Consider the following 144179-nt stretch of genomic DNA (forward strand, 5'->3'; position numbering starts at 1 on the left):
TACTTTATGAATTTTATTCGTTTGAATGTAATTTTTTGAAATTTGTAGTGGCAACTAAAATCGACCATACGGAAAGTATATGCTATGGACTTATACCTCTGCAAAACTCTTCAACATTTCGAGCAATGGTTTACTGCGTCTAATGCTGCACAATAAGTGCGTTGAACATCGAAACAAAATTAAGTCATTTATGGGGGGAATGTATCAGTCAAGAAGATGTGTAAAAATCAAATTTTTGGGCCAAATAGTTTTTGTGAAAACGAATGATAAAGTGTGTCAAAGCAGTCGAAACACCAAGTGTCTGCACAGGCGAGCAGTGTAATGTTGACAAAATCGCGCACATCGCGGAATGCGGGGAGCACATCTCTGTAGCAGCGAAAGGGTTAAATGCGGCCTTGATGGCTTTACCTCATAAACTGCGCGCTCCCCCCCCTAAACTTAAGTTTACGAATTATACTATGGCGCTGCTTCTCTTGGCGCGTACAACTGGCAACGCAGCAATCTCCCGCGTCTGGGCGGCAACTAGTGGCAACTAAAATCGACCATACGGAAAGTATATGCTATGGACTTATACCTCTGCAAAACTCTTCAACATTTCGAGCAATGGTTTACTGCGTCTAATGCTGCACAATAAGTGCGTTGAACATCGAAACAAAATTAAGTCATTTGTGGGGGGAATGTATCAGTCAAGAAGATGTGTAAAAATCAAATTTTTGGGCCAAATAGTTTTTGTGAAAACGAATGATAAAGTGTGTCAAAGCAGTCGAAACACCAAGTGTCTGCACAGGCGAGCAGTGTAATGTTGACAAAATCGCGCACATCGCGGAATGCGGGGAGCACGTCTCTGTAGCAGCGAAAGGGTTAAATGCGGCCTTGATGGCTTTACCTCATAAACTGCGCGCTCCCCCCCTAAACTTAAGTTTACGAATTATACTATGGCGCTGCTTCTCTTGGCGCGTACAACTGGCAACGCAGCAATCTCCCGCGTCTGGGCGGCCATGCGCGAACCGCCAAGATAAAAGAATTGAACTATAGTTAAAATAATCAATAACCGGTGAAAAGGAGCAAAATATGCAAGTGCATATGCAACATGCAAATGCGTATAATCCGGCCTCTAGTCATAACTGTATTTTGCAAACTAGATCTTATATGGATATCGGGACAAGGAGACCCATAATGGACGGTTCCGATGTATCAGGATGGATGGCAACCCTAGGTGATAGTCGGTTAGGGGCAAATCCGGGCAGATGTATAATTAAACACCTGCCATTCAAAACCACATAGGAGCTCTCGGGTATGATCAGCCTTGTACTTAAGTGCGTTGTCGTGAAAAAACAAAACTTTTGCGTTACGATTGCCCCTGTGCTTGTTTTGTATCATTCGCGTTAACTTTGTCAGAGTTTTACAATACCTCTGTGGGTTAATTGTTGTTCCAAGTTCAAAGAAATCAACGAGAATCACTCTCTCAGAACCCCAAAAGACAGTAGCTATGATCATTCTTGGAGACTGTGTGTCCGCATTCAATCAACTGCTTTTTTATTTCACAACTGACATGCCTCGCCCAAGACTCATCCCCAGTTACGATACGATTGATGACTTTTTTTACGTCTATCTCGTAATCATCAAGGAAGGTCAGTGCTGCAACCAGTGACTGTGTTGTGGTCTTCCGTAAGGATTTTCGGAACCCACCTAGCAAAAAATTTGTGCTAACCAAGCTTCTCCAACACAGTCTCGTGCACCAAACTCTGACAACTTTGGGGAAAATATTGCGAAAGTTCCGTAATCGCGAAACGACGATTTTCACGTATTTTGTCACTGATTTCCATCATCAGTTCGTAAGTTATAAGACCAGGTCTATGATTGAATTCCTCAATGTGAACACTGCTACGGCCACTTTTTAAAACTAAGCACCATTGACTCACTTAGCTTTCACTCATTGCTCCTTTTCCACAAAGTTCTACATCTACATATATACTCCGCTAGCCACCAAGCGGTGTGTGGCGGAGGGCACAATTCGCCCCCCCCCCAACCCCTACCCCCTCTGTTCCACTCGCAGATTGCGCGAGGGAAAAACGACTGTCTGAACGCATCAGTACGAGCTCTTATTTCCCTTATCTTTGAATGATGATCATTACGTGGTCGGTGAAGATTGGATTTCGGAATTTAGTGAGCAGCCCCTTCTGTTTAGCGCGTCGTCTATCTGCAAGTGTGTCCCACTTCAAACTTTCTATGAGGTCTACAGCGCTCTCGCAATGGCTAAATGTACCAGTCAAGAATCTTGCCGCTCTTCTTTGGACCTACTCAATCTCTTGAATCAGAACCAACTGGTAAGCGTCCCATACAGACGAACTAACGTATTGTAAGCTATTTCCTTTGTTGAAGGACTGCATCGCTTCAGAATTCTACCAATAAACCGCAATCTAGATTTCGAATTACCCGAATCTGATCATTCCATTTGACATCATTTCGAATAGTCACACCCAGACACTTGACTGATGTTACCGCTTCCAAGGATTGTTCATTTATTTTGTACTCATACATTCATGGGCATTTTCACCTTGTTATACGCAGTAGGTTCCACTTACTAATATTGAGAGACAGCTAAAAAATGGTTCAAATGGCTCTGATCACTGTGGGACTTAACTGCTGAGGTCATCAGTCCCCTAGAACTTAGACCTACTTAAACCTAACTAACGTAAGGACTGCATACACATACATGCCCGAGGCAGGATTCGAACCTGCGACCGTAGCGTCGCGCGGTTCCAGACTGTAGCGCCTAGAACCGCTCGGCCACCCCGGCCGGCGAGAGAGATAACTTCCAGTCATTACACCACGCATTTATTTTCTGCAAATCCTCATTGATTTGTTCACAACTTTCATGTGATACTACTTTCCTGTAGACTACAGCATCATCGGCAAACAGCCTAAGGCCGCTGTCAATACCATCAAGCAGATCGTTTATGTAAATCGTAAAAAGCAGAGGACCTATTACGCTGCCCTGGGGCACACTTGAAGTTACTCTTGTTTCTGTTGAAGTTACCCTGTTCAGAACGACATACTGCTCCTCGTGTTAGAAAACTTTCTATCCAACCGCATATGTCATTGAATACATCGTAAGCGCGCACTTTTTGTAGCAAGCAACAGGGCAGAACTGAGTCGAACGCTTTTCTAAAGTCGAGAAATATGGCATCAACCTGGGAGCCGGTATATAGAGCCTGTTTTATATCATGCACAAAGAGGGCCAGCTGTGTTCTTCTCTGAAGAACGTTTGCCTCCAACGTCCTGAGAAAACTTTAATTTTGTGCAGCTTATACGAAAATTCCTTTCACTCCATGTTGCATATTAACGGATATTCTTCAGCTTCCCAGACGAAATCTGCTGTATTGAGGTCTATCTATAGCCAACACTATGACCTGCACGACCGTACTGCCACATAACTATGAGCACCAATCCCAATACGTGACGAGCAGACTGTTGACAGGCGACGTTTTACCAGATTCTTGGCTACCGAGTGGTGTCGTTTGGAGGCCGCTACTGGGAGCAATGTTCCATCAGCGGTGGCTCAAATGAGCTTCTGCGCCACCGCTGCGCACTACAGTATCCTGTTGCCACTGCACGTCTGAAGGCGTCCATTTAAACCAATACTTTGCCAGTAGAAGTACACTGAGAAGTCAGAATGAGATTTTCACTCTGCAGCGGAGTGTGCGCTGATATGAAACTTCCTGGCAGATTAAAACTGTGTGCCGGACCGAGACTCGAACTCGGGACCTTTGCCTTTCGTGGGCAAGTGCTCTACCACTGAGCTACCTAAGCACGACTCACGCCCCGTCCTCACAGCTTTACTTCTGCCAGTACCTCGTCTCCTACCTTCCAAACTTTACAGAAGCTCTCCTGCGAACCTTGCAGAACTAGCACTCCTGAAGGAAAGGATATTGCGGCGACATGGCTTAGCCACAGTCTGGGGGATGTTTCCAGAATGGGATTTTCACTCTGCAGCGGAGTGTGCGCTGATATGAAACTGCCTTGGAGATTAAAACTGTGTGCCGGACCGAGGGTGTATAGCACTTGCCTGCGAAAGGCAAAGGTCCCGAGTTCGAGTTTCTCACTGTTCTCTTTTCCGCTATTTCTCATTACTTTCGTCTTTCTTCTATTTACTGTCAATCCATATACTGTAGTAGTAGTAGTAGTAGTAGTGTTGTTGTTGTGGTCTTCAGTCCTGAGACTGGTTTGATGCAGCTCTCCATGCTACTCTATCCTGTGCAAGCTTCTTCATCTCCCAGTACCTACTGCAACCTACATCCTTCTGAATCTGCTTAGTGTACTCATCTCTCGGTCTCCCTCTACGACTTTTACCCTCCACACTGCCCTCCAATGCTAAATTTGTGATCCCTTGATGCCTCAAAACATGTCCTACCAACCGATCCCTTCTTCTAGTCAAGTTGTGCCACAAACTTCTCTTCTCCCCAATCCTATTCAATACCTCCTCATTAGTTACGTGATCTATCCACCTTATCTTCAGTATTCTTCTGTAGCACCACATTTCGAAAGCTTCTATTCTCTTCTTGTCCAAACTAGTTATCGTCCATGTTTCACTTCCATACATGGCTACACTCCAAACAAATATTTTCAGAAATGACTTCCTGACACTTAAATCTATATTCGATGTTAACAAATTTCTCTTCTTCAGAAACGCTTTCCTTGCCATTGCCAGTCTACATTTTATATCCTCTCTACTTCGACCATCATCAGTTATTTTACTTCCTAAATAGCAAAACTCCTTTACTACTTTAAGTGTCTCATTTCCTAATCTAATTCCCTCAGCATCACCCGATTTAATTGGACTACATTCCATTATCCTCGTTTTGCTTTTGTTGATGTTCATCTTATATTCTCCTTTCAAGACACTGTCCATTCCGTTCAACTGCTCTTCCAAGTCCTTTGCCGTCTCTGACAGAATTACAATGTCATCGGCGAACCTCAAAGTTTTTACTTCGTCTCCATGAATTTTAATACCAACTCCAAATTTTTCTTTTGTTTCCTTTACTGCTTGCTCAATATACAGATTGAATAACATCGGGGAGAGGCTACAACCCTGTCTCACTCCTTTCCCAACCACTGCTTCCCTTTCATGCCCCTCGACTCTTATGACTGCCATCTGGTTTCTGTACAAATTGTAAATAGCCTTTCGCTCCCTGTATTTTACCCCTGCCACCTTTAGAATTTGAAAAAGAGTATTCCAGTCAACATTGTCAAAAGCTTTCTCTAAGTCTACAAATGCTAGGAACGTAGGTTTGCCTTTTCTTAATCTAGCTTCTAAGATAACTCGTAAGGTCAGTATTGCCTCACGTGTTCCAACATTTCGACGGAATCCAAACTGATCCTCCCCGAGGTCTGCATCTACCAGTTTTTCATTCGTCTGTAAAGAATTCGCGTTAGTATTTTGCAGCTGTGACTTATTAAACTGATAGTTCGGTAATTTTCACATCTGTCAGCACCTGCTTTCTTTGGGATTGGAATTATTATATTCTTCTTGAAGTCTGAGGGTATTTCGCCTGTCTCATACATCTTGTTCACCAGCTGGTAGAGTTTTGTCAGGACTGGCTCTCCCAAGGCCGTCAGTAGTTCTAATGGAATGTTGTCTACTCCGGGGGCCTTGTTTCGACTCAGGTCTTTCAGTGCTCTGTCAAACTCTTCACGCAGTATCGTATCACCCATTTCGTCTTCATCTACATCCTCTTCCATTTCCATAATATTGTCCTCAAGTACATCACCCTTGTATAAAGCTTCTATATACTCCTGCCACCTTTCTGCCTTCCCTTCTTTGCTTAGAACTGGGTTGCCATCTGAGCTCTTGATATTCATACACGTGGTTCTCTTCTCTCTAAAGGTCTCTTTAATTTTCCTGTAGGCAGTATCTATCTTAACCCTAGTGAGATAAGCCTCTACATCCTTACATTTGTCCTCCAGCCATCCCTGTTTAGCCATTTTGCACTTCCTGTCGATCTCATTTTTGAGACGTTTGTATTCCTTTTTGCCTGCTTCATTTACTGCATTTTTATATTTTCTCCTTTCATCAATTAAATTCAATACTTCTTCTGTTACCCAAGGATTTCTAGCAGCCCTCGTCTTTTTACCTACTTTATCCTCTGCTGCCTTCACTACTTCATCCCTCAGAGCTACCCATTCTTCTTCTACTGTATTTCTTTCCCCTATTCCTGTCAATTGTTCCCTTATGCTCTCCCTGAAACTCTGTACAACCTCTGGTTCTTTCAGTTTATCCAGGTCCCATCTCCTTAATTTCCCACATTTTTGCCTTTTCTTCAGTTTTAATCTACAGGTCATAACCAATAGATTGTGGTCAGAGTCCACATCTGCCCCTGGAAATGTCTTACAACTTAAAACCTGGTTCCTAAATCTCTGTCTTACCATTATATAATCTATCTGATACCTTTTAGTATCTCCAGGGTTCTTCCACGTATACAACCTTCTTTCATGATTCTTAAACCAAGTGTTACCTATGACTAAGTTGTGCTCTGTACAAAATTCTACTAGGCGGCTTCCTCTTTCATTTCTTAGCCCCAATCCATATTCACCTACTATGTTTCCTTCTCTCCCTTTTCCTACACTCGAATTCCAGTCACCCATTACTATTAAATTTTCGTCTCCCTTCACTATCTGAATAATTTCTTTTATTTCATCGTACATTTCTTCAATTTCTTCGTCATCTGCAGAGCTAGTTGGCATATAAACTTGTACTACTGTAGTAGGTGTGGGCTTCGTATCTATCTTGGCCACAATAATGCGTTCACTATGCTGTTTGTAGTAGCTTACCCGCATTCCTATTTTCCTATTCATAATTAAACCTACTCCTGCATTACCCCTATTTGATTTTGTGTTTATAACCCTGTAATCACCTGACCAGAAGTCTTGTTCCTCCTGCCACCGAACTTCACTAATTCCCACTATATCTAACTTTAACCTATCCATTTCCCTTTTTAAATTTTCTAACCTACCTGCCCGATTAAGGGATCTGACATTCCACGCTCCGATCCGTAGAACGCCAGTTTTCTTTCTCCTGATAACGACATCCTCCTGAGTAGTCCCCGCCCGGAGATCCGAATGGGGGACTATTTTACCTCCGGAATATTTTACCCAAGAGGATGCCATCATCATTTAATCATACAGTAAAGCTGCATGTCCTCGGGAAAAATTACGGCTGTAGTTTCCCCTTGCTTTCAGCCGTTCGCAGTACCAGCACAGCAACGCCGTTTTGGTTAATGTTGCAAGGCCAGATCAGTCAATCATCCAGACTGTTGCCCCTGCAACTACTGAAAAGGCTGCTGCCCCTCTTCAGGAACCACACGTTTGTCTGGCCTCTCAACAGATACCCCTCCGTTGTGGTTGCACCTACGGTACGGCCATCTGTATTGCTGAGGCACGCAAGCCTCCCCACCAACGGCAAGGTCCATGGTTCATGGGGGGGGGGGGGGGGGGAGTAGTAGTAGTAGCAGCTTTATTCATCCACAGATCTCTTTTTACAAGGATATAGGACATGTCAAAGTATTTACAAATTTAGATCAGTTTAAAATAAGCTAATTCGTATACACACATATTTACAGACTTCTAGTTAGAGACAATCATTAGATTTACTCCTGGTATACAATACTTTTTTTTTACAAATAACGTATTAAATAATGTAATGCAACATTATTCACGCAAATTATACACACATTATTTCATGACACTTCACTCACTACATACACACACACACACACACACACACACACTCGCTGGTGATCTCTGGGTCATTTTCTGTACAGCAACTTCCCATTTGCAATCCTGAAAAACTAAGTCAGCATCCCACCATAATGAGTGCGGTGTTGAGCTCAGAAAGAGGAAGAGGTGCTAGTATTGTGCTTGAGGGGTAAGTATTTCTAGAAAGGAAAAAAGAAGGAAAAAAAAATATAAAGTAAAAGTGTTATGTGGAATGTTGGATATTTTATAATCATTATTATTACTATTTATTTATATAATATTTTGTATCCAACCTGTACTCTGTTTTATCTAAGTAATCCTTCAATGTATAAAATGTATTGCATAACAGGTACTTTTTAGCTGCCTTTTTAAATAAGTGTATTTTTGCAGTTTCTCTTATCTCTTTTGGTAATTTATTGTGCAGTTTTATTCCCTGGTAGAAAATACTGTTTTGAGTTTTATGTTTATTTTTTCTTGGTAAATTTAAATTGAGTCTATCTCTTGTTGTTGTCATGGACAATTTGTGCAGTAATTAACAATGTTACTATTGATGTGTACAACTGACTGGTAAATGTATTCACATGGAACAGTTAAAATCCACAGTGTTCTGAACAGATCTTTACAATGAGCTCGACTAATATTTTTGGTTATTATTCTTATGGCTCTTTTGTGGAGTTTGAAAATTGTGTTCATATTTTGTGAATTTGTTCCCAAAAAAAGAATTTCATAGCTAAGAATTGAGTGTACATATGAATAATATGTAACTAAAAGACACTGTATGTTACACACTGATGATAGGATTCTAAGGGCATAACATGCTGATGACATTCTGTTTGCAAGTACCTTTGTGTGTTCACACCACTTCAACTGAGAATCAATATTCATTCCTAGAAATTTTCCATTTGTTACACAGTCTATAGAGGTGCCATCTACATTTAATTTAAGATTTTCATTTTTCCTCTTCAAACTGAAATTCATGGAATTAGTTTTCCTTATGTTCAATGTCACTTTATCACTTATTGACCAATCGTAAGCTTTCGTGAGAGTTTCATTTACTTTCTCACAAGGAGTTCTCTTGTTTTCTCTGTGACTACAATATTGCTGTCATCAGCAAAGAGGATTTTTTCGCCCTGAGTAACCCTACTGAGAAAGTCATTGACGTATATCAAGATCAGTATTGGTCCTAATATGCTACCTTGCGCAACCCCTATATTAATGTATTTTGGTTCTGATAAGTGTTTTACTAAATGTTTAGATCTATTTGAAGTATGTGTTATCTCTATTCTTTGTACCCTATCTGTTAGGTATGATCGAAACCAGTCATTAGCTACCCCTCTTATTCCTAATGCTTCTAATTTATTTAATAGAATCTTGTGGTCAACTGTATCAAACGGTTTAGAAAAATCCAAAAATATGCCTGTGACACACTCATCTTTATCAAGAGCATCAAGTACAGCTTTTGTGCATTCCACTATGCCTGACTCCGTATTTTTGCCACTTCGGAAACCAGACTGTCATTCGCTTAAATGATTCTATTTATTCAGGTAATTCATTAATCTGTCTTTCATAATTGCTTCTATTATTTTTGAGAATGCTGACAGTAGGGAAGTGGGCTGGTAATGTTCTATGTCTTCTCCATTACCTTTCTTAAGCAAAGGTACAACTCTTGCCTGTTTTAACTGCTCTGGAAATGTCCCTGATGTGAAGGATTTATTTATTATATTTGTTAAGTGACCTTGTTTAATCCCTATGCATTGTTTCAGTACACACATTGGTACTTCATCTAAGCCTACTGACTTTTTATTTTTAGTTTTTGAATTGGTTTACTGACTTCATTCTCTGAGATGGGAAGTAACGTCATTGTATGTAGCGCATCATTATTTACAGGTGTTATATTTGTTTGGGGGAATTTGTGCTGTAACTTCAATGCAATACTTAAAAAATGTTCGTTTACATAGTTTGCTAAGTACTGTGGATCATTTATTACTTTATCCCCCTCCCTTAGCAGTATGTTATTCTGCGTTTGTTTGCCTCTCCCCCTTTCCTTTTTATAACATCCAAGACTGCGTTGCTTTATTCTCTGCATTATATATTATTGTGTCATTAAATGACCTTTTTTGCAGCAATCAGCACCTTCAATAGATCTTTTTGTATCCATGACATAAATTTAAGAATTCTGGATCATTGCAAATCTTTTTCTTGGTACTGAGGCGTTTAAGTGTTTCGGAGGACTTCTTAATACCTGTTCTTATCCATCTGTTTTTGTGAGATGTCAATACAGAGATGCATACTTTTGGAAATGCCTGTTCAAAGTTCAGTTTAAACAATGTGGAGAACTTAGAGAATTTCATACTCACATTGGTTTCCTTATACACTTCATCCCAGCTTTGTTTTTCTAGTCCTTTTGAAAAATCTTTTATTTTGATTTTTGACAGATGTCATTAGTAGGCTCATAGTTCAGGGAATGATTCAACACTTGACTTTACTGTTGTTATTTGACAGAGATGGTCAGATGATCCGAGATCTTTTCCAGCTACTTCACAATTTTTCCCTGTCCATATTTGTTGCCACATGGTCAATCACTGATGAAGTCGTTGTGGTAACCCTTGTTGCACTATTGATCAATAGGGAGATGCCAAAACTTTGAAGGATGTTTATGAAGGGCCTACTGGATTCATTTATGATGTTAGTGTTGACGTCAATGTCCCCATACAGAATTATGTTGACCTTTGTACTTGAGACTTTATCTAGAACTTCTGTTAACTTATCGAAAAAAGTGTCCACACTACCACTGGGAGATCTACACACACAAAAAAATGATTAATTTCTTGGTGATATCAAGCCCTGTTAATTCAACAGCTGATATTTCAAAGAGTTTCTCTTCACCTACGGTACTGAGGTCATATCTTGATTTGAACTGTGTTCCTTTTCTGATATAAATGCATGATCCTCCACCCCTTGAAGTAGTTCTGCAGTAAGGGTTTGTCTTTTCAGACAATGATAATACTACATGTTGGATTTCTGTGTCTCCACACCAGAGCTCAGAAGTACAAACTACTGTGCAGTTCAAAGATTGGAGCTCAACATCTAATAGTTGCATTTTATTTTTTATTGATTTCATGTTTTGATGGATTGTTAAGTCTGTGAAATGCCCCACGTTACTGTTTCCAATGGTCAGTTTTCCTTTCTGACATCTGGTATATGTGATGTTTGAGGTGTTAAAATCGTTCTTGTTTCAGTATTCTTTAAAGTGCTGGAGATACTCTTTAGGCAGGCAAACCTGTTGTCTGGTTTATTCTAAAAAAGACCTACTTTTCCTACCTATGACAACAGGTATTTGACCATGTGTGGCCCAAGATCCACCCCCTATACTCTCATGAATCAGCTGTACCAATCTTCCCTTACCAGTCCTGTTTAGGTGTAGGCCATGCCTAGTGAAACCCTATCTGTTGACAGTCCCAACGGGCACCAGATAAACATGAGCAAAGTTGACTGTCCTCAGAGCCATCCCTAACCCCACATTGATTCGCCTCACAGCTCCATCAAGGTATGGTCGATCATGACGCAGGAACAGCTCGACAAAGTATATGTTGGCGCCATGAGTCAGGGAAGCTATCTTGTTCAGGTCAGCACTTACGTCATATGCCCTGTCCCTGTCCAAACTGTCTCCCACCCCACCTACTATCACAGCATGGTCCTCTTTTGTAAAGTCTTTACATAAAGACCCAAGGTCCTCTACCACATGACTTAGCCCTGTATTTGGCTTGAAGACACTGGTGGCCTGGTAAGCTGCTCCTAAACTTTCCTGTAACTGAGGGCCTACACCTCGCCCATGGCTACTAACTAGCAGCAGCAGCAGCAGCACTTTCTTCTTCTTAACACTTCTTGGCCTCAGTTTAAGTGTGCTGCACATTTCCTTCTCCTCATTCTACTTGAAGCTCTTCTCCACTTAACTCTGGCAGTGGTAATACCTGTTTTTTGTGTTGATGATAAAACTGTCATATTGTGTTCTCTTTCTTCCTATCCTCCTAACAGTTGCCAGTTCCCAGCCACCCTCCTCCCCCCTATCTCCTTTGATCCTTATGATTTCCTTCCTAGCTTCCTCCAACTGTGCCTGAAGGACACAGACTTTTCTTTCCTGTTCCCCAATCAAAATGTTCCTCTGCAGTTCCAGGAGAGAGTCTCTTTTGTTCTCCCAACATTCTCCTCACTGCATCCTCCCCCCCCCCCCCCCCATCCCCTCCAGTGAAAATATTTCCAACAAGAAACAATTCCCTCTACTCACTACCCTATAACAGCTCCCACATTTCTCACCCATGGACAGTTTCGAAAGAATAATTAAGTTTAAAGAATGTTTTAAATTTGTGAAGGATGCGAGATTGCCTGTGTGTAAACAAAAAGCAACACTGTCCTCCTAAGACAGTTCATTCCATTCAGCACATCATGTAATTCTTCTTCACTTTCACTTAGGATAGCAATGGACTCTAAGGCCTGCGTATTATTTCTATTTATAATTTTTGTTTCAGTTTCTTCATTCTGTTTACCTTGGAATAATCTATCAATGCTAAAAGGTGCATTTTGTTGATTATCTTGGGAACAACAATCTGTTGGTGGTGAGTTGGCATTTGGCATCACCAGAGTTCAACATCCAAATAAAATTGAAAGAAAGTAATAAATTATTCTATTTAATTTGTTTAATATTTCATTACAATGTGTTTTCCTTTCATCACAATTCGTTTCTTCACTCCACGTACACTGACGGCAAAAACAAGTCGCAGCATCTATAAGGAATTATGCGATATAAACAATAGTTTTCAGGCGCGTTTCTACGTCTGAAAGATTATGCCTATTCAAATTTCACGTAAGAGTGGCACTAGTAATGCCACTATGAGGATGTAAATCAGTTTTGCTTTATATGCACTCTGTAACAGCCATAAGCATTAGTTACCTTTGAGACTGGGCGTGGTGAACTGATGTCAGTCAATGATGTCTTTAAGGCGACAAAGATGTTGTTATCAACACCTCATTGAGTTTGAACGACGTCATGTAATAGGACTACAAGAAGCCAAATGTTCCTTCTGCGATACTGCAGAAAGACTTGACAGAAATGTAGCCACTCTACATGACTGCTGGCACCGGTGGACACACGAAGGTATGGGTTGCAAGAAGACTGGGGCTCTGGATGGCCACGTGTCACTACTGAGAGGGAAGTCCATCGTGTTATGTGTATTTCTCTGGCACATTGTACTGCATCTGCAGTAGCAGTCTGAGCAACAGTTAGGACTACAGTCACACAACGAATTGTTACAAATCGATTACTTCAAGGACAGCTCCGAGCTAAAGCCCTGTACCATGCATTCCACTGACCCCAACCCATCATCATTAGTGAGTACAGTGATCTAAAGCGAGGACTCACTGGAGGGCAGAGTGAAGGTCTGTTGTGTTTACTGATGAAAGCCAGTGATGGCAGTGTGTTGGTAAGAAGCAGGGCAATTGAAGGTCTGCAATCAGCGGGGCTGTGTGCCAGACGAATCGGACCCACAGCCGGAGTCATGGTCTGGGGTGCGATTTTGTGTGACAGCAGGAGCACTCTCGGCCAGCCGTTGTGGCCAGGCAGTTCTAGGCACTTCAGTCTGGAACTGCACGACCGCTATGGTCGCAGGTTCGAATCCTGCCTCAGGCATGGATGTGTGTGATGTGCTTAGGTTTGTTAGGTTTAATTAGTTCTAAGTTCTAGGGGACTTATGACCTCAGATGTTAAGTCTCATAGTGCTCAGAGCCATTTAGGAGCACTCTCGTGGTTACCCCATCCACTCTGGCTACAAATCCGTATGTCAATATGTTGATTCGACTTTTTGTGCCGCCATTCATGAACAGCATTCCAGATGGTGTGTTCCAGCAGGATAATGCTAGCCCACATATTGCCAATGTGACCCAACATGCTCTACGGTGTGTCGTCACGTTGCCTTGGCCTGCTCAAGCACCAGACGTGTTTCTAGTCTGGTACGAATGGGACATCATCGGATGACAGCTCCAGCATCATCCACAAACAGCATTAACCATACCTGTATTGACTGACCGAGTGCAAGTCACAGAACGTCATCCGACAAACTGACAACCGGCACCTGTACAACACAATGCATGCACATTTGCATGCTTGTGTTTAACATTCTGGTGATTATTAATGTACCAGCATTACACATTTGCAATGGCTTATTTAGCGCTTATATTAAGCCTGTTATCATACAGTGATAATCATTTAAATGTTTTACCTACACAAATACATTCCTGAAATTTCATTACTGTACATTAACTACTTTTTGGTGTTGCAATTTTTTCCATGTTACTCTCTACACTGTCTGGAGTCGTCCGCTAACACCATGCCCACCCCCAAGGCACTGGATCTGTTTCCAGCACCTCAAAAGCTTCATTCCCTGGAAAATTGCATGCATGCATGTGCGCACAATCCTCCTGCCTTTTGCTGGCTATACCTGACAAATGTGTTGGTACTATATCCAACGCTTTGAGTTGATTGTTTTTTTTTTTTTTTTTTTTTTTTTTTTTTTTTTTTTTTTTTTTTTTTTTTTTTTTTTTTTTTGGGTTGCGCGGGTGTTTTACTGCTTACGCTATCAAGCCAGTAGTTCAAACATTTAATATAGGTTGTGAAAACATGTGTTGTTGTTGTGGTCTTCAGTCCAGAGACTGATTTGATGCAGCTCTCCATGCTACTCTATCCCATGCAACCTCCTTCATCTCCCAGTACCTACTGCAACCTACTTCCTGCTGAATCTGCTTAGTGTATTCATCTCTTGGTCTCCCTCTATGATTTTTACCCTTCATGCTGCCCTCTGATACTAAATTGGGGATCCATTGATGCCTCAAAACATGTCCTACCAATCAATCTCCTCTTCTAGTCAAGTTGTGCCACAATTTTCTCTTCTCCCCAATTCTATTCAGTACCTCCTCATTACTTATGTGATCTACCCATCTAATCTTCAGCATTCTTCTGTAGCACCACATTTCAAAAGCTTCTATTTTCTTCTTGTCTAAACTATTTATTGTCCATGTTTCACTTCCATACATGGCCACACTCCATACAAATACTTTCAGAAACGACTTCCTGTCACTTAAATCTTTACTTGATGTTAACAAATTTCTCTTCTTCAGAAACGCTTTCCTTGCCATTGCCAGTCTACATTTTATATCCTCTCCATCTTTCAAGAATCACCCCCGTACTCATAGTTGGTTACATAAATAACAAAAAATCAAAGAAAATATGTAATTGCACTAAGAAATTTACAAGTCATTGTGTGGACATGATTGTTTTGAAACACGTAAAAACTAGAAACTCTGTACAGATAAATTTTGATCATTACATGTTTCAATAAGTCACTGTATGGTTGTAACACTTGGTGAACATCAAGTGCAAGACAAGTCCAGTATAGAATCTTCCATCGGGGGTAAAATGTTTCACAAACTTAATACATACCTCATCATGTTTTCAGAAAAGTAACAAAATAACTCCCACATCTGATCAGATTTTCAGAAACAGTAACAAAACAGTCATATGTTCAAGTGTATAGGCTGATACAATAAGTATTTCAATTTATGTAGCTTTTTGAGTGCTGAATACATCAACCATCAAGTGTTCAGATGTGTCATTCAGACTTACCTTATTTGGTTCACTGTAAGTACAAAAAAATTTGTAAGCTCAGAAATAAACAGTTTTCACATCTCATTACCTTTCAACAGTCTACATGTATGTAGTGGTGTACAGGTATAGTTATTAATTCACTAAAAACATTCTCCAGTTTACATCCTATTTTCAAGTATCATGTTCTTCACATTACTTACCAACAAGATGCTTAATCACTTTTTAGTGTAAAGTTTACTGACATGTTGCCTGATTACAAAAGGTGTCACACTTCACATAGAATCAACCTTTCTGCACAAATACAACTGAGTATTTACTTGCATCTGTTACTTCAAATCAGAAACAATTTGCATTACAAACCTCGCTGACCATGTGTGTCTTTCGTAAACTTTCTCCACAGTAAGAAAAAAACAGGTTCTCTAACCAGTCTGTGCTTCCTATTAAACATAACTCTGAAATGGGAAAAACCTGTAGTTAAGTATTGTAAACTATTTATAACATCTTCAAAATCTGCAATGTGTTCAATCCAGGATGTATGTTTATGGGTACAGTATGTTCTACACAATCTCCGAACCTCTCGCATGCTTCTCTCTGCTGGGTTACTGGATGGATTACAGGCAGATATTAAAATGCATTTAACTTTTGTTCTTTGAATCCTATATCTCCAGTTACTTGCAATGAACTGCGACCCAGTATCTGATAAGATGGCTTCAGGTTTACCTACTGTAGGGATATACTTGTTTTCAACTATTAATGCAATTGCATGGCTGGAGGTTTTCCTAATAGAGTAGAGTTTAATGAATTTTGAGAAAATGTCTACCATCACCATAATGTACTTGTATCCTCCTTTTGATGTGGGGAGGGGTCCATAAAGTTTGACAGCCATGAGACTTATTGGTTTTTCATGTAAAATATTCTGCATCAAACCTTGACTAATTTGGTTACTCACCTTTACTCTTTGGCATTTGTCACAACTAGCAATAATTTTCTTAACATGTTTTGACATACTATAAAAATAAAAATTTTTATGCACCAAAATGTCTGTAGCTTTCATGGGTACAACAAACTAATGTTTCAATAAATTGTTCTGGCCAGCATAATTTCCAAACATCTGAGTCTTCTTGGGTTCTACGAAACGGTATACCTTTGTTTACTTTGTAGAATTTTGCAACTTTATCTTCAGTTGGCTTTCCTAATTGTATCTTAACTAGTTTCCAATTGTTATCATGATTTTGGTCTTTGCAAAACCCTTTCTGCTCAGCGTACATTGGGCTATTTAAAAACTCATTCTTTTTCCTTGCCTGTTCAATATCAGACCAAGACTTTTTGAAGGAACGCTTTCCAGATTCATCTACAGATAAATTGTTACAGTCAAGTTGGTTGGCCCATGACAAGGCTTCCCCTTTTAATGTTCTTTTAATAAACTTAATTTTTAATTCATCACTCATACCAGGGAGAAAATTATCATGGCACGGTTGTATAAAATCAACTGGATGAAAATGCTTGTTGCAGGGGATACACTTTAGTGGCACAGTAGGAAAGCCTGGGTGTCCTACATTACAAAATCTTTTAGATAAGCTTCATCTTGAAACTGTTTTACTTATTTTTTGATAATAGTGACGTCACTATTTAAGTCTTACACATTTGAGCCTGTTATCTCAGCTATCTTAACTTTTTCGTCTACTTCTGAGGCAACACTGTCTATTTTTTCATTTAACTTATTTATAAAGGTTACAGCTTGTTTACTAGTGTCTCCAACAGCATCTTTATATCTAACTTCGACAACACCTATCTCAGACCTGAGATTCTTGTCTACTTCCCCTATTTTTGTCTCTAATGATTGTATTTTCATTCTGAAGCCTCTAACCTTCCATCTACTTTTTCACATGTTCATCTATAGCTTTCACTTGAGAGCACGAACCAACTAAGTCTTTTTTAATATTTTAAATTTGCACATTAAGGTCTGTTCTAATGAGATTACATTCTGAGACTATTGACTGTTCAAGTTTTTCACTATTTTTTTCCATTGATGACATTAATGCAGTAAACATGCCCTGTAAATTTAACTGTTTAGGTTTCTCACTCAGCATTGTTTTACTTATATGTGACTGTTCTTGTTTCTCATGGTCTGGAATCAAATCTAACATGCTACTGTTTAAAAATCCCAAGTCTGCACTGGTTTGTATTGTATTGTATTTATTGGTCCAGTAAATAATACATGTACAGTACAGCACATCAGATATTGGACAGGTCAAAGTATATCTTACAATTAAAACACTTTAGAAACTAGAAAATTATGTTCATAAAATTTTACAGCACTTCATATACTGGGCATGTCAATGTGTAAGTTATAATTAAACCACATTAGAAACTTGAAGTTTACAACTGAACACATGTATATGCCAATATTAACGATTACAGTATTTGCATGATCCTCACTTAAGCTCTAAGGATTTTTGAGGAACTCTTCTACACTATGAATTGACATGTATACTAGAGAATTACATTCACAGAATTTTACTTCATATACTGAGCAAGTCGGTATACAACTTATACTTGAACCCCTTTAGAAACTTGAGAATTACATCTGAATGTATTTATAGGCCATTATTAATGGTTACAGTATTTGCATAATCATCACTTAGACTCATGAGGATTTCGGAGGAACTCTTCCACAATGTAAAAGCAATATGTCAACAGATATTCTTTTAATGGTGCTTTAAAATTTTTTACATCAGTCTTTACTTTAATTTCTCTTGGTAATTTATTGTAGATAATTTTTCCATGGTGTAATGAACATTTTAATTTTGGGGGAGGATACTAGGATTTGTTATTGTATATTTCTTTATAAACATTGCACTTTCAAATAGGAAAATACATGGAAGGGAAAGAATCCCCATCCTTTTAAATAATGGTCTACATTGTTTGTTCCTTTTTATTCCAGCCATGATCCTCAGTATTCTTTTTTGCATCCTGAAGAGTTTTAGGCAGGATGGTGAGTTACCCCAGAAAGTGATCCCATATTTTAGGACAGAATCTATACACTATTAGAATAGTAAACGGTCATTAGACAGTCCTTATGACAGCAGTTTTCTAGCACTCTCATTAAATAACACATGGTACTCGCATCCTGAAGAGTTTTAGGCAGGATGGCGAGTTACCCCAGAAAGTGATCCCATATTTTAGGACAGAATGTATACACTATTAGAATAGTAAACTGTCATTAGACAGTCCTTATGACAGCAGTTTTCTAGCAACTCTCATTAAATAACACATGGTACTTAGCTTCTTTAATATGTTGTCAATGTGAGTTTCCCATCTAAGATCCTGTAGCCAGACCCCCAGAAATGTTGTATTAGGCACACTTGCAATATCTGTGTCTGACATCTGAATTCTTAAATCCTCTTCAGTGTTTCTCTTGACATTATGAAAATTTAATGCTACTGTTTTACTTTTATTTATTATTAGTTTGTTTTGGTTGAACCAGTTTAGATTTACTGTTGTCTAATACATCCTGAAACATATCTTTATCAGCTATGTCCTGTTTAAAAGCACTAATTGAAGCTGGTAGGTTTGGCATATTTATTTCATTGTTCTGATCACGATCCATTTTTTTGTAAATTTGTTCACAAATTATCAATGCAAGAAAAAGAAAACCCAGTCAAAATGTTCACACATCACTGCACTGAGAAAAAATACAAATAAATGTTTTAGTTGGTGCTTAGCTTATTATTGTCCTGGATTGGGTAGGTGATGTCAACTCTAGTAATAATGCTTCAACCTTTGCAGCCATGCATGCCCGGTGCTGCATCATTCCAAAACTTCTCCACATGTACTACATGAAATTACATTTGATTTAAATTCATTCCACTCTGCAATACAATTTTATGCTTTTTGCTCACATGAAACATAAACACTGTCAAATATACAAGTATCCTAGTCACAATGGCACCAGTTAAACAAGCTCCTTTTGTTACACACAGTTGAATGAATTGTAATAAATGTTCATGGAGTAAAAAATATTGGCCGAGTCTAGTGATAGTTTAAAGAAAAATTGCTCATCTTGGTTTTTAAGGCTCTACTTCAATCCGTTGCTTGAATTTCTTCTGTCTGGAACCCAGATTCTCTTGTAGGTCTGGAAACCTCATAGGTTAAGTTGTTTGAATAATATAGATGACAAAAATGGTGCTCAATGCCTTCCTGCCATCAACTACCATGTTTCCTCAGTGAAATAATTCCATTTGTATGCAACTCGAATTTACAGTTTGTCCAATAACTGAACACAACAAAAAAACTTTACATTCCTCCTTCCTTCTTTCCTCCCAGAAAATACACAACACACTCACACCCAGTTAACATCATTCCAAAGTATATCAGTAAAGATGTAGTCATACTAAGATCAAAACATAGAACAATAAACTCAAAAATAATTTACAGAAAATTAAATTCACTCAACAACACAATAGAACAATTATGATAATATATATTCACATAAACACAAATTTATCTTTTCATAGTACAGTAATTTTATGAAATTTGTTTTTGTGTTTTAATCTCAGGGTTAACTGTGTTAACACGGCATATACTACTATACAGGTGGGGTTTACATTTCAAATAAGATCAAAAAAGTATAAGATCATAAATTTGAGAATATGAGAATATACATGATCCAGCCAGCTTACTGCACGTTACACACTGGGGAAAAAAAAAAAAAAAAAAAAAAAAAAAAAAAAAAAAAAAAAAAAAAAAAGGCGACACAAAAATTCAGAGTGCCTTCAAAAACATATTTGCAAGATGGGTGCTATAATACTGTAAATGAATTCTGTTGACATTAATTTAAATTATTTCTTTTTTGTATTGTGTATCTAAAATTGCATTTGTTATCTATTTTGCTATATATTAGTTTTTAGTATTATTTTCATATATTATATTTCAATGATCTGCTGTACTGTATTATGTGCTTAGAATTATTTATGTTATTGAATCAATGTTACTGTTATGTAACATAAATTTAAAACTATAGTAATGTACAAAGTAAACTATATCTTGTATCAAAGATTTGATACATAAGTGCTTAATAATAAATAAAAATATTGAAAAACCCCATCAAAGGATCATTACATCAGGTATGTTATGTGAGCTACTGGGTAGTTTACAAGTTGCTCTATCAAATCATCTACTACTTCTGTAAATCATGGCGGAGAAGATCAAGACGCATCTCAACAGTGCTCTGACACAATTACGTCTACGTGATTACTCTGCTATTCACAGTAAAGTGCCTGGTAGAGGGTTCAATGGCCCACTTTCAAGCTATCTCTCTACCGTTCCACTCTCGAACGGTGCACAGGAAAAATTAGCACTTCAATTTTTCTGTGTGAGCCCTGATTTCTCTTATTTCATTGTGATTATTATTTCTCCCTATGTTGGTGGGTGCCAACAGAATGTTTTCACAATTGGAAGAGAAAACTGGTGATTGAAATTTCATGAGAAGATCCTGTTGCAACGAAAAACACCTTTGTTTTAATGATTGCCATTCCAATTCCCGTTTCATGTCTGTGGCACCATCTCCCCTATTTTGTGATAATACAAAATGAGCCTCCCTTCTTTGTACTTTTTCAATGTCGTCTGTCAACCCCACCTGATGCAGATCCCACACTGCACAGCAATACTTCAGAATAGGGTGGACAAGCTTAGTGTAAGCAGTCTCTTTAGTAAACCTGTTGCACCTTCTAAGTGTTCTGATAATGAATTGCAGTCTTTGTTTTGTTCTACCCACATTATCTATGTGATCATTACAATTTAGCTTATTTGTAATTGTAATCCATAAGTATATAGTTTAATTTACAGCCTTCAGATTTGTTTGATTTATCCTGTAATTGAAATTTAGTGGATTTATTTTAGTACCCATATGAATATCTTCATACTTTTCTTCATTCAGGGTCAATTGCCACTTTTTGCACCATACAGATATCTTATCTACATCATTTTTCAATTCTTTTTGGTCATCTGATGACTTTACAAGATGGTAAATGACAGCATCATCTGCAAACAACCTGAGATGGCTACTAAGATTGTCTCCTACATCATTAATATAGATCAGGAACAACAGAGGGCCTGTAACACTTCCTTGGGAAATGCCGAATATTACTTCTTTTTTACTCAATGACTTTCCATCTGTTACTGCAAACTGTGACCTTTCTGACAGGAAATCATGAATCCAGTCGCACAACTGAGGCGATATTCCATAGGAATGCAATTTGGTTAGAAGACACTTGTGAGGAATGGTGTTGAAAGCCTTCTGGAAATCTAAAAATATGGAATCAGTTTGACATCCCCTGTCAATAGGGTATATAGCAGAAGGAGGCATTTACCTGAAAAAAGAAGCCAAGAAAATTCTGCCCAGAACCTTAAGTGACATTCAAAACTTATTTTCAGAACTACAATCAGCTTTAGAGGCAAGTGAAAAGGCATCAAAGAATCTTCAAAATGAGGTTAGAACAGGCAAAAGAACAGATATAGAGGAAGACCACAGTTACTCAACAGGACAACTAGCAACATCTAGTTAGCCAAAGCAAGAAACAATGTACGGAAACCAGATGCCAGCGACACCTGCCAGACAGTGGAGCACTCATGGCAGTCAGGAGGCAACACCAAGTAGCCATACCCACCAATAGTCAGGCAGTAACCTAGCAATGCCGACACTTAGTGGTCACCAGGGCAACCCATTCAGCAAAGACAGCAAGAAGATACAACATGGTACTCAACAACCTGCAAAAACGAATGAGGTGGAAATAGAAGATGAAGACGAACTAGGAGAAAAAATTTCACAAAAACTAACACAAAAAAGGAAGCCATGATGGAACATCTCAACAACAATCTAAGAAAATTAATAGACGAAAAAATCTGAACTGAAATTACACACTTAGCTGGGCCCGGGGCCACAGCAAAAGTGACAGCTGAGACCATACCAACTAGAACCAGTAGAAGTAGTAGAAGTAGAAGTTTATTGTCTCATTACATACAATTTCAAACCATTGACTTAAAAGTACAGGAGACCTGTCAAAACACAAGAATTGGTTTACAATTTTCCTTATGATACCAGTAATATAACATACAGTACTGAATAATTACTTAATTAAGCAGTTAATATTTTTTCTTCAAAAGTAACAAACTTTTAAGATTATCAGTCCTAAGTATTTGCTCTCTCCTGCTCAAATTTTCAGGTTGTCATTTATGAATTCTTCTACTGATTAGTAACATTTCTGCACTAGTTTCTCATATAAGGATTTTTTTAAGTGTTTCTAAATTTATGCTCAGCTATTCTCCTCCTTTCACTTTGTTATAAATTTTCATACCCATATCATGTGGAGTTAAAGCATAATGTTTTAAACAGTGGGTGGGCAGCATAAAATTATTTTGATTTCTGGTGTTGTAATCATGTTAAAAATGATTTGCTACAAATAAATCAGGGTTACTGTGTACAAAGATAATCAACTCATAAACGTATAGTGAGGGAAGACTTAGTATACACAGATTTTTTAGGAGTGGGCGACATGATTTTTCTTACGCCCATACTGGTAGCATTGTACAATATTTTCATTGCATATGATAAGTTATTTAATTTATTTGCAAGACACTGTATGTGTGACAACCATGATAGATTTTTATCTAGTTGCATTCCTAGGAATTTCACACAGCTAGCTTCCTGCAAATCCTGGTTTCTGTGACTGACCTGAATATCATTTAATTTTGCTTGTTTTGTTTTAAATTGCATTAACTGAGTGTTTTCCATGTTTAATTTTAACCCATTTAAATCAAACCAGGTATCTAAGTTTTCTAGAGTATTTAATACGTTTTGTGGAATTTGGTCTGTAATGTTACTTTCAATGATTAAAGATGTGTCATCTGCAAATAAAACTGAGTAACACTCAATATTAAGTGGCAGATCATTTATGTACAACAAAAACAGAATGGGACCCCAGACATATCCTTGGGGTACTCCTTGTGAAATGGTTCTCCATTCTGAAGTATAAGTTCCTCTCTCTGATGTTATAACCACTCTTTGTCTTTGGTCGGTTAGATAGGATTTAAACCATTTTAATACCATGCCCCTAATTCCATACTTTTTCAGTTTACAAAGTAGCAAGGAGTGATTCACTCTATCAAAGGCCTTTGATAGGTCACAAAAAATTCATGTGGCATGCAGTGAGTTGTCTAGAGACAAGCTAATTTTATCAACAAAACTATTTACAGCAGATATTGTGGTTTCGCCTTTTTGAAATCCATACTGATTTTTTGAAATTATTTTAAATTTTTCTATGAAATTTTGAATTTGTATGGTGACTACCTTCTCAAATATTTTTGACAATGATGGAAGAAGATAGACTGGACAATAGTTTCCCATGTGTTCTTTTGTGCCTTTTTTGAATAGTAGCTTAACTACTGTGTACTTCAGTGTTCCTGGAAAATAACCTTCTTGAAGGAACTGGTTAATTACTGTAGTTATTGGCTGCACAATTATTTTAGAGACTGTTTTAATACTTTTGTTGGTACCCCATCCCATCCTACTGATGTTTTACTTTTTAGTGACAGTATCACATTTTCTATATCTTTTACTGTAGTTTTTGTAAAGGTACTAAAAAAGTCACTACCAAGTTGCTCACCATTGAATAAATTTACTGTGTCTGGATACTCTGCTACATTGACATTAGATTTATGTACATTTATAAACAATTCATTAAATAATTCATAAATTTGAGCAGGATTTACAATAGTTTTATCCTCTATCTTGATTTCAGAAATATCATGGCCTCTACCTGTGGCACCTGTTTCAGCTTTGATCACTGACCATAATGCCTTTGATTTGTTTTCACTATTCAATTTAAATCTATTATTTGCCAGTTCTTTGGCTGCCTTTAAAACTTTTTTAAAAATATTTTTGTAATCTTTTACATAGGTAACAAAATAGGAGTTTTATTATGTTTTAGTTCCCTATGTAGCCATCTTTTTCTTGCACTCAAGATTTTTATTCCTTCAGTAATCCACTTTACTTTATTTCCTAATTTTTTATGATGTAAAGTAAGGGGAAAGTTTAATTAAAAACGAGCATGAATTTTTCCAGAAAAGTAGCAACATTTTCTGAGCATTAAATACTATGATCTACAGACCACCCCACTTTATTTAATCTATGATAGAATAATTTTATATTTTCTTTGCTGAACTGGCATTTGGTGTAGGTTTTTTTTTGTGCAAGGTTCCATTGTTTTTGGTAACTCCATAAACAGAGCGCATTTATCAGAAAGTCACAAATCTAAACAAAACTTATTTGTCTTATTATAAGTGTAATATGTTAAAATATTATCTATACATGTTGCAGACACTTCATTTACTCTAGTGAAATCAGTGAAATTTGCACTAACACCCGATGTTTAAATCCTATCAATGAATTTTGTGGAGCTATTGGCTTCAATGGCTAGATCTATGTTGAAATCAGTGTTTATTATGATTCTTCTCTTGGTTTCTTTTTGAAGTTTTTGCAATAGACACTGGAATTTTGACAAAAAATGTATCATTATTTCTGCGCCCGGAATTCTGTACACAGATAAAATTACAATATTTCACCCTAACTCTACGCAGCAGCTTTCAAATACACATTCTTCATTAAGGGAATCGAAATCAAGTCTTGAACAATGTGAAAAGTCCCCAACCTGCCAACCACACAAGGAGTCATAATCAGTGACAAGAAAGATGAGGAGACCACACCAAGGGGGGAAGCAAACTCAGATGAAACAGCCAGCGACAAAAACAATCAAGCAGGAATTGAAGTCGTGCGAAGGAACTGCTGAAGGGATCAACAGTGATGACCCCAACAGTAGTGGGCGCAGCAACGGACTCAACAGACAGCGCACTCTAGACAGCAGTAGACAGAGCGTGTCTCAGCACACGATGGCTACACCGCAACTCCATGTTGGAAAAATTTATCCGACACCTTGGAAAACTGAAGGTGATGGAAATAACAGAATGTGAGGAAATAAAATCCAGAGGAACACTAAAATCATAAAAAGTAGGCATGCCACTAAACAAGCTTCACAAAATCACAGACCCAGAAAAACTGCCCGAAGGGGTCCTAATGAGAAGATACCGGTTTTTTTGCCCCCAAAGATGAGGTGCCAAACTCAAAGTTTAACCTGCTTCTTTGGAACGTAGAAGGACTAAGAAACACCTTAGATTTGATGGAAGATGAGCTCCTAAGAAGACATGATATATTCATCCTGACAGAGACATTCGCTTATCCTGACAGAAACATTCGCGACAAGTAATAGAGAATTCCCCAGTTTCTACTCAAAACATATTCCTGCAAAAAAACGGACCAAGAGGAAGACGTACAAAAGGAATATCCTGCTTCTACAAACCAATGATAAGAATAGCATCTTGCATCTATGAACAAGAAGACACCATAATAATGGTGACTGAGAGAGTGACTTTCATAGGCCTCTACATTAAATCCCTGACCCCGATTGAGGACGTCATAGTAATCATGATGACCGCTCTAGAAAAGACAGCCCTGGTAAAAAGTATTATTATAGTGGGAGACCTAAACTGCAGACTAGATAAGCATGACTGCACACATAGGGAACTACTACAGATGATGGCTGAAGAGGGATTCACATCGATTAACAAGAGAGAAAACAACACGTACATCGCACATAATGGTAGCAGCACCATAGACATAATCCTTTACAAAGGCAATGATCTTGAAATAATACACCACAAAGTGATATATTCTGCCACAGGGACACCAATACAGAAACACTGTCCAGTGACAACTACCTTCAAAATGAAAGAATCTAAATGCACAAAGCAGAAAACAAAGCACATGAGAAGAACCTCCAGAAACAAAGACGAGAATAAAATATGTGAAAATGGAGACAAGCTTACTGTCTTTTAAAACAAAATACGGGAAAAGGACCTAGATGCTGCAGCAACAGTGCTAGAAGACATAATTAAAGCCGCAACCACCACAACCAACAAGAGAAAGGCAAAGAGATGGTTCAATCAACAATGCTACACAGAGAGAAAGAAAATCATATTAGCCCTCCATGTGGCCAAATGCACACAAAAACAGGACAACCTGATCACATATAGCACACTCAGAAAAGAATACAAGAACCTCCTAAACAAAAACAAGAGGATTTCACAGAACTCAAGGCTAGAAGAATGGTGGAAGAAGCAAAAGGAAACTCCTACATAGCTCTAAAGCCACAACAGTCACAGACAATGGGGAAAATAGAGATGTCAGTCTGGGAGAACCACTTCACCAACATCCTAAAGCAACAAAGAGTCAACAAAGCTCATGAAACAACAAGACAATAGGAAGACATCAGAAGATTCATGGCAGAGGAAATTAGAAACACTATATCAGCACTGAAGAGCAAGAAGGCAGGAGGACCAGATGGGATATTCAACAAACACATCAAGGCAGCCCCAGAAGTTTTAATTCCAGCAATCACGGACATGATGAACTTATGTCTCCACGCAGAACGAATCCCAGAGACATGGAAACCTCGACAATCAGTATGCTGTACAAGGGGAGAGGAGAATCACATGACCCAAACTCATACCGGCGAATCACACTAGAGAACAAACTCTTCAAAATACTGACGAGCCTAATGAAGATAAGACTAACAGAAGAAATTGGCAACTAGATCCCAGAAGAACAATTTGGATTCAGGAAAGTCCAAACCACCCTACATGCAGTCAGAAAACTCATAGATGACATAGAGGAGACAATAAGACTCCCAAATGGAAAATTCCACACATTATTCATCTATTTCACAAAGACATTTGACAATCTCAACAGGACCATAATATGTGCCAAACTAGAACAGATGGTAGAACAAAACTAGGAACTAAGTGTCTTGAAACACAACATCCTGAGCAAAAACACTATCATAACATCAGACAACATAACAACCTACCACGAAATTAAACAGACAAATGGAGTGTTACAAGGAGATCCCTCCAATCCCCTTCTGTTCAATGTAGCCACACATGACGTGGTCCTGGCAATATGAACTTCGGCTCCATCCTTTAACATTTATATACACACAGACAATATGATGGTGTGATCACACAATACAAATGACAACAGAAAGGAATAAATGCTCTTGGAACATGGACTGAACTCAGTGGACTGCAGATAAATGCAGAAAATAATGAACACGTGGTCTTCAGGAAAGGACATCTATCCACGAATGACAAAATATACCTCAAACAAGAATCTCTACAAACTGCGAACAGCTTCAAATATCTGGACATAACAGTTCAGACAACAGCACAACACAACGAGCAGCAGTTGCAACCAAAGCCATCTATGGCACTAAGCAAACTATCCCTGGATCTACCCATGGCCCTCTTCGAAGCCAAAATTGATCCTATTCCAACATATAGAATAGAGATAACATGGGAAAAGCTAAGCTATAGAGACCTACTATGAATGGCGAGGTTAGCACTGCTCAGTAGCTTGTACCCTGCTCAAGGAGTCAGTACACAGGAGAAATGACTCGCCAGGGCATGAGCAGATGTGCTCAAGAGCACAAGATATGGCCGCCAGCTCTACAGTGAAAACACTGCAGCCATCTGGCAAGGAGAGCTGTTCAATGTGACCTCCATGAACACTTGCAAAGCCTACATGACCATCAGCCATCGAGCCGTCGTACAAACCATTTCATGGCCCTGATACATTCGAGAATTGAGAGGATGTGATAGTGGAGAGCCGCAGGGTTAATGGAGTCCTTAGGACCATGCGAAAGGTCCAGAAGAATCTGAGTCCTAGGTGTACACCATGGAGGCGTACGTGAATGGACTTTGAGGAGAGGTGGTAATGGGAAGGACTCCAGTTCAAACAGAAGGGACCAGATGCAAATGCAATTGCAAGCCCTGACCTGGGCTGCCGATACTGGAGATGAACTGCTGTGGTTGGGAAAAAAAGACGCTAATTCAGATGCACAGGAGAACTACGAACATGTGCAACATAACTGGTGAGCAATTGTGCACGCCTAACCTTCAATGGAGGGACTCCGGCCTCCACCAAGACACAGGTCACCGGACTTGTTCTATAAGCTCCTGTCACTAGGCAAATGGCACGGTGGTGCACTGAGGCAAGTAAATGCTATGCTGAGGGCACCGCCGAACCTTAAACAAGACTCCCATAGTCAAGGCGGCATTGGACAAGGACTCTGTAGAGCTGCTGCAGTGCAGAGTGATCTGCACCCTAGTTATTGTTGCTCAGGCAGTGGAGGGCATTGAGGTGCTTCCAGCACTTCAGCTTAAGCTGATGAAGGTGAGGTAGCCAAGTCAATCTGGCATCGAAATCCAGTCCTAAGAATCGATATGTCTCCCCTACAGTGAGTAGATCATCATCAAGGTAGAGTTCTGGAAGCAACACATTGATGGTCTGCTGAAACGTCTGAGTTCAGCTACGTATGCTATTAGGGTTATTGCAAATTTTGGTGATAAGAATCTCAGTAAATTAGCTTACTATGCCTACTTTCATTCACTGCTTTTGTATGGCATCATATTCTGGGGTAATTCATCGTCGAGTAGAAAAGTATTCATTGCACAAAAACGTGTAATCAGAATAATTGCTGGAGCCCACCCACGGTCATCCTGCAGACATCTATTTAAGGATCTAGGGATCCTCACAGTAACCTCACAGTATATATATTCCCTTATGAAATTTGTTGATAATAATCCAACCCAATTCAAAAGTAATAGCAGTGTGCATACCTATAACACCAGGAGAAAGGATGATCTTCACTATGCAGGGTTAAATCTGACTTTGGCACAGAAAGGGGTAAATTATGCTGCCACAAAAATCTTTGGACACCTACCAAACAGCATCAAAAGCCTGACAGATAGCCAACTAACATTTAAAAATAAATTAAAAGAATTTCTAGATGACAACTCCTTCTACTCATTGGCTGAATTTTTAGATATAAACTAAGTAAAAAAACAAAAAAAAAAAAAACAACTTAATCATTAGTGTCATGCAATATTTTGTGTAATGTAATTTCTTGTACAGACATCTTTTATTAACCTGACACATTCCACATCATTACGAAGTGTCGTATTCATGATCTATGGAACAAGTATTAATCTAATCTAATCTAATGAATGGTGTGAAATCAACAGAAATGCATGACACACGACTTTGCAGCTGAAAACTAGAAGCTGTGGGGTAGAGGCCATGACTGCGCTTTGCGAATGGCTTCCTGTAGGTGCTGCTCAGTAACATCAGTACTGGAGGAGTAGTGGAGTAGTATGAAATGCAGAAGTCATCCACATATAGAGAAGGTGAGACCAACAGCCCTACAGCTGCTGCTAGACCATTAGTAGGCACTAAAAATAGAGAGACACTCAATACGGAGCCATGCAGAACACCATTCTCCTGCATGCGGGACGAACTGTGAGAGGGACCGACTTGGACACGGAAAGTACAGAGTGACAGGAAGTTCTGGATAAAAATTGGAAACAGGCCCCAGAGACTCCACTCATACAATGTGGCAAGGATATGACGTCGCCTGGTTGCGTTGTATGCTTTACGTGAGTCAAAAAAGATGACAACCAGATGTTGCCACCTGGAGATGGCTTTTCGGATGGCAGATTTGAGGGACCCAAGATTATCAGTGGTAGAGTGATCGTGGTGGAAGCCGCCCTGATATACCAGTAAGTCACATGACTTCAGGACCCAACCCAACCACCGACACACCATGCAGTCCAGCAACTTACAAAGAAAGTTGGTGAGGCTGATGGGCCAGTAGCTATCCACATCAAGCAGGTTTCAGCCAGGTTTTAGTACCGGAATGATGGTGCTCTCCTGCCATTGCAATGGAAAGGTGCTATCAGACAAGAATCAGTTGAAGATGACGATGAGACATCCCTTGTAGTCAGACGAGAGATGTTTAATCATCTGACTGTGGATCCGATCCGGCCCAGGAGCTGTGTTGGGGCAATGTGCAAGGGCGCAGCAGTTTCTACTCTGTAAATGGGGCGTTATAGGGTTCACTGTGGCGTGAAGTGAACGAGAGGACTTTCCTTTCCATCCATCATTTGAGGGTTCAAAAGGCTGGGGGTTGTTCTCCGATGCAGAGGCTCGAGCATAGTGCCCAGCAAAGTGTTTGGCCATCAAGTTTGCGTCAGTAGATAACACGCCATTGATGTTAATGCCAGGGACAACTGTTGGGGGTTGGTATCCAAAAAGACATCTATTCTTTGTCCAGACTTGGGAAGGTGACATATGGCACCCAACAGTCAACATGTACCTCTCCCAACACTCCTGTTTCAGTCATTTTATAAGCTGGCGAATGTGGGAACAGAGCCATTTAAAGGTATTAGGTTCTCTATGGAAGGGTGCCACTTATCTTGCTGTAAAGCTCGCCGACGCTCTTTAGTGGCCTCAGTGACTTCTGGCGACCACAAAGGGACTGCCTCTCGTTGGAGGCACCCTGAAGAATAAGGGATCGCGTTTTCCACCGCAGAAACGATCATTGTAGTGACCTGCTCAACGACAACATTGATGGCACCATGCGGAGGGGGAGGGAGGGGGGGGGGGCGGATTCAGCAGTGACAGTAGAGGTGAAGGCTTCCCAGTCTGCCTTGCTTTAAAGTCCATCTTGGTAGGTGTCTGTGGGCATGATGCTGGGGGAGTGACAGGAAGATGGGGAAGTGGTCTCTACCACACAGGTCATCATGTGCTCTCCATGCTCTCCAGTGGATAGATGGGAGAAGGCCAGGACTGTAGAGGGATAAATCAATGGTTGAGTAAGTGCCACCATGAGCCACACTGAAATGTGTGGGGGTCCCAGAATTTTAGAAGCAGAGGTCGAGTTGAGACAGGATAGTTTCAACATCTCTACCTCGTCCAGTAAGCACAGTGCCACCACACAAGGGTTTATAGGGGTTAAAATCTCCCAAAAGTACGAAAGGTTTAGGGAGTTGATGAATCACTGCAGCCAATGCGTTCAGGGGTACTGCACCATCTGAAGGAAGATATACATTGCAGACAGTTATTTCCTAGGTTGTCCTTATCCTGACAGCCATAGCTTCAAGAGGGGTTTGAAGGGGCATGGGTTAACTGCACACTGAGCTCAGGACATAGACACAAACTCCACCTGACACTCTATTATAGTCACTACAGTTCTTGTAATATCCAATATAGCCACAAAGGGCAGGGGTCTGCATTGCCAGTAACCAGGTTTCTTGGGGGGCAATGCAGAAAGCAGGTGTAAAGCTTAACAGTTGCCGTAGCTCTGCTAGGTGGTGGAAAAAACCACAGCAATTCCACTGGAGGATAATGTTATTGTGGATGAGGCCTCAGTGAGATCCAGGTCCTCAGGGGACACTGAGATCTCCACCTCATCCGCAGTTGCAGAATTGGTAGTAAGTGGTGGTGCTGGGGCCACCAGAGGGTTCTTTTATTAGCAGACTTCTTTGTTTGCTTGATCTCTTGCTTCTCTTTAGGGGCTTGCTGGGAGGATTTCTTTGAAGTAGCTTCAGGCTCGGAGAAAGACCATGAAGCTCTTCGTCCAGCAGCCTTTGGCTCCTTTAGCCACTGGTGAGTGTCCGCTGTGGCATTAGTGGAGACCTTGGGAGAGAGGGTCCCAAGGGACACCTTCCACGTAAGAGGAGCCAGGGGAGGTTGTTGCTCCTCCGGCTGGGGGAAGTGGACCAATGTCCCTTACATTTGGGAGTGCCTTGCTCCCAATGTAGGTACTTTGGGAGCAATGGAAGGAGATTTTCCCCCTGCCACCAAGGGGACAGATGTATTCTGGATGCTTGGAGGGCCCACTGTTTGTGGCACAGAGTGTGGTACGACTGGTACTTGTGATGGCAATGGTAATTTAGCTGCAGAGTATTTGGATGTCAACCAAATGGGGTGTAATCGTTCAAATTTATGTTTAGCCTCTTGGTAAGTCAACCCGTCCAGGGTCTTGTACTCCATGATTTTCCGCTCCTTTTTGAGTACTGTGCAGTCTGGCAAGCATGGGCAGTGCTCCTCTCTGCAGCTGATACAAGTGGGGGGAGGCGCATAAGTAGTACCTGGATGCAGTGGATGTCCGCAGTCTCGACATGTGTGGTTGGAAGTTAAGCAGGAAGACATGTGCCCAAATTTCCAGCACGTAAAGCACTGCATAGGGTGATATCCTGTGGTCTAGGGGTAGCGTCTTTGATTCATAATCAAAACGTCTTCGGTCCCGGGTTCGATCCCCGCCACTGCCTAAATTTTGATAAATAATCAGCATTGGCGGCCAAAGACTTCCGGCATAAGAAGTCAGCCTCATTTTGCCAACGGCCTTGTCAAAGAGGGCGGAGGAGCGGATAGAGGTTCAGGGCACTCTCTTGTCCTAGGGGTGGGAAATTGCCCCTAAAGGCGGAAGAATCAGCAATGATCAACGACATGAGGATGCAGAAGGCAATGGAAACCACTGCATTAAAGACATGTAACGTGTATCCACAGGACATGTGGCCCGTAGTTGAAGAAGTGTCATGATGATCTCTCCATTGGCAAAAGATTCCGGAATAGTCCCCCATTCAGATCTCCGGGAGGGGACTGCCAAGGGAGAGGTTACCATGAGAAAAAGATTGAATAATCAACGAAAGGATAATGTTCTACGAGTTGGGGCGTGGAATGTCAGAAGCTTGAACGTGGTAGGGAAACTAGAAAATCTGAAAAGGGAAATGCAAAGGCTCAATCTAGATATAGTAGGGGTCAGTGAAGTGAAGTGGAAGGAAGACAAGGATTTCTGGTCAGATGAGTATCGGGTAATATCAACAGCAGCAGAAAATGGTATAACAGGTGTAGGATTCACTATGAATAGGAAGGTAGAGCAGAGGGTCTGTTACTGTGAACAGTTCAGTGACCGGGTTGTTCTAATCAGAATCGACAGCAGACCAACACCGACAACGATAGTTCAGGTATACATGCCGACGTCGCAAGCTGAAGATGAACAGATAGAGAAAGTGTATGAGGATATTGACAGGGTAGTGCAGTATGTAAAGGGGGACTGGAATACAGTTGTAGGGGAAGGAGTAGAAGAAAAGGTTACAGGAGAATATGGGCTTAGGACAAGGAATGAAAGAGGAGAAAGACTAATTGAGTTCTGTAACAAGTTTCAGCTAGTAATAGCAAATACCCTGTTCAAGAATCACAAGAGGAGGAGGTATACTTGGAAAAGGCCGGGAGATACAGGAAGATTTCAATTACATTACATCATGGACAGACAGAGATTCCGAAATCAGATACTGGATTGTAAGGCGTACCCAGGAGCAGATATAGACTCAGATCACAATATAGTAGTGATGAAGAGTAGGCTGAAGTTCCAAGACATTAGTCAGGAAGAATCAATACGCTAAGAAGTGGGATACGGAAATTCTAAGGAATGACGAGATACGTTTGAAGTTCTCTAATGCTATAGATACAGCTATAAGGAATAGCGCAGTAGGCAACACAGTTGAAGAGGAATGGACGTCTCTAAAAAGGGCCATCACAGAAGTTGGGAAGGAAAACATAGGTACAAAGAAGGTAGCTGTGAAGAAACCATGGGTAACAGAAGAAATACTTCAGTTGATTGATGAAAGGAGGAAGTACAAACATGTTCTGGGAAAATCAGGAATACAGAAATACAAGTAGCTGAGAAATGAAATAGATAGGAAGTGCAGGGAAGCTAAGACGAAATGGCTGCAGGAAAAATGTGAAGACATCGAAAAAGATATGATTGTCGGAAGGACAGACTCAGCATACAGGAAAGTCAAAACAACCTTTGGTGACATTAAAAGCAACGGTGGTAACATTAAGAGTGCAATGGGAATTCCACTGTTAAATGCAGAGGAGAGAGCAGATAGGTGGAAAGAATACATTGAAAGCCTCTATGAGGGGGAAGATTTGTCTGATGCGATAGAAGAAGAAACAGGAGTCGATTTAAAAGAGATAGGGGATCCAGTATTAGAATCGGAATTTAAAAGAGCTTTGGAGGACTTACGGTCAAATAAGGCAGAAGGGATAGATAACATTCCATCAGAATTTCTAAAATCATTAGGGGAAGTGGCAACAAAACGACTATTCACGTTGGTGTGTAGAATATATGAGTCTGGCGACATACCATCTGACTTTCGGAAAAGCATCATCCACACAGTTCCGAAGACGGCAAGAGCTGACAAGTGCGATAATTATCGCACAATCAGCTTAACAGCTCATGCATCGAAGCTGCTTACAAGAATAATATACAGAAGAATGGAAAAGAAAATTGAGAATGCGCTAGGTGACGATCAGTTTGGCTTTAGGAAAAGTAAAGGCACGAGAGAGGCAATTCTGACATTATGGCTAATAATGGAAGCAAGGCTAAAGAAAAATCAAGACATGGTCATAGGATTTGTCGACCTGGAAAAAGCATTCGACAATATAAAATGGTGCAAGCTGTTCAAGATTCTGAAGAAAGTAGGGGTAAGCTATAGAGAGAGATGAGTCATATACAATATGTACAACAACCAAGAGGGAATAATAAGAGTGGACAATCAAGAACGAAGTGCTCGTATTAAGAAGGGAGTAAGACAAGGCTGTAGCCTTTCGCCCCTCCTCTTCAATCTGTACGTCGAGGAAGCAATGATGGAAATAAAAGAAAGGTTCAGGAGTGGAATTAAAATACAAGGTGAAAGGATATCAATGATACGATTCGCTGATGACATTGCTATCCTGAGTGAAAGTGAAGAAGAATTAAATGATCTGCTGAACGGAATGAACAGTCTAATGAGTACACAGTATGGTTTGAGAGTAAATCGGAGAAAGACGAAGGTAATGAGAAGTAGTAGAAATGAGAAAGCGAGAAACTTAACATCAGGATTGATGGTCACGAAGTCAATGAAGTTAAGGAATTCTGCTACCTAGGCAGTAAAATAACCAATGACGGACGGAGCAAGGAGGACATCAAAAGCAGACTCGCTATGGCAAAAAAGGCATTTCTGGCCAAGAGAAGTCTACTAATATCAAATACCGGCCTTAATTTGAGGAAGAAATTTCTGAGGATGTACGTCAGGAGTACAGCATTGTATGGCAGTGAAACATGGACTGTGGGAAAACTGGAACAGAAAAGAATCGAAGCATTTGAGATGTGGTGCTACAGACGAATGTTGAAAAGTAGGTGGACTGATAAGGTAAGGAGTGAGGAGGTTCTACGCGAATCAGAGAGGAAAGGAATATGTGGAAAACACTGATAAGGAGAAGGGACAGGATGATAGGACATCTGCTAAGACATGAGGGAATGACTTCCATGGTACTAGAGGGAGCTGTAGAGGGCAAAAACTGTAGAGGAAGACCGAGACTGGAATACATCAAGCAAATAATTGAGGATGTAGGTTGCAAGTGCTACTCTGAGATGAAGAGGTTAGCACAGGAAAGTAATTCAGTAATTCGTGGTGGGCCGCATCAAACCAGTCAGTAGACTGATGACAAAAAAAAAAAAAAAAAAAAAAAAAAAAAAAAAAAAAAAAAAAGGTGAGGGCAACCCTGTTGTCTTTGGGTCCCCTGTAAACACGCTGGATGAAATAAACACTCTGCCATTCTAGATTGGTGCAGACCTCGTTGTCAGACTGAAAAAGGAGGTCACGATGGAAAATAATCTCCTCGGCCATGCTGAGGATTTTTTTGGGGAGTGACGGAAACAGGAATATCACCGAGCCGGTCACAAGCAAGAAATGGCTGGGATTGGGCTGGGGGTGCTGTCTGAATCAAGATTGCACCACTTCTCATCTTGGACAGTGCTGTCACTTCCCCAAACTTATCCTTAACATGTTCAACAGAAAACTGAGACTTCATAGGTAGAAAGGAGTCTCCGTCCATTCTGCTACAGACTAAATACTGTGGCAAATATGGCTCTCTTTTTTCTGTAGCCCTACGTTCCTGCCATGGTGTAGTGAGGGAGGGATACAATTTAGGGTTGTACCTTCAGCATTGTACTCTATCTTCCCCTTCTTAGAGACTTCTGGCACTGTACGGTCACCAGCAAGAGATGACATAGTCTGCTTCATTGTAGGTCATCCGCCCTGATGCCATCCACTCCAATCAGGGCAGGGGCTCTCCTCATGGGGCCAACCAGCCACAGCAAAGGCCACCTGGCATGACAGTCGTTACCAGGAGTCCTGATGCCCCAGGAAGACAGACATCTACTCCATGGCATACGTGGGAGTTTATAGCTCAGGCATCAGCAGTGTGATCACTGTGTTGTCAGGGGACTATCACCAAATGGGTATATGATGGCCCCACCACAACAGACTGGCTACTGTGCTGGATACTGGGTGCAGAGAAATCCAAGACTGTCATGGGGGTGAAAGAGGACAGGAGACAACGGAAGAAGATGACATACCCTGAAAGTGTCCTCGTCCAAATAGTTGAATTGCAGGTGGAGATGCAAAGCCATGACAAGAGGTTCAGGAGATCAAATCTAAGGGCACTATGGATAACTCATGCACCATGTAAGGTTTCTTTCCCCATATGACCCACACTTCTGTAGAATTTGCAAAGTGGCAGGTCAAACCATAAAATGGGGCCTGAACTTATAGGGCTGAAAAGTGTGAGACTCCTTTTAGTCACCTCTTATGACATGCAGGGATACCTCAGGCCTACTCTAACCCCCACACCCACAGGAGGAGTAGTTTTTGAAATGTGGTGCTACATAAGAATGCCAAAGATTAGGTGAGTAGATCATGTAACTAATGAAGAGGTACTGAATAGAACTGTGGAGAAGAGGAATTTGTGGCACAACTTGACTAGAAGAAGGGATCAGTTGGTAGGACATGTTCTGAGGCATCAAGGGATCACCAATTTAGTATTGGAGGAAAGCATGGGGGGTAAAAATCATAGAGGGAGACCAAGAGATGAATACTCTAAGCAGATTCAGCAGGTTATTATGCAGAGATGGAGAGACTTGCATAGAATAGAGTAGAGTAGTCTTTGGACTGAAGAATTTAACAATAGGTTCGAGCAAAAGTCAGTGTAGCATTATTCACAGAACAAACTGTGGTCCTTTGGTAAAGAGCCAAGTGGAGGGTCTGAATCCGAGGCTCAGAAGGTTCTGTGCCCATGTAGCCAGCAGATTCCCTGACTTGCGCCATCAGATTTTTTTTAATCATCTCAGGAAACTACAGAAAGTGCATCAGTCTAAAATTGTCATAGCTGTGTTGGGAACAAATCAGAGCTGCAAGTTAATAGGAAGCATTGAAGCTCAAATCATTACAGGTTGAGAAAGGTGGCAAAAAGTGGAAATAAGTTCAGGCAAAATTTTTACAAAGGACGTAATAGTTTTCACAAAGGATAAATTAAATACAGTTGGTGGTTGAGTTTTTGTTGCCATCAGAAGTAGTTTACCTCACAAGGAAATTGAAGTAGATAGTTCTTGTGAGTTATTATGAGTAGATGTTACACTTGACAACCAGAATAAGTTAATAATTGGTTCCTTTTACTGAAGCCCCATGATTTAGATGATACAGTTGCTGAACAGTTAAAAAAAAACTTGAGTCTCATTTCAAACAATTACTCAACTCATACATTTATACACAGTGGTGACTTCAACCTACCCTTTATATGTTAACAAAAATATATGTTTTAAGTTGGCAATAGGCATAAAATGTTGTCTGAAAATATACTGAACGCTTTCTCAGAAAATTACTTTGAGAAGTTGGTTGTCGTGAAATCATACTTGATCTCTTAGCAACAAAGAATCCTGAGCAAATAGGGAGGATCATGATGGATACAGACGTTAGTGAACAGAAGGCTGTTGTAGTGAGACTAAATACTGTAACAACCAAAGCCACTAAAAATAAACACAGAGTAGATCTATTAAAAAAATAAAATAAAACAGATCAAAATTCACCTGACAACTTTCTAAGAGACAATGTCTACTCCTTCATATCCTCCTGGATTAATTCAGAGAAATAGTATTCACAGCAATAGAGAGATATATAAATGATAAATTAAGAAATGCTGGTACTGATCCCCCTTGGAACACAAAACATGTCAGAACACTGTTGCAGAAGCAATGGGAAAAATAGAAAAAATATGAAGTATATAAACTCCTCAGGACTGGGAAAGCTTTACAGAAGCTCAAAATTTAGCGTCAACTTTATTGTGAATTGCTGTTAATAGTTTCCACAATGAAACTGTCTCAAAATCTGGCAGAAAACTCCAGACAGATTCTGGATGTATAAGAAACACACCATGCTGCAAGATGCAATCAATACGTCCACTGAACAATAATAATGGTGATGTCTATGATGACAGTACTGCTAAAGCAGAGAAGCAGAGTAAATAAATACAGTTTTCCAACATTCCTTGCCGCCCCGCCGCAGTGGCCGTGCGGTTCTAGGCGCTCCAGTCCGGAGCCGCACTGCTGCTACGGTCACAGGTTCGAATTCTGCCTCAGGCATGAATGTATGTGATGCCCTTAGGCTAGTTAGGTTTAAGTAGTTCTAAGTTCTAGGGGACTGATGACCACAGCAGTTGAGTCCCATAGTGCTCAGAGCCATTTGAACCAACATTCCTTCAACAAAGAAGACGAAGTAAATATTCCAAAATTCAAATCTAGAACAACTGCCAGCATGAATAACCTGGAAGTAGATACCTCAGGGTGGCAAAGCAGCTTAAATCAAATAATAAAGACAATGCTTTCAGTCCAGATTGTATATCAGTCAGATTCATTTCAGAGTATGCTGACACAATAACTCCATTCTTAGCAATCACAATTGCCTGCTTGTTGAAATATCCATACCTAAAGACTGGAATGTTCCACAGGTACACCAATACCGAAGAAAGGAAATAGGAGTGATTCACTGACTTACAGACCCACATCACTAACATCAATTAGCAGTAGGATTTTGGAACACATGCTGTGCTTGAACATTATGAATTACCCCAACAAAACAATTTATTGGTCAACAGGAACTCCGAAAACACCATTCTTGTGAAACACAACTAGCATTTTATTTTCACCACGTAATGAGTGCTGTTGACAGGGGAAGGCAAATGGATTCCAAATTTTTACATTTTCATAAGGCTTTTCACACCACTCCTCACAAGCGACTTCTAATAAAATTGTATGCATATGGCGTATTGCCTCAGCTGTGTGACTGGATTCATGATTTCCTATCACAGTTCATAGTAATCGATGGAAAGTCATCAAGTAAAACACAAGTTATAACTGGTTTCCCCAAGGAAGTGTTACAGGCCTTCTATTGTTCCTGATCTACATAAATGACACAGGAGACAATCTGAGCAGCCCTCTTAAATTGTTAGCAGACAGACATAACATTGTGGGGAAATTAAACCAAAGACTATGATTTACTGGCAGAACACTTAGAATGTGCAACTGGTCTTCTAAAGAGACTGCTTACACCACACTACTCCACTCTCTTCTGGAGTATTATTGCTGTGTGGGGGGTTGGATCTGTATCAGATGGGTCTGACATGGAACACTGAAAAAATTCAAAGAAGGGCAGCTCATTCAGTATTGCTGCGAAATAGGGGAGAGAGGGCCACAGTCATCATATGTGAATTGGGATGGAAATCTTCAAAACAAAGACATTTTCTGCTGCGGCAGGGTCTTCTCATTAAATTTCAATCACCATCATTCTCCTCTGTGTGCGAAAATATTTTGTTGGTGCCCACCCAAGTAGGGAGGAATGATAATCACAATAAAACAACAAAGAACAGAGCCCACATCAAAAGATTTCAGAGCTTGTTTTTCCCATGCACCACTTGAGAGTGTAACAGTAGAGGAATAGCTTGAAGGTGGTTCAATGAAGGCTCTGCCAGGCACTTAATTGTTATGTATTTATTCTATTTATTTATTTTCGAGTTAAATAGATCCATGTTATGAATGTATCACTAGACTGTAGAACATATCAGATTATTTCAGTAATAACCACATGTAAATGGTCATGACACTTACAGTTAAATCATATGCAAATAGTTACATTAGGTTTAAGTGTTCAAATAACAACTTACTTATGGATTATTGTAGTAATGATAGTTGAAAAAACAAATTAAAGGCTTACATTCTAATTAAATAAAAACCATTCTGTCAACAACTGATATATGAGTGCTACATTTCTTATAGGAATGCTTAAAATTAAACACATTTCAATCATTATTACACTTTGTTCAAAAATTCCTATAACGAATAGAAAGAACTACTCAGAGCTAAATTTTTAGTTGTTTTTTGAATTTGGTCTTGTGCCCAATGACTGAATTAACATGAACTGGAAGCGTATTGTATACATTTATGCTTGAATAATATACTCATTTCCATAACAACTAAGATTTCCTTTGTGATGATCATGTTTACTTCTCGTATCATAGTCATGATATTTTCAGTTTGTTCTGTACAGTGTATGATTATTGTTCACAAAGCATGTTAATGAAAAAATGTATTTGCATGGCATGGTGAGAATTCCCAGTTGTTTGAATAAATTTCTGCAAGGGCATTTAGGGGCACTCTACCCATATTTCTGATGACTCTCTTCTGTGCTTTAATTGCTCATGACTGGTTCCCCAGAACATGATGCCATACATCAAAAGTGAATGGAAACATCTAAAGCATGCAGCTTTGATTGTTTCCAAGTCACAAACAGATGAAAGTGAGCGAATGGCAAATGCTGCCAAATTGTCTTCCACGTAGGTCAATGGTGTGAACTGACCAGTTTAGAGTGTTGTAGCCACAGGAATTTGGAAGGCTCAACTCTCAATATTTCTTCATCATCACATTTTATTACAATATTTTCCATTTTTTTGTTTGCTTTTGGAAACTGAAAGAACTGAGTCTTCTTAACATTGAGGGACAGACCCTCTGAAGTGAACCGATTTTGAGCTTCTTTGAATATAGTGGTTACAGAGTTCTTAGGCTGCAGTTGATACTTTTTTGTCATAATATTTGTGTCCTCTGCAAACAGGGTGAAGTGTGCTTTTTGTGTCGTACACCATGGCAGATCATTAGTAAAGATTAGGAAAAGTAAGGGTCCAAGCACTGGGCCCTGTGGTACTTCACATTTCCCAGTGCCCCAGGCAGGTACTACTGCAGAATTACTCAGTACTGCCTTCTGCTTTCTGTCATATATATGTGATTTGAGCCACATCCCTACTTTACCGTACAAACCATTGTGTGTAAGTAGAATTTTGTGATTTACACAGTTGAATGCTTTAGAAAGATAAGAAAAAAGATTCCAACTGGTGAAATTTTATTGTTTATTGATTTGAGGAGTTGGTTAACAAGTGAGAAAATGGTGCATTCAGTTGAAATGCCATTTTGGAATCCAAACTGATTTTTATGAAGGATGTTATGTTTATTAAGATGATCCATGATTCTCTCGAACATAAGTCTCACTAGGATTTTAAAAAGACTTGTTAGCAATGAAATTGGCCAGTAGTTAAAAACCTCAACTTTATCCTCTTTTTTGAATAGTGGCATATTTGGGTCTATTAGGAGCAGTGCCCTGATTTATAGACTCATTAAATATGTGACACAGAACTTCAAGAATAAACATGTAGCAGTGCTTCAGTACTTTCACAGGTATATTAGCCACGCCAGTGGAATTTTTATTTTTCAATTGGCTTATTATCTTCTCACTCTCACTGGTTGTAATGTCTCACTAATTTTGTTCTGCACTGCTTTTTGAAGAAGTTTCACTGCTTCAATTGTAGATACTTTACAAGGAATGTGATCTGCTGCTGTCAGAAAATGATGGTTCAAGATATCCCATGCATTACCACGTTTCCATCGTATGACTCACTTCGATACCGTCTGTCTCTTCTTAAATTTTTCCTGTCTCCATTTTGACCACCTTCCAAATAGTTTTTATTTTGTTATTTGACCTGTCAATTTCAGATTTGATAAACATGCTCCTGGATTTTTAATTACATTTATTATGATGCTACAGTATAATTTGTAGCACTCACTATCCTGAGGTTTGATGGAATTTCTAAGGGAAACATAAAGCATTCTCTTTATTTTACAAATGTTTTGATTCCCTTAGTGAGCCATTGTTTCTTGTAATCACTCAGGTTGTTACTTTTTGAAATTCTCCAGGAAATAGAGCTTCAAAAAGGGTAAAAAATTCATTAAGGGGTAGGACAAATTTATCACTGACATTTTTTGCCTTATATGCTGTGCCCCATTCTACCTGCTGCAAATATCTGCTGAATCTCACTGTTGATTTGTCTAAAAGATCTATTAATAAAACTACTCTTGTTAGGATAGCTTACATCACACATTTTTAACAGCTGTTCATCATGGTCAGAAAGTTCATTTAAGATTTGTGTTACATGTATGTTATCAATTCTGTTAGTCCCTACAAAGATTCTGTCTATCTGATATGTGTAGTTCTTTGTCAACATTGTGGGAAAGTCATCAACTGCCCTCAGATTAAAAGAGCTCACCACATTCTCAAAATCTGTTTGATCATTATTAAAAGTAAGAAAATTTACATTGAAGTCACCAAGCATGATTGTTTCTTTGGGTTTTGAGAAGAGGCAAGTTAAAAGTCATTCTACTTGCTTGAGGAGTATACTAAGCTTTCCTGAGGGAGCTCAGTAAACAGTTATCACGTAAATAGGCAGAGTATTAACATGGAGTTCAGCACAGCAAGCCTCAAAATGTTAATCAACATAATAATTTCTTACATCTATAGAGTTGTACACTATATTATTTTTAACAGACATTATTACTCCACCTTTATCCCTTGTACTCCTAGTGTAATAAGCTGCATGGTGTACTATATAGTTGTATCATTTTGGTCCTTTCCTTAAAATGACATTTAGTAAAACATAATACATGGACATTGTTTATTGCATTGCTGTCATTAATGCAAACAGGCAATTGGTCAAGTTTGTTTCTTAGATCCATTATATTTTGGTGGGGAAAAAAAGTTTTTCATATCCTAAACTCTTTGTTCTGATTTCACTGTTCTGTTATAAATTGCAATTAGAGATTATAGGAAGTGTTCCTGCAGGTTTCTGTCTTAAGTTAATCTCGGAAATTGTGAACTGGAGAGAAGTCATGTATGTGTTAGTTATTAACCAACCACACAGGCATGACCTACCTTCCTGGTCATGTGTGATTAATTTAGTGATTAAGATAAACTCTGACATAAAGGATGTTTGTGGAAAATTTGAGCATGCAAATGCAATAGATGTAAGCACTCTTGAAAAATCCATGCACACCAGACATGGACTTCATCTAAACTATGCTGGTAAACAATACCTAACAGAGAAAATATATAATTTTGTAGAGCATTACACTAGAAAACTTACCAGTTATTGGATAATTGGCTCATGACAGGCAATGAAAGCCCAAAGAACAAAGCAGAACAATCAAACATGGCGGCCACTGAGTGACGCGCGTTTCTTCGGCTCGCGAGTTTTTCCGCTCATTGAAGGTGTTACAGAGAAGTGCGGCAGTCCACAACGTGTGCATCCGACTAAACAAGTGTTACTTGCCGTGGTGTATTGTTCTCCGTCGATTACCACAAGTGATAAGTGATAAGTGAGTGAAAAATGGGAAAAGCACGAGTAAGCGGCAGCAGGCGAGGCTACAGGGGCGCAGGCAGCGCGGGCGCCCGGTCTCCGGCGGCAGGTGAGGCCCCGCTTCCCGACATCGGGGAGCTCGTCCGGTCCCAGGTGAGTGCGGCGCTGCACAGCAAAGACACGCTAGACGTAATCGTCCAATCCATCACGGACTCTGTGACGGCCGCGGTCATGGACAGACTGCAAGAGTCTGTCGGGCGCAACAGCACCGAAATCCAGTCTCTTAGAAAGTCCTTGGCCGCACAAGAGAAAAAAGCCGCCGAGCTAGAAGCTAAACTATCTGCTGCCACCGATGAAATTGAGCAGTATCAGCGAAGGAACAGCTTGCGCTTGTTCAGGATAGCTGAAAACGATCGCGAAAACACCGACGACCTGGCCATTAGCCTCGTGCGTGAGAAACTTGGCGTGCAGATCGACGTGGCCGATATTGACAGAAGCCATCGTGTTGGGCGCAGGATACCAGGCGCCACGAAACCCAGGCCTATAATAATTAAATTTGTGTCTTACCGGAAAAGAGCTGAAGTGTTTGCTCAGAAAAGAAAACTCGCCAAGAGTGGGGTTACCCTGAGGGAAGATCTGACGCGCGAAAGACTAAAAGTTTTGAACGCTGCGATCACACAGTTCGGCCTTCAAAATGTATGGACCCAGGACGGCAGGATCGTAGTCAAGATGGAAGGAGGGAGGAAAACGGTGACGAACATGTTCGAACTGACAGACTGAGCGAAATCTCGCGAGACACAAAGTCTCATATTGTAATCTGTCTAATATAAGTTAATTTTTATTCTTTATTTTCTTTTTTTTTAGCTTAAATACTGCTCCGTTATTTCTATAAGTACCATAAGTACTCTATTTAAAATCAGTCAATTGTTTCACAAAAATATTGTTTCTTTATTTGTCTATCATAAGTGCTCATGTATATTCATATTGTCAGTCAAATGGGAATTAACATTCTCCATTAACAGGAATCTCCTCACAACCGCCTTTCTATATCTGTTATTTTCATCTTCGCCACTACCACTACTACTACTATTATCTTTTTCGTAACCACTACTGCCACTTTCCATCATTCTTTTCGCTCCCTTCTCCGATACTTCCAGCGTGTTTTTCACCTTTAGTTCACAGACGCTTGAGTCAGTCACAACCTTGGACACCTGTAAACATGTCTTCCCCCGCGAAATCCAGCTTTTGTCCCTCTTCCGGCCAGCAGGTAAACGGAGCGCGCTCGGTCCTACAGGCGGCCACAATGGGACGGACCGGTTCCGGCGGCGGGCTCTTTGTGGCCCACGCGAACGCGCAGTCGCTAACCGCTCACTTCGACGAGTTCCGTGACCTGTTCTGCCAATCGCTGTTCCACATTATCCTCGTCTCTGAAACTTGGTTGAAACCAAACATTTCTTCCGACGCTATCCGAATCGCTGGTTACTCTCTCCTAAGGGCAGATCGTGAAACACGACGCGGGGGTGGTGTGGGTGCCTATGTTCGCTCTGATCTGACACCTACTGTACTATGCACATCGGATGGAAAGGGCGAAGGAGAAGCAGAGTTCTTGTTTTTCGAAATAAATACATCAAATCAGAAACTGCTAATTGGAGTAATCTATAAACCTCCAAACGTCGGTGCCATGTCCTCCTTTCAGTCTGCCCTGTCCTCACTCGTGACACAGTATGAACACATAATCATTATGGGCGACACAAACATCGACTTACAGTTAAAATCTACCTCTGCCGAAAAACTAAGGCGACTGTTCCACTCCAATGATATGAGTTTAACACCGCTGGACCCAACTCATCACACGCCACACAGCCACACACTCATAGATTATAATAGCAACAAAGCGACCAGATAAAATAATCCGCGCCAATCAGACATCCGCTCCGGGACTCTCTGCTCATGACGTGATATTCTTAAATTACTCAGTGCATACTACCAAAGAAAAATCTCACCTGATAACCTACAGAAACTTAAAAAATGTTAACCATGACGCTCTTCAAAAGGATTGCTCAGACATCCCTTGGCATGATATAAGCAATGGACCGACTTTAGACGGAAAAAATCGGCAATTATGTAGCAAAATTATTGCACTGTATGATAAACATGCTCCTCAACGCACTGTCAAGGTAAAGAGAGCTCCTGCTCCGTGGCTCACCACTGCATTACGCCAGTTAATGAATAAACGTGATGCTGCACACAGGGCCTTCAAGCGTAACCCAACTCCCGAGGGGTACGAAGCTTATAGGATACTCCGAAACAGAACGAAGCAAAGCGTGAGGAATGCCAAAATCAGACATGCCCGCTCTGTCGTATGCGGCATATCAAAACCTGCTGCACTGTGGAAAAAGCTGCGCAGTTTCGGTATAGGGAAGCGAAGATATGACGCTGTTTATCAAGCGTCTGCAGAAGAATTAAACGATTTCTTCTCAACAGCTGTAATCTGCCAATCAGCGACAAATTACCAGCCCCAAGATATCAATCTCTCGAGAGACAAGTTTTTCCTAAAACATGTCACTACCGGCACAGTACACAAGGCAATTATGAGAATCTCTTCCGAGGCAGTAGGAAATGATGGAGTGAGCATTGGCATGATTAAAAACGTCGTAGACACTATTATTCCAGTTATCACAGACATCTTCAACCTGTCTCTTGTCAGTAGTATATATCCTGCTGAGTGGAAGCAAAGTTTAATCCAGCCCATACCCAAGACTGACAACCCTAAGTCGCCAGGTGACTACAGGCCGATCAGCATACTACCTGCAATATCTAAAGCCCTAGAATACATCGTCCATGAACAGCTGACGGATTACCTCAAAACTCATAACATCCATGACGAATATCAGTCAGGCTTTCGAAAGCACCATAGTACAGCAACTGCATTAATCAAAGTAACTGATGACATTAAACATGCTATGGACAGACGTGAAGCTACTATCCTAACACTGCTTAACTTTAGCAAGGCTTTTGACACAGTTGACTTCGATATATTACTAATTAAAATGAAACAGCTGAATTTCTCAATCAGCGCAATACACTGGTTCGACAGCTACCTCAAAAACAGAAATCAACAAGTCGTTTGTGGGTCGGAAAAGTCATCATGGAAAAGCGTGCACTCTGGAGTTCCCCAAGGCTCCGTCCTTGGTCCACTACTCTTCTCACTCTACATTAATGATATTACTTCAGTGATTCACTCCTGCAGCTACCATCTATATGCTGACGACATCCAACTGTACATAAGTGCAAGCCCCAAAAACATTGCTGGCGCAGTAGCGAGTATGAACGCAGATCTTTGCTCTGTTTCTCGATGGGCACAGAACCTAGGTCTGAAACTAAACCCCAAGAAATCCCAGGTCACACTTATATCTCATCCAAAGTTAATCAGCTGGTACCTTCGCGAAACGGTCCCTAAAATACTCCTCAATGGTACCCAACTACCATACCAAAAAACAGTAAAAGACCTCGGAATAATCTTGGATGAACACCTAAACTGGGAAGAACAAACAGTCACAGCTTGCCGGAAATCGCTCTCCTCCCTACATGCAATTCAAAAATTTAGAAAAATATTTCCAACCCATGTTAAACAAAAATTAGTCCAAACACTAGTCTTGCCTAATCTTTACTACTGCGATGTAGTTCAACACGGCACAAATAGTGAAAATTCTAGATGCCTCGAGCTAGTGATGAATGCTTGCGTTAGATACGTGTGCAATATTCGGTTGTATGACCATATCAGTCCTTCATACTCCCAGCTAGGTTGGATACGCCCACATAAGGCACGCGATCTCCACACGATGTGCTTACTTCATCGATTTCTTAGCCACTGGTGCCCCCAATACTTATCTTCTCACATTAAACACCTATCATCATTCCACAATCGCAATACGAGATTGGATACGTCTATCATCTTGGCTGTACCTTTACATAACACAAAATCTTTCTCCGTGTCATTCTCCATCTCAGCCATACGACTATGGAACGCACGCCCCTGTGATCTGCGCCTTATCCAGAACTACTCAACATTCAAGAGGGAACTCAAAACTTACATATTAGGGACGGTATAGCCACCAATGTTGTGCCCCTCCCATCTCTTTCTTTCTCCTCTCCATCACAGCTTCGAATTTTGCCATTCTTTTTCTCTTCCTCTAACCTATCTACCTCTTATATATCTCTTTCACCCCATTCTATGGCCTTATGTCTCAGCTCGATGAGAATAACTCACAAGCTGCAAGAATATAACGAGAAAATTCCCAACTAACAATGGGACTGACATTCACAAAATAAAATTATGTTTACTTTCATATACATAGTCACTATCATTATCATTATTATTATTATTATTATTATTATTATTATTATCATTATTATTCTTGATTGTTATAATTATTTTTATTGTTATAATTATCATTGTACTACTGTTATAATCTCAATTTTTTGTTTAACATCAACACTGCATAATACGTTAAATGTCCTTAATGTTATTTAGAAACTGTAACTCGTTCAATCTGAGTATGCCTGGTTAGGTGTAAGAGAGGGCCTGAAGGCCCTAATCTTGCCAGGTAAAATAAATGCATAAATAAATAAATAAAGGGGTCCAAACTGACTCACAAGGAAGGATGAAACCCAAGGAAAGAACAGGTAACACAAAAATGGTCCAAAGCACATTGGATTAATGGCTGGGAAGAAACACACACCAAGGGACAGGTAGACGTTTTTGAATGTAGCTGAGGGTGCCACAGGGGAATGTGTTACAGAACAAACTTATACATACACTTTAAAAGTCATTCACCAAAATGTACAGACCCTACCAAACATACTTGATGAAATAAATGTGCTTCTTAGCAATGAGTGGAAGGAGGTATCACTGGCTATAGAAGGACCATTTACAGTATTCAAACATAATCAGTGTACTCTGGCAAACTACTTTTGAAGATCAATATCAAAGCTTGGAGGAAACTGAATTTATGTAAAAGAAAACATAGACTATATGATGATAGACTGTGTAAATCGATTAGGAAGTGAAAAACACTTTGAAGCCTCAGCTAATGAAATAACATCAGGAAAAGCTATACTAATGTGTGTTTACAGATCACCCAACAGCAATGTAAACATTTTCTTTAAAAAACTTGACCTTGCAAAACTATAGTTCTGTGTGGGGATTTTAATATTGACCTCTTAACACACAGCTCCCCTAAGAGAAAAATTCCTTAATATTATTCAATATTATAACCTGTGCACTAAAATAAACTCCCATACACACATAACAAAAACTAGTGCTACACTTATTGATCAGATCTTTATAAACACAGGCATGCACAGCTCAGAAAACTTTAATACTGGCTACAGTGACCACAATGCACAGCTACTTGCCGTATGCAGAAGTATTGACTTGTCTAGGAATGTAAGTGTTATCTACAAGAGAAAATTCAGCATGCAAAATATTGAGAACTTCAAACATATGCTAAGTACACACTCGTGGAATAAAATCTACAACAGTTACAACACAGATGAAAAGCTGGATAATTTCACAGAAATTTACAGCCATTGTTTTGAAATTGTATTTCAAAAAAAGAAAATAATTTGTAAAGGCCCCAGAAAACCCAAAACTAGAATTACATAAGGGATCAAAGTATCATGTAGAAGAAAAAGAGAACTTTTTGCACTATCAAAAACAGATAGCAGCCCTCAATTTGCTCATTACTTCAAAAAATACAAGTTAACTCTGAGCCCTGTAATAAGGGAAGCAAAATTAAGGGAAAATGAATGACAAACTTATTATGGAATCATCAAACAAAGCTAAGACAATGAGGAACACGGTACAGAGACTTACTGGAAAGGTGGAAACACACAAAAATATTGTATTGTCACAGGTGGGCAACAAGATCACTGATCCAAAATTAATTGCTAACCACTTCAATACTTACTACACCAATATTGCTGGTGACCTAGTGAAGGAACAAATGGGAAAAACATCAAAGGAAATATTACAAGAAATTTCTGGAAATAGTGTAACAAATACATCCATGTTCCTTCGACCAATAAGTAGGGAAGAACTGTTAAACACAATAAAGTCATTAAAAAATAAATATTCAGCCAGAGTTGATGATGTGCCAGACTATATTATAAAAATATCTGCTGAACAGATACTTGCACCACTGCTAGATATATGCAATTCTTCACTATTTTCACACAATAGTTAAAAACTGCAAAAGTTGTACCCCTTTACAAAAAGGACAATTGGCAGCAGATGGTCAACTGTAGGCCTGTGTCACTCCTCTCAGGTTTTTCAAAAATCATTGAAAAACTAGTTCTGTCACAGTTAACTGATTTCTTTAACTAAAAAATATGATCTCAGGATGTCAGCATGGCTTCAGGCCTCAGTGCAGTACTGAAACAGCCACTTCTAGCCTGATAAATCGTATTTTAATTTCAGTGTATATTCACAAAAATGCTTCAGGGATTTTCCTGGATTTAACAAAAGCATTTGATTTAATAGACCATGAAATTCTCCTAAGAAAGTTACAGTGGTATGGTGTAAGAGGCCTGCTACACGAGGGTCTGAAATCCTACCTAGAAAATCGCTCTCAGATAACAGATGTAAAACACGTGGTTAAAAAATGAACTCCAAGATTAGCAATCGAAACCCTCCACATTAACCCATGGTGTACCACAAAGCTCAATTTTAGGTCCCTTTCACTTCTTAATTTTCGTAAACGACTTCCCCCTACCCGTTCAGCACTCCAAACCAGTGCTATTTGCAGATGACACGAGCATATTAACTGAAGGTGAAAACTAAGTGGCTCTAAGTTTAAATGCTAAAGTCACAAATGAAAATGTCACAGAGTAGTTTATGAGGAATAAATTACTGATAAACCCTCAAAAACAGTGATCTTACACTTCCATACACAACAAAATAAAAACCCATTAAAACCAAACATGTCCATGGAAAACTAAAGAATTAACAGTGACACTGAAACAAAATTACTTGGCATCTACTTATAAGACAATCTTAAATGGAATTCCCACATCACATTATTAAATTCTAAACTATCGGAAATGACTTATGTGATGAGGATTATACGGAACAGTTAGAGCAGTGTATTACGCTTGCACACACTCCCTATTGAGATATGGCATCATATTCTGGGGAAATTCTCCTCATAGCATAACAACATTCCAGTAACAAAAAAAGATTGTAAGGATAATGAAAAATGCTAACAGCCGAAAATCATGCAAACCATTCTTTAAAGAACTGGGGATTCTAGCCTTACCATGTATCTATATACTAGAAATTGTCATGTACCTAAAAAAAAGCATGCTAAAAAATGGAAATGTATTTATTCCAAATAAATCTGTACATGAACACCATACAAGGGCAAATAGTGACATACACAGACATCACTGTCATACCACACTGTGCAAGAAAGGTGTATATCATTCAGGTTCACATTTGTTTAATTAGCTGTCAAGTAACTTAAAAGCCATAAACAAAATCCATAGCTTTAAAAAATCCATAACTTCATATCTCTTGGAAAAATGTTTTTACTCAGTAACACAGTATCTTGAAAAATAAGTTAATTTCTGTTGTAACAATATAAAAATGTAATGTAACAATATAGCAATATAACAATTTATAAATATAATGTATACAATCAATACCCTAATTTAACTCCACACCCTCTGAATTATCCGCTGCCATTCGTACAATATATTAGAGGACTAAATTAAAAAGTAGCGGAGACAGGGCATCTCCCTGCTTAAGTCCGTTCTTTATTACAAATTCTTCTGACTCCAATTTCCCCGTTTGTAATATAGTATCTTGAAAAATAAGTTAATTTCCGTTGTAACAATATAAAAATGTAATGTAACAATATAGCAATATAACAATTTATAAATATAATGTATACAATCAATACCCTAATTTAACTCCACATCCTCTGAATTATCCGCTGCCATTCGTACATTCTTTATTACAAATTCTTCTGACTCCAATTTCCCCACGTGTACTCTACCTTTTGTGTTTTTCAAACTCACTTCTGTAAGTCTAACATACTTCTTTGGTATTCCAAGTTCCAGAAGAATTCTGTACAATTTTTATTTCAATACTGAATCATATGCAGATGATCTAAACATCATTAGCAATAGGAAAGAATGTGTAACAGCAAATGCGAATGCGTTAATCAAGGCTAGTGAAGATGTAGGTCTAAGGGTAAGCAAAGACAAAACTAAATACCTGGTTACTACTAGAATATCAACAGCAGTAGATCAGGAAATGTTAAGAGTTGGAGACATGCAGTTTGAAAAAGTGAACACATTTAAGTATCTAGGCGTGGACATCACTATGAGAAGTGAGATTGAATCCGAACTGAAGAAGAGATTATGGGCGGGAAATGTGTGCTACTTCTCACCTAATAGATTACTTTCATCACGGATATTGTCTAGGAATTTAAAGATTAGAATATACAAAACTATTATTCTACCAGTTATGCTCTATGGGTGTGAGGCTTGGTCTCTCACTGTGCAAAATGAAAAGCCGTTTCGAGTATTTGAAAACAAAATTTTGAGGAAAATTTTCGGGGCAAAAATGGATGACATTAGTGGAGAGTGGCAAAAACTGCATAACGAAGAGGTTCACAAACTCTATTCAAGCCCTGACATAATCAGTATTATTAAATCACATAGGCTGCGATGGGCAGGTCACGTAGCTCAAATGGATGAGGGCAGGGCAGTGCGCAGAGTACTGGTAGGGCACCTAGAGGGAAAACGTCCTGTGGGGAGACTGAGGCGTAAAGGGGAGGACAATGTGAAGACTGATTTGATGAGCCTAGGTATAGAAGGATATAGCCCAAGACAGGGACAGGTGGCGAAAATACGTTGCTGCAGTAATGGACTCTCGAGTCCGGTATGACCAGTGATTAAGTAAGTAAGTAAGTAATGTATACAATCAATGTAACAGTATCTTAATGTATGTCATTTTGTACAACATCTAGGGTATATTATATGTACCTCAAAGATTCAGGACGTAAATAAATAAATGTAGATTTTGCTAATCACCATTCACACAACAGCCACAATTTAACATAAGTATTTTATAGCTTGTTCTGAGTTAGCCACTGTTGTTTATGGTAGATACGGCAGTCTTGTTATTAGATATTCTTTCATACAATGCGAATTAATTTCTACATCCAAGTGATACATTTATATGCCTGATTATATACATTACATCCACTTATGTGTCAGACTTGGAATGTTGTGTTAAACTGGCTGAGTCACACATGGATCAAAAAGGCAGGCTCGAAGCTCATAATTTGGGGCTTTTTGTGTCATCTGGGTGTACATGTGAGAAAAGGTAAGTAATGGCATATTTGATCTGTTATATAAAGGATTGATATCTGTACCCTTTTATTCTCCTAATAATTGCTTCCAGATTCTGAGAAAAAACAATGATTTCTGAAAATAATTAATGAGAAGTTCCCTCACAAAATTTGATAAAAAGAACCAAAAGTCACAAAATTCTGAAAGAAGATCCTAGAAATTTTAAATAAAATCACCTCTTAATTTAACTCAGTACTTCCAAAATACTGACATTCCTGAGCACACACATGTCTGTTCACCCATCCCTAATGACAAAAAACTTTACAGTATTTGCTATTACATTTATTTCATTGTGCCACATGAATTGCAAGAATAAAAGTTTAATCTTAAAACTTAACAACTGTAGGTCAATCTAACAATGTCAGTCAAATATTTCATTACTAGTAAGCTCCCATCCTTGATTCTTTAACCAATCTAGCTGTCAAGTAAAATGATTACTTCACAAATGAATTAAATAAAGGAAATTCCAGGTAGGAATATCAACAAAATACACTTGATTTCAGTGCCTGCTTCACTACCCAGGCCATCTGGATTCTTCCTTCCACCCCACCTTTTCTGAACTGTGCAGATGGAGGTTATCCTTACAAAACATTCTCTGCTCCTGTAATTATCTCCACCTCAATGCATCATAAGATATTGTCCCCACACCCTCCACCCAACTGCTTCCACCCCCTCTGTTCTGTCATCTCCTCCTCATTCTCATCTCCCACGCTGTTTATTTGCAGCTGTCTGCCAATGCATCCACCTGTCTTTTCCTGCTCCTCTCCTCTTTTGCTCCTTTTTTCCCCACCTCCCTGGCCCCAAACCTCCTGGCACTGCACCTGTTGGCAGTCTAATAACTACACACTCCACCAGATGGTGGTCATCTCTCTCTCTCCACCCACACACTACTATTCCTTCCCCTTACCCGCCCCCTCCAGATTGCTACTTGCTTCCCATGTGATAGTCGCATTCCAGCCTGAAATGCTGGAGTTAGCACTCATGTGTGCTTGAGGTGTGCTTACTTGTGTGTGTGAAGGGTGTGTGTCTCTTATTGATGAAGTCTGTGGCCAGAAGCTTTATATAAGTGTCTTTTAATTGTGCCTGACTGCAGCGTGATCTGTCTTCATTATTGTAAATTCACAAACGAATTAATGAGTTAAATATCTTATGTTACGAATGTAAGTGAGAACCAGTTTAGAAAGGGTCTGAAGTTAGGTTCAAAGTTTGCTGGAAGTCACTAAGTGCTCTCATTATCAAATAATAGATGAGTATAGTCTGGGCAACTAGCACTCTGTTTTAAGCAAAAGCTAGTTTTTCACCCATTTCAATGTTTATGTGTAATACAATAATAAAATTTTGCAGGTACATTCAGTGGTGTATGTGGGTATGACCAACAAAATATGTTACAAATAGAGTTAGTAGTAAACAAATAATACTGAACTCTGGTTTCACAGGATAGAGCAGATCGGGTTATGGTTGTGGAGGGGGCCGTAATCAATTACTGTCAGTTGCACAATCACACAAACTTTTATTTTCCTCAGAACCACTCAATTACACATTGCCTTAAAAGAATCAAAATAAAACAATATGGCTGAAGGCCTAGTTAAGAAAACTGAGATACCTCCTGGGCTGAAGGCCCAAAACCACACCAAAAACAAGAACAGCTGAAGGCCTGAACACAAGTTATAAAAAATTGCTTTAAAGAATACAAGTGGCTAAAGGCCACACCACAAAAAAAAGTTCACATAAATACTTGGCTGAAGGCCACACTCAAGATATTGAACAACTCAGAATTTCAGATGGAAGGGGGGGGGGGGGGGGGGCATGGGGTAAAGAAAAAAAAAGAAAGACATTGTTTTAAACAAATAAATCTTCAAATTTTAATTTAAGATGGCTGAAGGCCTTATCTTAAAAATATTTCATGTAAAAGCTCAGCTGAAGGCCACACACTGGACATTGAACAACTCAGGGCTTAAGGCTTGGATAAAAAGAATTTCGGATAGAACAAACATTTAAAATTTAGTTTTTAAACAAATCAATCTTCAAATTTTAATTTAAGTCGGATGAAGGCCATATTTTAAAATCAAAACAAAGTAAATTACTAGACAGCTGAATGCCTCGCACAGTACTTCAGACTAAAATGAAAATCGCAATCTAAAACCCACAGAACAGTGATGCTCAAAAATGTTCCAAGGGTCAGCCTGAGGAGGTAGCTCTAATGTAAGGTGAGGTGAGACAGGAGCCAAAAGTTGGGTTAAATAATCAGATGGCAACTCGACCCAGGGGCGGCTGAAGGACCAACCGACAACCTAATCAATTCCCTTTCGTCCGACCAACGGCACGACAACAGAAACTATCAGCTGAGGACGAATATAGTAGCAGCACTACCTCTTCAAAATTGGCATCTAAAAGCAGCCAAGGCACAATAACCACTCTAAGAAAAAAATGTGAACAAACAACTAAAAACCTGTCAGACTGCATGCCGTGCCGGACAGCATCAACATGGCAAGGAAAAACATACTGCCAGAAAACTATGGCTGCAAGGCAGAAAATCCCACTGGTGCACTTCACTGATAAAGTAACAACCAATTTAATTGTTAAATACCATAGGAAGATGGCTGCAAAATTTTGCAGACTCCAACACACCATAAGTTGCTGCTAGATGGAACGGACCATGAAACAACAACCGAACAAAGAGTTGTCACAGCAGTTGAGGTTTCATAACAGGTTAACTGATCACTCAACTTTAGTGACCAGGTTCGGTGCGCAACGAACTTTGTAGCTCTCACAGCTAGCGCCTCACAATCTGACCCCGCATGCACGATGTCAGTGGTCTCGGCCAGACCTCGCGCTGCGTAGACTTCCTTGTTGCTCTGTCCTAACTGATTGACTGCATCCAACATGCAGAGAGTATTACAATAACTGGTCATTCAAAACTACAAACTACACACAGCTCCATGGAAACACTTCCACAAACAACTTGAACAATACTAAAACCGGTCACTGAGGAACAACAAGGATGAATCACAAGTCAACACTCACAGAAACCCAGAAGCAGACAGCGACCAAATACACGTTGTCCGATGAGACGACCGACCAAACGACCATCCACGCTCATCCACAGTCAAATCATGTGTGTCGGCAACAGTTGGTTGAGTCATGGCTGTCTGGACCCCACTGCTGCTCCGTCTCGACTTAACTCCTGACACATGAAGACCCAGAAATACTAGGGGCACCCCAAAGATGATATGCCAGTGCTCTTATCGATAAGTGTGCTGCTGCCACTCAAGGGGAGGCAAGCCAGCACTTGGTGACGCCAATAAATCGAATAAGAAATGAGGCGGTACTACTGTAAACACAAGATGACAAGCAATAAAAAGTATGAACATGAGCCACGCATGGCTCAGATACGTTAAAATGTCATACCTGATTCTGAAGGTTTACTACATGAACAGCAAAAATGTTGTGTTATCTATTTTCCTTTCATCATTTTGCTTGGAGTGTCAACATGAAAAAGTTTTGTAAAGGTTTGAAATAATGTGTAAAGTTAGTTGGAAGTCTCTAAGTGCTCTCATTCTCAACTACTTGATGGATATGGTCTGGGTAATTGGCACATTGTGAGTTGTGTTGAATTAAGACATCTACAGAGTTTCTGACTGTAATACTTGCCTTAGTGTGTTAAAACTTTAACATAAGATCATACTTCCTAATGTGTAGATTATGACAGCATTTTAAATTCATTCAGTAATTATATTAAATACTGAAAATCAATTTTTTCCCCTGGAAGCTATCATATAGGCAACCTGCAGCAACTGGGACTCGGTTCAAAGATCTGGATTAGCCATTTAGTTAACACATTCAGTACAAAACTGGTGAAAAAATTCAGACATCAGAGACATTTGCAAATAATTCATGAAGTCAAACATCTGCAAAATTTAACAAAGTGTTCTGTTATACAGAGTTCCCAAGGAATGTGATTTGTGTCATATACTAAGGCAATGGCCTGATGCTTCAATGACAGGCTTCTTTAAAGCGATAGTTTGTAAATTTGATTCGATCAGTGTGAAAGAAACAATAAATAAAAAGATCAGAAGCTTAAGTCAGCTTAATAGGAAGCCACTTCACTATTTCATGCATTCAATAAAGCTAACTCTTTACATATGCAAGATTAACACACTGGGAAGAAACAGTTTAGCATAGGCAGCTGTGAACATGCAAACTTAAAATGTACAGTGAACAAACACTTAATTTTTTTCTGTTTGCTGCTATGGTAAGGCATTCCATTACTCAGAAACACAATGACTGAAAGGGCTGTAAGGCTCAGCTCCACCATCTGCTCTATGATGGGGGCTCATTGACCGCATCCACTGAAAGACGTCACGGCTCATGCTGAAATTCCTACTGGACCCTTTCAGATGCATTGTGAAGCTTCAGCCACTGGACAGCAGCTATTCTGCTGTGCCGCTCTGTAGATGAATGGAACTTTCTTCTCTCGATAGCTCACAAATTCAAACAAAAGCAACATGCCACATGCCTGTTTTCACAACGTGGAGCTGCTATATTTCAGTCAAGTACCTCCTCAATTTGCAACACAAGTGCAGCATGCAGTCCACTTGCCAACACTGAATGGCAGACCTGGATGGTTACTCAGTGAAATGCACCTGCTTAACTTTGCAAATCTGCCAGGAACTGGTGTATCCACCGCAGCAAGGCCACTGGCACATATACTCATAACACTCACATTTTCCGTAAGCAGATTTAACCTCACTACATTTTTAGCTCATGTATATGAGGGAATACAAGCATAGGAAACTTTCAGTAACAACTAAAGTCCAGAAAAATGGCAGGAATTTTTGAGAATACAGAAAATTTCATCTAAGGCAATACAAATAGAAAAATTATACATATGGTATAAACTGGCTTAAAGAAATTGAACAAGAGTTTATCAAGAACAATACCAGAAAATTTTGCAAAATTTTCAGAGAAAACCTGACAGGATATCAACCACCTAATCTGTGCTTTTGCCAGCCTTATGGATCACTGGAAACCAAACAAGAAATAATTGTTATATTTTAACTAAGTACTTTCACTCCTTCTCAACTGTGAGCCTCTGATAGAACAACTAGATTTTGAAAAAATCCCATCCAATTCAGATTCAAAACCACCATCCCATAAAGAAATAAAGGAAATAATCAACTCTTTGAAGAACAATAAGTCTCCTGGGGAAGACAAAATCATAGCAGAAATACGAAAATTAAATTACAGTAATCTCACACAAGCAACTCACAGAATTATATCAAATAACCTCTCCACAAAAAAGGAATGAAAACTGTTGTTGTTGTGGTCTTCAGTCCTGAGACTGGTTTGATGCAGCTACTCTATCTTGTGCAAGCTGCTTCATCTCCCAGTACCTACTGCAACCTACAACCTTCTGAATCTGCTTAGTGTAGTCATCTCTTGGTCTTCCTCTACGATTTTTACCCTCCACGCTGCCCTCTAATACTAAATTGGTGATCCCTTGATGCCTCAGAACATGTCCTACGAACCGATCCCTTCTTCTGATCAAGTTGTGCCACAAACTTCTCTTCTCACCAATTCTATTCAATACTTTCTCATTAGTTATGTGATCTACCCATCTAATCTTCAGCATTCTTCTGTAGCAACACATTTCGAAAGCTTCTATTCTCTTCTTGTCCATACTAGTTATCGTCCATGTTTCACTTCCATACATGGCTACACTCCATACAAATACTTTCAGAAATGACTTCCTGACACTTAAATCTATACTCAATGTTAACAAATTTCTCTTCTTCAGAAACACTTTCCTTGCCATTGCCAGTCTACATTTTATATCCTCTCTACTTCGACCATCATCAGTTATTTTGCTCCCCAAATAGCAAGACTCCTTTACTACTTTAATTGTCTCATTTCCTAATCTAATTCCCTCAGCATCACCCGACTTAATTCGACTACATTCCATTACCCTCGTTTTGCTTTTGTTGATGTTCATCTTACATCTTCCTTTCAAGACACGATCCATTCCGTTCAATTGCTCTTCCAAGTCCTTTGCTGTCTCTGACAAAATTACGATGTCATCGGCGAACCTCAACATTTTTATTTCTTCTCCATGGATTTTAATACCTACTCCGAATTTTTCTTTTGTTTCCTTCACTGCTTGCTCAATATACAGATTGAATAACACTGGGGAGAGATTGCAACCCTGTCTCACTCCCTTCCCAACCAAACTAATCCAAATAAATACAGGGGAATTTCACTGTTTCCTGTAGTGTACAAAATTCTTTCAAAAGCCCCTATAAGACTAGGCGGACCAATTAATAAGAAAGTATCAGAGAGGATTTCATAAAGGTTAATCTCACATTGAACAGATATGGAACCTAACAACACTCTTACAAATGAGAAGGTGTAAAAATACTATGGTAACACCTATTGACTTTAAAAAGGCTTATGATTCAATAGACAGGCAAACATTATTTTACACTTTAGGGGAATTCAAGACTGACAGGAAAACAAGATCAGTTACCCAACAGACATTAACAAGTACAACCTCCAAAGTTAAATTCATGTGACAAACATCAGAAGCAATTGATATTCATACTGATGTTCACCAAGGAGATGGCCTTTCCCCTGTTCTATTTAATATGGTTCTGGAAAAAATTGTGAGGACATGGGAAAAGGCAATAAAGGAATTCAACTCAGGATTAAAAAAGAGCAAAGAATTGGTATGAAGTGTCTGGCTTTTATGGATGATCTTGGCATTCTAACCAGAAAAGAATGTAAACTTGCACTGGAGCAGCTTCATGAAACCTCACAGAAAACTAGCCTACAATTCCTATGAGAAGACTCAATACATGGAAAGAAACCCTGCAAATTATCTTCCCTTTACATCTCAGTATAGGAAAGTGGCACAAGTTGTGCATTTCAAATATCTAGGAGAGATAATTCAACCATAACTTCAAATATCTAGGAGAGATAATTCAACCATCAGGACTGAACTCCGTAGCCAATCAAGAAAGAATCTTCAAATTACAGAAAGCATGAAAGCTCACTTGGAATCACTACAATAAGAAATCTATTTCTGTCAATGCAAAACTAAGCCATTAGAACACATTGGTTCTACCAGAAGCAGTCACACTGCAGAAACTACAGTGATTCATGGTCATATTTAAACCAGAGAGACTGAGAAGCATGTAAGAAAAATTCTGAGGCAAATATATGGACAAGTGTCTTGTTAAGGAATTTGGATAAAGAGGCTAACAAGAGAGATTTTCCAAGAGATAGAAACAATAACAGACACCTTTAGAAAGAGGAGGATGAAATTTTAAGGACATATCAGCAGGATGAACAAGAACAGGCTCACAAGGCTATAGTAACCATTAGCAAGAAAAAGACAAAGCGGATCACGGAAACAGAAGAAGACATTAAGGAACTGGGAATTGAGAACAGTTCAGGAAAATCATAAATGAACATACACTTCAACTAAAACACACTGAGAAAAGAACAGGAAATATATGCAAGAGAGAGTACAGTGATAATACAAAGAGAATTTGGGAAGAAGTCTTTAACATAAACATGTATAACTTAGCTCGTAGCAATATTGTTCTTTTCCAGTAGTCACAGACATCCCAAATAAGCATAACATTTTACTCACTACTGTCCTTTTTATTAATGCCTTTTGAGTGTGTTTCCTTCACTATACTGATCATAAAATTTTCCACATTGTCTCTTTCACTTTTGCACTAATATGGTCACTGTTTCTTCTTGCAATAATCTTTCATTGCTCATTGTATCAGTTGTATGGGTACAAATAAGTTTACAAGGTTTTCTTTACTTTATTGATGGAGGTCATGTCACCACTCCTGGTTGTTTGGTGAAACTTAAAATACTTTTTTTCTTTTAGTAATTTTGTTGTCCACCTTGCCTCCTTCTACAAAAGAAAAAAATCAACAGCAATGAGAGCTGAATGCTTCTGGCATAAGAAGGTATTCTCATTCTGCCAACGGACTTGACAAAGAGGGCAGAGGAGCGGACAGAGGTTCAGGGCCCTCACTTGCCCTTGGGATGGTAAACTGCCACTAAAAGGTGGAAGAATCAGCAATGATCAATGCCATGAGGATGTTGAAAGCAATGGAAAATACTGGATTAAAGGCACATAACATGTATCCACAGGACACATGGTCTGTAATTGAAAAAAGCGTCATGATGATCTCTTCATTGATAACAGATTTTGGACTAGTCTCCCATTCGGATCTCCGGGAGGGGGCTGCCAAGGGGCAGATGACCTAGAGAAAAAGATTGAATAACTAACTAAAGTATAATGTTCTACGAGTCAGGGCATGAAATGACAGAAGTTTGGATGTGGTAGGGAAGCCAGAAAATCTGAAAAGGTAATGCTAATGCAGAATCTAGATGTAGTGGGTGACAATGAAATGAAATGGAAATAAAACAAGGATTTCTAATCAGACAAGTATTGAGTAATATCAACAGCAGCAGAAAATGGTATAACAAGAGTAGGTATCATTATAAACAGCAGGGTGAGACAGGGAGTGAGTTACTATTCACAGTTCAGTGATAGGATTATGTTCATCAGAACTAACAGCAAACCAACACCAACCAATATAGTTCTCATATACATGCCAATGTAGCAAGCAGAAGATAAAGGGCTAGGGAAAGTATATCAGGGTACTGAATAGGTAATTCAGTACCTAATGGGAGATGGAATGCTGTTGTAGGGGAACGAGTACTAGGAAGGATCACAAGAGAAGATGATATTGGTAGTAGAAAGGAGAATGCCTAGTTGAGTTCTGCAATAAATTTCAGATGGTAACAGCAAATACTCTGTTCAAGAACCATGAGAGGAGGATGTATACATGGAAAAGGCTGGAAGATACAGGAAGGTTTCAGTTAGATCACATCATGGAAAGACAGAGACTCCAAAATGAAATACTGGTTCTAATGGCTCTGACATACTGGTATTGTGAGGTGTTCCCTGGTGGCAGATATAGACTCAGATAACAATTTGGTAATGATGAAGAGTAGGTTGAAGTTTAAGAGACCAGTCAAAAAGAATCATTGTGCAAAGAAGTGGGACACTGAAGTATTAAGGAGAGAAGAGATACACTTGAAATTCTCTGAGGCTATAGATATTGTGATAATGAATCACTCGGTAGATGAGTCAGTTGTAGAGGAATGGAAATCTCTAAAAAGGACAGTCATAGAATTACTAAAGAAAAAGACAGATACAAGGAAGATAACTGGAAAGAAACCATGGGAAACAGAAGAAATTCTTCAGCTGATTGAAAAGAAGAAAGTACAAAAATGTTCAGAGGAATACACAAACACAATTTGCTTAGGAATGAAATAAATTGGAAGTGCAGAGAAACCATGATGAAATGGCTGTGTAAAAAATGTGAAAAAATTGGAAAATAAATTATTGTTGGAAGGACTGACTCAGCACACAGAAAAGTCAAAATAACCTATGGTGAAATTAAAAGCAAGGCCAGTAACATTAAAAGTGCAAAGGGAATGCCACTGTTAAATGCAGAGGAGAGAATGTATAGGTGGAAAGAGTACATTGGGGACCTCTACGAAGGGGAGGACTTACCTGATGACATGATAAAAGAAGAAACAGGAATCAGCAGGAAAGAGGTAGGGGATCCAGTATTAGAATCAGAATTTAAAAGAGCTTTGGAAGACTTAAAATCAGATATGGTAGAAAGGACAGATTACATTCCATCAGAAACTCTAAAATAATTTGGGGAAGTTGCAACAAAATGATTATTCATGTTAGTGTGTAGAACATTTGAGACTGATGATATACCATCAGACTTCCAGAAAAACATCATACACACAATTCCCAAGATTGCAAGAGCTGACAAGTGTGAGCTTAAAACCTCATGCATCCAAGTTGCTGACATGAATGATATGCGGAAGAATGGAAAATTGAGGATGTAGTAGATGCGAATAAGTTTGGATTTAGGAAAGGTAAGGTAAGGTAACAGAGAGGCAGTTGTGATGTTCTGATTTTGATAAAGAAGCAAAACTGAAGAAAAATTAAGACATGTTCATAGGATTTGTCAGTGTGGAAAAAGCATTTGACGATGTTAGACAGTGGAAGATGTTCAAAATCCTGAGGAAAATAGGGGTAAACTATAGGGAAAGGCGGGTATATACAATGTGCACAAGAATCAAGAGAGACCAATAAGAATATCAAACCAAGAATGAAGGGCATGATTACAAATGGGTAAGACAGGAATGTAGTCTTTCACCCATGTTGTTCAAGGTGAAAGAATATCAATGTTAAGATTTGCTGATGACATCACTATCCTCAGTGAAAGTGAAATAGAATTACAGGATCTATTGAATGGAATGAACAGACTAATGAGAGCAGAATATGGATAGAGAGTAAACTGAAAAAAGACAAAAGTGACAAGAAGTAGCAGAAATGAGAACTTGACATCAGAACTGGAGACCACAAAGTAGACGAAGACAAGGAATTCTAATACCTAGACAGCAAAATGATGGATAGAGCAAGGATGACATAAAAAGCAGACTAGCAGAGTAAATATGGGCATTCCTAGCCAAGACAAGTTTGCTGGTACCAAACATGGGTCTTAATTAGAGGAAGAAAATTCTGAACTTTGGGGAAACTGGAACAGAAGAGAACAGAAGCATTTAAGATGTGATACTACAGAAGACTGTTGAAAATTAGGTGACTGATATGGTAAAGAGTGAGGAGGCTCTCCCGAGAATTGACAAGTAAAGGAATATGGAAAATGCTGCAAGAAGGAACAGGATGAGAGGACATCTGTTAAGACATCATGGAATAACTTCCATGGTACTAGAGGAAGCTGTAGAGGATAAAAACTTAAGATGGAGACAAAGATTGGGAGTATATTTAGCAAACAATTGAGGGGTAGGTTGCAAGTGCTATTCTGAGGTGAAAGGATTAGCAGGGGACAGGAATTCATGGTGGATTGGATCAAAAAAATTAACTGCAAATCACATCTTGGGAAGTTCAGCTTATTTTATTCATGTCTGTACATCACAATTCAATTGCCTCAGTTAGTGCTCATTGTTTTTAATACAGAGCTACCAGTTATGTAGGAGAAAAAAAAAAAAAAAACTGGATTCATTCTCTGATACTGTATTCCATAAAACATATTTCCTATATTTCTATTTCTGCACAAAAATTCCCTTCACTTCTTCTCATTCCTCTGTAATAATTCTCCACATTAGCACATTTTTCCCTTCATAACTGCAAACGAGGTAAGTGGCCACATAAAACAAGTCCCCTTGAGATGAGATACATATCTAGCTCCTCACATTTTAAGCCCAGCAACACCGGACATTTAATAGGTACCTCACATTTGTCCACAGAACCATTTATTTTTAAATCCACTAATCAGTAATGTCGATTTTTTATTCCTTTTACAGGGTGTTTCAAAAATTACCGGTATATTTGAAACAGCAATACAAACTAAACGAGCAGCGATAGAAATACACCGTATGTTGCAATATGCTTTGGACAACAGTACATTTTCAGGCAGATAAACTTTCGAAATTACAGTAGTTACAATTGTCAACAACAGATGGCGCTGCGGTCTGGAAAACTCTATAGTACGATATTTTCCACATATCCACCATGCGTAACAATAATATGGCATAGTCTCTGAATGAAATTACCCGAAAACTTTGACAATGTGTCTGGCGGAATGGCTTCACATGCAGATGAGATGTACTGCTTCAGCTGTTCAATTGTTTCTGGATTCTGGCGGTACACCTGGTCTTTCAAGTGTCCCCACAGAAAGAAGTCACAGGGGTTCATGTCTGGCGAATAGGGAGGCCAATCCACGCCGCCTCCTGTATGTTTCGGATAGACCAAAGCAATCACACGATCATCGAAATATTCATTCAGGAAATTAAAGACGTCAGCCGTGCGATGTGGCCGGACACCATCTTGCATAAACCATGAGGTGTTCGCAGTGTCATCTAAGGCAGTTTGTACCGCTACAAATTCACGAAGAATGTCCAGATAGTGTGATGCAGTAATCGTTTCGGATCTGAAAAATGGGCCAATGATTCCTTTGGAAGAAATGGCTGCCCAGACCAGTACTTTTTGAGGATGCAGGGATGATGGGACTGCAATATGGGGCTTTTCGGTTCCCCATATGTGCCAGTTCTGTTTATTGACGAAGCCAGCCAGGTAAAAATAAGCTTCATCAGTAAACCAAATGCTGCCCACATGCATATCGCCGTCATCAATCCTGTGCACTATATCGTTAGCGAATGTCTCTCGTGCAGCAATGGTAGCGGTGCTGAGGGGTTGACGCATTTGAATTTTGTATGGATAGAGGTGTAAACTCTGGCGCATGAGATGATATGTGGACGTTGGCGTCATTTGGACCGCAGCTGCAACACGGCGAACGGAAACCCGAGGCCGCTGTTGGATCACCTGCTGCACTAGCTGTGCGTTGCCTTCTGTGGTTGCCGTATGCGGTAGCTCTACCTTTCCAGCACGTTCATCCGTCATGTTACCAGTCCGTTGAAATTTTTCAAACAGATCCTTTATTGTATCGCTTTTCGGTCCTTTGGTTACATTAAACCTCCGTTGAAAACTTCGTCTTGTTGCAACAACACTGTGTTCTAGGTGGTGGAATTCCAACACCAGAAAAATCCTCTGTTCTAAGGAATAAATCATGTTGTCCACAGCACACTTGCACGTTGTGAACAGCACACGCTTACAGCAGAAAGATGACGTACAGAATGGCGCACCCACAGACTGCGTTGTCTTCTATATCTTTCACATCACTTGCAGCGCCATCTGTTGTTGAAAATTGTAACTACTGTAATTTCGAAAGTTTGTCCGCCTGAAAATGTACTGTTGTCCCAAGCATATTGCAACAAATGGTGTATTTCTATCGCTGCTCGTTTAGTTTTTATTGCCGTTTCAAATATACCGGTCATTTTTGAAACACCCTGTAACAGGACATCACGATAACAATTAATTGCTATTGCACACCTGACTTCCAGAATCAATTAATGATTTTGTTGTTTGTGCAGGGGTTAAAATCTTAATAAGTTGAATAATTACTGTGTTCTTCTTCAACACATTTAATTCATTTAATAAACCATCATATCCTTTATTTCAACTTCTGTTCTTACAACTCATGTTGTTTCAGTATCACCCACTGCTTCTCCCCAAAAATTTTGCATCTATAGCATGGAGGGCTACATCAAACCAGTCTCTGGACTGAAGACCACAACAGACTTGCTGGAATTTTTTGCCCTTTTCCTGCTTATTTTCAGACTCTCTGCTTTGTATTCACTCAGACCATGTCCTTCTTCTCTTCCTCTGACTAGTATCTTCAGTTTGCTACACCCAAAATGATATCTGTCACATTTTCCACATTGTCTCTTTCACTTTTGCACTAATATGGTCACTGTTTCTTCTTGCAATAATCTTTCATTGCTCATTGTATCAGTTGTATGGGTACAAATAAGTTTACAAGGTTTTCTTTACTTTATTGATGGAGGTCATGTCACCACTCCTGGTTGTTTGGTGAAACTTAAAATACTTTTTTTCTTTTAGTAATTTTGTTGTCCACCTTGCCTCCTTCTACAAAAGAAAAAAATCAACAGCAATGAGAGCTGAATGCTTCTGGCATAAGAAGGTATTCTCATTCTGCCAACGGACTTGACAAAGAGGGCAGAGGAGCGGACAGAGGTTCAGGGCCCTCACTTGCCCTTGGGATGGTAAACTGCCACTAAAAGGTGGAAGAATCAGCAATGATCAATGCCATGAGGATGTTGAAAGCAATGGAAAATACTGGATTAAAGGCACATAACATGTATCCACAGGACACATGGTCTGTAATTGAAAAAAGCGTCATGATGATCTCTTCATTGATAACAGATTTTGGACTAGTCTCCCATTCGGATCTCCGGGAGGGGGCTGCCAAGGGGCAGATGACCTAGAGAAAAAGATTGAATAACTAACTAAAGTATAATGTTCTACGAGTCAGGGCATGAAATGACAGAAGTTTGGATGTGGTAGGGAAGCCAGAAAATCTGAAAAGGTAATGCTAATGCAGAATCTAGATGTAGTGGGTGACAATGAAATGAAATGGAAATAAAACAAGGATTTCTAATCAGACAAGTATTGAGTAATATCAACAGCAGCAGAAAATGGTATAACAAGAGTAGGTATCATTATAAACAGCAGGGTGAGACAGGGAGTGAGTTACTATTCACAGTTCAGTGATAGGATTATGTTCATCAGAACTAACAGCAAACCAACACCAACCAATATAGTTCTCATATACATGCCAATGTAGCAAGCAGAAGATAAAGGGCTAGGGAAAGTATATCAGGGTACTGAATAGGTAATTCAGTACCTAATGGGAGATGGAATGCTGTTGTAGGGGAACGAGTACTAGGAAGGATCACAAGAGAAGATGATATTGGTAGTAGAAAGGAGAATGCCTAGTTGAGTTCTGCAATAAATTTCAGATGGTAATAGCAAATACTCTGTTCAAGAACCATGAGAGGAGGATGTATACATGGAAAAGGCTGGAAGATACAGGAAGGTTTCAGTTAGATCACATCATGGAAAGACAGAGACTCCAAAATGAAATACTGGTTCTAATGGCTCTGACATACTGGTATTGTGAGGTGTTCCCTGGTGGCAGATATAGACTCAGATAACAATTTGGTAATGATGAAGAGTAGGTTGAAGTTTAAGAGACCAGTCAAAAAGAATCATTGTGCAAAGAAGTGGGACACTGAAGTATTAAGGAGAGAAGAGATACACTTGAAATTCTCTGAGGCTATAGATATTGTGATAATGAATCACTCGGTAGATGAGTCAGTTGTAGAGGAATGGAAATCTCTAAAAAGGACAGTCATAGAATTACTAAAGAAAAAGACAGATACAAGGAAGATAACTGGAAAGAAACCATGGGAAACAGAAGAAATTCTTCAGCTGATTGAAAAGAAGAAAGTACAAAAATGTTCAGAGGAATACACAAACACAATTTGCTTAGGAATGAAATAAATTGGAAGTGCAGAGAAACCATGATGAAATGGCTGTGTAAAAAATGTGAAAAAATTGGAAAATAAATTATTGTTGGAAGGACTGACTCAGCACACAGAAAAGTCAAAATAACCTATGGTGAAATTAAAAGCAAGGCCAGTAACATTAAAAGTGCAAAGGGAATGCCACTGTTAAATGCAGAGGAGAGAATGTATAGGTGGAAAGAGTACATTGGGGACCTCTACGAAGGGGAGGACTTACCTGATGACATGATAAAAGAAGAAACAGGAATCAGCAGGAAAGAGGTAGGGGATCCAGTATTAGAATCAGAATTTAAAAGAGCTTTGGAAGACTTAAAATCAGATATGGTAGAAAGGACAGATTACATTCCATCAGAAACTCTAAAATAATTTGGGGAAGTTGCAACAAAATGATTATTCATGTTAGTGTGTAGAACATTTGAGACTGATGATATACCATCAGACTTCCAGAAAAACATCATACACACAATTCCCAAGATTGCAAGAGCTGACAAGTGTGAGCTTAAAACCTCATGCATCCAAGTTGCTGACATGAATGATATGCGGAAGAATGGAAAATTGAGGATGTAGTAGATGCGAATAAGTTTGGATTTAGGAAAGGTAAGGTAAGGTAACAGAGAGGCAGTTGTGATGTTCTGATTTTGATAAAGAAGCAAAACTGAAGAAAAATTAAGACATGTTCATAGGATTTGTCAGTGTGGAAAAAGCATTTGACGATGTTAGACAGTGGAAGATGTTCAAAATCCTGAGGAAAATAGGGGTAAACTATAGGGAAAGGCGGGTATATACAATGTGCACAAGAATCAAGAGAGACCAATAAGAATATCAAACCAAGAATGAAGGGCATGATTACAAATGGGTAAGACAGGAATGTAGTCTTTCACCCATGTTGTTCAAGGTGAAAGAATATCAATGTTAAGATTTGCTGATGACATCACTAGCCTCAGTGAAAGTGAAATAGAATTACAGGATCTATTGAATGGAATGAACAGACTAATGAGAGCAGAATATGGATAGAGAGTAAACTGAAAAAAGACAAAAGTGACAAGAAGTAGCAGAAATGAGAACTTGACATCAGAACTGGAGACCACAAAGTAGACGAAGACAAGGAATTCTAATACCTAGACAGCAAAATGATGGATAGAGCAAGGATGACATAAAAAGCAGACTAGCAGAGTAAATATGGGCATTCCTAGCCAAGACAAGTTTGCTGGTACCAAACATGGGTCTTAATTAGAGGAAGAAAATTCTGAACTTTGGGGAAACTGGAACAGAAGAGAACAGAAGCATTTAAGATGTGATACTACAGAAGACTGTTGAAAATTAGGTGACTGATATGGTAAAGAGTGAGGAGGCTCTCCCGAGAATTGACAAGTAAAGGAATATGGAAAATGCTGCAAGAAGGAACAGGATGAGAGGACATCTGTTAAGACATCATGGAATAACTTCCATGGTACTAGAGGAAGCTGTAGAGGATAAAAACTTAAGATGAAGACAAAGATTGGGAGTATATTTAGCAAACAATTGAGGGGTAGGTTGCAAGTGCTATTCTGAGGTGAAAGGATTAGCAGGGGACAGGAATTCATGGTGGATTGGATCAAAAAAATTAACTGCAAATCACATCTTGGGAAGTTCAGCTTATTTTATTCATGTCTGTACATCACAATTCAATTGCCTCAGTTAGTGCTCATTGTTTTTAATACAGAGCTACCAGTTATGTAGGAGAAAAAAAAAAAAAAAACTGGATTCATTCTCTGATACTGTATTCCATAAAACATATTTCCTATATTTCTATTTCTGCACAAAAATTCCCTTCACTTCTTCTCATTCCTCTGTAATAATTCTCCACATTAGCACATTTTTCCCTTCATAACTGCAAACGAGGTAAGTGGCCACATAAAACAAGTCCCCTTGAGATGAGATACATATCTAGCTCCTCACATTTTAAGCCCAGCAACACCGGACATTTAATAGGTACCTCACATTTGTCCACAGAACCATTTATTTTTAAATCCACTAATCAGTAATGTCGATTTTTTATTCCTTTTACAGGGTGTTTCAAAAATTACCGGTATATTTGAAACAGCAATACAAACTAAACGAGCAGCGATAGAAATACACCGTATGTTGCAATATGCTTTGGACAACAGTACATTTTCAGGCAGATAAACTTTCGAAATTACAGTAGTTACAATTGTCAACAACAGATGGCGCTGCGGTCTGGAAAACTCTATAGTACGATATTTTCCACATATCCACCATGCGTAACAATAATATGGCATAGTCTCTGAATGAAATTACCCGAAAACTTTGACAATGTGTCTGGCGGAATGGCTTCACATGCAGATGAGATGTACTGCTTCAGCTGTTCAATTGTTTCTGGATTCTGGCGGTACACCTGGTCTTTCAAGTGTCCCCACAGAAAGAAGTCACAGGGGTTCATGTCTGGCGAATAGGGAGGCCAATCCACGCCGCCTCCTGTATGTTTCGGATAGACCAAAGCAATCACACGATCATCGAAATATTCATTCAGGAAATTAAAGACGTCAGCCGTGCGATGTGGCCGGACACCATCTTGCATAAACCATGAGGTGTTCGCAGTGTCATCTAAGGCAGTTTGTACCGCTACAAATTCACGAAGAATGTCCAGATAGTGTGATGCAGTAATCGTTTCGGATCTGAAAAATGGGCCAATGATTCCTTTGGAAGAAATGGCTGCCCAGACCAGTACTTTTTGAGGATGCAGGGATGATGGGACTGCAATATGGGGCTTTTCGGTTCCCCATATGTGCCAGTTCTGTTTATTGACGAAGCCAGCCAGGTAAAAATAAGCTTCATCAGTAAACCAAATGCTGCCCACATGCATATCGCCGTCATCAATCCTGTGCACTATATCGTTAGCGAATGTCTCTCGTGCAGCAATGGTAGCGGTGCTGAGGGGTTGACGCATTTGAATTTTGTATGGATAGAGGTGTAAACTCTGGCGCATGAGACGATATGTGGACGTTGGCGTCATTTGGACCGCAGCTGCAACACGGCGAACGGAAACCCGAGGCCGCTGTTGGATCACCTGCTGCACTAGCTGTGCGTTGCCTTCTGTGGTTGCCGTATGCGGTAGCTCTACCTTTCCAGCACGTTCATCCGTCATGTTACCAGTCCGTTGAAATTTTTCAAACAGATCCTTTATTGTATCGCTTTTCGGTCCTTTGGTTACATTAAACCTCCGTTGAAAACTTCGTCTTGTTGCAACAACACTGTGTTCTAGGTGGTGGAATTCCAACACCAGAAAAATCCTCTGTTCTAAGGAATAAATCATGTTGTCCACAGCACACTTGCACGTTGTGAACAGCACACGCTTACAGCAGAAAGATGACGTACAGAATGGCGCACCCACAGACTGCGTTGTCTTCTATATCTTTCACATCACTTGCAGCGCCATCTGTTGTTGAAAATTGTAACTACTGTAATTTCGAAAGTTTGTCCGCCTGAAAATGTACTGTTGTCCCAAGCATATTGCAACAAATGGTGTATTTCTATCGCTGCTCGTTTAGTTTTTATTGCCGTTTCAAATATACCGGTCATTTTTGAAACACCCTGTAACAGGACATCACGATAACAATTAATTGCTATTGCACACCTGACTTCCAGAATCAATTAATGATTTTGTTGTTTGTGCAGGGGTTAAAATCTTAATAAGTTGAATAATTACTGTGTTCTTCTTCAACACATTTAATTCATTTAATAAACCATCATATCCTTTATTTCAACTTCTGTTCTTACAACTCATGTTGTTTCAGTATCACCCACTGCTTCTCCCCAAAAATTTTGCATCTATAGCATGGAGGGCTACATCAAACCAGTCTCTGGACTGAAGACCACAACAGACTTGCTGGAATTTTTTGCCCTTTTCCTGCTTATTTTCAGACTCTCTGCTTTGTATTCACTCAGACCATGTCCTTCTTCTCTTCCTCTGACTAGTATCTTCAGTTTGCTACACCCAAAATGATATCTGTCACATTTTCCACATTGTCTCTTTCACTTTTGCACTAATATGGTCACTGTTTCTTCTTGCAATAATCTTTCATTGCTCATTGTATCAGTTGTATGGGTACAAATAAGTTTACAAGGTTTTCTTTACTTTATTGATGGAGGTCATGTCACCACTCCTGGTTGTTTGGTGAAACTTAAAATACTTTTTTTCTTTTAGTAATTTTGTTGTCCACCTTGCCTCCTTCTACAAAAGAAAAAAATCAACAGCAATGAGAGCTGAATGCTTCTGGCATAAGAAGGTATTCTCATTCTGCCAACGGACTTGACAAAGAGGGCAGAGGAGCGGACAGAGGTTCAGGGCCCTCACTTGCCCTTGGGATGGTAAACTGCCACTAAAAGGTGGAAGAATCAGCAATGATCAATGCCATGAGGATGTTGAAAGCAATGGAAAATACTGGATTAAAGGCACATAACATGTATCCACAGGACACATGGTCTGTAATTGAAAAAAGCGTCATGATGATCTCTTCATTGATAACAGATTTTGGACTAGTCTCCCATTCGGATCTCCGGGAGGGGGCTGCCAAGGGGCAGATGACCTAGAGAAAAAGATTGAATAACTAACTAAAGTATAATGTTCTACGAGTCAGGGCATGAAATGACAGAAGTTTGGATGTGGTAGGGAAGCCAGAAAATCTGAAAAGGTAATGCTAATGCAGAATCTAGATGTAGTGGGTGACAATGAAATGAAATGGAAATAAAACAAGGATTTCTAATCAGACAAGTATTGAGTAATATCAACAGCAGCAGAAAATGGTATAACAAGAGTAGGTATCATTATAAACAGCAGGGTGAGACAGGGAGTGAGTTACTATTCACAGTTCAGTGGTAGGATTATGTTCATCAGAACTAACAGCAAACCAACACCAACCAATATAGTTCTCATATACATGCCAATGTAGCAAGCAGAAGATAAAGGGCTAGGGAAAGTATATCAGGGTACTGAATAGGTAATTCAGTACCTAATGGGAGATGGAATGCTGTTGTAGGGGAACGAGTACTAGGAAGGATCACAAGAGAAGATGATATTGGTAGTAGAAAGGAGAATGCCTAGTTGAGTTCTGCAATAAATTTCAGATGGTAATAGCAAATACTCTGTTCAAGAACCATGAGAGGAGGATGTATACATGGAAAAGGCTGGAAGATACAGGAAGGTTTCAGTTAGATCACATCATGGAAAGACAGAGACTCCAAAATGAAATACTGGTTCTAATGGCTCTGACATACTGGTATTGTGAGGTGTTCCCTGGTGGCAGATATAGACTCAGATAACAATTTGGTAATGATGAAGAGTAGGTTGAAGTTTAAGAGACCAGTCAAAAAGAATCATTGTGCAAAGAAGTGGGACACTGAAGTATTAAGGAGAGAAGAGATACACTTGAAATTCTCTGAGGCTATAGATATTGTGATAATGAATCACTCGGTAGATGAGTCAGTTGTAGAGGAATGGAAATCTCTAAAAAGGACAGTCATAGAATTACTAAAGAAAAAGACAGATACAAGGAAGATAACTGGAAAGAAACCATGGGAAACAGAAGAAATTCTTCAGCTGATTGAAAAGAAGAAAGTACAAAAATGTTCAGAGGAATACACAAACACAATTTGCTTAGGAATGAAATAAATTGGAAGTGCAGAGAAACCATGATGAAATGGCTGTGTAAAAAATGTGAAAAAATTGGAAAATAAATTATTGTTGGAAGGACTGACTCAGCACACAGAAAAGTCAAAATAACCTATGGTGAAATTAAAAGCAAGGCCAGTAACATTAAAAGTGCAAAGGGAATGCCACTGTTAAATGCAGAGGAGAGAATGTATAGGTGGAAAGAGTACATTGGGGACCTCTACGAAGGGGAGGACTTACCTGATGACATGATAAAAGAAGAAACAGGAATCAGCAGGAAAGAGGTAGGGGATCCAGTATTAGAATCAGAATTTAAAAGAGCTTTGGAAGACTTAAAATCAGATATGGTAGAAAGGACAGATTACATTCCATCAGAAACTCTAAAATAATTTGGGGAAGTTGCAACAAAATGATTATTCATGTTAGTGTGTAGAACATTTGAGACTGATGATATACCATCAGACTTCCAGAAAAACATCATACACACAATTCCCAAGATTGCAAGAGCTGACAAGTGTGAGCTTAAAACCTCATGCATCCAAGTTGCTGACATGAATGATATGCGGAAGAATGGAAAATTGAGGATGTAGTAGATGCGAATAAGTTTGGATTTAGGAAAGGTAAGGTAAGGTAACAGAGAGGCAGTTGTGATGTTCTGATTTTGATAAAGAAGCAAAACTGAAGAAAAATTAAGACATGTTCATAGGATTTGTCAGTGTGGAAAAAGCATTTGACGATGTTAGACAGTGGAAGATGTTCAAAATCCTGAGGAAAATAGGGGTAAACTATAGGGAAAGGCGGGTATATACAATGTGCACAAGAATCAAGAGAGACCAATAAGAATATCAAACCAAGAATGAAGGGCATGATTACAAATGGGTAAGACAGGAATGTAGTCTTTCACCCATGTTGTTCAAGGTGAAAGAATATCAATGTTAAGATTTGCTGATGACATCACTATCCTCAGTGAAAGTGAAATAGAATTACAGGATCTATTGAATGGAATGAACAGACTAATGAGAGCAGAATATGGATAGAGAGTAAACTGAAAAAAGACAAAAGTGACAAGAAGTAGCAGAAATGAGAACTTGACAACAGAACTGGAGACCACAAAGTAGACGAAGACAAGGAATTCTAATACCTAGACAGCAAAATGATGGATAGAGCAAGGATGACATAAAAAGCAGACTAGCAGAGTAAATATGGGCATTCCTAGCCAAGACAAGTTTGCTGGTACCAAACATGGGTCTTAATTAGAGGAAGAAAATTCTGAACTTTGGGGAAACTGGAACAGAAGAGAACAGAAGCATTTAAGATGTGATACTACAGAAGACTGTTGAAAATTAGGTGACTGATATGGTAAAGAGTGAGGAGGCTCTCCCGAGAATTGACAAGTAAAGGAATATGGAAAATGCTGCAAGAAGGAACAGGATGAGAGGACATCTGTTAAGACATCATGGAATAACTTCCATGGTACTAGAGGAAGCTGTAGAGGATAAAAACTTAAGATGAAGACAAAGATTGGGAGTATATTTAGCAAACAATTGAGGGGTAGGTTGCAAGTGCTATTCTGAGGTGAAAGGATTAGCAGGGGACAGGAATTCATGGTGGATTGGATCAAAAAAATTAACTGCAAATCACATCTTGGGAAGTTCAGCTTATTTTATTCATGTCTGTACATCACAATTCAATTGCCTCAGTTAGTGCTCATTGTTTTTAATACAGAGCTACCAGTTATGTAGGAGAAAAAAAAAAAAAACTGGATTCATTCTCTGATACTGTATTCCATAAAACATATTTCCTATATTTCTATTTCTGCACAAAAATTCCCTTCACTTCTTCTCATTCCTCTGTAATAATTCTCCACATTAGCACATTTTTCCCTTCATAACTGCAAACGAGGTAAGTGGCCACATAAAACAAGTCCCCTTGAGATGAGATACATATCTAGCTCCTCACATTTTAAGCCCAGCAACACCGGACATTTAATAGGTACCTCACATTTGTCCACAGAACCATTTATTTTTAAATCCACTAATCAGTAATGTCGATTTTTTATTCCTTTTACAGGGTGTTTCAAAAATTACCGGTATATTTGAAACAGCAATACAAACTAAACGAGCAGCGATAGAAATACACCGTATGTTGCAATATGCTTTGGACAACAGTACATTTTCAGGCAGATAAACTTTCGAAATTACAGTAGTTACAATTGTCAACAACAGATGGCGCTGCGGTCTGGAAAACTCTATAGTACGATATTTTCCACATATCCACCATGCGTAACAATAATATGGCATAGTCTCTGAATGAAATTACCCGAAAACTTTGACAATGTGTCTGGCGGAATGGCTTCACATGCAGATGAGATGTACTGCTTCAGCTGTTCAATTGTTTCTGGATTCTGGCGGTACACCTGGTCTTTCAAGTGTCCCCACAGAAAGAAGTCACAGGGGTTCATGTCTGGCGAATAGGGAGGCCAATCCACGCCGCCTCCTGTATGTTTCGGATAGACCAAAGCAATCACACGATCATCGAAATATTCATTCAGGAAATTAAAGACGTCAGCCGTGCGATGTGGCCGGACACCATCTTGCATAAACCATGAGGTGTTCGCAGTGTCATCTAAGGCAGTTTGTACCGCTACAAATTCACGAAGAATGTCCAGATAGTGTGATGCAGTAATCGTTTCGGATCTGAAAAATGGGCCAATGATTCCTTTGGAAGAAATGGCTGCCCAGACCAGTACTTTTTGAGGATGCAGGGATGATGGGACTGCAATATGGGGCTTTTCGGTTCCCCATATGTGCCAGTTCTGTTTATTGACGAAGCCAGCCAGGTAAAAATAAGCTTCATCAGTAAACCAAATGCTGCCCACATGCATATCGCCGTCATCAATCCTGTGCACTATATCGTTAGCGAATGTCTCTCGTGCAGCAATGGTAGCGGTGCTGAGGGGTTGACGCATTTGAATTTTGTATGGATAGAGGTGTAAACTCTGGCGCATGAGACGATATGTGGACGTTGGCGTCATTTGGACCGCAGCTGCAACACGGCGAACGGAAACCCGAGGCCGCTGTTGGATCACCTGCTGCACTAGCTGTGCGTTGCCTTCTGTGGTTGCCGTATGCGGTAGCTCTACCTTTCCAGCACGTTCATCCGTCATGTTACCAGTCCGTTGAAATTTTTCAAACAGATCCTTTATTGTATCGCTTTTCGGTCCTTTGGTTACATTATACCTCCGTTGAAAACTTCGTCTTGTTGCAACAACACTGTGTTCTAGGTGGTGGAATTCCAACACCAGAAAAATCCTCTGTTCTAAGGAATAAATCATGTTGTCCACAGCACACTTGCACGTTGTGAACAGCACACGCTTACAGCAGAAAGATGACGTACAGAATGGCGCACCCACAGACTGCGTTGTCTTCTATATCTTTCACATCACTTGCAGCGCCATCTGTTGTTGAAAATTGTAACTACTGTAATTTCGAAAGTTTGTCCGCCTGAAAATGTACTGTTGTCCCAAGCATATTGCAACAAATGGTGTATTTCTATCGCTGCTCGTTTAGTTTTTATTGCCGTTTCAAATATACCGGTCATTTTTGAAACACCCTGTAACAGGACATCACGATAACAATTAATTGCTATTGCACACCTGACTTCCAGAATCAATTAATGATTTTGTTGTTTGTGCAGGGGTTAAAATCTTAATAAGTTGAATAATTACTGTGTTCTTCTTCAACACATTTAATTCATTTAATAAACCATCATATCCTTTATTTCAACTTCTGTTCTTACAACTCATGTTGTTTCAGTATCACCCACTGCTTCTCCCCAAAAATTTTGCATCTATAGCATGGAGGGCTACATCAAACCAGTCTCTGGACTGAAGACCACAACAGACTTGCTGGAATTTTTTGCCCTTTTCCTGCTTATTTTCAGACTCTCTGCTTTGTATTCACTCAGACCATGTCCTTCTTCTCTTCCTCTGACTAGTATCTTCAGTTTGCTACACCCAAAATGATATCTGTCACATTTGTGATTCCTTTCAGCAATACAGGAACTAGCTTTTTTATTTCCACCCGTATTGAAGACACTGCTTTGCATGTTTGGCAATCTATTTTTGTGCCACCGCATTTCTAGTAGTCTTACTCATTCCATCATTCCTATATCCTCACCTATTATGTGGCTATGTATCTCACATTTGATCAGTGGACATATTACCTGCTGTTCTTCTACTGTCACTTCGACGTCACTATTACCATTCTTGTTTAGCGTCTGATGGCTGCACACTTTGACTGGAGTCCCTACAGCTGCCCATTATATCACATTTTGTTCATCATCCTGCATGCCTACCAACTGGTTTCTTTTGATTTCTCTTTCTCATGATGCACAATGCACTCTCTTTCAATCAGAACCTTTTACAGCTGCGTACAGTATCTATAGGATGGTTATTTCTAAAAATTAAAATTGTTTAGTGCTCTCATACTAAGTGTATTCTCTACAGAGGGTTCTATGCGTTTCTGCTCCATCTGGTGCACTTTCTGTACTTCTTATTCCACTTGAGCCACTTGTAACTGCTGCTTCAGTCTGCTGTTCCTGGTTTTCCGTAGTTTCCATTTCCTTCTCTTTAAACATTTTCTCCATACTTATCAACTGCTCTTCAGTTGTTGTTGTAGTTGTTGTTGTGATCTTCAGTCCAGAGACTGGTTTGATGCAGCTCTCCATGCTACTTTATCCTGTGCAAGCTTCTTGGATCTGTTTCCAGCATCTCGAAAGCTTCATTCCCTGGAAAAGTGCATGCATGCATGTGGGCACAATCCTCCTGCCTTCTGCTGGCTGTGCCTGACAAAGGCGTTGGTACTATTTCCAACGCTTCAGTTGATTGTCTTTTTTTTTGGGGGGGGGGGGGGGGGTGCACGTGAGTGTATTACTGCTTACGCTATCAAGTCAGTAGTTCGAACATTTAATATAGGTTGTGAAAACATGTGTTGTTGTTGTGGTCTTCAGTCCAGAGACTGGTTTGATGTAGCTCTCCAAGCTACTCTATCCCATGCAACCTCCTTCATCTCCCAGTACCTACTGAAACCTACATCCTTCTGAATCTGCTTAGCATATTCATCTCTTGGTCTCCCTCTATGATTTTTACCCTCCATGCTGCCCTCCAATACTAAATTGGTGATCCCTTGATGCCTCAGAACATGTTCTACCAACCGATCCCTTCTTCTCATCCAGTTCTGCCACAAATTTCCCTTCTGCCCAATTATATTCAATACCTCCTCATTAGTTATGTGATCTACCCATCTAATCTTCAGCATTCTTCTGTAGCACCATATTTCGAAAGCTTCTATTCTCTTCTTGTCCAAACTATTTATCATCCATGTTTCACTTACATACATGGCTACATTCCATACAAATACTTTCAGAAACGACTTCCTGACACTTAAATCTATACTCAATGTTAACAAATTTCTCTTCTTCAGAACTGCTTGCCTTGCCATTGCCAGTCTACATTTCATATCCTCTCTACTTTGACCATCATCAGTTATTTTGCTCCTCAAACAGCAAAACTCATTTACTACTTTAAGTATCTCATTTACTAATTTAATTCCCTCAGCATCACACGAATTAATTCGACTACATTCCGTTATCCTTCATTCGTTGCTTTCTTACGGAATCATCTTTTGGGGCAATTCATCACTTAGAAAGAACGTATTTATTGCACAAAAACGTGTTATCAGAATAATATCTGGGGCTCATCCAAGATCATCTTGTAGACAATTATTTAAAGAATTAGGGATATTGCCAGTAGCTTCACAATATATATACAGCCTAATGAAATTTGTTGTTAGTAACCCAGATCACTTCAGAATTAATAGCACAGTCCAAAGCTACAATACTAGGAGACAGGGTGACCTTTACTACCGTTCATTGAATTTGACATTGGCACAAAAGGGGGTGAATTATACTGCCACAAAGATTTTTGGTCACTTGCCAAACAATATCAAAAGTCTGACAGACAACCAATCGGCATTCAAAAGTAAGTTAAGGGAATTCCTGAATGACAACTCCTTCTACTCCATAGATGAATTTTTAGACATAGGCTAAAGAAATACAGCAAGTATTAACAATTGTACCGTATATAAGACTAACAAAGATTATTTGGGATAAATGAATCTTTTGTACTTTGACACGTTCCACATCATTACGAAAGAATCGTGTTCATGATCCATGGAACAAGTAATATGACTAACTAACTAAACTCCTCATTTTGCTTTTGTTGATGTTCATCTTATATCCTCCTTTCGAGATACTGTCCATTCCATTCAACTGCTTTCAAGGTCCTTTGGCGTCTCTGACAAAATTAAAATGTCATCGGCGAACCTCGAAATTTCTGTTTCTTCTCCATGGATTTTAATTCCTGCTCCAAATTTTTCTTTTGTTTCCTTTATTGCTTGCTTAATATACAGATTGAATAACATTGGGGATAGGATAAGTCATAGGGTCAGTATTGCCTCACGTGTTCCAACATTTCTATGGACTCCAAACTGATCTTCCCCCACATCGGCTTCTACCAGTTTTTTCATTTGTCTGTAAAGAAATTGCATTAGTATTTTCCAGTCATGACTTATTAAACTGATAGTTCGGTAATTTACACATCTGTCAATACCTGCTTTCTTTGGGATTGGAATCATTATTTTCTTCTGGAAATCTGAGGATACTTCGCCTGTCTCATTCATCTTGCTCACCAGATAATAGAGTTTTGTCAGGACTGGCTCTCCCAAGGCTGTCAGTAGTTCTAACGGAATGTTGTCTACTCCCGCAGCCTTTTTTGACTCAGGTCTTTCAGTGCTCTGTCAAACTCTTCACGCAGTATCTCATCTCCCATTTCATCTTCATCTACATCCTCTTCCATTTCCATAATATTGTCCTCAATTACATCACCTTTGTATAGACCTTCTATATACTCCTTCCACCTGTCTGCTTTCCCTTCTTTGCTTAGAACTGCGTTTCCATCTGAGGTCTTGATATTCATACAAATGGTTCTCTTTTTCTCCAAAGGTCTCTTTAATTTTCCTGTACGCAGTATCTATCTTACCCCTAGAGAGATATGCTTCTACATCCTTAAATTTAGCTTCTGGATATCCCTGCTTAGCCATTTTGCACTTCCTGTTGATCTCATTTTTGAGACGTTTGGATTCCTTTCTGCCTGCTTCATTTACTGAATTTTTACATTTTCTCCTTTCATCAATTAAATTCAATATATCTTCTGTTGACCAAGGATTTCTACTAGCCCTGGTATTTTTACCTACTTGATCCTCTGCTGTCTTCATTATTTCATTCCTCGAAGCTACCCATTCTTCTTCTACTGTATTTCTTTCCCCCATTCCTTCTGTCTGCTTCACATCTCCTGTGTAGCAAGCTACGTAAATTTAAGTATTAACTATGTTTTTCGTACTTGTCACTTCTTTTTCCGTGTGTTTTTCCCCTTAGGAAGCTTTAATTTTCGAGTACTAGTACTAGTGTTCCATTGATTTCGTGTTTGTTTTGAATACAGTCCAGAGACAGTTAGTGCTTATTTTTATTGTTTCCAACAAGAAGCGTCTAGTAACCACAGTTTAGTCAGCTATCAGCTGCCTTTAGTGAATTAGCAGTCTACTTAAAAGTTGATTGCTTAACTCTACAGTAAATTGTTGATTTCTTACGATGGATACGATGTGTGACTACTGTGTATGGATGCAGGAGGAACTGGCCACTGTTCGCGAACAGCAGAATGTGCTGATGGCCACGGTCAGCCATCTTCAGGCTGCTGCCGTGGATTGTAGTGGTAGTGGGGAGTCTGGTGCACCACATGGTACACCCCAGATGTTACATGCTTCACCCATGGTCCCTACTGTCGAGACATCTTTGCGGGTACTGGGCTTGGTTGGGCCACCCTCTCCCCAAGGGGAGCGGCTGGTTCAACGGTGTTTGTGTAGCATGAGGCGGAGGGTCAATGTGGAGGCTGGCCATGTGGCATCGCCCGCTCTGCCTGTGAGTAGATATGTGGCCGTTCCTTCAGCTAGGTCCAATGGGGCACACGAGGGGAGAGGTTTATTAGTGATTGGGAGCTCCAATGTTAGGTGGGCAATGGAGCCCCTTAGGGAAATAGTGGAAAGGTTGGGAAAAAAGGCCAGTGTTCACTCTGTCTGCTTGCCGGGGGGTCTCATCCGAGATGTGGAGGAGGCCCTACCGGCGGCGATAGAGAGCACTGGGTGCACCCGACTGCAAATTGTTGCTCATCTCGGCACCAATGACTCCTGCCGTCTGGGTTCAGAGGTCATCCTCAGTTCTTATAGGCGGTTGGCGGAGATGGTGAAGATGGAAATCCTTACTCATGGGGTGGATTCAGAGTTAGCTGTTTGTAGGCTCGTTCCCAGAACTGATCGCAGTCCTCTGGTTTGGGGCCAAGTGGAAGGCTTAAGCCAGAGGCTCAGACAATTCTGCAGAGATCTGGAGTGCAAATTTCACAACCTCCACTATTGGGTGGAGAAATGAAGGGTCCCCCTGAATAGGTCAGGTGTGCACTACATGCAGGAAGTGGCTACAAGGGTAGTGGAGTATGTGTGGAGTGCACATGTGGGTTTTTTGGGTTAGAGATTTCCCTCCCTAGGCCCGACAAGACACCTCCTAAGACACAACAAGCTAGCAGTAGGCAAAACACAACAGGGAATGACAATATTAATGTGGTAATAGTAAACTACAGGAGCATCAATAGAAAGGTACCAGAACTGCTCTCATTAATAAACGGTCACAATGCCCACATAGTATTAGGGACAAAAGTTGGCTGAAACCAGATGTAAACAGTAATGAAATTTTAAACTCAGATTGGAAGTATCACAGAGACAGGCTGGACAGTGAAGTGGGAGGTGTGTTCATAGCGATAAAAAGTGCAATAGTATCAAAGGAAATTGACGGAGATCTGAGATGTGAAATAATTTGGGTGAAGGTCACGGTTAAAGCAGGATCAAACATGGTAATTGGATGTCTCTATAGGCCCCCTGGCTCAGCAGATGTTGTGGCAGAAATCCTGAAGGAAAATTTGGAAAATATTTCGAGTAGATTTCCCAACCATGTTATAGTTTTGGGTGGAGATTTTAATTAACCGGATATAGACTGGGAGACTCAAATGTTTATAATGGGTTGCAGGGACAAAGAATCCAATGAATTTTTTTAAAGTGCATTATCTGAAAACTACCTTGAGCAGTTAAACAGAGAACAGACTCGTGGTGATAACACATTAGACCTTCTGGTGACAAACAGACCCAAACTTTTTAAGGAAGTTAACGCAGAACAGGGAATCAGCAAAAAAGCGATCACAGCATCAGTGATTTCAGCTGTAAATAGGAATATTAAAAAAAGTAGGAAGGTTTTTCTGTTTAGCAGAAGTGACAAAAAGCAGATTTCAGAGTACTTGACGGCTCAACACAAAAGTTTTATCTCAAGAACAGATAGTGTTGAGGATCAGTGGACAAAGTTCAAAACCATTGTACAATATGCATTACATGAGTATGTGCCAAGCAAGATCTTAAGAGATGGAAAAGAGCCACCGTGGTACTACAACCAAGTTAGAAAACAGCTAAGGAAGCAATAGGAACTTCACAGCAAACATAAACATAGCCAAAGCCTTGCAGACAAACAAAAATTACATGAAGCTAAATGAAGTGTGTGGAGGGCTATGTGAGAAGTGTTCAACGAATTTGAAAGTAAAATTCTATGCACTGACTTGTCAGAAAATCCTAAGAAATTATGGTCTGATGTCAAAGCGGTAGGTGGATCAAAACAAAATGTCCAGACACTCTGTGACCAAAATGGTACTGAAACAGAGGATGACAGACTAAAGGCCAAAATATTAAATGTCTGTTTCCAAAGCTGTTTCACAGAGGAAGACTGCACTGTAGCTCCTTCTTTAGAATGTCGCACAGATGACAAAATGGTAGATATCGAAATAGATGACAGAGGGATAGAAAAACAATTAAAATCACTCAAGAGAGGAAAGGCTGCTGGACCTGATGGGATACCAGGTTGATTTTACACAGTACACATGAACCATGGACCTTGCCATTGGTAGGGAGGCTTGCGTGCCTAAGCAATACAGATGGCCATACCATAGGTGCAACCACAATGGTGGGGTATCTGTTGACCTGAAGAGGGGCAGTAGCCTTCTAAGTAGTTGCAGGGGCAACAGTCTGGATGATTGACTGATTTGGCCTTGTAACACTAACCAAAACAGCCTTGCTGTGCAGGTACTGTGAATGGCTGAAAGCAAGGGGAAACTACAGCCATAATATTTCGTGAGGGCATGCAGCTTTACTGTATGATTAAATGATGGGGGCATCCTCTTGGGTAAAACATTCCGGAGGTAAAATAGTCCCCCATTCGGATCTCTGGGCGGCGGCTACTCAAGAGGACGTTGTTATCAGGAGGAAGAAAACTGGCGTTCCATGCATCGGAGTGTGGAATGTCAGATCCCTTAATCTGGCAGGTAGGTTAGAAAATTTAAAAAGGGAAATGGACAGATTAAAGTTAAATATAGTGAGAATTAGTGAAGTTCGGTGGCAGGAGGAACAAGACTTCTGTTCAGGTGAATACAGGGTTATAAATACAAAATCAAATAGGGGTAATGCAGGAGTAGGTTTAATAATAAATAGGAAAATAGGAGTGCAGGTAAGCTACTACAGACAGCATAGCGAACGCATTATTGTGGCCAAGATAGACATGAAGCCCATGCCTACCACAGTAGTACAAGTTTATGTGCCAACTAGCTCTGCAGATGGCAAAGACATTGATGAAATGTATGATGAGATAAAAGAAATTATTCATATAATGAAGGGAGATGAAAATTTAATAGTCATGGGTGACTGGAATTTGATAGTTGGCAAAGGAAGAGAAGGAATGAAAGAGAAAGCCACATGCTAGAATTTTGCACAGAGCATAACTTAACCATAGCTAACACTTGGTTCAAGAATCATGAAAGAAGGCTGTATACATGGAAGAGTCCTGGGGATACTGGAAGGTTTCAGTTAGATTATATAATGGTAAGACAGAGATTTAGGAACCAAGTTTTAAATTGTAAGACATTTCCAGGTGCAGATGTGGACTCTGGCCACAATCTATTGGTAATGAATTGTAGATTAAAACTAGAGAAAGTGCAAAAAGGTAGGAATTTAAGGACATGGGACCAGGATAAACTGACTAAATCAGGGGTTGTACAGAGTTTCAGGGTGAGCACAAGGGAACAATTGACAGCAATTGGGGAAAGAAATACAGTAGCAGAAGAACGGGTAGCTTTGAGGGATGAAGTAGTGAAGACAGCAGAGGGTTAAGTAGGTAAAAAGACGAGGGCTAGTAGAAATCCTTGGGTAACAGAAGAAATATTGAATTTAACTGATGATAGGAGAAAATATAAAAGTGCAGTAAATGAGGCATGCAAAAAGGAATACAAACGTCTCAAAAATGGAAGGAAGTGCAAAATGGCTAAGCAGGGATGGCTAGACGACAAATGTCAGGATGTAGAGGCTTACCTCACTAGCGGTAAGATAGATACTGCCTGCAGGAAAATTAAAGAGACCTTTGGAGAAAAGGCAATCACTTGCATGAATATAAAGAGCTCAGATGCGAACCCAGTTCTAAGCAAAAAAGGGAAAGCAGAAAGGTGGAAGGAGTATATAGAGGGTCTATACAAGGGTGATGTACTTGAGGACAATATTATCGTAATGGAAGAGGTTGTAGATGAAGATGAAATGGAAGACATGGTACTGCATGAAGAGTGTGACAGAGCACTGAAAGACCTAAGTTGACAAGGTCCCAGGAGTAGACAACATTCCATTAGAACTACTGACAGCCTTGGGATAGCCAGTCCTGACAAAACTCTACCATCTGGTGAGCAAGATGTATGAAACAAGCGAAATACCCTCAGAATTCAAGAAGAATATAATAATTTCGATCCCAAAGAAAGTAGGTGAAAATTACCGAACTATCAGTTTAATAAGTCACAGCTGCAAAATACTAACATGAATTCTTTACAGACAAATGAAAAAACTGGAAGAAGCAGATCACAGGGAAGATCAGTTTGGATTCTGTAGAAATATTGGAACACATGAGGCAATACTGACCTTACGACTTATCTTAGAAAAAAGATTAAGGAAGGACAAACCTATGTTCCTAGCATTTGTAGACTTAGAGAAAGCTTTTGACAATGTTGCCTGGAATACTCTCTTTCAAATTCTAGAGGTGGCAGGGGTAAAATACAGGGAGCAAAAGGTTGTTTACAATTTGTACAGAAACCAGATGGCAGTTATAAGAGTCAAGGGGCATGAAAGGGAAGCAGTGGTTGGGAAGGGAGTGAGACAGGGTTGTAGCCTATCCCCAATGTTATTCAATCTGTATATTGAGCATGCAGTAAAGGAAACAAAAGAAAAATTCAGAGTAGGTATTATAATCCATGGAGAAGAAATAAAAACATCGAGGACATTGTGATTCTGTCAGAGACAGCAAAGGACTTGAAAGAGCAGTTGAACAGAATTGACAATGTCTTGAAAGGAGGATATATGATGAACATCAACAAAAGCAAAACAAGAATAATGGAATGTAGTCAAATTAAGTCGGGTGATGCTGAGGAAATTAGATTAGGAAATGAGACACTTAAAGTAGTAAAGGAGTTATGCTATTCGGGGAGCAAAATAACTGATGATGGTCAAAGTAGAGAGGATATAAAATGTAGACTGGCAATGTCAAGAAAAACATTTCTGAAGCAGAGAAAAGCATTTCTGAAGAAGAGAGATTTGTTAACATTGAGTATAAATTTAAGTGTCAGCAAGTCGTTTCTGGAAGTATTTGTATGGAGTGTAGCCATGTATGGAAGTGAAACATAGATAATAAATAGTTTGGACAAGAAGAGAATAGAAGCTTTCAAAATGGGGTGCTACAGATGAATGCTGAAGATTAGATGTGCAGAACTATAGACCTATATCACTAATGTCAATCAGTTGTAGAATTTTGGAACACATATTATGTTCGAGTATAATGACTTTTCTGGAGACTAGAAAGCTACTCTATAGGAATCAGCATGGGTTTCGAAAAAGACGATCATGTGAAACCCAACTCATGCTACTCGTCCACAAGACTCAGAGAGCCATAGACACAGGTTCTCTGGTAGATGCCGTGTTTCTTAACTACTGCAAGGTGTTTAATACAGTTCCTCACAGTCGTTTAGTGAAAAAGTAAGAGCATATGGACCATCAGACCAATTGTGTGATTGGATTGAAGAGTTCTTAGATAACAGAATGCAGCATGTCATTTCCAAAGGAGAGAAGTCTTCCAAAGTAAGAATGATTTCAAGTGTTCTGCAGTGGAGTGACGTAGGACTGTTGCTATTCACAATATATAAAAATGATCTTGTGGATAACACTGGATGTTCACTGAGGCTTTTTGCAGATGAAGCTGTAGTATATCGAGAGATTGTAACAATGGAAAATTTTACTGAAATGCAGGACGATCTGCAACAAATTGACGCATGGTGCAGGAAATGGCAATTGAATCTCAATTTTTGAGTGGTACTTAAGATAGGAAATAAATTAGTGAAATCAATGTGAAGTGAAGTAGAAATTAGAAAATAAATGAAAAACTTAGTTCAGTTTAGAAGAATTACACACTGGCAAACAGAGGACAGAGCAGCAGTGGCAACGGCCTGCTCTTGCAAGTCAGCACGTTGAGGAGAAGCCATCGCCCACCCCACATAAGCGGAAGCTGTCGATTCAGCCAGCAGGGCATCGCCCAACCAGCTCACATGTTTCTCAATTGTCACATGTGATCAAAGGCCCTCGCCTACATTCCAAGAGCCAATGACCGATGTTAAGAAGATTCTTCGAGTAGCTTTTCAACGTGACAGAAGAGGCAATGACCATGAAGTCACTCACCTCCAGTGAACTGAAGTAAATAAATACGCGACATACAGTGGGCCTGACAGTAGCAGTTTTCAGTTCAGTTTCGGTGCTGAAGACTTTTATGGAGGAAGAGACTACATTGTACACAGAAGAACCAAGTGAGCCGCTGTAATGGAATAGCAAGCAGCAGCCTCCCTGCCAGAAGACAGAAGTCAGAAGGTATTTGAAGACTGACTGTTACGTACCTGGATAACTAGTGAGGACGGGAAGGAGAGAGACTCACATCAGCAGTCACCTGTGAGCTGTGATGAAGATCTGACAGCCGAAGACTGGCAAGCTAGAGTCCGTTGTTTGAGTCCAGGACACTGGCCTTCCCCCGCCGCCATCTGCTTCACGACTTTGTTCTCAATAATTAAACGGGCCATATCATGATGGGCATCTCCAGCCAACTGGGCAAAATGGTGACACGAGATACACACCTCCAGGTGTAATCAGACGCCGCAGCTCACGCAGATGAACAGCTCTTACAAATGACAAAGTTAAGATTGATAGGAGAGGCTAAAGCACATGTATTACACCATGAAGAATTACGGAATGCTCCAACATTTGAGGAATTGAAGAAAGGATTACTTACATGTTTTCAAAAACAGAACAGCTGTTATAGGGAAAAATTAAACACTATCACTCAGAGGCAAAACGAGTTGTTAGAAAGCTTTGTAGGTAGGATTAGAAAAGTTAATATTAACACCTATCAGTTGACAACTAGTGATGAAGCGAATAAAGTTATTTTACAAGAGTCAGAAGATAGAACTCTGGGTACATTTTTACGTGGGTTACCTCCTGAAATGTCCCGTTGTGTCAGGGCAGAGTTTTTTAAAAATTTAGTGGAAGATGTATCTGTGGCGACAGCTTTCGATGAAATAGACATTGCCACCAGATGCAAGGAGAAGCGAAATGTATTTTCAGCAGGAGTACGATGTTTTAGGTGTGATCGACAGGGACATATAGCAAAAAACTGCAGACAACCCCAATGCACCAATTGTCAAAGAATAGGTCACACATTCAAGGAATGCAGGCCTAAGATAGTTTTTGGAAATAGAAATCAGTTAAACTCAAATGGGAATTTCGGAGCTGCCGCCAAGCATTCTCAAAAAAATTTCATGCCATTAAGGCGAATGTGAAGGCGGAATGCTGGTTATCTGCTACCATACAGGATAAAGAGGCAAGGATACTGCTGGATACAGGCGCAAACATATCAATAGTGAGTAATGAATGCATTGGAGAAAAGAAATATGACCCTCCAAGGTATAGATTGAGTGGGGTAGGAGGAGGTACAGTGAAGTCATTAGGATGTACATCACTGATTTGTATATTAACAGTGTACAATTTCAAGAAGATGTAGAAGTGTAGAACTTAGTGGAATAGTGTTTCAGCTAGGTGAAACCGCTGCAAAGGGCCCGCTGCCGCAAGATTTCCCCAACCGGAAGGCGAAATCAACTACACTGCGTGCAACGTCCTTCAAGGTTGATTCGCTTGATAATATACCATTTGGCTCAGGAAAACTTTTCTGGATGACCGTTGACCCCGAGGTACCTATAGGTACAGTGTGCCTAATAGAGTCATTAGAGGAAAATGAGGAATTAGATGTATCACATCATCCCATTATCATCATCTGATGTGATGAATCACATCCCGTGTGGAGTTTGCTGGTCTCCCATTGGGCGCCTCCCCAGGTGGCGGATAGGGGAAGGCTCACCAGATATGGTGGGTACCAGGAAATAAAATATCTGGGGTGGACCAAAACTAGCAACTGCTGCCTTGTAGTATGAATTGGCTTATCAAAGGCTAAAGGAAGAAAACCTTAAGTAAAAATTACCTCTCTGGGTTGGGGGTTGGCAATGGGCCAGCTCCTCACTCACATAAAAACATAAAAATGCTAAAAAACCTAATAATATGCCTCGGAAAAATTGGAACTTTGGACGATGAACTGGCGATGAGAAACGGAAAATTATGTTTGGATGCTGGAATGTGCAAGGTATTTCCACTAAAATAAATGTACTATCTGCAGAACTTGACATGTTCAACATTGATGTTGTCATACTCTCTGAAACAAAGAAAAAAGGCCAAGGAGAAGAAGAACTGGATAATTATGTACATATCTGGAGTGGTGTATCAAAAGCAGTAAGAACTGAAGCAGGAGTCTCCATTATGATAAAGAAATCATGGAAAGAAAGAATCACAAATTGGACATCCATCAATCAACGTATTATAACTGTTGAAATGACATTATTTGCTAGGGAAGTTGTGATTATTGGCATATATGCACCCACGAACGACACAAAAGATAAAGATACATTTAGGGCAATCCTCAGGGAGACTACTGAAAAAATCCCAAGAAGAAAGGAACTGATTATCATGGGAGATCTGAATGGAAGGGTAGGAATTAGGGAATCTTGAGCAATAGTAGGAAAACATGGAGAGGACGAATATAGTGACAATGGGGAACGATTGATTGCAATTTGTGAACAATTTGATCTAAAAATTACCAACACATTTTTCAAACATAAGGACATTCATAAATATACTTGGCAACAGAACACCAAAGAACTTTGTTCTATAATAGTTTATATTATCACTAGGCAAACAAGCAGTTTCAAAGCAGTAGACAACAGATCTTATAGAGGAGCCCAGTGTGGATCAGACCACTGTCTAGTTAAAATGAAGTCTTCCTGGCCATGGAAGAACGCAAGGAGTGATACAAGTAACACAAATCAAACGAACTAGACTGAGAAAGATGAAAATTTACCTATAGCTGGTGTGTTATTTAAATTTAGATCTTATAGAGGAGCCCAGTGTGGATCAGACCACTGTCTAGTTAAAATGAAGTCTTCCTGGCCATGGAAGAATGCAAGGAGTGATACAAGTAACACAAATCAAACGAACTAGACTGAGAAACATGAAAATTTACCTATAGCTGGAGTGTTATTTAAATTTTCAGTGATGAATTCCTGCTCTTGTACCTGATTAGACCCAGTCCCTGGATGAAAAGTAACCATCATTCTGAGTTGCTTTTAGGTTATCACCATACTAATGTGCAATGGAGTCTGTTGAATCTATTACTTATTGAAATGCAGCACATGTACAAACAATTCAGACAGGGTATTTGTGCACTGCATGTCATGACGGATAAACATTTTCCTTCATTTTAAAAAATAATGCAGATCACTTCACCAGGCTACACATCTACATCGTCTTGTGGTTCTTTTACAATATCTACAATAATTACATAATAATTATAAAGTTTTCAATTGACTACTTTCCTTTATTTCAATCTATAAGCATCAAATAAACAAATTTTACAGCTACTGAAATCAGAACTAGCAGAATGAACGGTATATTGTTTTACCTCATGTTGTAGTTGTTAACAATAATGTATTATTAAGAATTTACCCACTTTGTCTTCTTGCATTTTTATTTAGTTTACTGGTTTCATATGAGTTCTATTCACTTATAGACAAAGTTTTTCAGCTTTCAGAAAATTTTCAGTCAGTTACTTGACATCTAAATTTCATATTGTTGGAATGCATGGGAACGAAACAGACATTTATGAAACAGACATATACACTATACTAATGATCTATTTTAACAGTCCTGTAAGTAGTCATGAGTTTAGCTCTCCCGATTTAGGACCACGCAAGTTAAATTGACAAAAAGTCTACAAATTGATATTTTGTGTTACCCAAAACATTATTCTCTCAGAATAACTGGCTTGGCTTCATATTTTCATGACCGTGAAAGATTGGAATATTTCAAGTTCACTAATTGTATTTGCACTGGGCAACTGGAATTTTTAAATGCATAATATGCAAGTTCTATGAAAGCACTACAGTTTGTAATTATCTCACTGAGATGACTGCAATTACTGACCAAGCTGATTATTTGCATTCTTACAACACTACTCACCCACATTTCCACTTGGGAACCTATCAATAACAAATTAAAGAGACTAGTGGTGGTAAATTATGATATATGAATCAATGCTTGAATAAAAATAAGTAATTTTTATCACTCATAGAGCTTACAATGATGCATTCATCTTAACATATCAAGAACAGGAGGAGGAAGGTAATGAAGGCAGTAACAAAAGAAGAGTGTCAGACAAAGATATCATAGTTTTGATTTATTCTTCTACATTCTGGATTTATGTTTCACAGTTAATACCCTCTTATTTATCACCAATGCACAGTACACAATTAGTTCATTATATTTAGAAGCAACATAATTTTACTGCCACAGGAAAAACAAGAAAAAATACTAATATGTTGTTATATTGTGTATTTGTATTGTGCATGAATGAAGGTTAGTGGCAGAATGCTTGAATGGCAGAGTAAGAGACGCAGGGTTCCACTGGGCCAGAGGCAGTTCAGGCATTAGTTAATAAGGTAGTGCAATGAAGAGCAGAAAATACGGTCTTGCTTAGTCTGCAGCTAAAGATGAGGAGTTAGCATTGCTTAGGATGCTGAGCCTTGTAATAGATCCAGCTGCCACTGACCTAGTCAGACTATTTTCTGGAAGGTCATCTGAGGGTGGTGTGTCAGTTGTGGAGGACCTGACTAAGTCTGTGAGTATTGACAGTGGACAGTTGTTACAGATAGTGAAATTATGTTTGACAGGAGAGGCAAAGACTAAGAAGACTCCTGTGAGATGCACAGAAGCACTGGATAAGGCGGAGACATTTGAGCTGTTGAAATAGAAATATAAGTAGCAGACTAGCCTGAGATTCTTTTGGAGCAGTTGTGCACTATTGGGAAGATGTATAAGAATTTTCTGATGGAATAAGAAAAGAGAATGTACAAACATATAAACTGATTCACAGTGAGGAAGTGAATAAAGTTGCACTGGAGGAGGCAGAGCAGAGGGTACTTGTTGCTTTCATGCAGGGTTTGCCACCAGATATGTTGAGAAGAATGTGCATGGGGGCATCAAAGGATCTCAATTCGAGTGTGGGATTAGCAGCGGAATGTGAAGAAATTGATTTGTCACTGATTGTGATGGATAGGAATGGTGTATTTTCTGCAAATGTGAAGTGACAACATTGTGGGCATATAAGGCATGTGCGGAAGCACTGTATTCATAACTGTATCAATGAGTGGACCTAAACTAGTTGCTTATGTAGTACCACCCTCATCACACAACAGCATTTAGCAAATATGTTATGATCAGGTATCTAGTCTCTAAAATAAAGCTGTACAGTTATAGAACACCAGTTTTAATCACCAAGATCAGTAGCCAGAAATGGATGGACCATCTAATACTGTAGCACAAAGAAATGATGACAGCAATATTGCCGAGTAACATTATCTGTAGTAAATATTCCATCAATGCATCTGTCCTCCAGGAACAAATTATGTACAGGCCACCAGCTGCAAGCCACTGTGTCTCCCATACACACTGTGAGGTTTCAGAGCAGAAATTGACAAATATTTTAGTGACATTAGAAGTAATATCAATGAGAGTTTCAGCATTTTACAATCAGAATCAAAGAGTAGTACTGAAAGTGAGCTGTGGTAAAAATTGCTGTTTTGAAGAGTGCACCGCAACACATAGTGTGGAGCAGTCGCCCTCCGTTTCTGGAGGTGGCACCACTGTGGCAGTCGCAGATTTGGTGTTTCCCTCTGGTGGAAAAGGGGAAAGGTTACCTGTTCACGTGCATTTAAGGGGCACTATAAGCTCGCAAGGGGGTCAGTTGGTCAGCCGGGTCAGTGTGGGGCACTCAGTGTCTCTCTGTCGAATGGAGTGTCAGTATGTCTGTCGTTCGGATCGACCTTTAAGACCGGTTGCATCAATAGGTTGGTCAGTGACGCACTGAGACACAAGATGGCTTGTCTGCCTTGAGTGTCGGCGCATGTGAGGTCGCCAAGTGAGTCCAGTGGGCTGTGCCGTATAGTGAGGGGTAGTGGCTTCGCGGCTGACATGAGAGCAACAGGAGTCAACCCACGACATCGGTGTGGCCGGTGCGAGCTGCGACGCCATGAGACGGGAGATTGGCGTGCCATCCTGTGTCCGTTGAAGCGGCTGGCAGCGGACAGTTTGGGAGAGCGTTTTGGGGGTGCTGCGCCAGGTCTTTGCCAGACATTACAGTTTATTAGAAGTTCAGTGATATGTGATATGTTGTTTCATTTACTTGTTAAATTCTACTTGTTTTCTTGGTCAGTCTCTCGTCCCCAGCTTGCTCGTCTGTCCCCCATCCACATTTGTTAGGCAGTTAGTGTCTGCCTGACTGTCATATGTTAACAGCTGCCTCAGTCATGTTTGTCAGATTCGGTGTGTTAACGAATTTATTGCTTGAGTGCAAGCCAATTTCCTGAAATAAGTTTTTATATTGCCTATCATCTTTAGAGGCAGTATATGTGTAATGTAGAGCACATTTGGCCAACCTTGTATATTTTATGTAAGACTGCATTTCATGGGTTTTTATTTAAATGGTCATTTTAGTATATAAAGTTGCCACCCTTCCACCGTAAGAGTTTTTTTTAAGAAAGGTTTTGAAAGTAGATTCACAGTTCCGAAAGTATAAGTAATGATGTATAGTCAATGCAGAATTGTTTGACATAAAAAAGGAAATGTAACAAAAAGGTTTGGTACAAGGTTAGAATCTTTTAGTAGTGATAGGTTATCAACTGAAAAGCTGTGTAATAAGGAGATGGAAGCTGCTGATTTTTGTCAGTGTGCTTTAACTGGAGTAGTACAAACTTAGTATTCAGATGATAGGAATGGAATGATTTTTTATGTGAAGCAAATTAATGCTGTTGGTATTGAGAAGGTGGGGATAGTTAAACAAGGATGTTACTGTAAATAAGATACATTTGATAATGTTGAGAATGTGTGCAAATAGTAAATGAAGTTCTTGATAAAATAGATAATAGTGTATATGGTGTCTGATTGAAAAAGAAGGTAGGACTTTGAGGATTCATAGTAAGGTAAATAATTTCTCATTAATTAAACCTGATGTAAGTGATGTTACTAAAGACTGTGTACAAACAGTGACGGAAATGGTTGTTCAAGTTGATGAGCTTATTAGTGAGGGATGTAAACAATGTGAAGATGATAGCAGTAAAGGTCTTGCTGAATGAAAATGTAAATGTAAAACTTCAGTGGTTAGCAATCAAGTAAATGAGTGACAAGTAGTAAAGTCAATGGAATTAATACTGAAATGAAAAGCGTGCATGTTGAAACGAGAAATGTTACACGGCAAAAAAGCCTGTAGTGAAATTACTAGCAGCTGCTCTGTACAAATTATTAGAAGTTAACAATGAGTTAACAGTGCGATGGGTGTAGGAACAGTTTTTAGAGTTTATAGCAACGTAATCAATATGCAAAAAGTTATGTTCAGTGTTAATGTACAGAAAGTAGTTTTTAAGGTAGATGTAATGACCAATGCATTTGTGTTTGCAGGGGTTGAATGCTCAGAAATCATGATGTGTTTTGCAGTGGAGTGGCAAATGTTCCAAAAGATACATGTCAATCTGGAATAAGTAATGCAAAACTACACTCCTGGAAATGGAAAAAAGAACACATTGACACTGGTGTGTCAGACCCACCATACTTGCTCCAGACACTGCGAGAGGGCTGTACAAGCAATGATCACACGCACGGCACAGCGGACACACCAGGAACCGCGGTGTTGGCCGTCGAATGGCGCTAGCTGCGCAGCATTTGTGCACCACCGCCGTCAGTGTCAGCCAGTTTGCCGTGGCATACGGAGCTCCATCGCAGTCTTTAACACTGGTAGCATGCCGCGACAGCATGGACGTGAACCGTATATGCAGTTGACGGACTTTGAGCGAGGGCGTATAGTGGGCAAGCGGGAGGCCGGGTGGACGTACCGCCGAATTGCTCAACACGTGGGGTGTGAGGTCTCCACAGTATATCGATGTTGTTGCCAGTGGTCGGCGGAAGGTGCACATGCCCGTCGACCTGGGACCGGACCGCAGCTACGCACGGATGCACGCCAAGACCGTAGGATGCTACACAGTGCCGTAGGGGACCACACCGCCACTTCCCAGCAAATTAGGGACACTGTTGCTCCTGGGGTATCGGCGAGGACCATTCGCAACCGTCTCCATGAAGCTGGGCTACGGTCCCTCACACCGTTAGGCCGTCTTCCTCTCACGCCCCAACATCGTGCAGCCCGCCTCCAGTGGTGTCGCGACAGGCGTGAATGGAGGGACAAATGGAGACGTGTCGTCTTCAGCGATGAGAGTCGCTTCTGCCTTGGTGCCAATGATGGTCGTATGCATGTTTGGTGCCGTGCAGGTGAGCGCCACAATCAGGACTGCATACGACCAAGGCACACAGGGCCAACACCCGGCATCATGGTGTGGGGAGCGATCTCCTACACTGGCCGTACACCTCTGGTGATCGTCGAGGGGACTCTGAATAGTGCACAGTACATCCAAACCGTCATCGAACCCATCGTTCTACCATTCCTAGACCGGCAGTGGAACTTGCTGTTCCAACAGGACAATGCACGTCCGCATGTATCCCGTGCCACCCAACGTGCTCTAGAAGGTGTAAGTCAACTACCCTGGCCAGCAAGATCTCCGGATCTGTCCCCCATTGAGCATGTCCAGCACGAACACTGGTCCAACTGAGGCGCCAGGTGGAAATGGCATGGCAAGCCGTTCCACAGGACTACATCCAGCATCTCTACGATCGTCTCCATGGGAGAATAGCAGCCTGCATTGCTGCGAAAGGTGGATATACACTGTACTAGTGCCGACATTGTGCATGCTCTGTTGCCTGTGTCAATGTGCCTGTGGTTCTGTCAGTGTGATCATGTGATATATCTGACCCCAGGAATGTGTCAATAAAGTTTCCCCTTCCTGGGACAATGAATTCACGGTGTTCTTATTTCAATTTCCAGGAGTGTAGATGGAAGGGCAGCGAGCCAGAGTAATTGTGAATCCACCAGATGGAAGAGAGTTCACAGCTCTTTCGTGAATTTATTATGTAGTGCATCATATCTCCCTGAGCTGGGTGATTTCATTCTTTCTCTTTCCCAAAACACTCAACCTCTTTCTCTATCTTGTCAGTAGCTTGTAAATAAACAGTTATTGTCTTCTACTTTGCATGAGTTTAAGTATAAGAAAATATAATGAGTTAATGATAAAAATTCATAGTGTGTAAATACTTTAGGAGTAAAAGAGGGCACTCACCGAAATGCAGAAGCATTAAGTTGTCAATAGGCATACAGGAAAGAAAGAAAACTTGCTAGCTTTTGGAGTTATCCTTAGACAAACACAACATTTATTGTGTGTCAGATATAAAACTTGAGTAGTAGTGAATTATAGTACCACAAGAAGACTGAATCATGTACAATATGGTATATAAATTTTGCTGAATTTTATGATTTGTTGTCTTGTTTTGTTTTTGATTGCAGTAATGATGAAAATTTTGTGTCTAAAATTAATTTCTTTTAGACAAAGGACAATTTAAAATAGTAAAATAAAACTGACAGTTGAAATATGCGGAGGTAATATTGAAAAACTACAGTAATCAGCAAATATGTGAGCCAATAAATGTTTATAAGGTAGCAGAAAGAAACAACATCTTAAATAGATGATTCAGTACTATTTGCATAAACATACAAAAGTTTGTCTTGCCCTTCAGGCCTCAGTTCAGAATAAGTTGGCAAAATTTCAGTAACTCAGACAATGGAAAATCCAGGATGGAATGTAACAGTATTATGAAAAAGAAAGTTGGGACTCACCATATAGTGAAGATGCCGAGTCTCAGATAGGGATGACAAAAACATATAAGCTTTCAGCCAACAAGGCCTTTGTCGGCCAGCCGAAGCCACACTGCGTGCTACAGCAGCAATGCATGATGGTAGTGGCAACTAGGTGGGAGTAAGGAGGAGGCTGCGGTGGGAAGGTGGAGGGATAGCAGGGTAGGGGTGGTGAATAGTGAAGTGCTGGGGAGCACCCAAGGTTGAGGTGGAGAAAGGGTAGGGCAGCTAGGTAGAGTCAGGAGGTTAGACAGATGGCAAGGGACAGTTGGAGGGAGAGTGGGGTTGTGGAAAAGGAGAGCAGTAAAAAGACTGGTGCAATGAGGTCTGTGTAGTGCTGGAATAGGAACAGGGAATGGGCTGCATGGGTGAGAAAAATGACTAATGAAAGTTGAGGCCAGGAGGGTTACAGGAACGTAGGATATATTGCAGGGAGAGTTCCCACCTGCACAATTCAGAAAAGCTGCTGTTGATGGGAAGGATCCATATGGCGGCATAGGCTGTGAAGCAGTCATTGAAATGAAGGATGTCATGATGGGCAGCATGCCCAGCAACAGGGTGGTCCACTTGTTTCTTGGCCACAGTTTGTCGGTGGCCATTCATGCAGACAAACATCTTGTTGGTTGTCACGCCAACATTAAATACTGGGCAGTGGTTGCAGCTTATCTTGTAGATTACATGACTGGTTTCACAGGTAGCCCAGCCTTTGATGGGATAGGTGATGTTTGTGATTGGACTGGAGTAGGTGGTGGTGGGAGGATGTATGGGACAGGTCTTGCATCTAAGTCTATAAAAGGGAAATGAGCCATGAGGTAAGGGGTTGGTATTAGGGGTTGTGTATGGATGGATGAGTGTATTATGTAGGGTAGATGGACAGTGGAATACCATTGTGGGAGGGTGGAAAGGGTAGTGCTTCAGACATTTCTCATTTCAAGGCATGATGAGAGGTAGTCGAAACACTGGCAGAGAATGTAATTCAAATGCTCCAGTTCTGGGTGGTATTGAATTATGAGGGGGAATGCTCCTCTGTGAACGGACGGTGAGACTTTGGGAGGTTGTGTGGGACTGGAAGGATGAGGCATGGTAGATTTGCTTTTGGACAACCTTGGGAGGATAATTACGGCCTGTGAAGGCCTAAGTGAGACTCTCAGTATATTTTGAGAGGGACCGCTCATCACTAGAGATTCGATGATCACAGGTGGCTAGGCTGTACGAAAGGTATTTCTTGGTATGGAACGGGTGGCAGCTTTCAAAGTGGAGGTGTTGCTGGTGGTTAGTAGGTTTGATATTAACATAGATATTGATGTAGCCATCTTTGAGGTGGAGGTCAACATCTAGGAAGGTGGTTTGTTGGGTTGAGTACAACCAGTTGAAGAAAATGAGGGAGAAGCTGTTGAGGTTCTGATGGAATGTGGACAGGGTGTCCTCATCGTTGATCCAGATCGCAAAGATGTCATCAATGAATCTGAACCAGGTGAGTGGTTTAGGATTCTGGGTGTTTAGGAAGGATTCCTTTAGAAGGCCCATGAATAGGTTGGCATAGGATGGTGCCATGTGGGTGCCCACAACCATGCCTCGGATTTGTTTGTAGGTAATGCCTTCAAAGGAAAGTAATTATGGGTGAAAGTGGCTGAGGATATAGTTGGTCATGGTGGGTAAGAAGGAGGTTGTTGATTTAGAATCCATTGGGTGTTGTGAAAGGTAGTGTTCACCAGCAGTAAGGCCATGGGCATTAGGGATGTTAGTGTAAAGGGAGGTGGCATCAGTTGTGATGAGCCGGGCACTGTGTGGTAAAGGGATAGGAACTGTGGAGAGGCAGTGGAGGAAATGGTTGATATCTTTTACATAGGAGGTTATGTTCTGGGTAATAGGTGGAAGGAGTTGGTTTAGGAGACCAGAGACTCTCAGTGGGGCGACAGAAACCGGCCACCATGCGGCATTCTGGATGGTTGGGTTTATGAACTTCACAAAGCACATATAACGTAAGAGTGCAGGGAGTGGTAGGGGTAAGCAGAGATATGAACTCCAGAGAGAGGTTTTGGGATGCATCAAAGGATGTGAGGTGAGACTGGAGAGCCTATTGGATTTCTGGAATGGGGTTACTGTGGCAAGATTTGTAGGTGGATGTATCTGACAGATGGCGGAGTCCTTTTGCCAGGTAATCCTTGCAGTTCAAAACAACAGTGGTGGAACCTTTGTCAGTGGGTAGGGTCATAAGGTTGGGATCAGTTTTTAGATGGTGGACTGTGATTCTGAATTACATTATCTGCCAGGGTTTTGACGAACTCTCGTCATGCCTTGAAATGAGAAATGTCCTGAGCACCACCCTTTCCACCTCCCACAGTGGTATTCCGCTGTATATTGAATCAACATAATATACTGTGGGGGGGGGGGTGTCTATTTTCGACAATGGCCTTGTTGGCCAAAAGCTTATAGTGTGACAGTCTTTTGATTGTGCCTCTCTGTGGCTCAGCATCTTCACTACATTGTGAATGGCAACTTTCCTTTTCATAATATTGAATTCAGTAACTGATATTCTGCCTAATGTGTTATGGACAGTGGAGATTTGCCTACAGTAATATGTTTGGTTACTATGGAGTGTAATTCTTTAAAGTAATCTCTTGTACATTACGCAAAGCAGGTTTTTTTAATTTAATGAAGTAATGAGGTAGCAATGAAGCAACAACATAATGAAATACAATGGAATATATGAGGTAAAGGTAATGAGAGCTGGAATAGGTAATGAGAGCTGCATCAAACCAGTCTCTGGACTGAAGACCCAACAGTAACAACAGGTGATGAGGAAGTTGTATTGCTGATCCACGAGAAATATTATGCAAAGTAGTGATGGTTATGGAACCTGACTTTGTAGTAGTTTAACTAATGGGAATATACTCCTCTACTTAACTAGATTGGTAAAGAAAGAATTTGATGGCAATAACAGGCTGAATAATGGTATAATATTAGTTGTGTACAGACAAATATGGTTTTTGCTGTGGTGAAACATTTAGATTCACTGAGAAACATTTAGTATTATTTACGTAATTTATGACATTTCTGAGGAAAAAATTATTGAAATATTAATACACTGACAAACTACTGACTGTACATTGTTGTGTGTTTGGTTTCTCATGATGTGCAAATTTGTTGTTTATAATATTGATACTAATGATTCCAAATAATGATTAGCTAGAGGAAAATGTTTTGCTACTTAATAAATTGCAATAAGTGAAAAGTATCATGAATATTCTGACAGGAGTTAACACCAGTAAAGTAATAATTTTGGGAAATGCTAAGTAAAATTTTATTTAACATTTTATTGAAATTTGACTTAGAGCTTGGTAAAGTTAGTATTGTGCTTTTAGCAAATTTTCAGGGTAATACGAAACATCTTCCATCTCCTTGGCCTGCTATGATCACTAAGAACGTATATAATTTTAATGTAGGACAACATGAGACATTCCTTTTAAGTGTTGGAGGGTGAGAGGCTTTCATGCAGCTATCTCATATGAGTAGATGCATGAGATGGTGCTGTCTTGGAATGTTGACTACTAAGGTGTCAGTACATGCCTGCCAGAAGCATCAAAGCCCCTCCCCACTCTCCTACACACAGATACACACAAAGCAGTGGTGAGTCATTGACCACCTGCATGCAGCAGAGCTTACATGGTTTCTATGAAGAATATATGTCTTTTTTGGCTCACAATGGAGTCTTGATAAATCTGTATACTATGCTGCTAGAACATCAGACATGATTATGACTGGTCAGTGTGGCATACACATTATTATTATGCAGTCCTAACACATTGAGTGTGCACTGACCAGTGCAACGCTGCAAAATGACATCAAGAACGTACTGACCCATTCCACCAAAGAAAAGAACGGGCAACACCGCACCTCCAGAAAGACAGTGGTTAGATCTCCCTTTCAGCACTGACTTAATATGCCACCCAGTGCTGGTCGGGCCGCAGTTCAGTCACGGACTTTGAGAACATCAGTACTGAATAAGAGGAAGATAATACGTCACCTGTGTTCTGCAAGTAGCAAAGTGTGTAACAGCACTTCCATGTAGGAACACAGAAGCCACCTCATAACAATAAGTTATGTTTATTTCCTTTTTAGAAATAAACAGTTCTATTAATTTGAAAGTTAAATGTACAGATTATTTTGGATTCCTGTTACTGGCCATTGCAATTTCTCTTCTTCCTTGTTTCTGTTGGTGCTGACTCTCACAGAAGCTGACACTGTCTTTGCTCTTTGTTGCTGTCACAGTATGTCACTAATACGAATATTTCTCTCCTTTCTTTCAGGGGAGCATTGCTACGCTTTACTTGTGAAAAGCCAGGTCATGTACAGTCTCTGTGTTTGCAACAGAAAAAGAACTCTATCCATGTTCGCTCTCATAAGCATGGAGCACCTGCTCATTCAGTGAAGGTCGTTTTTTCTAAATCACTTACCAGTACTAGTAATGACCAACTTCTGAATGTGCCATCACCCCACCCAAGTACTGTGCAGCAAGTCAAACAAACTGTTTGTGACCATAGTCATTGCCGGACATTTTGTGCAACTTCAGTCAGACAGTGGTGCTTCTGTTGCTTTGCTTAATCTTGCTGCTTATGGATAATTGATCTTGCCACAATTGGCAAAATCTTGCATGAAATTTACTGTGTATAATGGTCAGGACATTTCAGTGCTTGGTACATATAGTTTGCCTGCCACATTCCATTCTCACACTAGAACAGTGACATTTACAATTTTGTGTTTTTGAGACTGTGAAAATATATTTGGGTTAGATTCATTTGATATGTTTGGTCTTCATATTCAGGACAAAATACTTTCTGTTTATTTCAACCCAAAAGACAGTGTTATTCAATTGCTTATGGAGTTTCCTGATTTATTTTCTGAAGGACTTGGAAGAGCAAATAATTTTGTGGCACACGTTAAAAAGAAGGACAATGCGTAACTTGAGTTTTTTCGGGCTGTCCCATCCTCGTGAGACGGAGTTGCAAGTGAAACTGAAAAATGGAAAGACAATGGTGTTATTGCTCCTATCCAGGCTAGTCAATGGGCTTCTATCTTAGTAATCTTATCAATGCCTTCTGGAAGATTTTGTCTTTCTATTGACTTTAAATCCACTGTGAATCCAAAAATAATAATTGATACTGATCCGTTGCCTTGCCCTGAGAAATTAATGGACAGACTTGATGCAGGCCACTACTTTTCAAAAATTGACTTACACAATGTGTATTTGCAAATTATGCTTCATGAGGAGTCTCAGAAAGTGTTTTCAACACATATTTGGGGTTGTTCAAATTTTTGCACTTAGGTTTTGGCAGCAATTCCATACCTGACATATTCCAATGCTACTTGGAACAGCTTACTACAAAAGTTCAATGCTGTTTAAATTACTTGGAGGTGTCAGAGCTGATTGTTTTCACTTCCAAGTTTTGACCAAGACTCACTGTAACTACCCTCAAATTGAGAAGGAAGCACTTGCTGTTACGAGGGTGGTTTGAAAAGTTCTCAGAATCATCAAGAGAGGACAGCGTTAACGCAACGAGCTGTTCACGTGATATTTGTTGAACTATTGCCTGTAAACACATGGTGAAGAGAGCTGTGGTGGTGATGTGGCTCTGTTATTGTTCCTATGTAGTGATTTGCAAAGATGGAAAAAAAATCAAGATTCAACTGTGATTATGTACTTCATAAAGAAAAGTATGAAAGCAAAGGACATTCATCCCAGTTTCCAGAATACACAAAAGAATTTAAATTTGGGCGGAAAAGTAAGTGCCACCTACGAAGTGCAGAGTAAATGGTCTTTGGGGACTCAATGTTCTTTGGTTTGGTCTTGTGGACTTTGGTTGCAATGTCCATACTGTGAATTTCTGTAGTGTTTTTCTTGTTTTTGTGTAATTACATGAACTTAATAAAAGTGCATGATTGTAACTGGTTGAAGTTTGCTGTGCAAGGTCAGACACTACAGCCAGAAAACCCACATTGGTGACCCTGATTCGCGTAAATACGTTGCATTTACTCGCTGTGTACTAACGGTTTCATGCCAATAGACAATGACACAATCACCAGTTTTTCCGGCAGTGCAGGACGCCATGATGGCAGAATGTACATTTGAATGTGTAGTGCAACTCTTAACCCCATGTGCTACTAATACATTAGGAATTTTTGTATATCCAGTGTTTGCTTCGACTGGCAAGATGACCCTAACCTCTGCCGGCACACCACACCGGGTGCTGTACACATCAGTGGAGACACCTTCTACAGCATTCTACGCTCACAGAATGCTCATCCAGCTCAAGATCCCAGAAACCCCTCGCCCGAGTTTCTACCGCCCAACATGGACCATGCGGCTGTCCAGTTCCGGGGTCCAGACACATGGCCGCCCCTTCCTCAGAGCAGTCTGCCATTTAATGTGTCCCCCTCCGTGCTGGTCGAAGGGACACTTGCATCAACCACACCGAACCATGTATTTGCCTACCCATCCTGCCGCCTCATGAACACCTCAGGTGACACACCTGCCATTGTTCTGCCCTATCACTTAGCACACAATTGCGATTTTGCGCCTCTGCTCGAGATTTAGGTTCATGCTGGTATTTTCTCGGCGATACTGTAGCAGACAATAGTGTCATACCTCCCAAATTTACCGTAAAAGTCATGACACCAGCCAAACTGATCCTTCGAGCAGGAAATAAATCGCCACTTTGTGTCGACGGTTTGGTCGAGTTACCTATTGAACTCATACCTGGCAAACAGTACACTTGGTCCTTCTACGCGGGTGATGTAGAAGATCCAGTTTTAGGCATTGACTTCCTTTTCCATTTCGGACTTTCTCCAGACCTCCAGTCCGCTGCATTATTGCACCATGCCTCATCCACTCACATTGTGTGTTCAGTCACCTCCTCGCCCCCCTCCCCCCCCCTTCCCCCTCCCCCCTCTGCTTCATGATGATTTCGACACGTCTCTTATCGAGTGTTCTTCACTGATGGACAGCCAAGCTGCAACCTCCTTTGCCCAGCTTTAGTCCGAGCGCTCTGCAGTCGACGATCTCCGAGCTCACAACGCCGAACTGAACCACACCATATTGTCAGCTATGCAAGCTCTCGCCGAGGCATGATGCCTCATACAACAACTGTAAATACCGCCACCCTATGACACTAGCGTCGCACCACATGAGACTTTGATGCCGCCGCCCCCCGACACCAGAGACGCACCTTATGGAACTTTGTCGCCGCTGATGTGGACAGCTTCCCTGGCATATAACGTTAATGACTCTCATGTGCTACCGTTTCTCGTTCGCGATGGCTCCTGAGCGAGTTCGCCAGCCCAGCTGAACGCTATCATGATTGGCAGGACACACAAAATTGTCACAGCATACAGGCCAGTAGTGTGTCGTAAAGCATGCCGACTGCCACCACACAAACTATGCCTCGCTAAGGCCTTTAGTGGAGGAAATTCTGCGTCCAGGTATTGTTCATCTGTCACACAGTAACTGGTCTTCGCCCATACACTTAGTTCCCAAAAAGGACGGCACAATGCAACTCTGCAGTGACTATCACCGCCTCAATGCATGGACCATATTAGACAATTATCCGATACCTCATATGCAAGACTTAGCAGAGCACGCATCTTCAGTGTTTTGGACTGCTGCAAGGTATATTTACAGATACCCATGGAACAGAGTGACATACCAAAGACAATGTTGATCATACCTTTCAGCCTCTACAAATTTTGTTACAAGCCTTATGGTCTCAAAAACACAGACCAAACTTGGCAATGTTTTATAGACTCACTTCTATTTAACTGCACATATTGTTACGCATACCTCGATGACATACTCATTTTTGCCTCCTCAGACAGAGAACACGAACTCCACCTGGTCACAATACAGGACTTATTAACACAATGTGGAGTCGAGATCAATAATGACAAGTCACAACTGGGGTACAGCATCACTTCGGAAGGTATACGCCCCCTCAGGAGTGGGTTGACTGCATTCGCGATCTACCTCTCCCAGTGTTGTTTCATGAATTATGCCAGTTTTTAGGAACTATTAATTTCTACAATTGTAACCTGCTGGTGGTGGCAGCAATTCAAGCCCCTTTGACTGATGCATTGGCCGGGAAACAAACCTCAGGCAGTCACTGAGTACAGTGGTCTGAAAATGTGGTGAGAGCTTTTGAAGACCTCAAGTCAGCATTAGAATGTGGTGTCACTCTCGCCTACCCTTTCCCAGATGGCTGTATCTCTATTACAGCAGATGCAAATGATTTTGCAATCGGTGCTGTCCTCCAACAGCACGTCAGTGACATGACACAACCACTCCGTTTCTTTTCCAAAAAACTATCCACAGCTCAATGTAAATGGTCAGCATTTGACACAGAATTGCTCACAGTTTATGAAGCTGTAAAATATTTCTGCACAGACATCGAAGGAAGGAACATAACATTTTCACAGACCATCGCTCCCTCGTTGAGGCTATGTGTAGCCCCACTGTTGACCTTCCCCAATGTAGGTTTCGGCAGATGGACTTAATTTGGCAATACACAAAAGACATCTGTTACATCTGAGGTTCAGAAAATGTGGTGGCCGACTACCTATCACGTATCATTGCAGTTTCATACCCCATTAATTCTGATGAATTGGCCCACTTACAGGACAATGATACCGAATTGCACAACCTCTGACAGGACCCATATACTTCCCTCCAGATCGATCCCGCAACCTACCAGGCTTGGTCGGGCCACTGTGGTGCGATACGTCCATGGGCACCGCCTGGTCAATTGTTCCCCCTGTGCTGTGTCACCAGTTATTCATCACTACATTACATAACCTTTCACATCCTGGTGCTAAGGTTACTATGTGCCTTGTTACAGAACATTTTGTGCGACTGATGTGAAGAGGGATTGTCATACCTGGGCTCGTGCTTGTTTCCAGTGCCAGCACAGCAAAGTCAGCAGGCACACACAACCCTGTCTAGGTAAATTCAGCATCTCAAAAGTCCACTTCCGACATGTGCATCTGGACCTTGTAGGACCGTTACCTGTGTCTGATGGTTTCAGATATATCCTGTCAGTCAATGACCGCATTACACATTTGGTGGAGGCAATACCCCTGCAGGATATCACAGCGGATTCTGTAGCACGCACATTCGTATCCTCCTGGATAGCTAGATCCGGCTGCCTTACATCCATCACCACCGACCAGGGAAGGCAGTTTTCATCCCTGCTGTTTAACAAACCCTGTGTACTCTGTGGGGTGGAAAGATTCCACACTACGGCTTACCACCCACAGAGTAACAGACTGGTCGAGCGGTGACACAGGACTCTGAAAGCGGCCCTCATTTGCATGGTGGTGAGTGGTCTGACACCCTTCCCTGGGTTATGTTAGGAATACATCAGGCCCAAGCACATATTGCATGTGACATTAACCTGTCACAAGTGTCAGCAGGCAATGCCCCAACAGTGTGTTCCAGTGTTTCTCCTGAACTACATTATTTTTCCACACCACCTCCCCTATGGCCCCCTATGTCCACTGTCAACAAAATCTGCATCTCAGTCAATGCCTATGAGTGCCCACGTGACAAGCTTTTCCTAGCAGCTCCATGAGGGATCCATCTTTATCCTCCGCATAGGGGACACATCATGTGAGTCAACCCCCATGTCACATATCACCATCCTGCGCACAGTCCCAATCCCAAATGAGGTGGATACGGCTGGCATAGCTGCAACGTTCAGCACTGATAGTATGCTCAAGATTCGCATACCCCTATCCACCTGTACTGCAACACCAACATCTTCCGTGCCAGTACAGTTCACGCGTGCAGGTTGACCAGTCCCCCCTCCCACTGGATGGCGGACTGTACCAGCGATAGTCCACCCTGCACAGACAGCACGGACTCTTCACAAGTGCCTCTATCAACCAGAGAGCATCCCACAACACCGCTACACAGGAAGCCGCCCACATCCTTTCCCCCAGTGCTCCGCACTCCAGAGGTCGTAGGGGGGGTTGAGGGGGGATTTCTCTGTGGCAACCATCGACCTTGGGTAACTGCCACCTACGAAGTGCGGAGTAAATGGTCTTTGGGGAATCATTGTTCTTTGGTTCAGTCTTATGGACTTCGGTTGCAATGAGCATGGTGTTTTTCTTGTGTTTTGTAGAACTACATGAACTTAATAAAAGTGCCTGATCATTATTGGTTGGAGTTTGCCGTGTGTGGTCAGTGGCTACAGCCAGAACACCCGCATGGTCATGGAGGATCACCAATTGCAAGTGCGTGAAATTGCTCACACTTTCCAGATGTCATCTGAAAGGGTATATCACATTTTAACTGAATAATTAGTAATGAAAAAATTATCTACAAGATGGGTGCCGCTACCCTTGACACTGGATCAAAAATGAGAATCGACATATCAGAACAATGTTTTGCCCATTTTAGGAGAAACAATTAAGATTTTTTGTGCTGGTTTGTGACCGCAGATGAAACATGGGTGGACTACTATACCCTAGACACAAAACAACAGTCAAAGCAGTGGAAACATGGCAATTCTCCGCCACCAAAGAAAGCAAAGACAATTCCTTCGGCAGGAAAGGTCATGGCATCAGTGTTCTGGGATGCGAAGGGGATTCTGTTGGCAGATTATCTGCCCACTGGGCAAACAATTACTGGAGAATACTATGCTAGCCTCCTGGACATATTGCAACAAAAGATACATGAAAAAAGGCCAGGTATAGCAAGGAAGAAAGTCACCTTCCATCAAGACAATGTGCACCTGCACACATGTGCAATTGTGGGAAAATTACAAGAACTATGGTGAACTGTTGCCACACACATCTTATTCAATGTGGCTCTGTCAGACTTTCATCTCTTACCAAAAAAAAAGTTTTTCTTGGTGGATGAAGATTCACTTCAAACGAAGAAGTGATAGCCAGAGTTGGCAACTATTTTGCAGGGCTGGAGGAAACTCATTGTCCAGATGAGATCAAGGCATTGGAATATCGTAGGACCAAGTGCATTAGTATACAAGGAGACTACATAGAAAAATAAAAAAAGTTTCAGTGATATAAGTACCTTTTTTCTTTTCCGTTCCAAGAACTTTTCAAACCACCCTTGTATCTATAGTTTCGCTATTATTTGTTGGTCGGAAGTTTTACCAAGTGTCGAACTGTAAGCTACTTCAGTCTTTGTTTCATCCGTTCAAACCTGTTCCGCCATGCATAGCTCAGAAGCTGCAAATTTGGACTTTGTTATTGTCACAGTATCAGTATGAAACATTGTACATGCCCCCATCAAAGCAGCCGGCCAGAGTGGCCATGCGGTTCTAAGCGCTATAGTCTGGAGCCGAGCGACCGCTATGGTCACAGGTTCGAATCCTGCCTCAGGCATGGCTGCGTGTGATGTCCTTAGGTTAATTAGGCTTAATTAGTTCTAAGTTCTAGGCGACTGATGACCTCAGAAGTTAAGTCGCATAGTGCTCAGAGCCATTTTTCAACATCAAAGCATGCAAATGCTCACGACCTTCCTCACCTTCCTTTTGGTCCTAATTCACAGTTTGATGCTACTGAAACATCTTGTTGCCATATTGATGCACACGACACTGAACTTTTACAGACTTTTCTACTGTACTATAGCAAACTTGCTCAGGCCACGGTAGCAGGTCCTGACTTGAACATTGTTGTCAAAGGGCTGTTGAATGCTAATATCCTCCTCCTCCTCCTCCTCCAACTTCAACCTTTGTTGCACTACGGCTGTACTGCATGCCCATGTCCAATGAAAAACATTAAGCATTCCTTTGAGTGCCCATATTTTGCTCATCAACATTGCCTCTCTGTCCAGCATGGCGTGACCTTATTTCAAAATTACTGTGGATAGTCACATGTGCTTATTCCTAAAGTGTTGCAAAAAGATGTTTTGTGATTGCTCCAACACAGACACTGTGGAGTTGTTCGCACTAAACAGTTAGTGCATTGGCACTGTAGTTGGCCGGGCATCGACATCCACACTGAACAGATGATGTCACAGTGTCGCACTTGTGCTGAAGATCTATTGACCCTGCCTCTGATGTTTTCAGCTGGGCCGAAGTCGCTGTGGTAGTGAATGCTTATTGACTTTGCTGGTCTCTTTTGGAACACACACTGGCTTGTTGTTGTCAAATGTTTTAGCAAATCTCTCTTTACAATGTCCATGAACTTGACTATGTTGCATAGTACCGTTCAGGCTACGCCACCAATTTTTTGTCTTGGAAGAGTGGATTCTAAAGTTTCTATCACCATTAACCATAACCAGTTATCAAAGAATGAATTTCATGAGTGAATTGCTTAAACAGACCATTGCAAATAACAGAATTAAGAATTACACCAGCACACATTGAAGGAAATGGATGCATCAAGTGTGTTCACAGGGCAGTCATTAAAATGGTTAGCCATCACTAAGTAACAAGCATGGAAACTGGGATGTGTGTCTCCCGCAATTCATAATTGCTTACAATGCACACTTCCATCTGAAATTGCATATGGAAGGAGGATGAATTCACCCTTCAACTGTGCCTGATCGACCTGTCAAATCAGCACAAACATGGAAAGGAATTAGCATGCAGGCTATTGGAGGTGCGGAAGGGAGTGAAACATTGGATTCAACAATTCTCTCTGCAGCCAAGCAGTAGCATCACAGTATTGAGTTGCAGAGCTTGTCTAACTGAAAAAAACTAGTGTTAAAGAAGAGTCAATTAAAAAAAGAAATTTAGGAATGTTTAAACTTGTCAGCATGTAGAATATATTAAATGTGAGTATAGAAGGGTGATAAATCAGTCAAATATTGAGAATTTCAGGAGACTGCTCAAAGACTTGAACTGGATACATGTTTACAATACTTCTGACACAAATGGACAATACAAAACATTAATTAATAAAGTTACTTCCTCATTTGAAAATTGTTTCCCACTAAAGGTATGCCTAGTCAACAAAAGTTAGAAAAAAAAAGAAAAAAAAAAACATGGATTACAAAAGTAATAAAGGTATTATGTGGGACAAAAAGGAAATTGCATTTACTATTTAATGGAAAATCTCATATAAAGATGTGAAACAATTACTAACAAAGAGATAGAGGGGCTGGCCAGTACTTACCTCAGCTCAGTACAGCCGATAGAGACACAAAAAACAACCGAAAATTTAAGCTCCTAGCTTTCGGAATAAATGTTCCTTCATCAGGGAGGAGAGAGGGGAAAGAAAGGGAAGAAGGGAAAGTAGATTTAGTTACTCACAACCCAGGTTATGAAGCAACAGGGAAAGGAAAACAGGGAAGGTAGCAAGGATGGAGGCATGGTTGTCAGAGGGAAGCCAAAGATATTCTACTGCAGGTACTGTGCCAGCTTCAAACCAAAGAGGATGCATACAGAAGTAAAGAGGTGTATAGTATAAAGATGTAGGATGGAAAGATGCATGAATGGCTAAAGAGGAAAGGGAAAGAGGAGAAGACTGAAAAGTAAATGGGAGTGAGGTTGTTTAACGTAGGTTTAGTCCAGGGGGATGGCGGGATGAAAGGATGTGCTGGAGTGCAAGTTCCCATCTCCGCAGTTCAGAGGGACTGGTGTTGGGTGGGAGAAGCCAAATGGCACGTACAGTGTAGCAGGTTCCTAGGTCCCTAGAATTATGCTGGAGGGCATGCTCCGCTACTGGGTGTTGGACATCTCCTAGGCGGACAGTTCGTCTGTGTCTGTTCATGCGCTCAGCCAGTTTAGTTGTTGTCATACCGATGTAAAAGGCTGTGCAGTGCAGGCATGTCAGCTGATAAATGACATGTGTAGTCTCATACGTGGCCCTTCCTTGAATTGTGTATGTTTTCCTAGTAGCGGGGCTGGAGTAGGTGGTTGTGGGGGGATGCATGGGGCAGGTTTTGCAGCGGGGTCGGTTACAGGGGTAGGAACCGCTGGGTAGAGAAGGTAGTCTGGGAATATTGCAGGGTTTAACAAGGATGTTACGGAGGTTAGGGGGACGACGAAAGGCAACTCTGGGTGGTGTGGGGAGAATTTTGTCAAGGGATGATCTCATTTCAGGGGTTGACTTGAGAAAGTCATATCCCTGGCGGAGTAATTTATTGATGTATTCGAGGCCAGGATAATATTGGGTGACAAGGGGGATGCTTCTGTGTGGTCTGAGGCTAGGAATATTGTTGTTGGACGAGGAGGAATGTATTGCTCGGGAGATCTGTTTGTGGACAAGGTCTGCAGGATAGTTGCGGGAGAGGAAAGCACTGGTCAGGTTATTGGTGTAATTGTTGAGGGATTCGTCACTGGAGCAGATACGTTTGCCACGAATACCTAGGCTGTAGGGAAAGGAGCGTTTGATGTGGAATGGATGGCAGCTATCAAAGTGAAGGTACTGTTGTTTGTTGGTGGGTTTGATATGGACAGAGGTGCGGATGTGAGCTTCAACAAGATGAAGGTCAACATCCAGGAAGGTGGCTTTGGTTTTGGAGAAGGACCAGGTGAAATTCAGATTCGAAAAGGAGTTGAGGTTATGGAGAAAATTAAGGAGTGTTTCTTCACCACGAGTCCAGACCACAAAGATGTCATCTATAAACCTATACCAGGCCAGGGGAAGCAGCTGTTGGGTCTTCAGGAAAGCCTCCTCCATGCGGCCCATGAAGAGGTTGGCATAGGATGGAGCCATCCTGGTTCCCATGGCAGTTCCCCTGATTTGTTTGTAGGTCTGGCCTTCAAAAGTGAAGTAATTATGGGTGAGGATGAAGTTGGTAAGTGTGATAAGGAACGAGGTTTTTGGAAGATCTTCGGGTGGGCGTTGGGAGAGGTAGTGCTCAAGGGCAGAGAGACCATGGGTGTGTGGGATGTTTGTGTAAAGGGATGTAGCATCTATGGTGACAAGAAAGGTTTCAGGTGGGAGAGGAGTGGGAATGGATTTGAGGCGTTCTAGGAAGTGGTTTGTGTCCTTGATGTAGGATGGGAGCCTGCAGGTGATAGGTTGGAGGTGTTGGTCTACCAGAGCTGAGATACGTTCTGTTGGGGCTTTGAAGCCTGCTACAATGGGACGGCCAGGATGGTTCTCTTTGTGGATTTTGGGTAATAGGTAGAAGGTAGGGGTACGTGGCTCAGGTGGAGTGAGTAAGTCTATGGAAGCCATTGTGAGGCCTTGTGAGGGACCTTGGATTTTTAGGATTTTCTGCAGCTCAGTCTGAATGGAGGGAATGGGATCCAGGGTAACAGCTTTGTAGGTTGAGGTGTCGGAGAGTTGACGCAGTCCTTCTGCCACATACTCCACACGGTCAAGTACCACAGTTGTGGAGCCTTTATCTGCCAGAAGGATTACAATAGAGCGGTCTGTTTTCAGCTGTTTAATGGCACGGGATTCAGCTGGGGTGATGTTGGGGGTTGTCGGAATGTTCTTCAAGAAGGACTGGGAGGCAACACTGGATGTGAGGAATTCCTGAAACGTCTGCAAGGGATGGTTTTGGGGGAGGGGAGGAGGATCCCTTTGAGAAGGCGGTCGGAACTGTTCTAAACAAGGTTCAACACTGGGTCTAGTATTTGGGGGCTGTGTTTGGGTGGAGAAGTGATATTTCCAGTTGAGGTTCCGGGTGAAAGAGAGGAGATCTTTAACCAGGGCAGTGTGGTTGAATTTAGGTGTGGGGCTAAAGGTTAAGCCTTTTGATAGAACAGATGTCTCTTGAGGAGAGAGGGATCTGGATGAGAGGTTTAGAACTGAATTGGAGTTGGTGATATGTGGCATTTGACTGTGGTTATAGTTGAGATTTGGTCTGTGTGGGGTATGTGCTGGGATGGGGAGATTGAGTAGGGTGGCTAGGCTAGGTTTGTTGGCTATGAGGGGGGTTTGTTGACGGTTCTGTTGTGGTTGGTGTTTGTGAGGGATAGGGAGAGGGACCCCACTTCTTAGGTGTTGCACTAGCACTGTGGATAGTTTTTTCAGGTGGTGTGTGGCATGGGACTCAAGTTTGCGGCTGGCTTCTAGGATGATGTTCCTGAGTGTGTTCTCCAAGCAAGGGTTTGAGAGGTGGAGGACTTTGAAGAGAGATAGGAGCTGTTGGGAGTGGTGGTTACATGAAGTAGTGTAGAGGTTCAGGACAAGTTGGGTAAGGGCTAAGGATTGAAGGTTCTGGAAGTCCAGGAGAGATTGGTGGAAGGAGGAATTGCACCCAGAGATGGGAACTTTTAAGGTAAGTCCTTTAGGGGTAATTCCAAAGGTTAAGCAGGAACGGAGGAAAAGTATGTGGGATTGCAGTTTGGCTACGGTAAATGCATGTTTCCGGAATGAATGTAAATAATGTGGTATAGGATTAGGGTACATAGTGGGTAACTGGTGGGTAGGGAAATTAAATAACTAAAGTTAGAATAGTAATCATAAGAAGGAATAAAACACGGAAGGAAGGGCGAGAAAGAAAGAAATTGTGTTGGTAACGTTAAATACCAAAGAAAGACCACCGAATAAGAAAAATACGGAAAAAGTTGACCAGACCAAGCAAGTATGTCCAGATCAGGGGAAAAAGAACACACGCTGCTCAAAAACAGAGATAGCGAGTAGCGAAAAAAAGATCGCGCGTGACGCAAAAAAGATCGCGCGTGACGCAAAAAAGATCGCGCGTGACGCATAAAAGATCGTGCGTGCGCAAAAAAGATCGCGCGTGACGCAAAAAGGTTCGCGGGTGGCGCAGAAATGTTCCAAAAAATGTTTCCTGTGGCAGAGAAAGATAGGCAATGGCACGAAAATATCATCAGCAACACGAAATCGACGGAATTGGATGATACTGATAGGTGTGGAAGAGATTGTTGGCAGTGATTGTTGGCTGGAAAACAGCGAATAACGAACGTTAAAACTATGGAATGTTAAATAATGGAATGTTAAATAAATAAATCAATAAATAGAAAAAGAGAAGTGGACTATAAACCGAACAAGACAATAGGAGGCAAATGAAACTAGCACAGTTGGTGACGAAAATAAAACACTGAAGAAGAGAAAGTGTTTAGATGACAGATGTAAGTGATAGCTAACAAAAGGGACAAAACAATGAAGAATGTGGACCATATAGGTGATCTAACTAATTAATGGAAAATCTCATATAAAGATGTGAAACAATTACTAACAAAGAGATAGAGGGGCTGGCCAGTACTTACCTCAGCTCAGTACAGCCGATAGAGACACAAAAAACAACCGAAAATTTAAGCTCCTAGCTTTCGGAATAAATGTTCCTTCATCAGGGAGGAGAGAGGGGAAAGAAAGGGAAGAAGGGAAAGTAGATTTAGTTACTCACAACCCAGGTTATGAAGCAACAGGGAAAGGAAAACAGGGAAGGTAGCAAGGATGGAGGCATGGTTGTCAGAGGGAAGCCAAAGATATTCTACTGCAGGTACTGTGCCAGCTTCAAACCAAAGAGGATGCATACAGAAGTAAAGAGGTGTATAGTATAAAGATGCAGGATGGAAAGATGCATGAATGGCTAAAGAGGAAAGGGAAAGAGGAGAAGACTGAAAAGTAAATGGGAGTGAGGTTGTTTAATGTAGGTTTAGTCCAGGGGGATGGCGGGATGAAAGGATGTGCTGGAGTGCAAGTTCCCATCTCCGCAGTTCAGAGGGACTGGTGTTGGGTGGGAGAAGCCAAATGGCACGTACAGTGTAGCAGGTTCCTAGGTCCCTAGAATTATGCTGGAGGGCATGCTCCGCTACTGGGTGTTGGACATCTCCTAGGCGGACAGTTCGTCTGTGTCCGTTCATGCGCTCAGCCAGTTTAGTTGTTGTCATACCGATGTAAAAGGCTGTGCAGTGCAGGCATGTCAGCTGATAAATGACATGTGTAGTCTCATACGTGGCCCTTCCTTGAATTGTGTATGTTTTCCTAGTAGCGGGGCTGGAGTAGGTGGTTGTGGGGGGATGCATGGGGCAGGTTTTGCAGCGGGGTCGGTTACAGGGGTAGGAACCGCTGGGTAGAGAAGGTAGTCTGGGAATATTGCAGGGTTTAACAAGGATGTTACGGAGGTTAGGGGGACGACGAAAGGCAACTCTGGGTGGTGTGGGGAGAATTTTGTCAAGGGATGATCTCATTTCAGGGGTTGACTTGAGAAAGTCATATCCCTGGCGGAGTAATTTATTGATGTATTCGAGGCCAGGATAATATTGGGTGACAAGGGGGATGCTTCTGTGTGGTCTGAGGCTAGGAATATTGTTGTTGGACGAGGAGGAATGTATTGCTCGGGAGATCTGTTTGTGGACAAGGTCTGCAGGATAGTTGCGGGAGAGGAAAGCACTGGTCAGGTTATTGGTGTAATTGTTGAGGGATTCGTCACTGGAGCAGATACGTTTGCCACGAATACCTAGGCTGTAGGGAAAGGAGCGTTTGATGTGGAATGGATGGCAGCTATCAAAGTGAAGGTACTGTTGTTTGTTGGTGGGTTTGATATGGACAGAGGTGTGGATGTGAGCTTCAACAAGATGAAGGTCAACATCCAGGAAGGTGGCTTTGGTTTTGGAGAAGGACCAGGTGAAATTCAGATTCGAAAAGGAGTTGAGGTTATGGAGAAAATTAAGGAGTGTTTCTTCACCACGAGTCCAGACCACAAAGATGTCATCTATAAACCTATACCAGGCCAGGGGAAGCAGCTGTTGGGTCTTCAGGAAAGCCTCCTCCATGCGGCCCATGAAGAGGTTGGCATAGGATGGAGCCATCCTGGTTCCCATGGCAGTTCCCCTGATTTGTTTGTAGGTCTGGCCTTCAAAAGTGAAGTAATTATGGGTGAGGATGAAGTTGGTAAGTGTGATAAGGAACGAGGTTTTTGGAAGATCTTCGGGTGGGCGTTGGGAGAGGTAGTGCTCAAGGGCAGAGAGACCATGGGTGTGTGGGATGTTTGTGTAAAGGGATGTAGCATCTATGGTGACAAGAAAGGTTTCAGGTGGGAGAGGAGTGGGAATGGATTTGAGGCGTTCTAGGAAGTGGTTTGTGTCCTTGATGTAGGATGGGAGCCTGCAGGTGATAGGTTGGAGGTGTTGGTCTACCAGAGCTGAGATACGTTCTGTTGGGGCTTTGAAGCCTGCTACAATGGGACGGCCAGGATGGTTCTCTTTGTGGATTTTGGGTAATAGGTAGAAGGTAGGGGTACGTGGCTCAGGTGGAGTGAGTAAGTCTATGGAAGCCATTGTGAGGCCTTGTGAGGGACCTTGGATTTTTAGGATTTTCTGCAGCTCAGTCTGAATGGAGGGAATGGGATCCAGGGTAACAGCTTTGTAGGTTGAGGTGTCGGAGAGTTGACGCAGTCCTTCTGCCACATACTCCACACGGTCAAGTACCACAGTTGTGGAGCCTTTATCTGCCAGAAGGATTACAATAGAGCGGTCTGTTTTCAGCTGTTTAATGGCACGGGATTCAGCTGGGGTGATGTTGGGGGTTGTCGGAATGTTCTTCAAGAAGGACTGGGAGGCAACACTGGATGTGAGGAATTCCTGAAACGTCTGCAAGGGATGGTTTTGGGGGAGGGGAGGAGGATCCCTTTGAGAAGGCGGTCGGAACTGTTCTAAACAAGGTTCAACACTGGGTCTAGTATTTGGGGGCTGTGTTTGGGTGGAGAAGTGATATTTCCAGTTGAGGTTCCGGGTGAAAGAGAGGAGATCTTTAACCAGGGCAGTGTGGTTGAATTTAGGTGTGGGGCTAAAGGTTAAGCCTTTTGATAGAACAGATGTCTCTTGAGGAGAGAGGGATCTGGATGAGAGGTTTAGAACTGAATTGGAGTTGGTGATATGTGGCATTTGACTGTGGTTATAGTTGAGATTTGGTCTGTGTGGGGTATGTGCTGGGATGGGGAGATTGAGTAGGGTGGCTAGGCTAGGTTTGTTGGCTATGAGGGGGGTTTGTTGACGGTTCTGTTGTGGTTGGTGTTTGTGAGGGATAGGGAGAGGGACCCCACTTCTTAGGTGTTGCACTAGCACTGTGGATAGTTTTTTCAGGTGGTGTGTGGCATGGGACTCAAGTTTGCGGCTGGCTTCTAGGATGATGTTCCTGAGTGTGTTCTCCAAGCAAGGGTTTGAGAGGTGGAGGACTTTGAAGAGAGATAGGAGCTGTTGGGAGTGGTGGTTACATGAAGTAGTGTAGAGGTTCAGGACAAGTTGGGTAAGGGCTAAGGATTGAAGGTTCTGGAAGTCCAGGAGAGATTGGTGGAAGGAGGAATTGCACCCAGAGATGGGAACTTTTAAGGTAAGTCCTTTAGGGGTAATTCCAAAGGTTAAGCAGGAACGGAGGAAAAGTATGTGGGATTGCAGTTTGGCTACGGTAAATGCATGTTTCCGGAATGAATGTAAATAATGTGGTATAGGATTAGGGTACATAGTGGGTAACTGGTGGGTAGGGAAATTAAATAACTAAAGTTAGAATAGTAATCATAAGAAGGAATAAAACACGGAAGGAAGGGCGAGAAAGAAAGAAATTGTGTTGGTAACGTTAAATACCAAAGAAAGACCACCGAATAAGAAAAATACGGAAAAAGTTGACCAGACCAAGCAAGTATGTCCAGATCAGGGGAAAAAGAACACACGCTGCTCAAAAACAGAGATAGCGAGTAGCGAAAAAAAGATCGCGCGTGACGCAAAAAAGATCGCGCGTGACGCAAAAAAGATCGCGCGTGACGCATAAAAGATCGTGCGTGCGCAAAAAAGATCGCGCGTGACGCAAAAAGGTTCGCGGGTGGCGCAGAAATGTTCCAAAAAATGTTTCCTGTGGCAGAGAAAGATAGGCAATGGCACGAAAATATCATCAGCAACGCGAAATCGACGGAATTGGATGATACTGATAGGTGTGGAAGAGATTGTTGGCAGTGATTGTTGGCTGGAAAACAGCGAATAACGAACGTTAAAACTATGGAATGTTAAATAATGGAATGTTAAATAAATAAATCAATAAATAGAAAAAGAGAAGTGGACTATAAACCGAACAAGACAATAGGAGGCAAATGAAACTAGCACAGTTGGTGACGAAAATAAAACACTGAAGAAGAGAAAGTGTTTAGATGACAGATGTAAGTGATAGCTAACAAAAGGGACAAAACAATGAAGAATGTGGACCATATAGGTGATCTAACTAATTAATGGAAAATCTCATATAAAGATGTGAAACAATTACTAACAAAGAGATAGAGGGGCTGGCCAGTACTTACCTCAGCTCAGTACAGCCGATAGAGACACAAAAAACAACCGAAAATTTAAGCTCCTAGCTTTCGGAATAAATGTTCCTTCATCAGGGAGGAGAGAGGGGAAAGAAAGGGAAGAAGGGAAAGTAGATTTAGTTACTCACAACCCAGGTTATGAAGCAACAGGGAAAGGAAAACAGGGAAGGTAGCAAGGATGGAGGCATGGTTGTCAGAGGGAAGCCAAAGATATTCTACTGCAGGTACTGTGCCAGCTTCAAACCAAAGAGGATGCATACAGAAGTAAAGAGGTGTATAGTATAAAGATGTAGGATGGAAAGATGCATGAATGGCTAAAGAGGAAAGGGAAAGAGGAGAAGACTGAAAAGTAAATGGGAGTGAGGTTGTTTAATGTAGGTTTAGTCCAGGGGGATGGCGGGATGAAAGGATGTGCTGGAGTGCAAGTTCCCATCTCCGCAGTTCAGAGGGACTGGTGTTGGGTGGGAGAAGCCAAATGGCACGTACAGTGTAGCAGGTTCCTAGGTCCCTAGAATTATGCTGGAGGGCATGCTCCGCTACTGGGTGTTGGACATCTCCTAGGCGGACAGTTCGTCTGTGTCCGTTCATGCGCTCAGCCAGTTTAGTTGTTGTCATACCGATGTAAAAGGCTGTGCAGTGCAGGCATGTCAGCTGATAAATGACATGTGTAGTCTCATACGTGGCCCTTCCTTGAATTGTGTATGTTTTCCTAGTAGCGGGGCTGGAGTAGGTGGTTGTGGGGGGATGCATGGGGCAGGTTTTGCAGCGGGGTCGGTTACAGGGGTAGGAACTGCTGGGTAGAGAAGGTAGTCTGGGAATATTGCAGGGTTTAACAAGGATGTTACGGAGGTTAGGGGGACGACGAAAGGCAACTCTGGGTGGTGTGGGGAGAATTTTGTCAAGGGATGATCTCATTTCAGGGGTTGACTTGAGAAAGTCATATCCCTGGCGGAGTAATTTATTGATGTATTCGAGGCCAGGATAATATTGGGTGACAAGGGGGATGCTTCTGTGTGGTCTGAGGCTAGGAATATTGTTGTTGGACGAGGAGGAATGTATTGCTCGGGAGATCTGTTTGTGGACAAGGTCTGCAGGATAGTTGCGGGAGAGGAAAGCACTGGTCAGGTTATTGGTGTAATTGTTGAGGGATTCGTCACTGGAGCAGATACGTTTGCCACGAATACCTAGGCTGTAGGGAAAGGAGCGTTTGATGTGGAATGGATGGCAGCTATCAAAGTGAAGGTACTGTTGTTTGTTGGTGGGTTTGATATGGACAGAGGTGTGGATGTGAGCTTCAACAAGATGAAGGTCAACATCCAGGAAGGTGGCTTTGGTTTTGGAGAAGGACCAGGTGAAATTCAGATTCGAAAAGGAGTTGAGGTTATGGAGAAAATTAAGGAGTGTTTCTTCACCACGAGTCCAGACCACAAAGATGTCATCTATAAACCTATACCAGGCCAGGGGAAGCAGCTGTTGGGTCTTCAGGAAAGCCTCCTCCATGCGGCCCATGAAGAGGTTGGCATAGGATGGAGCCATCCTGGTTCCCATGGCAGTTCCCCTGATTTGTTTGTAGGTCTGGCCTTCAAAAGTGAAGTAATTATGGGTGAGGATGAAGTTGGTAAGTGTGATAAGGAACGAGGTTTTTGGAAGATCTTCGGGTGGGCGTTGGGAGAGGTAGTGCTCAAGGGCAGAGAGACCATGGGTGTGTGGGATGTTTGTGTAAAGGGATGTAGCATCTATGGTGACAAGAAAGGTTTCAGGTGGGAGAGGAGTGGGAATGGATTTGAGGCGTTCTAGGAAGTGGTTTGTGTCCTTGATGTAGGATGGGAGCCTGCAGGTGATAGGTTGGAGGTGTTGGTCTACCAGAGCTGAGATACGTTCTGTTGGGGCTTTGAAGCCTGCTACAATGGGACGGCCAGGATGGTTCTCTTTGTGGATTTTGGGTAATAGGTAGAAGGTAGGGGTACGTGGCTCAGGTGGAGTGAGTAAGTCTATGGAAGCCATTGTGAGGCCTTGTGAGGGACCTTGGATTTTTAGGATTTTCTGCAGCTCAGTCTGAATGGAGGGAATGGGATCCAGGGTAACAGCTTTGTAGGTTGAGGTGTCGGAGAGTTGACGCAGTCCTTCTGCCACATACTCCACACGGTCAAGTACCACAGTTGTGGAGCCTTTATCTGCCAGAAGGATTACAATAGAGCGGTCTGTTTTCAGCTGTTTAATGGCACGGGATTCAGCTGGGGTGATGTTGGGGGTTGTCGGAATGTTCTTCAAGAAGGACTGGGAGGCAACACTGGATGTGAGGAATTCCTGAAACGTCTGCAAGGGATGGTTTTGGGGGAGGGGAGGAGGATCCCTTTGAGAAGGCGGTCGGAACTGTTCTAAACAAGGTTCAACACTGGGTCTAGTATTTGGGGGCTGTGTTTGGGTGGAGAAGTGATATTTCCAGTTGAGGTTCCGGGTGAAAGAGAGGAGATCTTTAACCAGGGCAGTGTGGTTGAATTTAGGTGTGGGGCTAAAGGTTAAGCCTTTTGATAGAACAGATGTCTCTTGAGGAGAGAGGGATCTGGATGAGAGGTTTAGAACTGAATTGGAGTTGGTGATATGTGGCATTTGACTGTGGTTATAGTTGAGATTTGGTCTGTGTGGGGTATGTGCTGGGATGGGGAGATTGAGTAGGGTGGCTAGGCTAGGTTTGTTGGCTATGAGGGGGGTTTGTTGACGGTTCTGTTGTGGTTGGTGTTTGTGAGGGATAGGGAGAGGGACCCCACTTCTTAGGTGTTGCACTAGCACTGTGGATAGTTTTTTCAGGTGGTGTGTGGCATGGGACTCAAGTTTGCGGCTGGCTTCTAGGATGATGTTCCTGAGTGTGTTCTCCAAGCAAGGGTTTGAGAGGTGGAGGACTTTGAAGAGAGATAGGAGCTGTTGGGAGTGGTGGTTACATGAAGTAGTGTAGAGGTTCAGGACAAGTTGGGTAAGGGCTAAGGATTGAAGGTTCTGGAAGTCCAGGAGAGATTGGTGGAAGGAGGAATTGCACCCAGAGATGGGAACTTTTAAGGTAAGTCCTTTAGGGGTAATTCCAAAGGTTAAGCAGGAACGGAGGAAAAGTATGTGGGATTGCAGTTTGGCTACGGTAAATGCATGTTTCCGGAATGAATGTAAATAATGTGGTATAGGATTAGGGTACATAGTGGGTAACTGGTGGGTAGGGACGGGACCTCAACTCCTTTTCGAATCTGAATTTCACCTGGTCCTTCTCCAAAACCAAAGCCACCTTCCTGGATGTTGACCTTCATCTTGTTGAAGCTCACATCCACACCTCTGTCCATATCAAACCCACCAACAAACAACAGTACCTTCACTTTGATAGCTGCCATCCATTCCACATCAAACGCTCCCTTCCCTACAGCCTAGGTATTCGTGGCAAACGTATCTGCTCCAGTGACGAATCCCTCAACAATTACACCAATAACCTGACCAGTGCTTTCCTCTCCCGCAACTATCCTGCAGACCTTGTCCACAAACAGATCTCCCGAGCAATACATTCCTCCCCGTCCAACAACAATATTCCTAGCCTCAGACCACACAGAAGCATCCCCCTTGTCACCCAATATTATCCTGGCCTCGAATATATCAATAAATTACTCCGCCAGGGATATGACTTTCTCAAGTCAACCCCTGAAATGAGATCATCCCTTGACAAAATTCTCCCCACACCACCCAGAGTTGCCTTTCGTCGTCCCCCTAACCTCCGTAACATCCTTGTTAAACCCTGCAATATTCCCAGACTACCTTCTCTACCCAGCGGTTCCTACCCCTGTAACCGACCCCGCTGCAAAACCTGCCCCATGCATCCCCCCACAACCACCTACTCCAGCCCCGCTACTAGGAAAACATACACAATTCAAGGAAGGGCCACGTGTGAGACTACACATGTCATTTATCAGCTGACATGCCTGCACTGCACAGCCTTTTACATCGGTATGACAACAACTAAACTGGCTGAGCGCATGAACGGACACAGACGAACTGTCCGCCTAGGAGATGTCCAACACCCAGTAGCGGAGCATGCCCTCCAGCATAATTCTAGGGACCTAGGAACCTGCTACACTGTACGTGCCATTTGGCTTCTCCCACCCAACACCAGTCCCTCTGAACTGCGGAGATGGGAACTTGCACTCCAGCACATCCTTTCATCCCGCCATCCCCCTGGACTAAACCTACGTTAAACAACCTCACTCCCATTTACTTTTCAGTCTTCTCCTCTTTCCCTTTCCTCTTTAGCCATTCATGCATCTTTCCATCCTACATCTTTGTACTATACACCTCTTTACTTCTGTATGCATCCTCTTTGGTTTGAAGCTGGCACAGTACCTGCAGTAGAATATCTTTGGCTTCCCTCTGACAACCATGCCTCCATCCTTGCTACCTTCCCTGTTTTCCTTTCCCTGTTGCTTCATAACCTGGGTTGTGAGTAACTAAATCTACTTTCCCTTCTTCCCTTTCTTTCCCCTCTCTCCTCCCTGATGAAGGAACATTTATTCCGAAAGCTAGGAGCTTAAATTTTCGGTTGTTTTTTGTGTCTCTATCGGCTGTACTGAGCTGAGGTAAGTACTGGCCAGCCCCTCTATCTCTTTGTTAGTAATTGTTTCACATCTTTATATGAGATTTTCCATTAATTAGTTAGATCACCTATATGGTCCACATTCTTCATTGTTTTGTCCCTTTTGTTAGCTATCACTTACATCTCTCATCTAAACACTTTCTCTTCTTCAGTGTTTTATTTTCGTCACCAACTGTGCTAGTTTCATTTGCCTCCTATTGTCTTGTTCGGTTTATAGTCCACTTCTCTTTTTCTATTTATTGATTTATTTATTTAACATTCCATTATTTAACATTCCATAGTTTTAACGTTCGTTATTCGCTGTTTTCCAGCCAACAATCACTGCCAACAATCTCTTCCACACCTATCAGTATCATCCAATTCCGTCGATTTCGTGTTGCTGATGATATTTTCGTGCCATTGCCTATCTTTCTCTGCCACAGGAAACATTTTTTGGAACATTTCTGCGCCACCCGCGAACCTTTTTGCGTCACGCGCGATCTTTTTTGCGCACGCACGATCTGTTTTGCGTCACGCGCGATCTTTTTTGCGTCACGCGCGATCTTTTTTGCGTCACGCGCGATCTTTTTTTCGCTACTCGCTATCTCTGTTTTTGAGCAGCGTGTGTTCTTTCTCCCCTGATCTGGACATACTTGCTTGGTCTGGTCAACTTTTTCCGTATTTTTCTTATTCGGTGGTCTTTCTTTGGTATTTAACGTTACCAACACAATTTCTTTCTTTCTCGCCCTTCCTTCCGTGTTTTATTCCTTCTTATGAGTACTATTCTAACTTTAGTTATTTAATTTCCCTACCCACCAGTTACCCACTATGTACCCTAATCCTATACCACATTATTTACATTCATTCCGGAAACATGCATTTACCGTAGCCAAACTGCAATCCCACATACTTTTCCTCCGTTCCTGCTTAACCTTTGGAATTACCCCTAAAGGACTTACCTTAAAAGTTCCCATCTCTGGGTGCAATTCCTCCTTCCACCAATCTCTCCTGGACTTCCAGAACCTTCAATCCTTAGCCCTTACCCAACTTGTCCTGAACCTCTACACTACTTCATGTAACCACCACTCCCAACAGCTCCTATCTCTCTTCAAAGTCCTCCACCTCTCAAACCCTTGCTTGGAGAACACACTCAGGAACATCATCCTAGAAGCCAGCCGCAAACTTGAGTCCCATGCCACACACCACCTGAAAAAACTATCCACAGTGCTAGTGCAACACCTAAGAAGTGGGGTCCCTCTCCCTATCCCTCACAAACACCAACCACAACAGAACCGTCAACAAACCCCCCTCATAGCCAACAAACCTAGCCTAGCCACCCTACTCAATCTCCCCATCCCAGCACATACCCCACACAGACCAAATCTCAACTATAACCACAGTCAAATGCCACATATCACCAACTCCAATTCAGTTCTAAACCTCTCATCCAGATCCCTCTCTCCTCAAGAGACATCTGTTCTATCAAAAGGCTTAACCTTTAGCCCCACACCTAAATTCAACCACACTGCCCTGGTTAAAGATCTCCTCTCTTTCACCCGGAACCTCAACTGGAAATATCACTTCTCCACCCAAACACAGCCCCCAAATACTAGACCCAGTGTTGAACCTTGTTTAGAACAGTTCCGACCGCCTTCTCAAAGGGATCCTCCTCCCCTCCCCCAAAACCATCCCTTGCAGACGTTTCAGGAATTCCTCACATCCAGTGTTGCCTCCCAGTCCTTCTTGAAGAACATTCCGACAACCCCCAACATCACCCCAGCTGAATCCCGTGCCATTAAACAGCTGAAAACAGACCGCTCTATTGTAATCCTTCTGGCAGATAAAGGCTCCACAACTGTGGTACTTGACCGTGTGGAGTATGTGGCAGAAGGACTGCGTCAACTCTCCGACACCTCAACCTACAAAGCTGTTACCCTGGATCCCATTCCCTCCATTCAGACTGAGCTGCAGAAAATCCTAAAAATCCAAGGTCCCTCACAAGGCCTCACAATGGCTTCCATAGACTTACTCACTCCACCTGAGCCACGTACCCCTACCTTCTACCTATTACCCAAAATCCACAAAGAGAACCATCCTGGCCGTCCCATTGTAGCAGGCTTCAAAGCCCCAACAGAACGTATCTCAGCTCTGGTAGACCAACACCTCCAACCTATCACCTGCAGGCTCCCATCCTACATCAAGGACACAAACCACTTCCTAGAACGCCTCAAATCCATTCCCACTCCTCTCCCACCTGAAACCTTTCTTGTCACCATAGATGCTACATCCCTTTACACAAACATCCCACACACCCATGGTCTCTCTGCCCTTGAGCACTACCTCTCCCAACGCCCACCCGAAGATCTTCCAAAAACCTCGTTCCTTATCACACTTACCAACTTCATCCTCACCCATAATTACTTCACTTTTGAAGGCCAGACCTACAAACAAATCAGGGGAACTGCCATGGGAACCAGGATGGCTCCATCCTATGCCAACCTCTTCATGGGCCGCATGGAGGAGGCTTTCCTGAAGACCCAACAGCTGCTTCCCCTGGCCTGGTATAGGTTTATAGATGACATCTTTGTGGTCTGGACTCGTGGTGAAGAAACACTCCTTAATTTTCTCCATAACCTCAACTCCTTTTCGAATCTGAATTTCACCTGGTCCTTCTCCAAAACCAAAGCCACCTTCCTGGATGTTGACCTTCATCTTGTTGAAGCTCACATCCACACCTCTGTCCATATCAAACCCACCAACAAACAACAGTACCTTCACTTTGATAGCTGCCATCCATTCCACATCAAACGCTCCTTTCCCTACAGCCTAGGTATTCGTGGCAAACGTATCTGCTCCAGTGACGAATCCCTCAACAATTACACCAATAACCTGACCAGTGCTTTCCTCTCCCGCAACTATCCTGCAGACCTTGTCCACAAACAGATCTCCCGAGCAATACATTCCTCCTCGTCCAACAACAATATTCCTAGCCTCAGACCACACAGAAGCATCCCCCTTGTCACCCAATATTATCCTGGCCTCGAATACATCAATAAATTACTCCGCCAGGGATATGACTTTCTCAAGTCAACCCCTGAAATGAGATCATCCCTTGACAAAATTCTCCCCACACCACCCAGAGTTGCCTTTCGTCGTCCCCCTAACCTCCGTAACATCCTTGTTAAACCCTGCAATATTCCCAGACTACCTTCTCTACCCAGCGGTTCCTACCCCTGTAACCGACCCCGCTGCAAAACCTGCCCCATGCATCCCCCCACAACCACCTACTCCAGCCCCGCTACTAGGAAAACATACACAATTCAAGGAAGGGCCACGTATGAGACTACACATGTCATTTATCAGCTGACATGCCTGCACTGCACAGCCTTTTACATCGGTATGACAACAACTAAACTGGCTGAGCGCATGAACGGACACAGACGAACTGTCCGCCTAGGAGATGTCCAACACCCAGTAGCGGAGCATGCCCTCCAGCATAATTCTAGGGACCTAGGAACCTGCTACACTGTACGTGCCATTTGGCTTCTCCCACCCAACACCAGTCCCTCTGAACTGCGGAGATGGGAACTTGCACTCCAGCACATCCTTTCATCCCGCCATCCCCCTGGACTAAACCTACATTAAACAACCTCACTCCCATTTACTTTTCAGTCTTCTCCTCTTTCCCTTTCCTCTTTAGCCATTCATGCATCTTTCCATCCTACATCTTTATACTATACACCTCTTTACTTCTGTATGCATCCTCTTTGGTTTGAAGCTGGCACAGTACCTGCAGTAGAATATCTTTGGCTTCCCTCTGACAACCATGCCTCCATCCTTGCTACCTTCCCTGTTTTCCTTTCCCTGTTGCTTCATAACCTGGGTTGTGAGTAACTAAATCTACTTTCCCTTCTTCCCTTTCTTTCCCCTCTCTCCTCCCTGATGAAGGAACATTTATTCCGAAAGCTAGGAGCTTAAATTTTCGGTTGTTTTTTGTGTCTCTATCGGCTGTACTGAGCTGAGGTAAGTACTGGCCAGCCCCTCTATCTCTTTGTTAGTAATTGTTTCACATCTTTATATGAGATTTTCCATTAATTAGTTAGATCACCTATATGGTCCACATTCTTCATTGTTTTGTCCCTTTTGTTAGCTATCACTTACATCTGTCATCTAAACACTTTCTCTTCTTCAGTGTTTTATTTTCGTCACCAACTGTGCTAGTTTCATTTGCCTCCTATTGTCTTGTTCGGTTTATAGTCCACTTCTCTTTTTCTATTTATTGATTTATTTATTTAACATTCCATTATTTAACATTCCATAGTTTTAACGTTCGTTATTCGCTGTTTTCCAGCCAACAATCACTGCCAACAATCTCTTCCACACCTATCAGTATCATCCAATTCCGTCGATTTCGTGTTGCTGATGATATTTTCGTGCCATTGCCTATCTTTCTCTGCCACAGGAAACATTTTTTGGAACATTTCTGCGCCACCCGCGAACCTTTTTGCGTCACGCGCGATCTTTTTTGCGCACGCACGATCTTTTATGCGTCACGCGCGATCTTTTTTGCGTCACGCGCGATCTTTTTTGCGTCACGCGCGATCTTTTTTTCGCTACTCGCTATCTCTGTTTTTGAGCAGCGTGTGTTCTTTTTCCCCTGATCTGGACATACTTGCTTGGTCTGGTCAACTTTTTCCGTATTTTTCTTATTCGGTGGTCTTTCTTTGGTATTTAACGTTACCAACACAATTTCTTTCTTTCTCGCCCTTCCTTCCGTGTTTTATTCCTTCTTATGATTACTATTCTAACTTTAGTTATTTAATTTCCCTACCCACCAGTTACCCACTATGTACCCTAATCCTATACCACATTATTTACATTCATTCCGGAAACATGCATTTACCGTAGCCAAACTGCAATCCCACATACTTTTCCTCCGTTCCTGCTTAACCTTTGGAATTACCCCTAAAGGACTTACCTTAAAAGTTCCCATCTCTGGGTGCAATTCCTCCTTCCACCAATCTCTCCTGGACTTCCAGAACCTTCAATCCTTAGCCCTTACCCAACTTGTCCTGAACCTCTACACTACTTCATGTAACCACCACTCCCAACAGCTCCTATCTCTCTTCAAAGTCCTCCACCTCTCAAACCCTTGCTTGGAGAACACACTCAGGAACATCATCCTAGAAGCCAGCCGCAAACTTGAGTCCCATGCCACACACCACCTGAAAAAACTATCCACAGTGCTAGTGCAACACCTAAGAAGTGGGGTCCCTCTCCCTATCCCTCACAAACACCAACCACAACAGAACCGTCAACAAACCCCCCTCATAGCCAACAAACCTAGCCTAGCCACCCTACTCAATCTCCCCATCCCAGCACATACCCCACACAGACCAAATCTCAACTATAACCACAGTCAAATGCCACATATCACCAACTCCAATTCAGTTCTAAACCTCTCATCCAGATCCCTCTCTCCTCAAGAGACATCTGTTCTATCAAAAGGCTTAACCTTTAGCCCCACACCTAAATTCAACCACACTGCCCTGGTTAAAGATCTCCTCTCTTTCACCCGGAACCTCAACTGGAAATATCACTTCTCCACCCAAACACAGCCCCCAAATACTAGACCCAGTGTTGAACCTTGTTTAGAACAGTTCCGACCGCCTTCTCAAAGGGATCCTCCTCCCCTCCCCCAAAACCATCCCTTGCAGACGTTTCAGGAATTCCTCACATCCAGTGTTGCCTCCCAGTCCTTCTTGAAGAACATTCCGACAACCCCCAACATCACCCCAGCTGAATCCCGTGCCATTAAACAGCTGAAAACAGACCGCTCTATTGTAATCCTTCTGGCAGATAAAGGCTCCACAACTGTGGTACTTGACCGTGTGGAGTATGTGGCAGAAGGACTGCGTCAACTCTCCGACACCTCAACCTACAAAGCTGTTACCCTGGATCCCATTCCCTCCATTCAGACTGAGCTGCAGAAAATCCTAAAAATCCAAGGTCCCTCACAAGGCCTCACAATGGCTTCCATAGACTTACTCACTCCACCTGAGCCACGTACCCCTACCTTCTACCTATTACCCAAAATCCACAAAGAGAACCATCCTGGCCGTCCCATTGTAGCAGGCTTCAAAGCCCCAACAGAACGTATCTCAGCTCTGGTAGACCAACACCTCCAACCTATCACCTGCAGGCTCCCATCCTACATCAAGGACACAAACCACTTCCTAGAACGCCTCAAATCCATTCCCACTCCTCTCCCACCTGAAACCTTTCTTGTCACCATAGATGCTACATCCCTTTACACAAACATCCCACACACCCATGGTCTCTCTGCCCTTGAGCACTACCTCTCCCAACGCCCACCCGAAGATCTTCCAAAAACCTCGTTCCTTATCACACTTACCAACTTCATCCTCACCCATAATTACTTCACTTTTGAAGGCCAGACCTACAAACAAATCAGGGGAACTGCCATGGGAACCAGGATGGCTCCATCCTATGCCAACCTCTTCATGGGCCGCATGGAGGAGGCTTTCCTGAAGACCCAACAGCTGCTTCCCCTGGCCTGGTATAGGTTTATAGATGACATCTTTGTGGTCTGGACTCGTGGTGAAGAAACACTCCTTAATTTTCTCCATAACCTCAACTCCTTTTCGAATCTGAATTTCACCTGGTCCTTCTCCAAAACCAAAGCCACCTTCCTGGATGTTGACCTTCATCTTGTTGAAGCTCACATCCACACCTCTGTCCATATCAAACCCACCAACAAACAACAGTACCTTCACTTTGATAGCTGCCATCCATTCCACATCAAACGCTCCTTTCCCTACAGCCTAGGTATTCGTGGCAAACGTATCTGCTCCAGTGACGAATACCTCAACAATTACACCAATAACCTGACCAGTGCTTTCCTCTCCCGCAACTATCCTGCAGACCTTGTCCACAAACAGATCTCCCGAGCAATACATTCCTCCTCGTCCAACAACAATATTCCTAGCCTCAGACCACACAGAAGCATCCCCCTTGTCACCCAATATTATCCTGGCCTCGAATACATCAATAAATTACTCCGCCAGGGATATGACTTTCTCAAGTCAACCCCTGAAATGAGATCATCCCTTGACAAAATTCTCCCCACACCACCCAGAGTTGCCTTTCGTCGTCCCCCTAACCTCCGTAACATCCTTGTTAAACCCTGCAATATTCCCAGACTACCTTCTCTACCCAGCAGTTCCTACCCCTGTAACCGACCCCGCTGCAAAACCTGCCCCATGCATCCCCCCACAACCACCTACTCCAGCCCCGCTACTAGGAAAACATACACAATTCAAGGAAGGGCCACGTATGAGACTACACATGTCATTTATCAGCTGACATGCCTGCACTGCACAGCCTTTTACATCGGTATGACAACAACTAAACTGGCTGAGCGCATGAACGGACACAGACGAACTGTCCGCCTAGGAGATGTCCAACACCCAGTAGCGGAGCATGCCCTCCAGCATAATTCTAGGGACCTAGGAACCTGCTACACTGTACGTGCCATTTGGCTTCTCCCACTCAACACCAGTCCCTCTGAACTGCGGAGATGGGAACTTGCACTCCAGCACATCCTTTCATCCCGCCATCCCCCTGGACTAAACCTACATTAAACAACCTCACTCCCATTTACTTTTCAGTCTTCTCCTCTTTCCCTTTCCTCTTTAGCCATTCATGCATCTTTCCATCCTACATCTTTATACTATACACCTCTTTACTTCTGTATGCATCCTCTTTGGTTTGAAGCTGGCACAGTACCTGCAGTAGAATATCTTTGGCTTCCCTCTGACAACCATGCCTCCATCCTTGCTACCTTCCCTGTTTTCCTTTCCCTGTTGCTTCGTAACCTGGGTTGTGAGTAACTAAATCTACTTTCCCTTCTTCCCTTTCTTTCCCCTCTCTCCTCCCTGATGAAGGAACATTTATTCCGAAAGCTAGGAGCTTAAATTTTCGGTTGTTTTTTGTGTCTCTATCGGCTGTACTGAGCTGAGGTAAGTACTGGCCAGCCCCTCTATCTCTTTGTTAGTAATTGTTTCACATCTTTATATGAGATTTTCCATTAATTAGTTAGATCACCTATATGGTCCACATTCTTCATTGTTTTGTCCCTTTTGTTAGCTATCACTTACATCTGTCATCTAAACACTTTCTCTTCTTCAGTGTTTTATTTTCGTCACCAACTGTGCTAGTTTCATTTGCCTCCTATTGTCTTGTTCGGTTTATAGTCCACTTCTCTTTTTCTATTTATTGATTTATTTATTTAACATTCCATTATTTAACATTCCATAGTTTTAACGTTCGTTATTCGCTGTTTTCCAGCCAACAATCACTGCCAACAATCTCTTCCACACCTATCAGTATCATCCAATTCCGTCGATTTCGTGTTGCTGATGATATTTTCGTGCCATTGCCTATCTTTCTCTGCCACAGGAAACATTTTTTGGAACATTTCTGCGCCACCCGCGAACCTTTTTGCGTCACGCGCGATCTTTTTTGCGCACGCACGATCTTTTTTGCGTCACGCGCGATCTTTTTTGCGTCACGCGTGATCTTTTTTGCGTCACGCGCGATCTTTTTTTCGCTACTCGCTATCTCTGTTTTTGAGCAGCGTGTGTTCTTTTTCCCCTGATCTGGACATACTTGCTTGGTCTGGTCAACTTTTTCCGTATTTTTCTTATTCGGTGGTCTTTCTTTGGTATTTAACGTTACCAACACAATTTCTTTCTTTCTCGCCCTTCCTTCCGTGTTTTATTCCTTCTTATGATTACTATTCTAACTTTAGTTATTTAATTTCCCTACCCACCAGTTACCCACTATGTACCCTAATCCTATACCACATTATTTACATTCATTCCGGAAACATGCATTTACCGTAGCCAAACTGCAATCCCACATACTTTTCCTCCGTTCCTGCTTAACCTTTGGAATTACCCCTAAAGGACTTACCTTAAAAGTTCCCATCTCTGGGTGCAATTCCTCCTTCCACCAATCTCTCCTGGACTTCCAGAACCTTCAATCCTTAGCCCTTACCCAACTTGTCCTGAACCTCTACACTACTTCATGTAACCACCACTCCCAACAGCTCCTATCTCTCTTCAAAGTCCTCCACCTCTCAAACCCTTGCTTGGAGAACACACTCAGGAACATCATCCTAGAAGCCAGCCGCAAACTTGAGTCCCATGCCACACACCACCTGAAAAAACTATCCACAGTGCTAGTGCAACACCTAAGAAGTGGGGTCCCTCTCCCTATCCCTCACAAACACCAACCACAACAGAACCGTCAACAAACCCCCCTCATAGCCAACAAACCTAGCCTAGCCACCCTACTCAATCTCCCCATCCCAGCACATACCCCACACAGACCAAATCTCAACTATAACCACAGTCAAATGCCACATATCACCAACTCCAATTCAGTTCTAAACCTCTCATCCAGATCCCTCTCTCCTCAAGAGACATCTGTTCTATCAAAAGGCTTAACCTTTAGCCCCACACCTAAATTCAACCACACTGCCCTGGTTAAAGATCTCCTCTCTTTCACCCGGAACCTCAACTGGAAATATCACTTCTCCACCCAAACACAGCCCCCAAATACTAGACCCAGTGTTGAACCTTGTTTAGAACAGTTCCGACCGCCTTCTCAAAGGGATCCTCCTCCCCTCCCCCAAAACCATCCCTTGCAGACGTTTCAGGAATTCCTCACATCCAGTGTTGCCTCCCAGTCCTTCTTGAAGAACATTCCGACAACCCCCAACATCACCCCAGCTGAATCCCGTGCCATTAAACAGCTGAAAACAGACCGCTCTATTGTAATCCTTCTGGCAGATAAAGGCTCCACAACTGTGGTACTTGACCGTGTGGAGTATGTGGCAGAAGGACTGCGTCAACTCTCCGACACCTCAACCTACAAAGCTGTTACCCTGGATCCCATTCCCTCCATTCAGACTGAGCTGCAGAAAATCCTAAAAATCCAAGGTCCCTCACAAGGCCTCACAATGGCTTCCATAGACTTACTCACTCCACCTGAGCCACGTACCCCTACCTTCTACCTATTACCCAAAATCCACAAAGAGAACCATCCTGGCCGTCCCATTGTAGCAGGCTTCAAAGCCCCAACAGAACGTATCTCAGCTCTGGTAGACCAACACCTCCAACCTATCACCTGCAGGCTCCCATCCTACATCAAGGACACAAACCACTTCCTAGAACGCCTCAAATCCATTCCCACTCCTCTCCCACCTGAAACCTTTCTTGTCACCATAGATGCTACATCCCTTTACACAAACATCCCACACACCCATGGTCTCTCTGCCCTTGAGCACTACCTCTCCCAACGCCCACCCGAAGATCTTCCAAAAACCTCGTTCCTTATCACACTTACCAACTTCATCCTCACCCATAATTACTTCACTTTTGAAGGCCAGACCTACAAACAAATCAGGGGAACTGCCATGGGAACCAGGATGGCTCCATCCTATGCCAACCTCTTCATGGGCCGCATGGAGGAGGCTTTCCTGAAGACCCAACAGCTGCTTCCCCTGGCCTGGTATAGGTTTATAGATGACATCTTTGTGGTCTGGACTCGTGGTGAAGAAACACTCCTTAATTTTCTCCATAACCTCAACTCCTTTTCGAATCTGAATTTCACCTGGTCCTTCTCCAAAACCAAAGCCACCTTCCTGGATGTTGACCTTCATCTTGTTGAAGCTCACATCCACACCTCTGTCCATATCAAACCCACCAACAAACAACAGTACCTTCACTTTGATAGCTGCCATCCATTCCACATCAAACGCTCCTTTCCCTACAGCCTAGGTATTCGTGGCAAACGTATCTGCTCCAGTGACGAATACCTCAACAATTACACCAATAACCTGACCAGTGCTTTCCTCTCCCGCAACTATCCTGCAGACCTTGTCCACAAACAGATCTCCCGAGCAATACATTCCTCCCCGTCCAACAACAATATTCCTAGCCTCAGACCACACAGAAGCATCCCCCTTGTCACCCAATATTATCCTGGCCTCGAATACATCAATAAATTACTCCGCCAGGGATATGACTTTCTCAAGTCAACCCCTGAAATGAGATCATCCCTTGACAAAATTCTCCCCACACCACCCAGAGTTGCCTTTCGTCGTCCCCCTAACCTCCGTAACATCCTTGTTAAACCCTGCAATATTCCCAGACTACCTTCTCTACCCAGCGGTTCCTACCCCTGTAACCGACCCCGCTGCAAAACCTGCCCCATGCATCCCCCCACAACCACCTACTCCAGCCCCGCTACTAGGAAAACATACACAATTCAAGGAAGGGCCACGTGTGAGACTACACATGTCATTTATCAGCTGACATGCCTGCACTGCACAGCCTTTTACATCGGTATGACAACAACTAAACTGGCTGAGCGCATGAACGGACACAGACGAACTGTCCGCCTAGGAGATGTCCAACACCCAGTAGCGGAGCATGCCCTCCAGCATAATTCTAGGGACCTAGGAACCTGCTACACTGTACGTGCCATTTGGCTTCTCCCACCCAACACCAGTCCCTCTGAACTGCGGAGATGGGAACTTGCACTCCAGCACATCCTTTCATCCCGCCATCCCCCTGGACTAAACCTACGTTAAACAACCTCACTCCCATTTACTTTTCAGTCTTCTCCTCTTTCCCTTTCCTCTTTAGCCATTCATGCATCTTTCCATCCTACATCTTTATACTATACACCTCTTTACTTCTGTATGCATCCTCTTTGGTTTGAAGCTGGCACAGTACCTGCAGTAGAATATCTTTGGCTTCCCTCTGACAACCATGCCTCCATCCTTGCTACCTTCCCTGTTTTCCTTTCCCTGTTGCTTCATAACCTGGGTTGTGAGTAACTAAATCTACTTTCCCTTCTTCCCTTTCTTTCCCCTCTCTCCTCCCTGATGAAGGAACATTTATTCCGAAAGCTAGGAGCTTAAATTTTCGGTTGTTTTTTGTGTCTCTATCGGCTGTACTGAGCTGAGGTAAGTACTGGCCAGCCCCTCTATCTCTTTGTTAGTAATTGCATTTACTATCTATGAACAGCTCTGATGTTAGCATTATTATGCTTTACAAAGAATACTGCAAAATATTGAAGCAAGTAATCCAGAATTCTAAGCAGCTTTATTATGAGAAAGAGATAACAACATCAGGCAACGAAACAGAAACTATATGGGATACTTTGATGACAGAGGCAGGTGGGGTCAGAAAAGAAGAGGAACAGATAGTTCTAAAAATAAATGAAACATTGGTAATAAGTGCATGTAGTGTTGCAAACCTCTTAACCAACAAGTACTGTTCTGTTACTTACAGCCTGGAGTTATCAGGTTAAGTAACCAGTGCAATGGAATACCTGAGATCAGTCGTTACAAATAACTTAAGCAAGATGGAAATGACATTAACTTCTCCCAAAGAAGTAGCATCCAATCCTTAAAATCAAAGTAGTCAAGTGGTTATCATAACATAACAAAGAAGTTAATCAAAGAGTGTTCATGTGAGTTGAGTTCTACCTCAAGTTATTTGTGTAATCAGTCTCTTACATTGGAACATTTCCAGACTGGTTAAATGTGCTGAAGTTCAGCCTGGTTACAAGAAAGGGGATGAAGAGATAAAACTATTGACCAGTTTACGTTTTGTTGGCTTTTTCAGAAATATTTGAAAATGTTGTATTCAAGCATCTTCTTAACCATCAGACTGCAAATAATACATTATCCAAGTCACAGTTTGTGTTTCTTATTTTATTTTATTTACACATCAAGTTCCGTAGGAACAAATTGAGGAGCAAATCTCCAAGGTTGTGGAATGTGTCAATACATGAAATTACAACATAAAAGTAATAACAGGTAAAAATAAAATGTTTATGAACCAAAAAATGTCAAGCCATAAGTTTTAAGTAAATGCAATCAACAATACAACAAGGATCAGCTTAATTTTCCAAGGAACCCCTTGACTGAATAGGAGTGACCCATGAGGAAACACTTCAGTTTCGATTTGAAAGTGCGTGGATTACTGCTAAGACTTTTGACTTTTAGTGGTAGTGTATTGAAAATGGATGCAGCAGTATACTGCACACCTTTCTGCACAAGAGTTAAGGAATTCCGATCCAAATGGCTGGATTGATTTCTGCTGGGTATTAACTGAGTGAAAGTAGCTTATTCTTGGGAATAAGCTAATACTGTTAACAAGAAGTGACAGTAAGGTGTGTGTGTGTGTGTGTGTGTGTGTGTGTGTGTGTGTGTGTGTGTGTCAGAGATGTGTGTGTGTGTGTGTGTGTGTGTGTGTGTGTGTGTGTGTGTGTGTGTGTCAGAGATGCCAATGTCAAAATACCCAGAGTAGTGAACAGGGGTCGACAAGAGGTTTGTGAACTTACACCTCTTGTTTCAGAACTGCTTGTTTCTGAGCAAAAATATCCTTTTAGAATGAGAAGAGTTACCCCAAAATTATAATACCATATGGCATAAGCAAATGAAAATAAACAAAGTGGACTGATGATCACTCACTTCAGATACTATTCAAACAGTAAAAATGGCACAGCATTAACTCTTTGAACAAGATCCTGAAAATGGGCTTTCCACGGCAATTTACTATCTATCTGAACACCTAGAAATCTGAACTGTTCAGTTTCACTAATCATACGCCCATTCTGTGACATTAAAACTTCAGGTTTTGTTCAATTGTGTGTTAGAAATTGTAAACATTGAGTCTTACTGTGACATAGAGTTAGTTTATTTTCTATGAGCTATGAACTTATGTCATGAACTGCACTATTTGAAACCAAGCCAATGTTGCACACAACACCCTTTACTACCAAGCTAGTGTCATTAGCAAACAGAAATATTTTAGGGTTACCTGTAATACTAGAGGGCATATCATTTAAATAAATAAGGAACAGGAGTGGTCCCAACACTGATCCCTGGAATCCCCCCCCCCCCCCCCACCCCACACACACACACTTGACCATAACCCTCTCACACCCCACATCACAGCCATTCTCAACACCATGAATAATGATCTTTTGCTGTGTGTTGCTAAAGTAAGAGGTGAACCCATTGTGAGCTACTCCCCATATTCCATAATGGTACAACTTCTGGAGCAATATTTTGTGATCAACACAATCAAACACTTTAGTTAAATAAAAAAAAAATATGCCTAGCTTTCAAAACCTTTTGTTTATCCCATCCAGTACCTCGGAGAGAAAAGAGAATACAGCATTTTCACTCGTTAAACAACTTCTAAAGCCAAACGGTACATTTGATAGCAAATTGTATGATATAAAATGATCAATTATCCTTACATACACAGCCTTTTCAATAACTTTAGCAAATACTGATGGAATAGAACCAGGTCTAAAATTTCTACATTATCCCTTTGTCCCTATTTATAAAGCAGCTTTAATATGAAGTACTTTAATCATTCAGGAAACTGACCCTTGCTAAAGGAAAAATTGCAAAATATGTCGAAAGAATTATTGATTTGTTAAACCACCTTTGACATCAGATGACACACACTCTCTCAGAATTGTCATGTGCAACTCCTGCAAACATTCCCACTCCCTCAGAGTGAGGCTCACCAATTCAGCCAAGAAACCGCATCACAACAGATACGGAAGTCGCAAAATGACTTCCTAAGGTATTGCAAACATACTAACTTGCCTTTCCACATCCATAGTAAAGCAAAAATCTTACTAGCTGTTGCAAGGTGTTAATAGCAACAGAAGCTAATCCCTTAAAAATAGTCATGAGAGGAAAAGGTAACTTAGCAAAGTGAGACAATATATTATCTGAACCACTACCCCTCACAACCAGAGAACTACTGATGTTTTTTAATACCAGATGACTTAGCTCTGCTCTTCCTCCTAGCTTCTCACTCCATTCTAAGGCACATAACCTAAACTGCAATTGCATTAACTGGTACCACAACTCACTTACACTCATCTTCTCTTTTGAATCATGGACTACCAAATTCAGATCCTTGATACAACTAAACCAATGAGAAATCTGTCCCTGAACATGATCAACCTGCATGTGAGATGGATTGCTATCTTCAGAAAGTCAATATTTTTCTCTAAATCAGAAATGGATGCAAAACTGTATTCAACAGTAGCAGTTACCTGGACAATTCAGGTCATGTGTCAGCTGTACCGAACATACCTCTGCTCCATGCAGCCACGCGGACAGTAATGTGACACCTCCTACATCAGGTTGCCCACAAATATGAAGTTCATAGTGTAGCTGCTCCTTCTGCAGGCAGTGCACTACAAGTACTGTTCGAGCACCCATTGTATTGCCAAGTACGCCTAGAAACTTACAGCAAGGATAGATTCTGAAAAATACAAACCACTATTACAACTTTGCTAGGAGGATATTACTACCAACAATCAAAACATGAATGATTCTTGGGTTTAGATTAATCCCCCATGTCCAAAGGGAAACATGCTCTGCTACCATTTTGATATGTGGCTTGTCGTGCCTAGTTGCCTTTGGATCAGAGGATCAGAAGGACTGGACCAAAGGGGTATTGAACATCCTTCATGGCGCTAACAATGGCTCTTATATACAGGGTGGTCCACTAATAGTGACCAGGCCAAATATCTCACAAAATAAGCATCAAACAAAAAAACTACAAAGAACGAAACTCGTTTAGCTTAAAGGGGGAAACCAGATGGCGCTATGGTTGTCACTCTAGATGGTGCTGCCATAGGTCAAATGGATATCAACTGCATTTTTTTAATAGGAACCCCCATTTTTTATTACATATTCGTGTAGTACATAAAGAAATATTAATGTTTTAGTTGGACCACTTTTTTCGCTTTGTGATACATGGTGCTGTAATAGTCACAAACGTATAAGTACGTGGTATCACATAACATTCCACCATTGCGGATGGTATTTGCTTCGTGATACATTACCTGTGTTAAAATGGAACATTTACCAATTGTGGAAAAGGTCGATATCGTGTTGATGTATGGCTATTGTGATCAAAATGCCCAACGGGCGTGTGCTATGTATGCTGCTCGGTATTCTGGATGACATCATCCAAGAGTCCGGACCGTTCGCCAGATAGTTACATTATTTAAAGAAACAGGAAGTGTTCAGCCACATGTGAAACATCAACCACGACCTGCAATAAATGATGCCCACGTAGGTGTTTTAGCTGCTGCCGTGGCTAATCCGCACATCAGTAGCAGACAAACTGCGCAAGAATTGGGAATCTCAAAAACGTCGGTGTTGAGAATGCTACATCAACATCGATTGCACCTGTACCATATTTCTATGCACCAGGAATTGCATGGTGATGACTTTGAATGTCATGTGCAGTTGTGCCACTGGGCACAAGAGAAATTATGGGACGATGACAGATTTTTTTGCATGGCTTCTATTTAGTGACGAAGCGTCATTCACCAACAGTGGTAACGTAAACTGGCATAATATGCACTATTGGGCAATGGAAAATCCACGATGGATGAAACAAGTGGAACATCGGTGACCTCGGCGGGTTATTGAATGGTGCGGCATTATGGGAGGAAGGAAAATTGGCCCCTGTTTTATCGAAGGCAACCTAAAGGTGCAATGTATGCCGATTCCCTACATAATGTTCTACCGATGTTACTACAAGATGTTTCACTGCATGACAAAATGGCAATGTACTTCCAACATGATGGATGTCTGGCACATAGCTCACGTGGGGTTGAAGCGTTATTGAATAGCATATTTCATGACAGGTGGATTGGTCATTGAAGCACTATAGCATGGCCCACACGTTCACTGGATCTGATGTCCCTGGATTTCTTTCTGTGGGAAAGTTGAAGGATATTTGCTATTGTGATACACTGAAAAACCTGATAACATGCATCAGTGCATTGTCAATGCATGTGCGAACATTACTGAAGGCAAACTACTCGCTGTTGAGAGGAATGTCTTTACACATATTGCCAGAAACATTGAGGTTGACAGACAGCATTTTGAGCATTTTTTGCATTAATGTGGTATTTACTGGTAATCACGCTGTAACAACATGCATTCTCAGAAATGATAAGTTCACAAAGGTACATACATCACATTGGAACAACCAAAATAAAATGTTCAAATGTACCTACGTTCTGTATTTTAATTTAAAAATTAACTGTTACCAACTGTTCGTCTAAAATTGTGAGCCATATGTTTGTGACTATTACAACATGATCTGTCACAAAGCGAAAAAAGTGTTCCGACTAAAACATTCATATTTCTTTACATTCAACATGAATGTGTAATAAAAAATGAGGATTTCCTATTTAAAAAAAAAATGCAGTTGATATCCATTTGACCTAGGGCACTGCCATCTAGCGGACCAACCATAGTGCCATCTGGTTTCCCCCTTCAAGTTAGCCAAGTTTCGTTCTTTGTCGTTTTTTGGTTTGATGCTTATTTTGTGAGATATTTGGCCCAGTCACGATCAGTGAACCACCTTGTAGAGAAGGCTATTTACATGTACAGCGAGAAAGTTCTTAATTCATTAGATACCAAATTAGAGGGTACTGGCATCTTCTGTGACTTGTCATAAGCCTTTCATTGTGTGAATCACAGCGTTTTCTTAAGTAAATTAGAATATTGTGTCACTGACAGTGCTGCAAAATGGTTAGAGCATTAACCAATGAACAGGAAACAAAAATCTGTGGAGTAAGCAGTCAGCCTTCATCTGAAAGGGAATTAATTACATGTGGTGTTCCTCAAGGGAAAGTCCCTTGATTTTTATGATGTACATTATAAACTCCTTGTCTGTTACATTGGCAATGACCTTGCCGCAGTGGTAGCACTGTTTCCCATCAGATCACCAAAGTTAAGCACTGTCGTAGCACTTGGTTGGGTGACCATCTCACCATCCAGTCTGCCGAGTGCTGTTGGCAAGTGGGGTTCACTCAGCCCTTGTGAGGTAAACTGAGGAGCTACTTGGTTGAGTAGTAGCGGCTCTAGTCTGGAAAACTGACAAATGGCCAGGAGAGCAGTGTGTTGACCACATGCCTTTCCAAATCTGCATCCAGTGATGCCTATGGGCTGAGGATGAGAAGGCTGCTGGTCGGTACCATTGGGCCTTCATGGCCTGTTTGGGAGGAGAAAGAGAGTGTTACATTGGCAGATGCAGAGTTTGTTTTGTTTGCAGATGACACAAACTTTGCAATAAATAGCAAGTCAAGTACAGATTTTCACTCACTGTCATGAAAGTTTGAAAAGACCTGCTACATGCTGTAAAAGATTTCCTTCCAGCATGTGTATAACATATGAAGACATGCAGATAGAAGAGATTGATAGTGTTAAATTTCTGGGATTAAACTCAATAACAAATTTAATTGTTATGGAAATGCCACAGAATTGCTGAAGTGCCTAAACAAGTCTGCATTTGTAATGTGAGTGATGTCAAAGGTACAACATACAAAATAACTTCTTATTTTCATTCTATTGTGTCACATGGGATCATATTTTGGGGTAACTCATCAAACTGAGCAAAGGTTTTTAGAGTGTAAAAGTGTTAGTAAGACTCAGTTGTGGTGCAAATTCAAGAACATCACATAGAAAGCTATTTGAGGAACAGGGTATTCTAACCACTGTTTCTCAGTACATTCTATAGCCGTATGCCAACGTTGTGGAAGAGCATGCATTCCCTTCTGGTAAAAACTCTTATCCTGTAGGTGTAGCCATGTTTTCACTGCATGACTGACACTCCTGTCACCTTCAAAGTGTGTTCCTCATAAAGAATCTTTAAGCACTTCAGACTGAGGGTGCCAGGTCTGGGCTGTAGAATGGACAAGGCAATGATGTCCAACCCAATTTGGTGATGTGTTCCCTGGTTTTCAGGCTTTCACATGGGGGTCCATTATCACGTTGGAGCAAGATGTCTGCTGGATTCTTATCTGATCGAACACATCGGAAACGGTAATTGAGTTTATTCGGAGTCTTCAAGTATGGCTCTGCATTGATGGTTGACCCTCTTAGCATCACATCCATGAGAATTACAGCATCACAATACCAGAAGATTGTCACCATGGCTCTGTCATCTACCAGAATGGTTTGAAACTTCACCAGCACACAGAATGAACATGAAATGTGAAGCACCAATGAAGACGTTTGTCTATGTATACTAACGGCTTTGTTAAAAAATGTGGAGCATTAGTTATTGAACTACCCTCGTACTATCAGTACTAGGAACAAGAACAATCTACATAAAGACCAAAAATCACATACATTGTTTCAAAAAGGGGTCCAATATGCAAGAACGCACATTTTCAATTAATTGCCAGCAACCATTAAGAACTTGGTTTCAGATAAAGCACAGTTTAAACAGAGTTTGAATGACTTTTTGGTAGACAACTCCTTCTACTCTGTAAATGAATATCTCAACAGGGACTATTCCACAAACGTAAGTAAAAATGTCTGTTAGATTTCAGCTGTTTTTAAATCCAATGAGTAGTGCGAGATCGCAGTCCAAATTTCGAGGCTAAGACATGGCCATATACTGAGCGCCAGTCCCAGACACATATATAATCTTTGTAGATGTGGGTTGTGCAAATGAGTGCAAGTGTGTGTTTATTTTTCAGCCATGTGCACACATGAATGTGTTGTGCAAATGTAGATTGCAGCTGTTACATTAAGTCCACAAGTGTAATTAAAACTTATTCCTCAGGTTAGCACAAGAAATGCATTGTATTATAAAATTCTTCTCAGGTCTGCAGCCAGATCATGAGGACATCTTGACACAATACTTCTGTGGTCTACCTGGGTGCCATTTTCAGGTGTGAATATTGTTGCATGAATTCACTGGAAATGAATTCAGACTGCAAGCAGCGGTTCTTTTGTACATCTTGAAGGCATGTGCACAAGAAATAATCATAACTGCCTTCCAGCACAAGTGAAAATATAATAAGATTGTCCAATGGTCGAATTTCAGTTGGTTCTTTTAAAACACAGCCCCAATAGCAAGACACAGGGGCAACTACTTATATCTCTCCACACAACATTTTATGTCCCTTGGTAAGACTGTGTTCTGCCACTACAGATTTCTCAAGTTGAAATAAATGTATGTGGTCTGGTGCTCAACACATCAGTCCTGAATGGTATGAATTGTTTGACCAATATAAGCTTTCTCACTGTGGCAGGAGATTTTGTACTCACCAGGCTTCCTCAATCCCAAGTCATTCTTCACTGAGCCAAGGATCACTCTCATCTTAGCTCTGATCAGATGAAAAACACTTTTGATCTCGTATCCTTTTAAAATTCTTCTTATATTTGAAGATACACTTCCAACAAAAGGTAGGACATGCACCAATTTACAAGTATCTTCTAATGGTTCCCATGAAGGCCCAAACAGAAAAGCATGATGGGTCTGTTTGTCTGTACAGCCATTCCTCTCAAACACAACTTTGAGATGATCCAGCTCTTGTGTGAAGCTTTCTGCATCTGAAATGGCATATACTCTTCTTACCAATAGCCAC

Source organism: Schistocerca gregaria, chromosome 2 (assembly GCF_023897955.1).
Source record: "Schistocerca gregaria isolate iqSchGreg1 chromosome 2, iqSchGreg1.2, whole genome shotgun sequence".
Lineage (NCBI taxonomy): Eukaryota > Metazoa > Arthropoda > Insecta > Orthoptera > Acrididae > Schistocerca > Schistocerca gregaria.